Here is a 144,179-nt window from a genome sequence, read left to right as displayed (position 1 = left end):
CAGCAATGTGGATGAAGCTGGAGGCCATTATTGTAGACAAATTAACACAGGAGCAGAAAAACAAATACCACATGTTCTCACTTATAAGTGGGAGCTAAATGTTGACTACTCATGGGCATAAAGATGGGAACACTATACACTGGGGACTACTAGAGTGGGGAGGGACAGAGAGGAGCAAGGGCTGAAAAACTAACTGTTGGGTATACTATGCTTAGTACTGGGTGACAGGATCATTTGTACCCCCAACCTCAGCTTCACACAATATTCCCAGGTAACAAACTTGCACATGTACAACCTGAATCTAAAATAAAAGTCGAAAGAAAAAAAAGAAAGACATTGGCTGCCAAGGATCTGACAGCAAAATCCTGTGGTAGTGGGATGAGACCCGGCGCCTATGAGATGGCTTTGCAATTTGGCCCCAGGACCTGTCAATGCATCCATGAAATGGCTTGGGAGAAAACAGGCTTTGGAGCCAAGCAGAGCCAGATCAGATCTCCACATAGCTCTTCTAGGAGCTAGCTGTGTGGCCTTGGGCAAGTCACCTCACCTCTCTGAGCCCCTGTAAAACCAAGAGCTGAAAGCAGCAGGGCTGCTCCCAGGCCTTCCAATGAGGTCAGTTATCTTACCCACAGCTTCGAGTTGCTCATTAAACAGCTGCAGCTGGGCGTTTTCTTTACGTTAACCTGGTTGGTCCTTATCCTCTGGTGACCACTTCATGAATCCTGTGAGCTATCCCTAAGCAGAAAATGAGACCACATGTTCCTCTGGGGAAGCGAGCATTCTGCTCTCCTGATCTCCCCTTTATCTTAGAGGCAGCAGGGTGAAGTCAAACAGGAATAAGCTTTGAAGTCAGGCAGAACTGGACTTGAATCCCACTTCTGTTGCCAACTAGACGTGTGACCATGGGGAAGTCACTTCTCTTCTCTAATCCGACCTGTAAAGACAGATAGTTCTTCCCTTCAAAGCTGAGCATGAGAATTAAATGCAGTAACATGTGCAACTGCCTAACATACAGTGTCTGCGCAGCCACTGATTTTGGAAAAGCATATTGAGCACCTACTATTCATTCATTTACTTGGCAGGTATTTATGGAGCCCCTCCCATGTGCCAGGAATTCTCCTAGGTGAATTCCACGTATCAAACAGACAGGCTGTCTCTCAGCTCCCATTCTTGCATAGGGGATAGATGTAGACAACCAACTAATAGGTAAATAAACACCTGGTGTCAAGTAGGGACACGTTCTTTGAGGAAAAACAAAGGATATGGGGATAGTGAGTGAAAAGGTGGGTGTGTGGAGCAGAGGATGTGATGTGAGTTCAAATACCACATGTTGGTGTAGGAATTGCCAGGGATACAGACAGAGATGGAGCTCCTTCTTCTAGGAACTGGCATGCCAGGCAGAAAACAGTGTGGTTAGAACTGAAACGGAAGAGTGCAGCTCCAATCAGCATGCGGGGTCTCTCCACAGGCCCATGGGCTTAGTGTATCCTGGCTCTGTCCAGAGCCCCCGTCCTCACCTGGGAGGGAGTTAATGCTTATCATAATCCACATGGAATCCAGAAATCCACTTAGCAGCATCCTTTTCCTCTGAATGCTCTAGGCACTTCCTTGGATACTTGTGGATGAAGACAGTAACCTCCCCAGCCCACTCCCCATCCACCTGCCACTCCTACTCCAGGGTGCCCTGGACAGAGGTGAGACCTCATGTTCAGGCAGTTCAGAGTCAGATCTCACTTGAATCCTCACTTGGCGCCTACTGGCTGCGTGATCTTGGGCAGGATCCTCCAAGTGGCCGAGCCTCACATTCTTCATCTGTGAAATTGGGATAGGAATGGCATACATAGAGCACTTCTAAAACTCTTCTCCCAGGTCCAACCCTTGAGAGTTTCTACTCCCCCATCCTCCTCCTCTCCCTCCAGTTGTGAGTTCTCAACCATGTAGCCTGGCCAACAGGTCTGTGTTCCTCCTTAGCATTCCAGGAGCTGTTGAGGGCAGGAGAGGGCGTGGCATTCTCAGGCAAAAAACAAAATGCGATCTTGGCTTTGTTATTCAGTTGTGTGACCTCGGACACTTCGTGCCATCTCTGACCCTTAACTTCCCCATCTGTCAGCCACATGGTATAATAACTCCTGCCTCCTGGGCAGGTGGTGAGGGTTACTGGAAAGAATGCAGAGAAATTACTGGAAATATCTCAGATGTCTGATAAGTGGCAAGTGTTATCTTTCATTTTAGTCTTCCCTACCTGATCTCCAAATGAGTCACATTTATTCAGCACTAACTGTGGAGCAGGCTTTACTTATATGATCCCATTTAACCTGCACAACAGTCCTGGCTGTTGGCATTTTCATTATCTGTTCTATATCTGAGCTAACTGGGCACACAGAGGTAAGGTAATTTGCTCCAAGCCCCCTAATTAGGAAGTGATGGGTTCAACATTCAGACCCCAGCATCTGTCTCCAGAGCCTGTGATCTATCCACCGCAGTGCTCTCCGCCTCCCCTCTATCAAACCATCCTGATCATTGTTTTTCTGTGCATAATGACTGTTTGACCTCCAGAGCCTCTGCCATGAAAAGAAGGGGCATCGAAGGCCCAGAGGAGAAGCCTGGTACTGCTCTGTCTCAATGCACTGCCAGAATTCTCTGCAGAGCTTTTGTCCTGACTGCTGTGTCTGGTGCAGTGTGAGATTCTGACTGAGGCCATCCCTGTCCTCAAGGAGCTCAGAGTCTAGTGGCAGAACAGCATAGGGTGGCTGAGCAGAGCCACACGGGCTGTCAAGTCTAGCAGCCTGGATTGGAAACTCAGCTGTAGCACTTACCAGCTGTGGACATTTGGGTAAGTCTCTGAGCCTCAGTTTCCTCATCTGTCAAGTAGGGATGATAACACCAGTCCCTCCCGAGAGGGCTGTTAGATTTAGGGCATACACTCAGCCCCCAGGGAGTGCCTGACAATAGTGTTCTTAGAGCAGGAGAGGCCAGCATGCTCTTCCTTGCACACAGGTCAGGATGGGACACCTGCTATGACCAGACAGCTACCAACAGGCCAAGAGGTTTATTAAGCACCTATTAAGTGCCTCAGGGTTAGCAATTAGAATCTCATCCGATCTTTGCAGTAACTGCGGGGTGGTAATTACTGCCTACAATTTACAGATGAAAAGCTGCAGCTTAGGGAGGCGATCAGCCAAGGTCACGTGGTGGGGTACGCGGGAGCTCAGACTCAGTTTACTGCACCCCGTAGGCTCCTGTGCAGAGGAAGGGTCTCAAGAAAGAGCCTCTGCTGCTTGGTGGGGCCTTCATGGCATTGCCGGTCAAGCCTCTTTTCCCTCATTGGCTTCTTATTCTCTGCTTCCCAGGGGCGGTGCCCCAGGCATCCATCGCAGGCCTCTCTGCTCTTCTCCTCGGAGAGCTCGTCTACCCCAGAGCTTCCAGGACCCTCTGCCCCCACCACCAGCCTGCTTTATTTCAGGTGCCACGTTCCTCAGCACACCCGGCCTATTTTCGCTCAGGTGCCCAGCAACTAAGTACAATCAAGCAGGGTCCCATTAAGAATTGATCATTGTTTGTCAGAACCTTCTCATCTCTCCTGTCACCTGCTCCTGCTCATATTACCCAGCGCCCAGCCTAGCTGCTGAGCTGACTCTGCTTCCATCTCCTGCCCTCCCACACACCTGCAGTCAAGTCCAGCTGGTCCTAGCTACCACTGCACTAACATTCAGACCTTTACCTCCCCACAGGCCCCTCACCTCACCCAGCCCAGCTAGGACCTGGCCTGGCCCACTCCATGCCTCAACCTGGTCTTACTTAAAGCTGTCTCCCACCCTGGCCGGCATTCCAGCATCTCCAGTATCTGATCATGAGATGATTCCTTACCAAATGCTGTTTCCGCTTGTGACTTTCCTTCTTTAAACACTGTGTTTTTTCCTGGCACTTACAGAAAACATAACTTATCTTTCTCCTACTTCTTCAAAAAGTAGCTAATGAAAATCTGTTGTATTAATCAGGGCTCTCCAGAGAAACAGAGCTGATAGGGGGTGAGTGTATTTGAAAGAGATTTGCCTTAAGGAATCGGCTCATGCAGTTATGGGGTCTGGCAAGTCCAGAATCTGCAGTGCATATTGGCAACATCTGGGGACATTTTTGGCTGTCACAATTCAGGGACTGCTAATGGCCTCTAGTACGTAGGGACTGAGGATGCTGTAAACATCCTACAATGCACAGGACAGCCGCCCACAACAAAGAATGACCTGGCCCAAAATGTCCACAGAGGTTGAGTAGAGCTGTTGCAGCAGACTCCCCGTTTCCAGGACCACACCTGCTGCTTGGACCCCTTCCCATGGGCACAGTCCTGGCTTGGATTCTCAGCTCTGAAGTGGACAAGCTCTCCAACCCAAGGCAAAGTACATCACGTAGCCACACCTCCACCTTCAGCATCCAGAACCACAGCATCTAGTATGGTGGCCATGGAGCACTTGAAATGTGCAAGTCCACTTTGAGAGGTGCTGTGAGGGTAAAAGACACAGCAGGTTTCTGAGACTTAGGAAGAAAAAGGAACATAAAACATCACAGTAGGCCAGGCGTGGTGGCTCACACCTGTAATCCCAGCACTTTGGGAGGCTAAGGCTGGTGGATCGCTTGAGCCCAGGAGTTTGAGACCAGCCTGGGCAACATGGTGAAATCCCATCTCTACAAAAAATACAAAAATTAGCTGGGTGTGATGGCAGGCACCTGTGGTCTTAGCTACTCAGGAGGCTGAGGTGGGAGGATCACCCGAGCCCGGGAGGTAGAGGCTACAGTAAGCTGAGATTGCGCCGCTGCACTCTAGCCTAGGTGACAGAGTAAGACCATGTCTCAAAAAAGAAAAAATCACAGCAATCATTTTTATCTTTTTTTTTTTTTTTTGAGACGGAGTCTCGCTCTGTTGCCCAGGCTACAGTGCAGTGGCATGCTTTCGGCTCACTGCCAGCTCTGCCTCCTGGGTTCATGTCATTCTCCTGCCTCAGCCTCCCGAGTGGCTGGGACTACAGGCACCTGCCACCACGTCCGGCTAATTTTTTTTTTTTTTTTTTTGTATTTTTAGTAGAGATGGGGTTTCACCATGTTAGCTAGGATGGTCTCAATCTCCTGACCTCGTGATCCGCCCACCTTGGCCTCCCAAAGTGCTGGGATTACAGGTGTGAGCCACCACGCCCAGGTTATTTTTATCATTTTTATGTTGATTCCACGTTGAAATAATATTTTGAATGTATTACATGAAATAAAATATATGATTAAAGTTCATTGTACCTGTTTCTGCCCACTTTTATTATTGTGGATACTAGAGATGTTAAAATAATTATGTAGCTGACTCTACAATGGCGAGGAGAGACCAGGCCTGTCACGAGATGGGTGTGTTACAGATGTGGAATTACCTTCCTGTTGCCAGGCACATAGGGAATGCTCTTTGCATCTTCTGGGAATCTGAATTTTCTTTTTTTCTTTTCTCTTTTTGTTTTGAGATGGAGTTTCCCTCTTTTTGCCCAGGTTGGAGTGCAGTGGTACAATCTTGGCTTACTACAACCTCTGCCTCCACAGTAGCTGGGATTACAGGTGTGCACCACCACACCCAGCTAATTTTTGTATTTTTAGTAGAGATGGGGTTTCACCATGTTGGCCAGGCTGGTCTTAGACTCCTGACCTCAGGTGATCCACCCACCTCAGCCTCCCAAAGTGCTGGGATTACAGGTGTGAGCCACTGCGCCCAGCCTGAATTTTTAAAATCTATGAAGACCTCCTTCCCATGAAGCCCTCTCCAGTCTGGGTTCCAGGGATTTTCATCTCACTGATAACCAGGTCCCGTCTTTCTTTTCATCTCCTTAGCTGCTCGTCCCAGCATCTGCACCAGAGCCTGATAGGTCACAGTTGCTCAGTGCATGTGTGTGTAAAGGGAACAGTAGTTACTGTACTCTCTAACCCAACACGGGGAAGTGTAGCTAATGTTTCTTTCAGGCCTGAATTTGGGTTAGTCCTATGCCTTTTTTCTGCATTCTTGGTTAACCAAGGAGGTAGGAAATTTGACCACCTTTCCTTATCAGCTCCCCACAGCTCCCTGGCATAATTTTCTGCTCATGGCTCTCACTTTGCAAACATGTTCGTTGTCATAGAAAATTCAGAGGTGAGTTGGAAGTTGGTGCTGCCTGGTTACCATGGCAATGCCAGCTGCTTCTGCCTCCACAGTGAGGCAAGAGCGGCCATAGGGCTGACCAGATGGGGTCGGAGCTCTGAGAACAAAACACCCGGGCCCCATCCCAGTCTCCTCTAATGCCAACCTTCTTCTGGCCCTCAACACTACCCTGTTTTTCCAGGGGTGCCCATCCTGCAGCCAACCTGCTGGTACAATGCATGGAGCCCCCTCCGTGGAGGTGGAGGCCTGCGCTGCCCTTGCCAGCCACCCCTGAGGGGGTGGAGACCTGCTAGGTGACACTCAAAGTCACTAGTGAGTCGCTTCTGGTACCCGCCTTCAAGATGCTGGCCAAGAACCCTGCCCGGTGGGCCTGTGTTTCCTTAGTGACCGGCAGCAGAAATTTCCCATTGTGGAAAGAGCTATCTTGGAGCTAATGTAACAACGTCTTTTCTCATTTGTGGATGATGAAAGAAAATGACTCCCAGGGACCATGTTCCTGAAAAAGAGGAAAAGGTCAACAGCTTCAGCGTCTTCAGGGCCTTTGCCACTCCAGGCTGTATGCAGGTGGCACATGGCGAGGGTTGCTAAATGGCTGGTGCAGCACTTCAGGGGACACCTGGATCACCTCGTTTGATCTTTACCAGCATCCTGTGAAATAGATAGGACCACCATGCCCACTTCAGCCTGACCACCATGCCCACTTCCAATGAGGAAGCTGAGGTTTGGTGAGGGCAAAGAAGGTGATGCCAAGGCGGCACTGCTGGCAGGTGCTGGGGCCGGGCTTGGGAGGGCAGAAGCATCACGGCAGGGCCTGAGGTCTTACACGGCTCCACAGCTCTGCGTGAACAAGTGTGAGGGTGGAGATCTTCCCCAATCTACATAAACTGAGGCTCTGGTGGCAAAGCCAGGATGTGACACCTGTTCTGTCGTGTCCCAGACTTCGCTGAGCTGTATCAGACACAGGGCCGTCCTGTTGTGAGTGGGATTTTGCAAGCAGGAAACCCCCTCCTGAATTCTAAAGCATGGCCAAAACATGATACGAGGGGTCCCATGGGGCGGGGAGACCCAGATTCCAGACAGAGCTTGGAGTGGAGGTCGTGACATGAGCGCGGAAGAGGCAGCTGCATCCATAGGCCCCGGGCAGGCCCCGAGGTGAATCAGAAGCAGGTGCCGCTGAGAGGGGCTGAGAATGCTTACCCTGCTGTGGTGGCAGCTTTTTCTGTGCCACGAGGGCACCAGCAGTTGCTCAAGGACTTTTGTCATAGCTCCTAGGCCCACACAGCTGCATCCAAGCCCCTGCCCACTGCAATCCCTTCCAAACAAGGACCCGAGGCCCAGCTGAAAAAGCATGGCTCTCTTCCCAAAGAACCACCTGGATGTTCTGGGGAGGAAGGTGTGTGGGGGAGAAGTTTTCCGAGGATTGTCAGAGGGAGGTGATCTGAGACATAGCCTGGCATGGGGCCTAGAGTCCTTTCACTTCCCTAGCGATTTATACCCCCAAAGAAATGCAAAGGTGTGCAAAGAAAGAAAGGCAAAGTCATGAGCCCAAATTTGTACCCCTGATGTTCCCAGGCCACTCAGGTTTCTGATGTCACCCTGTGCTTTAATATCCAAAATGATGCCTCACATTCCTGTCTCACCCACATATTTTCTTTGTCGGGGGTGGGAGGCACCTGGTTGGGCCACAGCCAAGCCTGTTTCTTCCTGTGCCTCATGGTCTCTCTCAGCTCCAGAATGGAACCGCCTCTTCCTTTATTTCCCCCTGGGAAGAAAACAGGCTTTTAGCTTCCCCCACACCTTAGTGGGAAGCCCACGTCACCATTCTCAGGTGTGTGAGCTTTGAGAAATTTGCTTCACTTCTGGAAGCCTCCGTTTTCTCCTCTACGAAACAGCAAATTACACCTGTTTCTCCTGGCTGTTGGGGGATTACATGAGAGATAGAGGTAAAAGTCCCAGCTTAGCACCTGGCCCATGACCAACATTCAGCCTGGTTCTCTCTCATCTCCCCTTCAGCCTCTCCAGAGCCAGCACGTGTGTGGTCTGGAGACAGCTGAGCTGGTGGTCTCTCCCCAGGGCCCCCCTGCAGGCCTGGATGCTGACTGCCCCTCTTTGCCTCAGAGCCCTGAGCCGTGAGCCATGCCGGGTTTCCCCAGCCGGCCCGCGCTTCTCATTACAGAGCCGGCCTGTAATTAGACTGTCGCCTGGCTTCGGAGAATGTGCCTGTCAGCACTCCTGGCTCTTCTGCCTCTGCAGAGGCCCCTTTGCTTGCTGGCGAGACTTCATCTCCGTGCACAGAGCCATCCTTGGAAATGAGGTGATGTCTGTTCTTCCTGTGACCCTCTTTCACTTGGGGTCAGCTGAGACAAGACCTGCAGGACATGGACGGATGGAGAGGCACGTGACAGAGCACAGACTTCAGTCCCGGCAGGGAGGGCAAGGAAGGGATCCAGAAAGAGAACTCTGCAACGTCTTCTGCTAGGCCGCCAGGCCACTGCACTGCAGGTTCTGAAACAAGTTAGGTTTTCTTGGGGTTTCCTGACATAACTGTCCTCAGCCTGACATCTCAGCCTGAGACGGAGGAGTGAAGGATACAAGTGTCAGGCAGACCTGGCCTAAATCCTGGCTTTGCCTCTTACTAGCTGTGTGACCTTTGACAAGTGACTACCCTGTTCTGGGCCTCAAATTCTCTATCTGTAAAAATGGGGCAAATGACACTTCAGAAGCTTGTTATGACGATTAAGTAGATACAAAACACTTGGATACACTAATCACTTCAAATAGTACATGATAGCTGTTATCTTCTTTAGCCGGGTTCCATCCTGTTTCCTTTCCAGCATTTGGCTGTGCTTTTGCCCATGCAGGTCCCTCTACCCAGAATATCAATATCCTGAATGATTTGTTTAGCAAACTCCTATTGATTCTCCAAGGCCCAGCTCAAATGTCTCTTCCTCTGTGAAGCCTTCCCTGACTACCCGAGCAGCTGGTTACTTTGTCATCTGTACTCCAACGTAACTTGCTTTTGCTTTTGATGCAATCCAGTCATATTGCACGGTAACTATTGTAACTGTTCCCACTGCTGCCCAACCCTCCGCCCTGCCCCCCACCCTGCACCCGCAATCCTTGATGTGCCCTGAGCCCTTGGCTAGGCTGTGAGATCAAGAAAGATACGGCCCCTACTTGTTCTTCCTAGTAATTCACAGAGTGGATGTTTTGAGATTCTTTAGTTGAATGAATACATGACTGCTGGAAACAAATAAATGGACAAATGGATGATTACAGGGAACATTACACATTGATATAAGAAAAGCACAGGTCCAAGGAAACTGCTGTGCCCTTTCCCCCCCATATTCAAGCCCAGGCTGGGTTAAACGTTCAGGAATAAGGAAGGCTATATTCTGCCTAGAGAGAGACTACCTAGGATGGAGGATCATGGAAAGAAACTGGAGACAAAGGAGGTATTCTAGACCCATCTGTCCCCGGGACCTGCTGAGCGACCTCAGGCCAGTCTCTTAGCCTCTCTCTGCTGCAGCACAGAAGGCTTCATAAAGCCCCCACCCCTGGGGCTGGGGGAAGAAACCCACAGTCTGAAGAATGTAGAGGCCAAGCTAAGGTCACTCACGGCTGACGCCCTTTCAGGAAAGCCCCACTCCTTGACCCATGACGGCAGAGACTAGTGACACCTGCCAGCCCCACCCTGGAGAAGGAAGGGCCTCAACCACAGTCACGGCTATGAGCTGGAATGTTTCCAAGAGAGGCCCCTGAGGAAGGAGCCAGGCACTGGCTGCTGGAGTGAGCATCAGTTGTAGATATGGGGTACGGAGGTCTGGGCCTGACCACACCCCAGCATCACAGATGCCACGTGCTCCCAGTCCAAAGAGGCCTTCTATCACCTCCTAGCACACTCCAATTCTTCCGAAGTCTGCAGGCTTTGTGCTCGCTGCTCCCCTGGGCTGGCCCTTTCTCCTTATTCTGGCCACATTGTAAGTCATCTGCTTAGGGACCTCCTTTAACCACCCCACCTAAATTGCCTCTCTCATTCCCGGTCCCTCTTCAGTCACTCTCTACTTCTCTGCCTGATTTTATTGTCTTCCCAGCACTCACCCCACCCTGAACCATCTCATCTGCTTCTGTGTTTACTGCCTGACTCTCCTTTATACCCTCAGTTGTGAGTCAATGACCCGGTCTCTCTTGGTTAGGTTTATCCCCAAGTCTTAGCACAGAGCCTAGTATAGAGTGGGCCACAGGGGTTGAGTGAATGTTTGTTAAGTGAATGAGTGAGTGATGAATAAGTAAGTGGATGGATGGATGAGTGGGCCAAACTCTCTGAACCTAAGTGGAAACAGGCCTCCGTGTGTGGTACCAGGCCAATAGGCTATGGGTTTTCTCAAGTGCATCTCGACAGCCGGGTCTCTGGAGGGTCCAATTTTTGGCTGTACCCTCAGTTGCCAACACAGGGCCAGAGTCGATGTCCAGAAACTGGGCATGCCTATGTCCAGTGAATGGACAGCATCAAGTTCCTGCAGCAGGAGCCATTGGGAAGCAGTTAGAAGCATGGCTCAGGAGTCAGGAGTTGATGTCCTGGGTTCAAATCTCAGCTGTGACACTTTCTCACTCAATGAGAGACAGAGCATGTTTCTTACCCTCTGTGGGCCCCAATTTCCTTAAGTACCAAACAGACGATATTGGTAGCTACCCCATGGGGATATTGTGAAGACGGCGTGAGACAATGCATAGAAAGTGCCGGCACTCCATAAGGACTCGACACTGACATCAGAACCCATGGCTCCAGCACCTGCTGAGGGCCTGGCCCACCACAGTGGGCACCTGGTAGGTGCTTGTTAGGTGAGCAATGAACTCACATGAAAAGCGATGCCACCGTCAACCTCCCTCTCAGGCCATCCAGTGTCTTCTTCAGTTGACACCCCTCCAACACCTCCCTTTGCTGCTCCTGCATTGCCACCCTACGCTGAGCTATAGCTACATCCTGTCATGGTGTGCTGGAAAGAAGGGTGGGACCGCTTCGATTTGGTTTTCTTGGTCACAGAGTTCATTTGGCAAGCATGGTCCTGTTGCCTACTCTGCGAGCAGTATGAAGCTGAAATAAGGAACCGAATCCCAAAACATCAGGGATCATCACAGACTCTTCCAGTTGGGAGGAGACATTCAGGCTTTTCTCCTTCAAGAATGGGGAAACTGAGGCCCCACTTGGGAAGCAGACTTGCAAGCTGATGGCAGAACTGGGACTCACTCCTTGACACCTTGGCTTCCAGAACTGCAGCCCTAAAGGGAGTGCTGCCCTCAGAAAGGAAGCCTTTTTGTGTCCTGAGAAAAAGTCAGGTCATACTTGGAGAGTTTTAATTTGTTTAAAAAGGCTATGACCGGCCAGGCGTGGTAGCTCCCGCCTGTAATCCCAGCACTTTGAGAGGCCGAGGCGGGCGGATCGCGAGGTCAAGAGATTGAGACCATCCTGGCCAACATGGTGAAATTCCGTCTCTACTAAAACTACAACAACAACAAAAAAACACACACATTAGCTGCGTGTGCCTGTAGTCCCAGCTACTTGGGAGGCTGAGGCAGGGGAATCACTTGAACCCGGGAGGCGGAGGTTCAGTGAGCCCAGATGGCGCCACTGCACTCCATCTTGGTGACAGAGCAAGACTCCGTCTGAAAAAAAAAAAAAAAAAAGCTACAACCACCTCCCAGACAATCTTAAAAATGAAAACAAACAGAAACAAAAGCAAAAAATCTCTGATTGGCATAAACAACAAAGAAGTGGTAAACTGGGGACTGGCCGTGTCTGGTGTCCCCTCTCCTTCAGTCCCACCCTGCTGGGGTGCTGCCAGCACTGACCCCGACCCGAATCCTTCACCCCACAAGGCAGCAGTGGTTGTGGCATTGCAGCTACACATCTACACACCGTCTCTTCCAGGCTTTCCTAGAAGTCTCCAGTCAGCCTCCCTTGCATCTCCGTTGCCTAAACTGGGTCTCGTGCCCATTCCTAAGTCAGCCCTTGTGGTTCCTATTGGCAAATACTGGGTTAGCATATTCCTCCTTTCAACAAATATTTATTAAGTACCTGCTATAGGCAGCATAGCTATGAACAAAATAGAAGAAAGTTCTAAAAATTGACATATTCTAGCAGGAGGATACAGACAAAAAACAAATAAGTAAAATATGCACTACTGTTAGATGTGATTAGTGCTAGGGAGAAAAATACAGCAGAGAAGGGAGAAGGCGAGTGCACATGGGGGAAGTAGCCATGTTAACTAGAGTGGTCTAAGCAGAGACCGAGGGAGGTGAGGGAGTCAGTCATGAGGGCATTGAGGGGAAGGGCGTTCCAGGCAGTGACAACAGCAGTGCAAAGGCCTTGAGGCAGAAGTATGCTTGGTATGTTTCACAAACAACAAGGAAGCCAGATGACTAAAGCAGAGTGAGGGAGGGGGATACTACAGGAGAGGGGTCAGGGAGTAAGTGGGGGCAGGAGCTATGGCCCCTGAGGCCCGTGGTGAGGATTCTGGCTTCTACTTTGTTTGTTGTTGTTTTGTTTCTTGAGACGGAGTTTTGCTCTTGTCACCCAGGCTGGAGTGCAGTGGCACCATCTCAGCTCACTGCAACCTCCGCCTCCCAGGTTCAAGTGATTCTCCTGCCTCAGCCTCCTGAGTAGCTGGGATTACAGGCACCTGCCACCTGCCCGGCTAATTTTTGTATTTTTAATAGAGACAGGGTTTCACCATGTTGGCCAGGCTGGTCTCAAACTCCTGAACTCAGGTGATCTGCCCGTCTTGGCCTCCTAAAGTGCTGGGATGACAGGTGTGAGCCATCATGCCCGGCCTCTACTTTGACTTAGATAGGAGGCCCATGGAAGATTTTGAATGGAGAAATGTCCCAATCTCATTTAGGCTTTAAAACAGAAGTGTGTCATCTTGGCTGCACGGTGGAATCACCTGGAGAGCGTTTAGAAAATACAGATGCCTAGGGCCCACCCACAGAGGTTCTGATGTCATCAGTCAGGGATAGGGGCCCGGGAATCAGGATTTTTAAAAGACACAGGAGAGTCTATGTGCAGATGAGGTTGAGAGGCGGGGGTCTATGTGCCGAGGACCCCCAAATCCTTACCTCTGACTCTCGACTCGTGACTCTCCCTTAATGTCCATATTTTGAGGTCAGCTTCCAACTCAGGGTCTCCATTTGGATGTCTAACCATCATCATAATCGTCTCCAACTGAACTGAACCTCAGTGTGATTCCTGAGCCCTCCCCAAGCCTGCTCTTCCTATGGTGTCCTCTGTCCAGTTCCTCAGGCCAAAACCTTAGTGTTATCCTTGATTCCTCTGTTGCTTTAACACCTGACATCTAATTCTTTAGAAGACCATGCTCACCCTACCTTCAAACATACACAGAAAGCACGGCCACTCACACATCCACTGCTGCTACCCAAACCGAGGTCTTCGTGACCTCCAGGTCTTCTGCCCCTGCCTCCAGTGGCACTTCCCAAGCCTGGCTTCTGTGGATTCACATGGGGAGCTTTAAAAACTGTGGATGCTTGAGTCCTCAGAATCTGATAGAACTGGTGGGGTGCAGTGGGGCATTGAGAATTTTACAAGCTCACCAAGTGGTTCCATTGTGCCCCAGAGTTGAGAACCTCTGATAAGGATGGGATATAAATCGAAGGATCTGGCAGTGACTGCCTAGGGAGAGAATACAGCTAGAGAAGCAAAGAGGTCAGAGACTGAGCACTGCCAGACTCTGTGACCTGCAGAGTCAGGGAATGAGGAGGAACCAGGAAGAGACAACAAGGAGACGGACCCAATCACTACAGCAGGGATGGGAAGGACCCTTGACCCATCGAAGGCACTGCTTGAGCTAAGGTGGAAAAATCAGCTTCCCAGGGACCCAGGGCAGCATGGAGGAAGAGAGAATGGATACCTGCATCAGCTTCTCCTGGGGAAAGGGAAGGAACAGGAGGTATGTTTGGTGGCCAAAAAATCTATACTAAGCCAATAAAGATGATGATGGTAATGGAAATAAAAATAATGCCGAGAGAGAGAGAGAGAGAGAGAGCGGAAGAGAGGGAGAGGGGGAAGGGGAGTGGAAGGGGAGTGGGAGGGGAGTGGGAGGGGGAGGGAGGGGAAGGGAGGGAGAGGGAAGGAGAGGGAAGGAGAGGGAAGGAGAGGCAGCGAGGGAGGGAGAGAGGGATCTCTTCCTCTTCTTATAAAACCACAACTCCTACTGCATTAAAGCCCCATCCTTATGACCTTATTTAACCTCAGCGACCTCCTAAAACCCCTAACTTTTGACCACACCTAACTGCAAGGGAGCCTAGAAAATGCAATTCAGCTGTGTGCTCAGGAAGACAAAGAGAGCATGGCTATTGTTGAAAGCAGTGCAAGAAGCGGGTGGGAGGGTACCCCAGATAGATGGATCATTGTGTGCCAAAGTCTGGAGGAATGCTAGCAAGGTGAACCAGGGCCCTGCCACATGCTGAGCTGTCTGGCCCTGGGTGTAGGAGTGGGGAATGGTGGGAGGGAAGTGGCTATGTTGGGCAACAAGATTCCCTGGCCCTTAATTAACCAGGTGTGGTGCCTTGTGCCTGTGGTCCCAACTACTCAGGAGGTTGAGGTGGGAGGATGGCTTGAGCCCAGGAGGTCAAGGATGCAGTGACCTGTGATTGCAGCACTCCGCTGCAACAGAGCTTGCTCCATTGGGCAACAGAGCAAGACTGTGTCTCAAAAAAAAAAAAAAAAAAAAAAGGAAAAGATTTACTGGCTCTTAAAGAGGGTCATGGGCAGAGCTCATGCTCAAGACCATCACTCAGGCATAGCTTGGCTCACAGTTTCTTCCAGCTTAGACAGTTGAGTATTTCTGTGAACATATGATTTCAAAGGATTCTTTAAGACACTTTAACCATTCACATATTAGTAGGGAACATACTCATATTTTTCCACATTTGAAAAGTGAAACGAGTCAATCATGACAAACCTCCCTTCCACCCTGTTTCTCAGGCACACACTCCTCCCGCTCCCTCAAGGCAGCCAATGCTTTCAGTTTCATACATCATCTTGCAGTGATGTTTTATGCGAACATTAATTTCACATACAATACATTCTTCCCTTTGTCCAGTTTTGCACTAATTGTAGCATCCTCAACATAGTATCCTGATCTGTATTTTTGTCTGAGATTTTTTTCATGGTGATATGTAAAGAGCCCTCTTGAAGACAACGTAGAACTCCACTCTATGGCTGAACCACCAGGATAGTCCCTATTGATGGACAGTTGGTTGTTTTTAATTTATAAATAATCTTGCAATTAAGTTTGCATGTGTCACTTCAGGCAGGGGTAGATCTATTTGCAGGATAAACTCATAGGAATAGAACTTCTGGGTGAAAGGGTTATACTATTCTAGCATAACTGGCTGTGAACCACTGGGCCACTCCACATGTCCTTCTGTCTGAGTCCCTCCCTAGTCCCACCCAATGATGCAGACCTGGGTGACAGTCTGAGAGGTGCTGAGCCCAGCCATGTGGCCCCTGGTACGGTTCCATGCCCCTTGGAAGATGGCAGTGCCCAGAGTGGTCTCCTCAGATTCTTGGCTGGAGACGTCTCAGGGAGGCCATCCTGTGACCCCCCCTGCCCATGGTCCCACATCAAGGATAACTGCTTCACTGCCCCTCTTCAACCACCAGCCCAGCCCCATTCCTACCCCTCCTCCAGCTCCATGACTTCACTCCTCACTCCCAGAACAGAGGCAAAGCCCACCAAAGGCCAAGGCAGCACTGTGATAACCAGAAGGATGTCCCCTCCAAAGACATCCATGTCCCAATCCACACAATCTGTGACTATGTTGCCTTATATAGCAAAAGAGACTTTAAGATATGAAGTCAAAGATCTCGTGATGGAGAGATTATTCTGCGTTATCTGGCTGAGCCCAGGTTAATTGCTAGGGTCCTTAAAAAATGGAGAAGGGAGGCCGAAAGTGAGAGTCAGAGAGTCTGGAAGATGTTATGCTGCTGGCTTTGGAGTGGAGGGAAGGGTCGTGAACCAGGGTATATAGGTGGCTTCTAGAAACTGGGAAAAACAAAGGTATGGCTTCTCCCCTCTAGCCTCCAGGAGGAATGCAATCTTGCTGACACACTGGCTTTAGCCCAGTGAGACCTATTTTGGACTTCTGACCTTCAGAACTGGAAGGTAATAAATTTGTGTTGTTTGCAGCCACTAAGTTCATAGTAATCTTTTACAGCAGTAGCAGGAGACTAATCCAACAGTCCCTGAACTGCCCCACGCAGGAGTCCAGTGCTGCCTCTCTCCTGCCTCCCCTCTCTCAGAAGCCCTGGCTTCAAATCCTTGTTCTGCTTAACCACTGGATGCTTTTGGGTACATATAGCATTTCTTTGGGCCTCAGTTCTCTCATCTGCAAAATGCAGCACGTGATCAAACTGTCACAAGGTTGCCGGGAGGTTAAATGAGATGATGCTTCTGAAGTCTCTTAGCAACTGTGCCTGCCATGAAATCGGCGCTTGATATTTTTAGATGTCGAGCATAATTCTGAAACTTTCAGTTGTGCTCCCAGAACCTACTCCTGCTCCGGCCCTGGCTAAGGCCCTAGCTTCCCCTAAGGAGACAGCCCCTTTCTGCAGTGCTTACACCCAGCAGAGACCCTCAGGGAGGCAACTCTCTCCTTTCAACCGGCCCCAAAGAACCAGGGCCCTGAGGTGCTGTCCTCAGCAAAGAGGAAACTCAACCCAGGTTCAAATCCTTTTTTTTTTTTTTTTGCCACTTCCCAGCTGGGTGGCATTGGGGGAGTTATTCCACCACCCCAAGCCTCGATTTCCCCCTTTGTAGAATGCCCACGTGAGCCCTAGCCTAGAATGTTGGCCCAGGAGTGTGCTCATGGCTGGGCACGTAGCAGGTACTGGATAAACAGCTTCAGAGCACTGCCCTCTCAACCAGGACCAGACCCAGACTTAGTGGACCCTGGGGCTCATACAGCCTGTAGCCCCTCTTTAAGAAGGAGCATCTGAACTTGCAGACATACAATAGGGCTTCTGATGGGGCCTATGCCAGGGAGGCATCCCGAGGCCCGAATTCCATTCACTTCTGCTCTCTGCTCTCAAGCCCTCCTCCTCCGTAATGACTGGGCCAAACGTGTTTCAGAAACGTCCCTCCCAACTTGCCTGAATAAGCCCCAGGAGCCTGAGATTTTTATGAAATTGTCAGAGGCAGTGACCGTCTTAGCCTCTCAGCAGGATCCAAGCTCCCTTGGTAAGTGAGCAAGACTTTTGATGGAACAAAGCAAAATCTCTATCTGATGAGATTAGCTCCTTGGAGAAGAGCACAGGGTTCATCTCTACCTTGCTTGGACAGTAGAGTTGCCAGATTAAAACAACAACAGCAACGACTATATATATATGAATTCAATTTAGTTTGAATGCCAGATAGTGAATAATTCTTTAGTATAAGTATATCCCAAATATTGTATGAGACATTTAACTGGATGTCCTGAATTTTGTCTGGCAGCCCTGTCTGTCAGAGACACAGCAACATGGCTATTCAAATTCAGGGTGTGTTTTGCAGAAGTGTTCCTGCTTTGAGAAGCAGCTGGGGACCTTTGAACTTCAGCAGAATAACCAGTGGCAGAGGAAGGGATATGGGAAGCTGCCCCCAGGCAGGTTGGTGACGTGTTTAACAGCTGCACCCAGAGCCAGGTGGTCAGGGCCTGAACTGTAGCCTTAAATGAGCCTTGTAGCCACCCCCAGAGCAGGTGTTGGCACACCCATTTCTGCAGATGTGAAAGCCGGAGCCCAGCAAGAAAGGAACACCTTGTGAGCATCTACTAGATGCTGGCATTTTACATGCATTAGCTCATAGTTAAGAGTGGGCAGACTTTGTAGCTGTTGCTATTAATGTAATACAAGCATCAGAGAAGCATGATAGGAAAAGTAAGTCGTCTTCCCCACATCTGAGAGCACTCAACCTCTTAAACCTCTCAGCGATTCCTCCATCTCAGCTCTATTGACATCTTGGGCCAAACTTTTTTTTTTTTGTCGTGGGCTGACCTGTGCACTGTAGAATGTTGAGAAGCATTCCTGGCCTGTAGCCACTCAGTGCCAGTGGCACCGCCCTCCCCCCCCCAACCCCGTGACAACCAAAAAAATGACTCCAGACATTGCCAAATGTCCCATAGGAGGCAAAAATCGCCCCTCCAAGAACCACTTCTCTAGAATAATCACTGTTAATCATTTTGTGAAAGGGAAATAAATCTTGGGACCCCCAAATCACTAGGCCAAAGGGAAAAGTCAAGCTGGAAACCATGTCCGGCAAACCTGCCACCCGTTTTCTTCCTGAAGAAGATAGCTACAAAGATTTTCAAAAGCTACATATCTTCCTCACAATTTTCCCACAAGGAAATTCCTTGTGAGCCTCAAGATCTTCACCCTAAAGTAGTTCTGTTGAATTTCACCCTGGCAATGTAAACCAACAGCTGATCTTCACAGATATGGGACAGAAGGTCCTCCCTCTGCTCACCTGAAACAAATGCCTACCTGATTGCTTCCTCTGCTCTATTGTTTATGTAAAAATGCTGATTCACTGAGCCAGACTAAGGCACAAGTGACTATTCTTCTACGCCCCCGCCCCCCCCCACCGCATGTAAATTGTGTATTCACTGAAAGGCTGATTAAAGACTCTAAAGAAAGCGACTATTTGTCTCTTGTCTACCTAAGACCTGGAAACCCATCCCCTCCACCTTTCTGGACCGAACCAATGTACATCTTGCACATATTGATTGATGTTTCATGTCTTCCTAAAATATATAAAAGCAAGCTGTATCTCGACTACCTTGGGGCCAGTTTTTGGCCTCAGGACCTCCTGAGGCTATGTCATGGGTGTGTCCTTAAGCTTGGCAAAATAAACTTTCTAAATTGATTAAGACCGTCTCAGATACTTTGGTTTCACACTTCCTGGAGAATATTTTTAGAATATTTCTAAGCACATGTGTATGCCTTTAAAAAACAAAACCAAACAACAACAACAAAAAAGACAAGGCCAGGCTCAGTGGCTCACCCCTGTAATCCCAGCACTGTGGGATCACAGGATCTCTTTGAGCCCAGGAGTTTGAGACCAGCCTGGGCAACGTGGTGAAACCCTATCTCTACTAAAAATACAAAAAACTAGCCAGGTGTGGTGGTGGACACCTGTAGTCCCAGCTACTCGGGAGGATGGCTTGAGCCCGGGAGGAGGAGGTTGCAGTGAGCTGTGACTGAGCTACTGCACGCCAGCTGGGGGACAGAGTGAGAGCTTGTCTCAAAAAAAAAGTTTTAAAGAGACAGGTTAATATAGACACCTCTTTTATCACTTGCCTTTTTACTTACCAGTATACCTTGGACATCTTTCTGTACACTCCACTCATGAATCTGCATTTCTCCTTTGACAACTACGTGGCATTTCTCTGTGGGTATTGCTGCCATTGACGTAACCAGTTCCCTCACTATTGAGGCAGTTGAGTTGTTTCCAGTGTTTTGCTGTTACAGACGATATTCCAGTCAGCATTCTCACACATGTATCTTGATATATCCACAGGATAAACCCCTAGAAGTAGAATCACTGGGCCATGGGTATGTACATTTTTAATTTGATGTCCCACATTGTCATCCAAAATAGTTTGTGCCAATTTACTCCATCGTCACCAACATCTTGATGAAAAGTACCAAACATTTAGTGAGCATTGACTGTATTTCATACACTATGTTAGGGATTTGCATGTGCTATCTTATTAATTCTCACTATCATTCTGGTAGGAACTAATATTATTTCCATTTTACAAATGAAAGAACTTTGGCTTACAGTGAGTAAGAGTATTTTCTAGGCAGGGTGCAGTGGCTCACGCCTGTAATCCAAGCACTTTGGGAGGCCGAGGCGGGCGGATTACCAGGTCAGGAGATCGAGACCATCCTGGCCAACATGGTGAAACCCCATCTCTACTAAAAATACAAAAAATTAGCCGGGCGTGGTGGCGGGCGCCTGTAGTCCCAGCTACTCGGGAGGCTGAGGCAGGAGAATGGCGTTAACCCGACAGGCGGAGCTTGCAGTGAGCTGAGATCGTGCCACTGCACTCCAGCCTGGACGACAGAGTGAGACTCCGCCTCAAAGAAAAAAAAAAGACTATTTTCTAAGCTTGTCAGTGACAGTACTGGGATCCCAACCCAGAGCTCTCTCAGTCTGAAACCTGTTCTCTTCACCAATACATTTACTCTTCATAACAATTGTGTGAGCTGGGCCCCATTATTCCCATTTCTAATGGGATTACTGAGGCTCCAAGTAGTTAAAGTGACTTGCTCAGGGACATAGAACCCAATCACAAATCTGAGCCTGACTCCAGAATGTGTGTTCTTCTCTTGAGACTCCATGCCACTTCCTCCAGGAAGCTCTCTGGGATTACTCCAGCCATCCGTATCATCTAACCCCCAAGAGCAGCTCCTTGGGAGCCCTAGGAATCTGCAGCAGGCATTTTAACTCAGAGTGCATAGGTGTGTGGGTGTGTGGGATCTCACAGCTGTTAAAGTCAGACAGACTAGATTAGAAACCCCTTTGCCATCTACCTTCTGAAGTGAACTAGGGCAAGAGACCCTCCCTCTTGGGGTCTCAGTTATTTCATCATTATGATGCTCGTTATTACTGTTGCTATTAGTAGCATGATAACAGTGATTACCCCTTACAGAGAGCCTTCTCTGTACCACCTTTTACAGTGGGTAGTGTCTTAGTTTAGGTCCCTCAGGAAGCAGACACTGAGACAAGGATTTGGGGCAAGGTTTTTATTTGGGAGGTGACCCCAGGCATCTTGGTGAGAGACGAGGGAAGTGACACAGGGAACAGAGTAAAACCATGGGATGGTGTGTAATGGACAGGTAATTGCCAAGGCTAGCTGGGCTCCAGCCTGCTGGGGACCTCTGAGAAGTCATGTGGCTCATGCCATGGAATACCCTACCCAGGCAATCCTCAGTGGTTGGGGGTCACTCCCGCTTTATTGACTACAAGGCATTCCCACAGCCTCAGGTGGGGGCTGGGGTACTGTCTGCAGGTCGTCAATAGCACAGCCTCCCTGCAGGCAATTTACAGCAGCTTCAGAATGAATTAATTACCACTCACATTGTGTTTACCACTGAACTTGTGTTTTAATTACCATTGACCTAATTGCCATTGACCTTGTGTTTTTTTCCTGTGAGTTCTGTCACTCTTTGGAGGGTCTATGCCTTGTACCTCATTTAGGTTTTTCGCAATACTGTGCGGGGCATGGCATAAACCTCCATAAATTGAGGCTGACCATTTGAATCCTTCAGTGATCAGCAAGTATTTACTGTGTACCTACTATGTGCTACGTGCTGTTTAAGATAGTAGACTTCGGCCGGGCACGGTGGCTCAGGCCTGAAATCCCAGCATTTTGGGAGGCTGAGGTGGGTGGATCGCTAGGTCAGGAGATCGAGACCATCCTGGCTAACATGGTGAAACCCCATCTCTACTAAAAATACAAAAATTAGCCGGGCACGATGGCGGGCACCTGTAGTCCCAGCTACTCGGGAGGCTGAGGCAGGAGAATGGCATGAACCTGGGAGGCGGAGCTTGCAGTGAGCTGAGATCAGGCCACTGCACTCCAGCCTGGGCGACAGAGCAAGACTCCATCTCAAAAAAAAAAAAAAAAAAAGAAAAGAAATTAGTAGACTTCATTTTTTTAGCAGTTTGAGGTTTATAGAAAAATGAGTGGAAAATACAGAGTTCTCATCTACTTCCAAAGCCCCCCAATCCCGTTACCACCTGTTATTAACATCCTGCATGGGTGTGCTACATTTGTTACAACTGATGAGCCAATACTGATACATTTTCTATTAACTAAAGCCTATAGTTTACACTACGGTTCCCTTTTTGTGTTGTACATTCTATGGCTTTGCACAAAGGCATCGTGACATGTATGATGCCACTATTCCCTGTGATCCATCTATTCAGCCTTCCCTCCTTCCCGCCCCTTCCCTCCAACCCATGGCTCCAGTGATTTTTTCAGTGCTGGGAGTACAGCTGGGATAAAATAAAATTTCTGTCTTCATGGAGCTGACATTTTAGTGGGGAGAGGGATAATACGTAAGCCAGCAAATAACACACCCAAGTCCAGGCGATGATAGATGTTGTGAAGAGAATTCGTGTGGCTAGGGGAGGGGAGCTCTTGTTTAGACAGGATGGTCAGTGGAGGCCTCTTTGAGGAGATGACAGCTGAGCAGAGCCTTCTCTGGCCGGAGACCCAAGGAGGCCAGGCTGTGGCTCCGAGGCCTGTGCTGCTGAGAGGCTGTGAACGATCCCATAGGCCACAGTGGGTGGACCCAGAAAGGCACGTTGACCCCTCACAGTAAGGGGAGGTGTCATGGCTGAACTGGTTCCCCCTGGCCTCAAATTCATATGTTGATGTCCTAACCCCCTAGTACCTCAAAATGTGACCAGATTTACAGAAAGCATTTTTTTTTTTTTTTTTTGGACGATGTCTCGCTCTGTTACCCAGTCTGGAGTGCAGTGGCACCATCTCAGCTCACTGCAACCTCTGCCTCCCAGGTTCAAGTGATTCTCATGCTCAGCCTCCTAAGTAGCTGGGATTACAGGTGGGCACCACCACATCCAGCTATATTTTTTTTTGTATTTTTTAGTAGAAACGGGGTTTCACCATGTTGGCCAGGCTTGTCTTGAACTCCTGGCCTCAAGTAATCCACCCACCTTGGCGTCCCAAAGTGCTGGGATTACGGGCATGAGCCACGGCACCCGGGCAGAAAGAAAGAGGGTAAGAAGTTAAATGGAGCCATTAGGGTGTGCCCTAATCTAATATGAATGGTGTCCTTAAAGAAGAGGAAATTGGGACACAGACATACACAGAGGGAAGACCATGTGAATGAAGATGGCATCTGCACATCAAGGAGAGAGGCCTCAAGAGAAACCAACCCTGCTGACATCTTGATCTTGGGTTTCTAGTCTCCGGAACTACGAGGCAATAGATGTCTGTGGTTTAAGCGTCCCAGACTGTGGTATTTTGTCATGGCAGCTGGAGCAAGCTAGCACAGGAGGCACGAAACCTGCCCTTCCATTCCCCCAGCCCTCCCATCCCATGCAGAGGTGTTAGAGAGCATGATATACTGTCACTGAAACAATCTGGGTCCTAGAAGCTGCCCTGAGGTGGCCTTCCTTTCCATCCGGCGGGGGCGGAGCTAGCTGTTCTCTCTGCCTTGCTCTGTGACTCGCTGTTGGGTGTGGAGGCTGCTCACAGAGAACCCACTGGGCATGCCCAGAACAGTATCACAGCCGTCTGCATCCTGACAGGCAGAGGTCAAGACCCCATTCTTCCTTCCACTTCGCAGTCGTGTGACCTTGAGTGGGTACTTCACCTTCCAAGCCTCAGTTTCTATATCTGTTCAATAAGGGGAAGTGATGGTTCCTCCCTGCTGGCGGGTACTGGGGAACGAAATGAGTGACTGTGTGAGAAACCCCCAGCCCAGCCCAGAGCACAGATGAGGTTAGCAACCCTTTCATCCCGTGTAGCATTTGTCTTTACAATGAGTCTGAGGGGGAGACATTATTCCCATTTTATGCAAGAAACCTGACCTAAGGGCAGCTTGCAGTGACCAGCCAGTCAACCCACAGTCTTGAAGAAGGGACCAACCATCCCCTGGCTGGTTCTGCCCCCGAACCTCTGGTGGAACAGGTGGTGCAGTTGGCTGTGGCATTGATATCACTGCGGTCCAGGCTGTGGGCCCTGGTCTTGTAAATAAGTCTCAAAAATTTGACTCCACTCTCCGTCCCTCCCTAGCCCCTTGAGTCAGCAGGATTGCCCTGAAACAGGTCAAGAACAGACTTTCTGTGACGTTTCCAGTTTTTATTTTTCCTATTTCTCTTCTAAATTACCTCGCTGGACCTCAGTTTCCTCATTTGAAAAAATGGGTAGAAGGGTTCAGTGCTTTCTCAGGCCTCCCCTCCACAGCAGAACCATCTAGGAATTCTGCCAGAAATGCCATTGGGGGAAATCAGGCCATGGGGACAGTCACACTTAATGACAGCTCTTATTGACTGCACGTTTCCTGTATCAGGTACTTTCTATACGTCCTCTCATTTTATGTCTGATAAGGAGCCTATAATGTGGTCAGTACTGTCCCTATTTTACAGATGAGAAGACAGAGACGCAGAGATGCTCAGTGGTATTTTCAAGGCCGCATGGCCAGTGCATGGTAGAGCTGAGACTTGAACCCAAGTCTGTCTGGGTTTGAAGTCTGTGTCTCCTGCATCTGGACCCTGACCCCCCGTGTGTCTCGTGGCTTACAGTTTCAGGATTTGTTTTTAGGCAAAACACTGTTTTGTCTGAATTACAATTCAGTTCAGGTTTATTTTAAAAATTCCTAACAACGCAGGTGACTTCCATATTGTAGCAGCAAGGTTGGTGCCTAGAGCGCAAGTTTTACAGCCCAGCTTTTCCTTTTCTCTTCCTTGGGAGGGGAAACATCCTGTACCATGAGCATTTGCTTTATTTTTTACATACACACACAGACACAGACACAGATACACACACAGACACAGATACACACACGGACACAGATACACACACACAGACACAGATACACACACACAGACACAGACACAGATACACACACAGACACAGACACAGATACACACACAGACACAGATACACACACGGACACAGATACACACACACAGACACAGATACACACACACAGACACAGACACAGATACACACACAGACACAGACACAGATACACACACAGACACAGATACACACACGGACACAGATACACACACACAGACACAGATACACACACACAGACACAGACACAGATACACACACAGACACAGACACAGATACACAGACACAGATACACACACAGACACAGATACACACACACACAGACACAGATACACACACACACAGACACAGATACACACACACAGACACACACAGACACAGACGCAGATACACACACAGACACAGACACAGATACACACACAGACACAGACACAGATACACAGACACAGACACAGATACACACACAGACACAGACACAGATACACAGACACAGACACAGATACACACACAGACACAGACACACACAGACACAGACACAGATACACACACAGACACAGACACGCACAGACACAGCCACAGATACACACACAGACACAGACACACACAGAGACACAGACATAGACACACACAGACACAGACACAGATACACACACACCCAGGGACAGATACATTTCTCCAGCTCTCCTTTGAAATAGAGGGAGTAAGGTCTGGCACAGTGGCTCGAGCCTGTGATTCCAACATTTTGGGAGGCCAAGGCAAGTGGATCACTTGAGCTCAGGAGTTCAAGACCAGCCTGGGCAACATGGTGAAACCCTGTCTCCACAAAAAATACAAAAATTAGCCAAGCATTGTGGCACATACCTGTAGTCCCAGCTACTCAGGAAGCAGAGATGGGAGGATCACTTGAGCCCAGAAGGCGGAGGCTGAAGTGAGCTGTGATTGCACCCCTGCACTCCAGCCTGGGAGACAGACTGAGACTCTGTCTTTAAAAAAAAAAAAATGAAATGGAGGGAGCAAAGAACAGAGATATTGTTGAGGCTTGAGGCTGAAACTAAAGTTCAAACTATAATCCTAAAGAGGTTGACTATGCTGATTTCCTTTGGATGTTAAAAAGCCTGCCAGAAGGATGCTAATTGTCAAGGCTTCCCAGGGCTTGGAGGAGTTTCCCAGAATGCACTGTGAGTGAGGCAGACAAGGCTGCACGGGCCCAGTTCTCTTTGTTCTGCATGTGTGTTGCTGCAGCGTGGCATGATGGAGACAGATACATGCGAAAATATTTTGCACAGATACACGCGAAAACACTGGATAGCGTACAACAAGGAGGAGGAGGAGAATGTGGCTCACGTGGCCTGGTTTCAGGCTCAGCTTTGCCCCTGGCTAACTGTGTGACCTGGAGGAAGTTGCTTATCTGGGCTGCAGTCTGTCCCTAAGAAATAGTTGGACACTACACAATCTCATTTTTCCATATGAGTCTTACGAAGATTACCTTGGCCAATGTGGCACAAAATTCTGTTTCCTAGAAACATACTCTAATCAGCAGCAATGATGACAAAATATAAAAGTAGCTAATATTTATGAAGCACGTAGTATGAGCCGAGCGCTGAGCAAAACAATTTTGCATGGCCCATCTCACTTATATCTCCTGATAAAGGCACAAGCTGGATACTTATATCATCCCCACACTAAAGATGAGAAAACTGAAACTCGGAGAGGCTAAAGGATTGCTGAAGTCCCCGAGCTAGAAAGTGGCAGATCTAGGATTTGGAAATTTGGAAAATCAAAATTTCCTGTCTCCAGGGCCTCCTCCTTAAGCAAAGGTTCAGGTCACAGCCATAAGCCTGGATGCAGCAGTGGAGACGGTTAGGGCTGATAGGCCCTCACTTCAGGGTCACCGACAAGCCAGAGTCTGATCTTCTCTAACTGAGTGTCCCTGGCTTAGGCAAGCAGTGCAGGAGTGTAACCGGATCTGCTTAGAGAGGCCCCAGCTTGCGCCATTCACTGGGCCAGAAACCTGAGCTGCTCCTGAGAGGGCTGGAAGACAGCTTGGGGCTTGGAGACTGGCTCACACTATCCCAGCCGTTCCATCGCAGACTAAATGGCTTCTGGCTCTTGTTAATGGCGCCATCTCAGATCAGTGCCAGAGGAACTGCTGGTCATTTGGGGGCACTGGGGGGAGCAGGGTAGAGGGGTGGGGTGATGGTGGGTGAGTAGCAGCTCCCCTCTTCCTCCTCGCCCCTTGGTCCCTCCAGTTGACCCACCACCTTCCCCCAGTTGATGCAGCAAAAATTTCTGGTGGGAGGGATACTCAGGTTTGGGAGTCCATTTCATTCCTGCATTTTCACTGTTTATAAGCCCAAGCCACAGCCTGCCTGGAAATTCCAGGCCATACTCCCGCAACCCAACCTGATCAAATATTCATGGAAGCCGACGAGCTGTCATCATCACGAATCCCACGATCTGCATTTATTGCTTTGACACTACTTTATAGGAATTACTTCTCCTCCTCTGCCCTGTGCCACATTTTCACCACTCTTCCCCGGTAAATCCAGCTCTGAGTAATTTATAAATCTGTAGCTTATCAAAATTGTGCTCAGGCCTCAACTTGGGAGAAGGAAACTAACTGGAAATTAATTTATATATTGGGCATTGATTACAGTGTAGATCCTTTTAAATGTTTGTTTGCAGAAGTGCATGGTAAGGTAAAAAGAATCTTTCAATCAAAAAGACCAGGCCTTGAGTCCCAAAGCTGCCTTTTACAATGTGATAATAATAACTTACATTGAATCTGAGGTCGTCATGTCTCAGACAAGGCACTCACATGACAAGTCTATGAGCCAAAATATGTTATTATTATCCCTCCTATTTTTCAGATGAGGAAACTGAGGCACAGAGAGTTTACATAAATTGCAAAAAGCAAATTTCAAGGTCACATAAATTGCAAAAGGTAAATTGCTAAAGCCCAATTTCCACATATGAGGAAAATAAGGGATAATATTTCCTGATTTACCAGGTACTTGGGAAGGTTAGATTCTGTGAAGTGGCGGGCTTAGCACATAGAATGCCTCCCCTCCCTTCCCCTCCCCTCCGCTTCCCTTCCCTCCCGCCTTCTTTCTTGCTTTCCAATATTGATCAAAGGCTGCCATTATGTCAGGTCTTGTGCTTGGTCCTGGAGAGATGGCGTGAACCAGGCAAATGCTGCCTTCTCCTTCACTCTCTTGTGAACCTGCCATCTTGCAAGGAGCAGGCGATAAACCATGACCTTCCCATTGTCCCATGTTCTCTGGCACCAAGAGGATCAGTATTTCCCCTCCTATGGCTTCTGCCTTCTCTCTGGTTCTGGGGGTTGGGGGAATGATTGAAAGGCCAAATCCAAGAATCTTTGTCATCTGTTGCCTCTTTCTTAGCTTTTAATGTGATCAAAACTCTGGTCTGGACTGAAGCCTGGAGAAGTAGACATGTTTGCCCCAAGGCTGTCTGAGGAGTGAGGAGCTAGGGCAGGATTTGAACTAGATATGTCTGACCCAAGCCCCATGGTAAGGCCGTGTGTTCCAAACTCAGGCAACTGTTATGGGTGCAAAATCCTTCCCTACTTTGAGCTAAAATCCCCAGCCTGCCATTTGCATCTGATAGTGTTCTAGATTCTCAAAATAGAAGCAACTCTGGCAAACATTTGGCATTATATTTCCGTCTTTCCTAATGCTTCTCTATTCTTCCAACTTTTTTTATTAGAAAGGATGTTGAGTTCCTTTTTTTTTCTCCTGTGGCTCTTACTGAACCTGCTACCCTTTGTCAAAGTGTCCCTTTAAGCAGTATGCCTGAAGTTGAATGGGCCACTTCCAATGAGGGCTAAAGTGCGGGAATGAGCAGGCTTCCCATCTCCCATACTGAGTGCTTGCTCTGTCAGCTTTTCTGTTGGGCACACCCTATGAAACATGATCTTTGAGTCCTCTGGAACCACTAGTTATGGGCATATCTGCTGCTTCTAAGGTGAGGGTGCCTAGGCACCAACATGCATTGAGCACCTCGTGGGTTCCAAGCTTAGTTCACACACAGTGTTGCTCTGAGTTGTCTCCATATGTCTCTGAAGCAGGTCTTATTAGTCCCATTTTGCAAATGAGGCAAATGAGACTCAGAGAAGGGCTATAATTAGGAACACAGAACTAAGCAAAATCTCCCAATCTTTTTGCCCATGTGGTCAGGTTTTGAAGCCCCAGGGGCAGGACTGATAACGACCACTGTGAGAATAATGAGTTTGGATTCAGTTTCTCAGACGTGACATTCATAACATGTTGGAGTTCCAAATGTTTCAGGACCCAGAGTTGGGTTATGATCCCCAACTTCGTCATTTCTCTGAATTTCATCATCATGGCATTCATAAATGTCACAAATAGGACAGTGTTGTGTTCAGACTCCTGAAGTCTCCATCAGAGACCTGCCCCATCCCAGCGTCTATGGTCGCAGTGACCAGCACTTTTCATGTCTTGACTCAAGGACAAGAAGGAATCCAGTGAAAATATCCTCACTCCCACCCCGTACTACCAAACTTCTTCAACTTGTCCGAGTGGGTATTACGCAAAACCATTGTGGTGGGCACTGGTGGTTTTCAATCTACGTTTATTTCTTGTTTGGGGTTAACATTTTATTTTCTTTGGGGAGTAGAATAGATTGGAATATTGCTTTCGGTTCTTCATTCCCCCGTAAGAGAATTAGACATCCATGCCCTTCATCATATGACTTTTCAGTGTCTCTCCATTGAAGGGGAGAGTTTATCTCTCCAAGGGACTGAAGTTGAGCTTGGTCATGTGACTCTTGTGAATCGGTGGCACATGAGTGGTTACGAGCTGAGCAGAGGCTCTAAATGTGTTTGTGTGATTTGGTCTTCTGTGCCCCTATTATCCAGTGAGAAAAACATGTGTCCTGGTCTATATAGGATGAGAGGGACATGGTACAGACCCAAACCCATTAGTCTGGAATCAAGCCTAGTCAAGCCCAGTCCCTCCCAGCAGGAACACAACTTATTCTCAGATTCATGAGTAAGAAATAGAAAGGCTTGTTAGCATAAGCCGCTGAGTTTTGTAGTTGTTTCCCAGAATTAGTGCAGTGATAACTGATTAATGACTACAGGGATGCATCCCCTGTCCCAGGCCTTCAGCACCCGGGGTGGGAACCATGACCCAAGCTTGGTCAGGAAGCGTATCTGTGCTGATGACTCCTGATTTCCCATCTCACTCACTGTTCATTCTCTGCCCAACTCTCACCCGCTCCAAGCCCAGGCCGCTTCCTCCACTGCAGCCCCCACCGGACTCTGGTAATGCAGTTTCCTTCCCCTGCCTCTTAAGCCAATGGGAGGCAAGAGAGTCTCCCTGTGGCTACTTGCAGGTGCTCAACACCCTTGTGGGCTCCCTTGTCTCACACCTTAGACCTTTCATTCATTTATATTCCAAATCCCCACCGCACATACTGTCTATTTCCAACTGAGATGGCCTGGTCCAGACCACACCCTTCATCCCAAATTCTAGATGCACCTGGGCAAGTCACTTACACTTCATTTTATCGCCCCATTTGAGAAAATAGGGATTATGCTGTTGCCCTTTCAATGCTGCCATGAGAGAGAAATCGGATCACGGATAAACATTGGCTAGGCTTGCATTATAGCCTCACGGTGGATTTGCAATACAGGTGAGTTCTCCAGGCCTATCTTGCTATTGCTAGCATCTAATGTGATGCTGGGAACACACCAAAGCATTAATAAATATTTGTAGATTGAAAAGCCCTCTGGTAGATTTTCTGCCTTTGACCTTTTGATTATTTTTCCTCTTGACATAACAGAATAAGATACCTAGTACCATGGTGACAATCGCTATAGAAATCCATAGCTTGCTCTCAGCACACCCGCAGATGCCAGTGGGAGGCTGGCATAGATTTGGACCAATAGAGAGGAGGCATGGTTAGCCTTGTCCTGGTTACAAAGAACAAGTTTTTTTTTTTTTTTCCCTTTCAAATGGACCTTCCTGTCCCCAATTCAGCATCAACTAGCTCTCTCATAATGTGGGTTAATTTTCCATCAGCTCCTAGAAAGAGTATATTTCCAGACTCTCTGGGGACAGACAGAGGAGTTTCAAACAGGCTAAAGCAAGCTCCGATGGAGAATATTTGGAGCCTGCCGTGGCGTCAGGCTGCTCCAAACGCATTTCTGCCAGAGGGTGGGAATGTGTTTGCTTGGAACAGGTAATCCTTTCGGATACTCTCATCCGAGGTTTGAAAAAGATTTGTGTTGCTACCAGAAACCCCTGTTGTGTGGCCTTTTCTTTGTTAGGCTTGCCCTCTTAAAGGCTGGGGATGCATTGGCTTGGGAGTAGAGGTCCTTTACTGAAGCCAAACAGGGTGTCTGCCTCTTTAAGAGGGACCTCGAGGAGGGACAGTCAGAGAATCACAGAGATGAAAGCCAGATGGCCACTAAATAGGATGGCAGCGAGTGAGGAGAGGACGGCCAGCTGGGCTGTCTGCTTTATCACCTTGCAGTGGAGAAGACTTCGGCCTGTGGCTGCAGGTGGAAAATTTGGGGGTAGGGATGGCACCCTGAGCCAGGGCCCTCTGAATGGTTCAACTGGCCCCACCTTCTGCCCAAACCGGAACACAGAGTTCTAGACCCAGGAGACAGAGAAAGTCTGGGCCATGGAGTCAGAGAGGTGTGGGTTCAAATTCTAGCTGTGTCTCCCTGAACAGTGGTACAGTCTGTCCAACTTCCATTTCCTCGTCCATAAAATGGCATGGTGATCCCATCTCACAAATTCACTGTGAGGCAAGTACAAAGAATACGACTTGAGCACAGTGCATGGGCTAAAGCAGGTGCTCAGGAAATTTCAGTGTCCCTGTCTTCTGCAGAGCACTCCAATAACTATTTAACTAAGAGAGGGAGAAGGGGAACTTTTTTTTGAGAGTCTGGGATCCTGGCCATTTAAAAATGAAATCCCCAAATCCTGCTTAAATACCTTACTAAGAATGCAAGTATATGACTCAGGGCTAGTATCAGATACCTGTAACAGAAAACCCAGATAACAGTGGCTTAAACAACAAAAGAGTTTACTTTCTTTTCTCTCATATAAAATAAATCCTGATGCAAATAGTCAAAGGCTAGAATGATGGCTCCCCAGTCATCCCTTCCAAGAAGACAAGGCTCTTTCTTTGTGCTCTGCTACCCTTAGAGAGTGGCTTCCTCTGTCAAGGTCACTGCATGGTCATAAAACGCTGCTGCAGCTCCAGCCATTATGTCCACATTCCCAGAACCAAGAAGGGGCAAGAAGTGAAAGAGGAGGCACCTCTCAGATGAGTCAGCACTTTTGAAAATCTTTACCGGCAGCTTCTCCCAGTGACTTCAACTTACATCTTATTGGGTACCCTCTATGGTAAGAGGGGCTGGGAAATTTATGGGGCAGGTGGATGCTCCCAATAATAATAGGGGTTCTGTTAGTAGAGGACAATGGCAGAATGTCACCTCTGCCATAGCCAACATGCAGCTTCTTCAACTTGCCTGGAAAGGTTTCCTGGGCATATTTCCCTAGGAACAATAAAGTATCTCGGGTTTTCTGCCTTCTCCATCGTCAGTCCTCACTCAGTGGACCAGCTGTTTGTGGAAAGGGCCACGGGTGAGAGTAAGGTCAGAACCCTGTGGCATACAGCTGGTCTCAAAGGCGGAGCTGCAGGAAGGTCCTGGCTACGCCTTTGACTGGCTGGGTATTCCTGGGCGAGTTACTTAACTGCACACCTCAGGATTCATGGATACCCTTAAGGATCAGTGAGATACATGAACACTCAGCAAAATATCCTGCAAGGGCCAGAGTTCAATAGGTTGTCAGCTGAGGTGAGTCCCCATCTTTTTCAACCTGCATTGCCCACCTACCACCTCAATGTTAGTAAAGCAACATTGGTTTTCATCCAACTTCAGATGATACATAGATTTTATGAATCAGGAAAGTTCAGAATCAGAAGCTCAGATGGATTACATGTGGGTACCAGGTTGAGAACCTACCTGGAGCACTCTAAAACTTAAAAGCCAGCACAGTATATCATCTCACTGTTTCTCTGGGTTGAGATCTGGGTGTGGCTTAGCTGGGTCCTCAGGCTCAAGGTCCCTTACAAGGCTGCAAGCAGGCTCTCCGTGGGGCTGTGACCATCTCAAGGCCGAAATGGGGTTGGATCTGCTTCCCAGCTCACTCACATGGTGGCTGGCAGGATCCAGTTCCTCATTGGCTGCTGGCTGGAGGCTCCTCAGCGCCATGAGGCATGGGCCTATCCATAGGGCAGCTCACAGCGTGGCAGCTTGCTTCATCAGAGTGAGCTAGTGAGAACGGAAGAGAGAGAATGTGAGCAAGACGGAAGTCTTTTATAACCAGACCTCAGAAGGGGTATCCTTCACTATTTTATTCTGTTCATCGGAAGCAAGTCACTGGGTCCAGACCAAACTCAAGGGAGGGGATTCCACATGGGCATGAACATCAGAAGAAGGGATCACTCGGGGCAGGGAGGTGCCAGTTGGCTTTTGGAAGTGCCAAGCGAGGTCCTGTCTCATCCACCCACCTCCACTCCCAGGCTCCAGACATGGGGCCTGTTCCCTTCCATGAGCAAGCCCAACTCCTCCTCCCGTGGGGCCTTTGCTTGTGTAGTTCTGTTTTCCTGGTGACTCTTCCCTCTCTCCCTTCATAGTTCTACTCATTTTCAAAGTTCATCCCCAACCTCATTTTTTCCAAGAAGACTTTCCCTGCTTCTCAGAAGCAGGACACCCTGCTTGTGAGTCACAGGAAGGAGGGATGCCTGAAGCCCTACTCAGTACTGGGTAGCCCCAAAAGGTTGCCTTCAAGCAGAAACCTGGGCCCTGACTGTTCAACTCTCGTTCCTTGTATGGTTTACTGTGTTTGGACCTTCAGCTGTAGTTGTCATCCTCAACCAGACAGCCTTTGGATCTAGTTCATGGATTCTTGGCGTGTCATGCTGCACTGTGCCGGCAGTCAGAATGGAGGAAAGAGATGGACCTTATTTCAGACCAGGCCCCAGCTCTGAATATGTGTGTGTTTGGGGCATGTTGTTTTGTATCATCTGAGTTCAGCCCTGCGCTTGTAGAAGGTATAATTTTCAGTCCATAAACTCAAGTGTGGGGTAGATAGAAATATCTCTATCATAATTGAGTTCAGTTCCCATTTTGAGTCTCCACTCAGCCTAGGTAAGTAACAAATCAGTCTCAGCTGATCTGCCCCTCCTTTTCCCGGAGACTGCATTTCTGCATGGTATACAAAGGTGATAGAAGGATGGCCACCTGCTCTCCCATGCCACCTGTCCCTGGCATTTATCATTCTGGGTCATGGGTCAATGCAGGTCACCATGGAGCTGTCCCTTGTTCCTGTCTGCAACCTGTCTCCGGTCAGGTGACTCTGTGCTTCTGTGACATTCTGGGGCTCACAGGCATCACTGTTTTATCTCTTGTTTCTCATAGGATCCATGAGGCATGTAAGCCCCCAGTCTCCTCGACGTACTATGTGGCCACTTCCTTTGGCCCTTCCCTCATCCCTAGGCACCCCCTTTTCCTTTCTGCTGTGAGATTCCATGGGCCATGCCTCTAGGGACTTTGTCTTTGCCCTGACACCTGGCCGAGAGAGCAGAGCATAAAGGTCAGTTTCTCGGGGACACTGACAGTCTCAGCACTCCCGCTGTGACAACCTTTCCACATCAGCCTGGGAATGTTCTCTTGGTCCACAGGCCCCCGGGGAGAGCCTTTGCTCATGATGCCCTCCTCCAGCATTTTTTGGCTAAGCCATGATTTGTTTCCAGTCTCCTGAGAAACTCATCTTGAAAGCTGAAAAGCCAAGGAAGACTCATTTTCGTCTCCCCTCTGCTGTCACAGGGAACAGCCTCAACTGACGTAAAGCAGGGAAGGCCAAGGCAGGAAAATAAAAAGCCAGAGGAAACCACAGACCCTCTCAACACTATCTGCCCCTCACACCCATCCAATATGCATTTATTCTTGCCATGGGTCAGTCACTGCTCTGGGTGCTAAGGACAAAAACAGTAAAACACTCAGCACCAAGGCTGGATGCACTGGTTCATCCCAGCATTTTGGGAGGCTGAGGTGTGTGGATCACCTGAAGCCAGGAGTTCGGGACCAGCCTGGCCAACATGGTAAAATCCTGTCTCTATAAAAAGTACAAAAATTAGCTTGGTGTGATGGCGCATGCCTGTAGACCCAGCCACTTGTGAGGCTGAGGCAGCAGAATTGCTTGAACCCAGGAGGCAGAGGTTGCAGTGAGCCGAGATCGCACCACTGCACTCCACCCTGGGCGACAGAGTGAGACTCCATCTCAAAAAATAAATAAATAAATATATATATAAATAAATAAAATAAAGACTTAGCACCAGTCCTCAGAAGTTGCAGCCTAAAGAGGAAAAGTGGGGGTCAGGCTTGTAAACCGATTGACAGGCATAGTGTGATAAGAGACGGCCAGAGGAGGCACTCCGTGCAGGCTGACCCTCTGGGAGCCCAGGACTGAGCTTGAAGGATGGACTGGAGTTACAGAATCAAGGAAAGGGGAGTTCAGCAGAGACAGGAGTACTTCCGAAGGTGGGGGGTAGGAAGACAGCCTCTGAACGGCCAGTGGTGTGGGTGTGTCTGTTTGAAGGGAACACAGGTTGTGTCTCCAGGAATGGCTGCAGATAAGGTTGGAGAGAAGTGGGTAGGAATCAGGTAACAAGATGTCTTGGATGTCAGGCTGAGGCATTTGGATTTTGTCTTCAGGAAATGTAGACTCATGGGAGAAGTTTTAAGCGTGTGGTGATGTGGTAGGCTTTGTGTTTAGAAAGTGTTTTCTTCCTGGGCCAGGGTAGAGGACGGGCTGGAGATAGGGTATTAGTGAGGAGCCTGGGACAGCCATACCGGCAAGGCAAGGTGAAGCTTGCACTGGGAAGACGGACGGGACGTGCAGGGGATAAATTCACAGATTGGAGGGTAGGGCTGGCAAGACTGGATATCTGAGGGGATGTGGGTATCCAGGGCAACTCCAGGCCCTCTAATGGTGCCATTCGCCAAGTTGACAGGACGGACACCCGAGGAGATAGAGGTTGAGGTTCAGATGGAGTGGCTCAAGCCTGTAATCTCCGCACTTTGGGAGGCTGAGATAGGAGAATTGTTTGATCCCAGGAGTTTGAGACCAGCCTGGACAAAATTACTTCTAATCATCTATATAACTAATTTTTTTAAAAAAAATTAGCCAGGCATGGTGGCACACCCCTGTGGTCGCGGCTACTTGGAAGGATCGCCTGAGCCCGGGAGGTTGAGGTTGCTGTGAGCCCTGATTGCACCATTGCACTCCAGGCTGGCTGCCTGAGTGACAGAGTGAAACCGTGTCTGGGAAAAAAAAAAAAAGGGCCGGGGAGGAGGAGAGGGTTGGTTTAGTCTGAAGTCCAGGAAGGAGTCAGGATCCCGTGGATAAGAAACCTCTCAGTGCTGCAGTTCTGACCTTAGCAGAAGATTCTGGAGTAGAAAAGCCCAGATTGGAAGTACACACAAAAGGCAGCTGTGGAAGTCTAGTACTTTGCAGTAGTTGCCGTGGATGGTGGTCAATTAGGATGTTTTCAACAGAGAGGAAAAAAAAGTGCAGCTGACAGTGACCCAAATAAATAAGGCATTAAGACTCCCTGAAGAAGAGAGTTCCAGGGCTGGAGTCAGCAGCTCGCTAACCCATCAGAGGACCCACGTTCTTTCTTTCTGCTCTGCCATCCTTAGCTGCGGGCTTTCGGTATCCTTGCTAGCAAGATGGGTGGTGTGTTCTAAATTTCAATATTTCCATGAAATAGACCAGTGTTCCCTGAAGCATTACATTTTTCTGGGTCCTACCAGGGTATTAGCTTTGACAGTTGAGCGGACTTTTATCTGTAATCCCGATGCAGACACAGTGTGGTGCCTTACAGTCTTTTCGTAGGACCGTAAGGCATTTGGGAGTCAGCAGGGATATGTGGAAAGAGTACGCTGGGGCCGCATACACCTGCATTTGAATCTAGCCTTTCTGTGAATATTCAGGAGGTCGTGTCCTCTTTCTGTCCTTTGCAGTATCTCGGAAAAGGAGAGTTAGGGACCGTGGGTGTCCAGAGATGATTTTGTCAAGTGTCTGGCTCAGGCCAGCAGTAGATCTCTCCTTTATTTTGTTACCACCCTTTCCCTCCATCTCATCTCACTCCTCATGAGGGTATAGTTTAAAGAATAACCCCAGGAGAGGGCTAAGTTCAGTCTCGTGAAGTGAACTCCTAATGGGGAATTTCAGGTAGCTGCTGGTGGGGAGAGACATTTGAGGTGGCTAAGGTAGGGAAAATATGGGCTACTTGGCCACTGCTTTTAAAGCAGTGTTTAAAACTCTGCTCTGTTCATGCAGGGCTCCCCAGTGAATCGAGTTTGCAATTGGGAAGCAACAGAGTGATTTTTTTTTTTTTTTTGAGACGGACTGTCACTCTTGTTGCCCAGGCTGCAGTGCAATGGCATGATCTTGGCCCACCACAATGTCTGTCTCCCAGATTCAAGCGATTCTCCTGCCTCAGCCTCCTGAGTAGCTGGGATTACAGGCACCCACCATCAAATGCGGCTAATTTTTGTATTTTTAGTAGAGACGGGGTTTCTCCATATTGGTCAGGCTGGTCTCAAACTCCTGACCTCAGGTGATCTGCCCGCCTTGGCCTCCCAAAGTGCTGGGATTACAGACGTGAGCCACTGTGCCCGGCCACAACAGAGTGATCTTTTTAGAGAAAGTGATAGACAACAACCTACGTCATCTTTGGGGTCAAGCTATCAGAAATAGAGCATCCCTTGCCCTCAGATGTCTCCGTGCTTAGCCTGGCAAAGCTGTGAGTAAGTGTGGAGCTCATTACAGGAGCATGAGACACTCTCCTGCTCTGCCCTGAGTCAGGCCGCCTGGTGTGCTGATGAGTCACCACCGCCTGCCCTGGCCCCCTGCCTACCAGGAGGCCACTACCTCGGGACATTTTTATTTTCCTTTGTGGGGAAAGAGTCTGACCTCTGTGCTCTGTGTCTCTATCCATTTTCTGCCTGCCCCAGACAGAGGCAAAGGTTCTCTGCAAAGCCCTCCTTTTTTCAGGGAAACTGAGGGGGGTGAGGGGGCAAAAGAGGGGAATTTGAGCAGGTCTCAGGCATGCAGAAGCACAGATAATATGGAAGTAGGAGCCTTTCGGGATTCGCAAGATGCTCAACTAGGCACCATCCATCACTGCCAAAAGCAGCTGTTATGCAAAGTAGCTTAATTGGCCTACAGGTTGGTTGTGTTTTAAACCCACGGATTGTACCAAGGCAAAGGAAATGAAAATATTTGACAGATTTTGGGTGGGGCTGTGTGGTTTACACAAACATAGAAGAAAAACATCTGGGGCTAGAATGGGCCTCAAATGACAAATGGTCAGATATATAGTATATACAATACACAAACACATATATAATATATATGTGCTTTGTGTGTGTGTGTGTGTGTGTGTGTGTGTAAGCTGAGAGGAAGCAGGCAGAAATGCAAACATCAGCAGCTTTTGGATATCTATATCTATATATAGATATAGATACATGGATATCCACTATATGTATCTGTAAATGTAATGTAATATGTTCAAAATACAATACCATGGAAGGCTCCAGACAGAGGCTGGAGACTGAGCCATCACCCTGGGATTGAAGACAACGTGACAGTTCATTCTCCAGAGTTACCTCACACCTGGATAAGTCACAGCCGGCCGTGGAGGTCATCCAGTGAGTTGTGTCACACAGGGAAGATATTCATTCATCCATTTCTTCGTGGAGTCTGCAGTTGTTGTTTTGAGTGTCAGTTTAGCAATCAGAGGCCTGGCTTTGAATGGCTTCCCCAGGAATCTGGGCAACCTTGGGTAACTTATCTAACTTCCTTGGGTCTCGTTTTCCTGGTCTAGAAATTGGTGTCTATTTCTTGGTCTGGAGAGGATAAAATGAGGTCATAGAGGTGCCTGGCATATAACAGAACGTGGTTCACAATCAGACATAATACATTATCATGTATTACTTTTTTGACACACTTTGGTTGAGCACATATTTTGTGCCAAGTCTTGTGCTAAACACAAAGGATATAGACTTGTTTGATTCATTCATTTCACAGATATTTGCTGAGCACCTACTACGTGCTTGACAGACACTGTGCTAGGCTCCCAGGCTGGCAAGGGAGACAGACATTCAAAAAACTACAAATAAGTAGTATAGGCAATTCCTCCCTCGCTGACTGCCAAAGCTTCGAAGGGTTCCAGTCCAGCAGGCTCATCACGGTTATTATCGGCCCCTTCTACAGATGAGAAAACTGAGGCTCAGAAAGGTGGAGAGACTTCCCCAAGTCTCCCACAGCTAGTGAGGGGCTGAGCCTCAATTGTAGCCCAGACCAGCCTAATTCCAAGGACCGTGTCCTTTCTTAACAATGCATATCTACCAGGGTGCATTTCTCGAGCTTTGAGATAAAGACATCAGGCAAGAAAGGGGCAAGAAAATGCACAAATACCAGAGGTATTCCTTTTCCCAAGTCTCCAATGTGGGAAGAATATAATTCTGGGACTACTGAGGAGCGGGTTTGAGTAGGCAGCAAGGGGTGATGTAGATGTATGCATGTATGCGTGTCTCTGTGTGTGTGTGTCTGCACCCATTTCTGTGAGTGTGTAAATGTGTGTGTATCTGCGCCTGTCTGTGTATTTGCATGACTACACATGGAAGAGAGGCAGGTGTGTTCGTCTGTGTGTCTGTGTGTGTATTTGTGTATGTGTATCTGTGAGTCTGCACATGTGTCTTTGGGGATGTGTGGATGTTTTGTGTGTTTCTATACACGTGTGCCTTTTGATATGTCTTTCAGTGTGTCTATCTGTCTGCATGTCTCTCTGTGCCTGTGAGTGTGTGTAGGTGTGTCTGTGAAGGTCTATGTGGGTGTGCCTCTGTGGGTGTGTGGCATGACTTGTCCCCTTTTCTGTCCTCAGTTGTTTCGGGGGAGCTGGTCTAGCTTGTCCTTCAGAACAACGGGAACTGACGACGTCAGTGGCTTGGGCTTTATCTCCCAGCCTGCCATCCTGTCAGAGGAAATGAAATGTACTTGGCACAGTCTGCTCCTTATGATGTCATTCTGGCTGTGACCTGCACATTCCGCTCTCCTAGGTATTTGTCTTTTGATTGCTTAACGAATACCTGCCAAAGATCAAGAGAACACGAGTGTGGGTTTTTTTTTTTTTTTTAAAGAATCATAGCTGCGGCTGGGCGCAGTGGCTCACGCCTGTAATCCCAGCACTTTGGGAGGCCGAGGTGGGCGGATCACGAGGTCAGGAGCTCGAGACCACCCTGGCTAACACGGTGAATCCCCGTCTCTACTAAAAATACAAAAAAAAAAAATTAGCCGGGCGTGGTGGCAGGCGCCTGTAGTCCCAGCTACTCGGGAGGCTGAGGCAGGAGAATGGTGTGACCCTGGGAGGCGGAGCTTGTGGTGAGCCGAGATCGAGCCACTGCATTCCAGCCTGGGTGACAGAGCAAGACTCTGTCTCAAAAAAAAAAAAAAAGTCATAGCTGCATGGAAAGTTAGCTGTCCATTTTCTTTGCTGTGAACTTGGGAGCCATGGTAAAGAGACAGCTTTTGCTTTGCAGTGGTGAGAGCTCGGTTCAAGTCTCCAGTCTGCCCCTTCAAAAGCTGTGTGACCTTGGAGAGGACAGTTTAGCTCTCTGAGCCAAGATTCCTTACCTTATGAGAAGGTTCCTTGGAGGGACAAATATAACAATAGATGAAAACGTTTTCAGAAATCCACAAAGTCCTTAAATCATAGGATGTCAAGGCAAGGGGGCCCAGAGGGAGGACCCTGGGCTCAGATGTCAGGGAGATGTGGGTTTGGGCCCTGGCTTCTTCCTTTCCTCAACATATGACACTGGGCAAGTTACGGGACCTCTCTGAGCCTCAGATTGTCCCTCTGTTAAATAGGACAGTATCATATATAAAGCACTAAGCCAATGTGCTGGCCAATGTGAGGGCCCCTAAAACGGGAGCTGTTAACATTTTTAATACTACAAAGGGGCTGACGGCAATATTAATGTCTGCCCACTTTCACACTTGCAGTGAGTGTAGCAAATTAAACCTCTGCAAGTGCAGGTATAATGAATGCATAGTGTGACAGCGGTGATTTACTATCTCTCGTTTTTACTATTTCAAGATGCAACCTCAGCAGAGTGTTCTTGGCATTACCACATTCTTGGCAAGCACCTTGCGTTTCATCTAGAACTCAGAGGCTGTTCTAGTTGCAGAGAGGAGCTGAGAACAAGGTGGCCTCTAGCCCAGAGTGGTCCAGGCCAGCTGGCGGGGTGGCAGACTTCCCCAGTACCTGCCCCCAGTCTCTCCAACTGGATCCTTTCTACGTGATGTCTTCACCTTCAGCAAAACCTCAAATCCCCCTTGTCTTTGAAGATGCTCTTCCCTCTGCCTGGAATATCCTTGGCTGCCACTCGACCCTTCAGCCAGTCTGGGCTTGGCTCCAGGTTCCTGTGCCCAGGCTAAGGCAGATATCCCTGCTCTGTGTCCCCAGCGCACCCTGGATTCACCCCACCGTGCATGACGTCCAGGGCATTTGAACCATCTGCTTCTGTGCCTGGCTGCCTCCCAGAGGGTGCCCTCCAGGAGGTCAGGGACAGGGTATCAAGCAGTCCTTGGTGGATGTTTGCAGAGCAAGCACACGGAGATCATTCACTTTCTGCCCCCACCCCCTCCAGCAATACCTTCACATATAAATATATTCAGTTCATCCGAACTAATTCTGACAACCATTTGGCTTAATAGAAGAGATTTCAGAGAGCTGTGCCTCCTCTGTGGCTGCTGATGTTGGTTTTGAAGCAGATGGGTCTGTCTCCCTGCATCTGCTTGTTTTCAACAACTGCACCATGCAGGCCAGAGGACAAAAGATTCCCAAGTCCTTGAGTAGCTTCAGCCTGAGTGTCAGGGCTAGCATGTGGGTTTGCCGTGACGGCAGTGGGCATCCATGTGGCTTGACGGCCTCGGTTTTGGAGAGTGGTTGGCAACTCAGGTTCTGGGATTGGACTGCCTGAATTGCAAGCCTCAGTTCTGCCACTTGCTAGCCATATGATGTGGGTGAGGTATTGAGCCTCTTTGTGCCTCAGTCTACTCATCTGTAAAGTGGGGATGTGTAATAGTACCTACTTGCCCTGCTGGTTTTTGTTGGAATTAAATGAGATCAGTTGCTGGTGTAGAAAGAATATTTAATGAAGTTTCGCCAGTGTTACTGTTGTGTTGCATTTGTCCCCAATGGTAGTATCAGACCAGGACCTCCACTCTGACTGTAACAAAGACTGAGCATCTGGCTAGACACCCTGCCTCCATCCTGCCAGAGCTGGTTTCCCAGGGCTAGATGTTGGAATTACTCTACAATTTCAGATGGATCTTTTTATGATCATGTAAGCACCCTCAAGGAGAGAGAGATAGTCCCTCTGTGTCTGAGAAGGGTTCTTGCCTTTCCTTCACTTAATAGCAACCTGGCACACCTAGTTGGCAGTCTACTTGGCACTTTGCTTACCTCATGGTATAGTACAGGGGTCAACAAATGACAGCCCTAGGGCCAAATCTGGCCCCTTGCCTGTTTTATTAAATAAAGTCTTATTAGAACACAGTTCACTTATGTGTCATCTCTGGCTGCTTTAGCAATAAAATGGCAGTGTGGAGTCGCTATGACAGAGACCACAGAGCTTGAAAAGCCTAAAGTATTTTCCATCTGGCTCTTTATAGAAAAAGTTTGCCAACCCCTTGTGTAAAAGTAAAGGATTAAAGTTTTATTTCGTTGAGCGAGACAGAAACCTGAGCACCATTCCCACCTCTCTGCTCTCCCTCAGCCCTGACGCTGGTTGGCCACCAGATTACTTTGCCTCATTCTATCTCATGCGACTAATCTCCCATCGCGTCCTCAAATGCCACTGCTCAGTTCAGCCCTGTCCCAACTCCCATTGACTAGCACATGTCAGGACTGCCACCGTCCTGTCCCAACTCCCATTGACTAGCACATGTTAGGACCGCCACCGTCCTGTAAGGTGTCTGTGGGTGAATGAGACAAAGACATCCCCCTGGGTAGATGAAGCTCCATGTCACACACTGGTGTGCTGGGCAAAAACCCCGGAACCCTGTTGATCATGCCCAGTGAATGATAGCCTTTGCAACCATTGGCCAGGTTTATTGATTACACTGTCTCCTAGCCTTGAGTTTCTCCCTGTCCAGGTGGCCATCCACCCTAGAGCTACAGTGATCTTCCTAACAGGCCATGTCCCTCTCATGCTCAAATTCCTTCATGCCCACTGCCCTCAGGAAAAGCCCATGATTTTGTGTGTGACATTCAAGGCCTATTGTGATCTGGTCTTTGCCAGTCTCATGTCTCACCACCTGCTTGGCCTCCACCACACCTAAGCACTGCTCTACAATGGGGGATCCCTAGACCCTAGGCCTCCATGCTAGCTCATACTTTAGGGATTGGCATATGCTTGTTCTTCGTGAATTATTCTGCCCTTCTTCTTCATCTGCCAAATTCCAAGTCATCCTTGAAGCCCCAACACAAGCATCTCCTCCCTGTGACACCCTTCCTGATTCTCTGGGAGGACTTGAGCACTCCTTCCAGGGTTCACTTCAGTCTCCACAAACCATGGCTCACAGCCCATAAATGGGTCAGAAAATTGGGGTCATGAATCTTGGCCAGCACCTTTTGAAAGATGAGCTAGATGAGAAAATGCATGAGCACATCACTCTTTATTGTGTGGTTCTAGCATAGGATGAAGAACACTGGCACTGAAGCCAGATGGCCTGGGTTCCAGTCTGGCTCTATAGTTATAGGGTGGTGCAAAAGTAATGGCGGTTTTAGCCATTTTAAAAAGTAACAGCAAAACCCGCCATTACTTTTGCACAAACCTAATATTAGCAATGACCTTGGTAAGTGACTTAATCTCTCTGTGTCTCAAGTTGCTCATCTGTAAAACAATGATAATGACAGTACTTTCTTCATAGTTTCTCATGAAGATTAAGAGGATAATGTATATTACATTTATATATAAGCATATAATTTATATCATATATATGTGAATGTGTGAATATTTGTGTGTGTATGTATGTGTGTGTGCATATATATATATATATATATATATATCTTACAAGACTACCTGTTTACTTAGGCAGTGCTATAACCATGTTAGCTAGTATGTATGCACACGTGTGTGCGTGTGTGTGCATGTATGTACAGTGATGTGTGTATGTGTGAGAGAGAGGGGAGAGAGAGAGGAGAGAGAGAGAGGGGAGAGAGGGGAGAGAGAGAGCGGAGAGAGAGAAAGGGGAGAGAGAGAGGAGAGGGGGGAGAGAGAGAGGAGAGGGGGGAGACAGAGAGAGAGGGGACAGAGAGAGACTCTAGTTTATGATAAACATTATCTGAAAGCCTCTAGTCTGGCTGGAATATATTCTGACCCATATTAAAGCAATTATTTGAACATATATTTTTTAAATTTTGCATTTCTCTCTCTTCCACTAGACAGGGAGCTCCTGGAAGGCAGCAAGTGTGTTTTATTTATCTCTGCATTCCAAGAACCCAGCAATATGCTTCGTAGATGTTTCTGGAATAAATGAGAAAATGAGTTCTAAATCCTGAAGCTGAAGGACCACGGGGTCTCCTCCCGCAACTGCAGGGGCCAGGATATTCCGTTCCCCGCCTCCCTCCCCTCCCCCCTCTCCTGTGAGACACACTCCAAGCTCGTATGGGATGCAGACGCCCTTCTCAGGATATCTGGTCTCCACAGTGAGAATACGTGATCACATCTCACTGCCAGGGAGAGGGAGGAAAGCACGAGGGACCCTCAAGCGAGAAATGGAGGCTCCAAACTGACTGGGAGGAAAATGGAAACTCCAGCTGACCTAAGAGATTTCTATAATGAGAGAAAACCAATTTAAATGCAAATAGCCTACGGTGTCGTTGGGGAAAGGCTCCTTGCTACAGAGAAAGGCTGGAAAAACAAACAACAGCCCTCGTCATGAGGCTGGTTCACCGTTGGACGGAAAGGTTGCTTTATCCGTTTAGGATTAAAGTCTAAACGAGTGACAGAGTCACATGCGTCGCTGGCAGCATTTCCCGGTGCTCCACGGTGCCCACTGAGAAATGGGTGTCCTCGAGGGGACCTGGCATTGGCCACCGCCATTTCCTGAGCCCCTAGCAGGTGGCAGGTGTTGTACAAGGCACAGAGAACAAAAGCTGTGCCATACACAGCTGCCTTGAAGGGCTCATTGCCTAGGAAGCCATTAGACTCTGAAGTCGATTCTGGGCTGCACAGAGAACTAACATTTTTATTGAACATTTACTATGTGCCAAGCCGAGGACCGAAAGCTGTATGTGATGATGGCTCATCAAATTCTCACAGCAACTCCATAAGGAAGAGCCTATTATTTTTCCAGTTTTAAGGATAAGGAAACTGATGTTCCAGGATAGTAAAAAACTTACCTACGGTTGCTGGGCTTTAGACCCAGGCCAAATGGCTCCGGGACGGTGACTGGTATCTCCCTGTGTGCTGGGAGGAGAGCAGCTGCAGAGAAGACCCTGGGATTGTGCTGCCTGACCCTGGGTTCTCTCTGGACACTGGGTGCCTGTCCATAGAAGTCCTCTGAAAAGCAGAGCTGCCCAAAATCAGGAAGCCCTGAGACAGGGTCTGCCACTGGCCTTGGCTTGGAGCAGCAGAAAAGAATACTGTTCAAGGAATCAGGACGTGAGAGTTGCTCTGCCACTAACTGGCTGTGTGACCTTCACAATCACTTTCCCTCTCTGAGCCTCATTTGCCTATGTAAGATGAAGATTCTAAAATTATTTGGGGCTACGGAATTCTATTATCTTAGGACTCCAGCTACCCTTGAAAATAGCCATTGCCCAGTTGGTACAGCACCTCCTTCCTGCCCTCCTTTCTGCCTCACCTCCTGCCTTCTACCCCGGCTGGCCCATATCTGTTGCAATGGAGCACTTTAATTTCCTCCTTTGGTTTCATAATTCAAGGACAGCACCATCTGCCACATTAAATCCACGCTCTCTGCTTGCCTCCTTCTCAAAACAAGGGCTGGATAAAGGCTTCATCCGGTTTATTTCATGGATGGAGCAAGAGCTGGCAAAACCAAATGGGGACAGCTTTGGCCTTGCAAGCTGTGTTCACCCCCTAATCTTCTGGTAGGGCCCCAGAGCTCGTTCTGTGGTCCCCACTGCCTGCCCCAGCCGAAACATGATGCTGCTGCTGATAGATGACATTTATAGAGGCCTTTCTGAGTCAGGCATTTTCTTAAGTGCTGTAGATTCATCTATTTACTTCCCACTACATCTCGGTGATGAAGGGGCTGACCATAATAGCCCCACTTTAGAGATGCAGAGACTGAGGCCTGGGAGGCTTCAGAAATTTGCCAAAGGCCTACACAGCCAGCCAACAACAGAGACTGAATGTGAACTGGCTGCGGAAATAAACACAGACACACAAAGACAGCCAGCCTGAAAGAAGCTGGACTTCACAGCCAAGCTCTCTGACTGCTGGTCTTTGAAAAGTTGAGGCTGGGCACAATGGCTCATGCCTGTAACTCCAGCACTTGGGGAGGCTGAGATGGGGGGATTACTTCAGCCCAGGAGTTCAAGACCAGTCTGGGCAGCATAGAAAGACTCAGAGACCCTGTCTCTACAGATAATTTTTCTTTTTAAATTAGCCAGGCATGGTAGTGCACACCTGTAGTCCCAACAACTCAGGAGGCTGAGACAGGAAGATCACTTGAGCCCAGGAGGTTGAGGCTGCAGTGAGCTATGATTGCACCACTGTGCTCCAGCCTGGTCGATAGTGAGACCCTGTCTCAAAAAATAAAAAAGTAAAGTAAAAGAAAAGTTGAGGTCATATTTCTTTATTCAACATTCCTGCAACACGTTTTACTGAGCAGCCTGCTGTATGCCATGTGCCACTCCCCATGCAGAGGAGCCCCCCACGAGCAAGGCCCATGGGGCTCGCTCTCATAGGACCGATCTAGTCCACTAGACAGGCACCAAGACAGCAACTGAACAAGCAGGGAGGATCATTTTCGGCTGTGATAAGGTGTCATGAGGGAAATACAGTGGGGGGCATGAGAGAAAGAAACGGGTGATGCTCAGGGCAGCCTTCCTGAACGGGAGGGTCTCTGGGCTGAGGGGATTGAGCCTTGCCGTAGGCTTTCCCGACCTTGGCACTGCGGACATTGTGGATCCCGTAACTCTTTGTTGGGGGATTGTCCTGTGCATTATAGGATGTTTAGCAGCATCCCTGGCCTTTACCCACGAGATGCCAATAGCGTCCCATTTTCCCAGGGTGACAACCAAAAAATGCCCCCAGACGTTGCCAAGTGTTCCCCTGGAGGGCAAAACCACTCCCAGTTGAGAACCCCTGGGTCACAAGACTGGCAAAGCAGGCAACATGGGATGAAGGAATAGCCAGGCGGGCTGCAAAGTTGCTCAAAGTGTTTGAGATCCAGGAAGAAGTCTGGTTTGGCTGGAGGGCAATGGGCCAGCGAAGGATGGCAGGATCATCATGGCCACCTGCTCTGTGAAACTCTCCAGAAAGTACTCAGCAACATTCATGGAGTCCCTTTGCTGTGCCAGGCATTGTACTAGCTGTGCCCAAGGACACAGCACATGCTCCAAGGTGATAATAGTCGGGGTGGCTGGATAAGACACAACAGCTGTCAGCCTGGTGCTATCCATGGTAACAGAATATTCTGGACCAAAAGCAAGCGAGAGGCACTCCAAGCGCAGTGGCCATGGTGAAAAAGATGCTGGAGAAGGCAATATCTGGGCCCCTTTTTGAAGAGGAGAGAGCAGGCAGCTGTGGCCTTCACCTACCCAGCTCCTGCCCCTCCATTGCCCATATCAACTGCCTGTCCCCATGCCCAGCTGCACACGATTTTGGTGGAATTTCTAATCATGGTGCCCTGCTAGACTGGCCAAGGGGCTGGCATGAGACCCAAGCTTCGCCATCATATACTTTCTTCCTGGAATCAGGATATTGGCCAGAGAAACCCAAGGGCATCGAATGGCTAGAGTCAATTTTTCTAATGGAAGTGGAACAAAGCATGTTCTTTTGTTCTGGCATTATTTTTTGACTATCTCAACTCCCTAAGAAGCAATCGTTTCTCTCTCTTCCAAGGCCTATTTTTCAGCTTTTCCTTCCAAAACCCTTTCAATACACCTCTATTTAATTCACCAGAGTGGGCTTCCAATGTTTGAAACCCCAATTAAAATAGAAACAGTATAATGTGAACAGGGTCAAGAGAGTGTAGGTCTCTGATTCACTGTGCTCATCACTTTATATTAAATAAGCTGTGCATCCCTCTCTCTCCTAGTTACAAGCAGGGTGCTTTGCCAAAGCCTGACTGTATCTTTTTCTCTTCATATCCACAGTGCCCAGCTCAGGGTTGACTTCTCCTCTGCACCTGCCATGGTTTGTAATTATGCATTTCTTTGTGGGATAATTTGTTTAATGTCATCTATTCTCACTATGTTGGAAGTCCCATGAAAATAGAACGCATGGAGCCCAATTTATTAGGATGAACAACTGTCCCAATTTGCCTGGGGTGGGGTGGGGGATTCCTGAGACATGACTTCCAGGGCTAAAATCAGGAAAGTCTGGGGCAAATTGGAGCAGTGCCCACCCTACCAGTGTCTGGCATATAGGAAGTCTTCAAGCACCAGTTGTCCCAGTCACTCAAGGAATATATGTTGAGATGAACAGAGGCAAACTGCAGCACAGCAGAAGGCGTATTCTTTCATGCAAAAACATTTCTTCATGCCTGCTGTGTGCCAGGTAACCAGCTTGTCAGAAGCAGAGGATTCAAGGAAGGAAATCCCAGCAGCCAGGGCTGCCATTGGATTGTAGGTTGAAATCGCACTGCATGAGTTCTTGAGCATCAGGCTAAGAAACCTGCATGCAGCACCCAGGTGAGGCAGGTCCCCTCTGATTTAGGAGAAGGGAGGAGATATGAAAACATAATAATTTAGGAATGATGCATTGGCAGCACCTCCCAGGGACTGTGATAAGGAAACCACTGCAGGAGGAATCCGCAGGGGCTACTGAAACAGGGGACAGAACCTGAAGTTAGCGAGTTATTTGGTTGTTTCTTTCCAAATTCTGCACTGGGCAGAGAGAGGGGTTTAGCAACTTCCTTTTTCATCTCAAGCACAGCCATCTGCTCAGTTCAACAAGCAGAAAATCCACCCCCAGGAAACGTGAATTTATTTGTGGGTATGTGATGGATCCTACGTCTTTCCTCCTTAGGAAGATTCAGCTACACAACCCATGCCACGGGGCCATCCTCTTGATAGGCTTCAACTCTGTTGCTCAGCAGTTGAGAACACGTTCATGTGCAGCTGCTATCAACAGTGTTTTTGTCTGCCTGCCCCCAACCCAGTCTTATATTGAAAGCGAACCCCCAGGCGATGGTATTAGTAGGGAGGCCTTTGGGAGGTGATTAGGTAATGAGGGTGGAGCCCCATTGATGAGATTAGTGCCCTTAGAAAGAGACCCCTGAGAGCTGCCTGGCCTCTTCTGCCATGTGAGGGCACAGCAAGAAGGAGCTGTCTGTGAACCAGAAAGCGGACCCTCGTCGGATTCCGAACTGCCCGTGCCCGATCTTCAACTTCCAGCCTCCAAAACTGTGAGGAATAAATTTCTGTAGTTCATAAGCCACCCAGTCTATGGTATTCTGTTATGGCAGCCTGGATGGACCAAGACAGCAGCCAAATGAACTTTCGGATGGGGCCTCCCAGACTTTCAGGGCCTGGAGATCCTCCGAGAAGAACATCTCTCTAATTCAGCTCCCTCACTTCAAAGCAGGGAAAGAATCTTATTTGCATGATATAATAAGCAAGAAGCTGAGGCTGGGCTGCTCTCTCTTTAACTCTTCTCAATAAAGAACTGAATCATATAACAGGGAGCCCCTTGCCCCTGGGGAGTTGGGGAAAGTGAAAAGACAGGGAAACAAATAGATTGCATCGTGTGGTAAGAGAGTTTTTCTCCTGTGAAAATTCTCTTTCAATCCTTCTCATTACACCAAGAAGAAAATCTCACTTTGGTACTAATAGGTCTTTAACACCTCCCTCAAAATTTAACACCTCTCCAAATCTCCCTTTCAAATGGGAACCAAACAGGCCTCAAGCCCAGAGTCTTCCATAGGCAACCCTATTCCTCTAGAATTAAATATTCTAGAGTTTCATAATATCGTTTTATTTTCATGGTATATCTTTTTATGGATAGCTTCTATTTGTAGCAGGTGGGATTGGCTTTCCATCTATGGTAGTAAGTTTTCCTTTTGAAGAAATGTATTTTAAGTTTTAAATGGGAGACAAGTTGAGGAAAAATAATGAGGGAAAGACTAGACCACATGGTATGCAGCGATAGCAAAATTATCGGTGGACCCTAAATCATTGCAGTTTGAAAACAGGAGTGGAGGACAGAGGGATGGGGTGGTGACCCTGGGGCCGCTCACCAGAGCAGCCTCCACACATGTTATTAAGCAAATGTCCAGCCTGAAATTTAAAAGGTGGCTCTTTAAATGAATTAGAGTCAGAGACACTGGAAAGTGCCAGGAAATTCTTCACGTGACCTTGAACAGACAGAAACCTCCGAGATGAGAGAGTGCAGATCTATTATTTGACTTGGCAAAGGACCCTTCTGGTGGATAGGGGTGTCCCTTGTCTAAAAAATGATGTGCAGTGCATTTCTGTATGTTTCCTGTGAATAACCACTGAGGCACCGGCAAGGGCAGTCATGGGGTAGAAGGGCAGCCACAGCAGCCACCACCCATCGAGACCCTGCTCAGCTCTGCCTGTGCTGCCAAAAGCCTCACCTCACCCTTTCAACAGCCCTGTCATGCTAATGCTAGTAACCTCTGATGCTTACGGAGCACACACTGTATGCCAACACCTCTTCAAAGCATTCATTCATTCATTTAATCCAAACAGTAACCCAAGGAGACCATCATTATTACTCCTACTTTACAGATCAGAAAACTGAGGTGGAAAGGGTAGGTCACAGCTGGTGGTCAGTGGTAGAGGCAGATTCAAGCCCAGGCATTCCGGCTGCAGAGCCTACACTCTGGAGGGGAGTGACAGAGGAGGATGCACAACTACTAAATTGTAAAGTCAGAAAATCCATCCTCCCCCACGTGGCATTTCCCCAAAAGCAAGCTATTGCATTAATTCAACAAATGTTTGTTAAGCATCTACTATGTGGGAAAGACCCTTCTTTTTGTTCCAGTCATCTGCAGCTGGGGGCTCTAGGTCCATCCCTGCCCTCCCCTAGGCAGGAGAGTAACCCTGTGGACTTCTTGTTAGGGCCCTGGGGTCTCTGGGTGAATTTGATGCAGACTCAGCCATTAGCCTCACTGGGCCACAAAATCAGGAAGCTTGGACCAGTGCTGTGGAACCTTGATTCCTGTCCCAGTTTTGTCATTTCCTGCCTCAGCCTCTTTGCAGCTCCCAGCCTCAATTGCCTCACCTCCAAAATGGAGGTCTTAATTACAAAGGTCTGGCTTCACTCACAGGGTTATTGTGAAAATCAAAAGAGATTGCTCAGGGCAAAGCCTCTTCAAACTAGAGCTCCAGGTGGTGGTCGTCATCTGTCGATGTTGCTCTTCTCTGGTGAGTTCTTTAAAAACAGAAATTACTGTTTGTTTCCAATTACAAAAGTTCAGGAGTTACAGAATAGCACACAGATTTTTAAACATGGTTTATTACCCCACTACTTGTTAATAATCTCTACTAACCTGTTGGTGTATTTCCTTCTGGATACATAAAGTTAAAGAGAGTTGAACCCTGAACGATAGGGAAGTTGGGGTGTTGACCCCCCTCACAGTTGAAAATCTGCATACAACTTTTGACTCCCCAAAAAACTACAAATAGCCTACTGTTGACTGCAAGCCTTACTGAGAACGAAAACAGTCCATTAACATATTTTGTATGTTATATGTATTGTATACTGTATTCTTACAATAAAGGAAGCTAGAGTAAAGAAAATGTTATTGAGAAAATCATAAGGAATAGAAAGCACATTGACGTTCACTACGCAGAAGTGGCTCAGCATAAAGGTCTTCACCCTTGTTATCACCATCTTGAGTAGGCTGAGGAGGAGGAAAAGGAGTGGTTGGTCCTGCTCTCTCAGGGGTGGCAGAGGTGGAAGCAAAGTCACCTGTAAGTGGACCTGTACAATTCAAACCTGTGTTGTTTGAGGGCCAACTGTATAATGATTGCCTACTTAGAATCCGGTAGCTTTCCACAGCACTTGGAAGGAAGTCCAAACTCCTTATCAACACTTTACCTTGACTTTCAGTCTGCGTGATCCGGCCCTGCTTGCCTCTCCTACCTCTTCTCTCTCTCCTCACACATCATTTCTCTTTCTTTTTTCCCTCCTAATACACCAATGGCATTGACCCTCAAGGCTTTTGCCTCTTTGCCTGAAATGCTCTGGATCTCGTGACTCTGGAAATCATGACTGGATTTTTTTTTTTTTTCAGCGTGAAAGTCATGGCCGAAATGTCACCTCCTTGGATAGTCCCTCCATCTTCACGCACACTAAACTAGTCCATCTTACATGCCTTTCTTCATGGCATTGTGTGCCATGCTCAGAAATTATCTTGTGTATTCTTAAGTCTATATATTTATTACCTGTCTTCCCCTAAACAACTTCCCACCCTGAGCTTGTTCCTCTCTATATTCCCAGTACCCAGAATGGTGCTTGGCGTACAGCGCATCTTCATTACATAGTTAATAAGTGAATGAATTGGATTAATGTACTTGTGAGCTAGGATCATACTATATTTAGTGTTTTTATAACTGATTTTTCCCTTACTGTGATGTTACCACCTTGACTTTGAATGGAAGTGTCTCATTCCCTTGTATAGGTGGATCAAAATTTCTTTTCTTTCTTTTTTTTTTTTTTTTTTGAGACTGAATCTCACTCTATCGCCCAGGCCAGAGTGTGGTGACACAATCTCTGCTCGCTGCAACCTCCGCCTCCCAGGTTCAAGTGATTCTTGTGCCTCAGCCTCCTGAGTAGCTGGGATTACAAGCACACACCATCACGCCAGGCTAATTTTTGTATTTTTAGTAGAGACGGGGTTTCACAATGTTGGCCAGGCTGGTCTCGAATTCCTGACCTCAGATGATCTGCCTGCCTCAGGCTCCAAAAGTGCTGGGATTACAGCCATGAGCCACTGTGCCCGGCCTGGATCATAATTTTTAACTAAGCCCCCATTACTGACTAGGTGGGACATTTCTGATTCTTGTGTTTGTAAGTTAATACTACATTCTACAGTGACCATCTTTGTCCATACACGCATTTTCTCATCTCTCCATGACCACTTCCCTTGGATTAATTCCTAGCAGTAAAATTGAGGGAACAAAGGGTTACATCATTTTAATCCTCTTCATGTATATTACCATGGTCTGCAGAAAGGTTGTATCATCTCTGAGTTTGCTGTAATGACCCTTAGCTTGTGGGCTTCTTAGTAGAATGCTCTGAAGACCATGGAAATATCATTGTCTCATCTTACCCAGGAGAGTAAAGGTTGAGGCCCTCCAGCAAGACAGATCATGCCCTTACTCTGCAGAAACTTCCTCCCTTTCCAATAACAGGAACAACTCTTAGCTCTGCCGCTCAGGCCCAATGTGTGATACACAGGAATCCCCTAAGCAGTGATGTTCTGAAGCTAGAAGTCACTCCAGCCAGGCTGAGGAGCTTATCATTCTAGAAACTAATACCAGCCAGCCAGACTGTGCCAGCTCAACCTTCCTCCTTTCGCTCTCCAAAGCACACCTTGCCTTGGTCACCTGACCTCAGGTGACTAAGCTCAGCCCATATTTGGCCAAGCCATCTGGGCCTCTGCTCAACGTGCCTTTGCTTTGTGACCTGCTCCACATCATTTTTCAAGGTCTAGCTTTACTCCCCACCTTCACTTCCACCTTCTGGAAAGCCCCTTTTCATGGTGCAGCTCTCAGGGATCCTCTCCCGGCCCAGAACTGCCCGTAACTCTGATTACCAGCCTCTCCATCAGCATTTGACCATCTAACCACTTTATGTTGTTTATATACCTTTGTGCATGAGTAACTGTAAATTTTCAACTGAGTGTTTTTCTCTCTCTGGGAGCTCATGCATAGTGTGACAGTCAGAACCTTTGAGAGAATCAGGGCTGGGATTGAGCCTCAACTCTGCCACTCACTAGCTCTGTGCATTTGGGCAGCACAGTCAACTCTTTTGAGCCTCAGTTTCTTCATCTATAAAATGGGGGTTACTATAGCACGAATTTGAAAAGATTACTCCAAGAATTCAATGCATGCAAAGTACTTAGCATAGTGCCTCCCACAGAACGATTATTAAAAAATCAGCAGCAGGCTGGAGCAGTGGCTCATGCCTGCAATCCCAGCACTTTGGGAGGCTGAGGCGGGCAGATTGCCTAAGCTCAGGAGTTCGTGATTAGCTTTGGCAACACGGTGAAACATCGTCTCTACTAAAATACAAAAAATTAGCCACCCAAGGTGGTGTGCCCCTGTGGTCCCAGCTATTTGGGAGGCTGAGGCAGGAGAATTGCTTGAACCCGAGACGTGGAGCTTGCAGTGAGCCGAGATGGTGCCACTGCACTCCAGCCTGGGTGACAGAGTGAAACTCCGTCTTAAAAATCAAAAACAAAAACAAAAAAACAGCAACAAAATGGGGATAGTCATCCCCATTTTGTTTTTCTAGACCTCTACAAAGGCTCAGCCAGTAATGTGTACAATGTTAAAAGAAATATTTGTGGAATGGAATGAGCGGATGTTGTGTAAACATTCATTGTGCGTGTATGTATTTAGTTCTACTAACCAGAACCCTGGGGGACCAGAACCAGTTACCCCAGTGTCTAGAGAGGAAGAAAGAAATCTCTCCTTAGCTGAAACCTTACTAAGAGCTCAGTCCAGAGCTTGCTTGAAAGTAAAGATATGTCATCCAATTTAATCCCCACACCAACCTCACAGAAAGATCTTTTTATATCCTTATGCTAAGAAAACCTACCACTGACTGTGCCAGATCTGTGCAAGATGCTTTTGAAAAATGTAATTCCCTTTAAGCCCTCACACCATCTCAATGAGACAAGAATTATTATTACCGAAGAGGAAATGGGGTCAGAAAGTTTAAGTGAACTGCTCAAGGGCAAATGGGTACTAAGAGAAGAAAGAAGATGAGTCAGGATTGAACAGAGGCTTACTCTGTTCAAATAAATAAAATTAAATTAAAACGGCTGCCCCTTCACCAACTGATTCCCTGACATTCTCACATGCATTCAGTCGGTGCTTAATAGGAACTGAATTGAAATCTCATGGTGATCTGTTAGAGACTTGGATCTTCTAATAGATGCTTCAAAGGGAGCAGTTTCTATTTCCGGTGCCCACGGAGATCTCGAGGGAGATTTCTCCCCACCCCTGCTCTGGCGTCACGATGTTCTTGTTTTTCTCTGGGCCCTGTGACTCAGCACATGGCTCCAGATGGCTTCCTGCATTTCCAGCCTTGTTGGCTGGGGTGCCCAGGCCCTGGTACAGTAAGCAAACCAAAACTAAGTTGCAACAAAGCATCAGCGCCTCCCCGCCCCTGCCCTCTGTTATGAAGACTTTGTAGTCCACTACTCATGGTGGCCAGTCCCTCCATGGCTCCGCTCCCTCCTTGCCCTGGGATCCCCACACTTGGCCCCAGCACATCTGATGCCTGAAGATGAGATCCGGGAGTGATCATTCTCCCAGCAACCAGTGAACGGGCGAAGGCGCAGTTCTTTCACCCTTTGATCCTTTATTGACTTTAGGCAATTTACTTTCTCAGCCTCAGTGATAAAATGGGGACGCTAATATTGTCTACTTCTGAGGGTGGTAGAGTAAGGGTTGCCAGACAAAATACAGGAAGTCCAGTTACATTTGAATGTCAGATAAATGATGATTTTTTTAAGTACAAGCATGTCCCAAATATTGCTCAAATTTAACTGTGTGTCTCATGACTTTATTTGTTAAATCTGGCAACCTTATGTGGAGTGTGGAGTGAGATAACAAACGCAAAAATGCTTTGTCACCTACGGAGAGCTGTACACTTCATGCTATCTTTTCCATGAGAAGTATGCGTGTATACCCATGGCAACCAGCTTTGTCTGGAGCATAGAACAGGTAGTTTCAGGCAGGTAGTGGAGAATGTGTACCACCTGAGTCTATGAATTGAGATCCCTGGGTCTTGTTTGTCAATGGACTGATCTTTGGACCTTTCACTTCTGAGCCCTCAATGCTTCCATCTTAAATTCTCTCAAATGCTTGAATGAAAAATATAGGAGCAACAGACGCCCAAAACTTTGCCTATTACTGATTGACTGGCATGTGTCATAGGCCAAATCTCCTTTTGATTTTGCGGTTAAAGAAGAAACAAGTAAAATAATTTATAAGTGTAAATCCTTATTTATTACATCTTTATTATGTAATAAAGAATGTATGTGCACAACATTTAGCTCTCATATGTTCTAAGAGCCCTGCTTAACATAGAAAAACAAAAGGAACCAGCATACTATAAATAGACTACAGTGTTTATTTTTGATTTGGGGTGTCTCCTCCTACTAGAAATCTAAATTCTGTGAGAGGAGATATTTTTGCCTGTTTTGTTCCCCAGGACTGAGAACAGTGCCTGCCCCAGGAAGGGTGGATATTTGATCAATTGAAACCAGTTTAACTAGCTACATTAAAGAAAAATAAATGCAGTGAGGCACAGAGGCTCATGCCTGTAATCTCAGCAATTTGAGAGGCTGAGGTGGGAGTATCGCTTGAGCCAAGGAGTTCAAGACCAGCCTGGGCAACAAAGCAAGACTCTGTCTCTGCAAAAAAATAAAAAAATTAGCCAGGTGTGGTGGCACATGTCTGTGGTCGCAGTTACATGGGAGCCTGGAGCGGGAGGATCCCTTGAGCCCAGGATGTCAAGGCTACAGTTAGCTGTGTTCATGCCACTGCACTTCAACCTGGATGACAGAGCAAGACACTGTCAAAAGAAAGAAAGAAAGAGAGAGAGAGAGAGAAGGAATGAAGAAGGAAGGAAGGAAGAAGGGAAAGGAAGGGAAGGGAGGGAGGGAGGCAGGAAGGCAGAAAGAAAGAAAGAAAGAAAGAAAGAAAGAAAGAAAGAAAGAAAGAAAGAAAGAAAGAAAGAAAGAAAGAAAGAAAGAAAGAAAGAAAGAAAGAAGAAAGAAAGAAAAAGAAAGGAAGGAAGGAAGAAAAGAAGAAAGGAAGAAAGAAAGAAAGAGAAAGAGAGAAAGGGAAGGAAGAAGGGAAGGGAAGGGAGGGAGGGAGGCAGGAAGGCAGAAAGAAAGGAAGGAAGGAAGGAAGGAAGAGAAAGAGAGAAAGGAAAGAAAGGGCCGGGTGCGGTGGCTCACGCTTGTAATCCCAGCACTTTGGGAGGCCGAGGCGGGCGGATCACAAGGTCAGGAGATCGAGACCACGGTGAAACCCCGTCTCTACTAAAAATACAAAAAAATTAGCCGGGCGTGGTGGCGGGTGCCTGTAGTCCCAGCTACTCGGAGAGGCTGAGACAGGAGAATGGCGTGAACCCGGGAGGCGGAGCTTGCAGTGAGCCGAGACTGCGCCACTGCACTCCAGCCTGGGTGACAGAGCAAGACTCCGTCTCCAAAAAAAAAAAAAAAGGAAAGAAAGAAAGGCAGGCAGGCACGAGAAAGCAACCTTTCTGGAGCTACTCCAACTCCCTTTCTTGCTAAGGTATAGTCACAGCCCTAAGTTTTTTAGAGTGATTTACACCACTTCCCAACGGAGTCTCCACTAACCATGACCCACTCACTCAAGTGTCCAGTGACCTAGGTTGCTTGATATGCCTTTCCCCAAACTCCCCAAAGAGCTGCTGCTATGTGTTTTTATTTTTTAACAAATGTGCCATTGGCTCCCAAGGCAGTAATTGAGTGCCGAGTACTGAGTATTTGGATTCCACCATTGGCTGGCGTCACCAACAAAAGAAGTTCAGGCCCCTGCAGGGACTCCTTGGAGAACTCTTGGGGCTTGCCTCTTAGAAGCAACTCTCTGATGGGGAGCCTGACATTATCGGTGACTAGAAGCAGCTTTGCCAAGTCTTGCTACTGCATTTGGGTCCCGTTACCCCCGTCGCCCTCCTTCACTTCTATGTTTGTTCAGCTGCCAGTGTTCCAGCATTCTCCCCCCATCATTCTCAAAGCTGCCCCCTCTTCTTCATCCCCATCACCTGCCCTAGTCCAGGCTTCCCCATGTCTCCCAGGACTGTTTTATTTCCCTGCCTATAGACTTTGCTTCCCAAATCCATCTTCCCCACTGTCCCAGAGCAATCCTTTTGAAAACCATGTCTCAGCAGCTGTTGACTTGTCCCACGGCTCCCATTCTATGAGATTTAGGAAGCCAGATGCTCTTCCTAAAATGTTTCCATGTTTCTCTGTGGGAGATGGGTAGAGATGGGAGCTATATTCTCATGGTCATTTCTGGCTTGCTTCCACTGAATTAGATTAGTATAGGAATCAGTCACCTTGCATGGATGCGTGCACACACACACACACACACAAGCACGCACACACATATACCTAACAGGTACCACCCAGTCACACATCACATCCACCCAGATGTGGCTTTGGCACCTTTCCCCTATTTTTCACACCAGAAAGCTCATGCTGGTTATTTTTGTGAGCATCAGGCTTTTCTGAATATTTCTGGATGGAGAAATTCACATGTCAGCAAGATATCAACTTCAGTGTTTTCAATTATGTACTTTTAAATATAACATACATGGATTCATTCTCTTCATTAAAGAATAGGGAGAAGGAAAGGATAGAGAGAGATTTGTGAAAGGATACAAAATTACTAGATGGCTAGATAGGACGAAGAAGTTCTAGTGTTCTATAGCATTGCAGGATGACTATAGTTAATATATAATATAGTATATAGTTTCAAATAGCTAGATGGAGGATATTGAATGCTCCCAACACAAAGATATGATAAAGGTTTGAGACGATGGATATGCTAATTACCCTGATCTGATCACTATATATTATATGTATAAAAACATCACTATGTACCCCATGAATATGTATAATTATTATTTGTCAATTTCAAAGAAAAAAGAGTTCAAGCATCAGAGATAATGCTGAGGAGGTGGACCAGGAAGGAGGAGCCTTGTTTCTTGACATCACCACGGAGTCTCCAGCCAGCCTGGGACTGCTTACCTCGGGCTTCCTGTTGCAAGATATAAATAACCTGCTACATGTTGGGCTGCTGTGAGCAGGTTTTCTGCTCCCTGCAACTGACAATGCTATCTGAGACACCCCCACCTACCACTGAGCCTCCCTTGTCTTCCACTGTCACTTTAGCTTCTTACCAGTCTTTATTTTTCTACCTAGCACTTCATCACTGGCTGACAAGGTATGATTTTTGAATTGTTTACAAGTTGGTCTCTATTTTCCCATGAGAATATAAGCTCCACGTGGAGAAGGAGTTGGTCTTGTTCCCATGTTATCTATAAGGCCTAATACAATACCTGGCACATAGCAGGTGTTTGATAAGTATTTGTCAAATAAATGAATGAATGCAAATTTGATCACCTTCCTCCCCGTTCAGAAGATAAAATCCAAACTACTCAGATGGGCAAACGGTCATTCCTGCCCTGGACACTACCTGCTCCACCCACCTTGTACCAAGCTCCATGTCTACACCCTCTGCTGGGCCTTTGCACAGGCTGTTCTCTCACATGCATTAATTGAGCATCTTCTATAGGTCAGGTGCCCTTTTAGGAATGGGAGATAACTCAAGGAACCAGCCAGCTGCAGTTTCCACCCAATGGAGCTCAGCAGAAAGGAGAGACGTAGGCCGGCAGTACAGTGTGGCCAGTCACAATGCAAGGTGGGATACAGGGAATTAAGAGCTCCACAGTGTCTAAGTAGCAAACTCCAATTCATTTTTTAAGGCCTAGCTCCAATGTCCCCTCTTCTAGGAAGGATTTTCCCAGACCCTGTGTTGGAGCAGATGCTCCTGGTGCTCCCTAAGCCCCTTGGCCTTCTGCTGCCACCGAACGCAGCCCACTCGTTTGTCTTTGCCTGGGTCCTTGTGCACCTCTCCAGGCAGCCTGTGAGCCATAGGGCCAGGAGCCCTGTCTTACTGTCTCCGTAGCCCCAAGGCCCAGTGCAGGGCTAGACCTGGCAGTTTTTGTTGGATTCAGCTACTGACTTGTCCCTTCTTTGGCCTGCTTTCCTCCTCTCCAGCCCCCTTCACTTGCTCAAGTTTCAGGTTTCAGGCTGACTCTGTCTCTCCTTTTCACACTTAGGTCCCCAGATATTTCTTTATCTTATTCTAAATTAACCCTTCCTCTTTCGAGGGAAGTTTGGGGAGGGGAAGTGCCAGCTTTCTCTTGGGCTGGCTAGCAAAGCTTAGATGAAGGGCCAGAAAAAGGTATCCAAACTCTTAGCAATTGTTTTCCTGCTTTCATTATTCTTTATTCCTCAGGCTAGACCCCTCCTTCCCTCCTTGCTTTCTCCATCTTACATTGCCACCCAACCATACTCCCTTCCCAGAACGTGACAGACGCCTCTGCACCTCTGCACCTGCTGCTTGCCTCCGCCAGAGATGCTGTTCCCCACCATCGCTTCCTGATGAAAGCTGCCACACTCTGTGAAGCCAAGTACTCACGCTACCTTCTCAGTATGGCTCCCCCCATGTCCCCTTCCCCATCCCAAAGCACAACAAATCACTCCCACGGTGCTTTGTGCTTCCTTGGCTGTAGCTGAATCCCATGGCATTCCGGTGGCTCAACCATGGTCACATACTCTCAGATGTGAGCTCCTCATCACCTGCATCAGTGAGAAGTCTGTGCCCAATCTCTCCTTGTCCTTCCAGTGCTCAGCATAGAGCTTGTCACACTGTAGAACCAAATAGATGATTGTTGCTTTGGGTGGCTGAGGTCTTAGGCAAGGGAGTGAGAAGGAGTGGCCACCCTTCCTGGTAACAGCACCTTATTTGCTTCTGGGGAACCATCTTCCCCACTTTCCATCCATCTGACTTGAATGGGGCTGACCAAGATGCAGGGCAAGGCATATGACCTAAGGCAATCCCATCCGACAGTGCATCCCCTGACCTGAGAGATTGCTCAATGATGGACATGTCACCCAAGCCTGGCCCATGAGATCATGGCAACAAAATTAAAGATGAGCTTGGAAATTGAGTGGAGAGCAGATGAGGGCAGGAGGAAAAGGATAAACCAAAACTATAATTTGTGCCCTTATAGTGTGTCCCTGAAGTCTAAGATATTTGACAGTCTGGCCACACTCATGGCTCTGTGTTCCCAAGGGACCAAAGGGTTCTGACCTCACAATCTGCTCTTGTTGTGGGAGGATCATGATTGGGCCTTCTTGTTGGCAGTACCTAGAGTCGAAAGAAGCAAGACATGACAGTGAGCTGCGGAGAAAGAGCATGCATTTTGGAGTCAGATGATCTGAGTTCAAATCTTAGCTCTGCTACTTTCTGGCTGCACACAAGTCCCTTGTCTCCCTGACGCTTGGTGGCTTCATCAGCGAGACATGAAAATCGATTTGTAAAGTCACTGTCACAAATAAAACATGCATGCAAGTAGCAGTTAGTCATCTACTGCAGTGAATCCATTGTAATTCTGAGTTGGTAGTCTGCTAAAATCATCTAAGGTAGGAGATGTGGAAATGGATGATGAGGCTTAAGCTATGGCAGAGAGTAAGAATGGAGAGGAAGATAGAATAAATATTATCCAGGGAATATTAGTCAGAAATCTTTTGTTTGCAGTTGACAGAAACCCCACTTGAAAGCATGCTTCACTGGGCGCGGTGGCTCACACCTGTAATCCCAGCACTTTGAGAGGCTGAGGCGGGTGGATCACAAGGTCAGGAGTTCGAGACCAGCCTGGCCAATATGGTGAAACCCCAGCTCTACTAAAAATAGAAAAATTAGCCGGGTGTGGTGGCACATGCCTGTAGTTTCAGCTACTCAGGAGGTTGAGGCAGAAGAATCACTTGAATGCGGGAGGCGGAGGTTGCAGTGAGCTGAGATTGAAATCATACCACTGCACTCCAGCCTGGACAACCGAGCAAGACTGTGTCTCAAAATAAATAAATAAATGAAACGAAAATGAAAGCATGCTTAAGCAAAAAAGAATCAGTCCACACAGCTCAGAGGTGCATGGCCAGGAGGCTGTGTCTCTGCCTAGTACCCCATTATGGTCCTGCTTTCCTGTGGGGTGACCTGATTCTCTGATTCTCCACTATGCACATGGAGGCCCCAGCTGTCCCAGGCTGGCATATTTGCACAGTGAGCCATCCCTATAGGAAAAGACAGGGTCTCTTCCCCAGCATTTCTCACAAAAGTCTTGGAACTGAGCCTCAATGGCCACTTTTCCATCATGCTCCCATCCTAGAGCCCATGACGGGCATGAGAGATATTCTGATTGGCTGAGCCTGGGCCCTTAGTGCTGGGGGCAGGGGGGTTGGGGGAGCAGGGAGGAGAGAATCCAATCTCACCTTAACTACATGGAGTAAGAGTGGAGAAGGGGATCGCTGGGGTGCTGTCACTCAAAGAAGTGGGGTATACCAGGCAAATATAAAAAACAGGTGTGTCTTCCAGAAGGAGTTTAGCCATCCAAGGAAGGTTTGGAAGTGGAAGGCCAGGAAATCAATAGAGTCAGAACTAACCAGGTGGTTTTGAGCTTGCAGCCCCTGTCTTTGGTCTCCAGCAGGCCTCACAAGCATGACTCAGTGGTGAGGCTGCCGCACATGTGGTTTCGAAACCAACCTTTCCCCTTGGCCCCAGCACTGCGTTGGCGTGTCCCTGGGGCTGGCTCCAGTGCCCGCCTGGAAATGCCCTCAGTTTGGGCCCCTGCCTGAGTCTCTGGGAAGGTCTTTGATCTCCTCACCCCAGCTCTTCCATTGGCTTCCTCCTCACCCTGGGACAAAGTCTGGCAATCGCTGAGAAAAAGGCCAAATGCCACCTTGCAATTTGCTGGGTCATCCTTCAACAAGTGCTGCTGGGGATCCCTGTCCCTACCCAAGCAGAGGAAAGTTCAGGACAGTGGCAGATGCCCCCACCCCCAGAAACAAGTAGACCAAGAGGCTGGGCCCAGGGTGCTGGCCGAGACTCTGGCCAAGTGCTTATCCACAGTGATAAATGAGGTCATCATAGCTGCTAAGGTCAGTCCTCCTCGGGCATGTAAATAGCAAATAAGCTCATGATTGGAGAACACCCTTTGAGAGAGGAGGCTCCTGCACGCAGAAGATCCTTCCTGAACAGCTTCTGCCCTCCATGTCCGAGCTGCACACTGGAACAGAGAGGTGAATAACACGTAATCCCTACCCCAAATTGCTTGCAGCAATGACAAGAGACAGACAGGTAGCAATCAGCCCACAGTACGGTACACAGAGTCTGTTTATAGGAGGACACTCTGGAGCTTGGAAAGTACAGAGGAGGCATAAAACGTACAGCTGGGGGACAAGTGGGAGGGACGCAAGGAGCCAAGGACTAAGCTGGCACCCGAAGGAGAAAGCTGGTGGGGTGAAGAAAGGAGGGAAAAGGCATCCATCCTAGGTGGAAGCAGCATGTGCGAAAATGCAGTGGTTGCTCAGGGGCCTGTAAGTGGAGCCCAGGGCACCGGGAGAGGCGATGGGAAGAGGGGACATTAGAGGGGAAGATGGGACCAGTGTTCTCAAGTTCTTTAATTGGGGCAGTGTCGAGGTCTGGTCCAGATTCATTCCCTCTGGTCCAGATCATTTTCTCTAAAACAATTAAACAGAAACTCATGCAGACCAAGTGTCTCCCTCCATAGGAAATCGTCTTAGCAAGGACTCGGCACTTGCTGGGAAAGCTAAAGGGATGTGTGGCTTTCTGGGAAACCACATCCCAATATTTCCTGCATTCTCACCCCAGAGCCCCCAAATCGGGCTCGTTTCTAGGAAGTCAAATCAACAGTGGTGGTTTGGACTGTAGCAGCAGCCAGGTGGAAAGACACACAGCCCCTGCACACCTGGGCTGGCTGGACAAAGTGGCCGGGCAGATGCGCAGGTAGGAAAGCCTGCAGGTGCTGAAGGTGCCCCCAGAAGAAAGACAAAACCATCTCTCCTTGTCCCCTTATTTTGTCATTTGAAACTTACCATTTAGGGGAAGGTGAAGGCCGTTTGGTCATATATTCCCAGCTGCATGACCTTGGGACTTTCAGTTTCCCCAGCTGAAAAGGTGATGTGAGAATGACCCTAGGTCTAGCAAGCCAAGCACCTGTGCGAGGAGATGACCACTCACTCTTTTTCCCCGAAGACCCTCCTCAGCAAAGCCCGAAAGTGCTCTCTCTCCCCACGGTGGAGACCAGTGTGCTCTCCAGACAGCAGGCTCTCCCTGGCAGGGTCACAAACCAAATGTCTAAATATTAAAAGTTTTAAAGCAAGCTAACAAACTGCTAGATAAAATATGTCATACCTCCTCACATGATGGCAGAGCCTCCTAATGACCTGGAAGGCCAGATCAGAATGGCTAGAGTCCTCGGAGTTTCACATTGGCATGCGGCAGCTACTTTCCCCATTCTTCATGTTTTCCTGCACCGGGAGAAAAATAGAAACCGGGCACTCAGCCCACGTGGCCAAGCTCTACCCAGGTCCCCCAAGCAGCTGCCCTTTGTCCAGCCTTCAGGGCTGGAGCACCCACTGGCCATGTGGTCCACACTAGGGAAAATGGGAGCAGTCCAGGAGGCCTCAGAAGTGGGCATGGGCATTTGGACAGGGAACCCCAGGGTCCTGGGAACCCAGAGTGTCCTCTGGAAGGGAGGCATGTGGGTTCCAGCTGGGCACAGCTCTTTGTTCCCCAAGACTCCTCACTTGCAGGGAGGGGCAGCGTCTGAGCAAGACCTTCTAAAATGCAGGGCCCGGGGCTGGAGCCCCTCTTACCCTGATCAGAGAGTGCTGGACAGGGAACTGGAGATGCAAGAATATCAGGGTATTTATTTATTTATTTATTTATTTTTTGAGACTGAGTCTAGCTCTGTCACCCAGGCTGAGTGCAGTGGCAAAATCTTGGCTCACTGCAACCTCTGCCTCTTGGTTCAAATGATTCTCCTGCCTCAGCCTCCTGAGTAGCTGGGATTACAGGTGCACGCCACCACACCCTGCTAATTTTTTTTTTTTTTTTTTGTACTTTTAGTAGAGAAGGGCTTTCACCCTGCTGGACAGGCTGGTCTTGAATGCCTCGCCTGCAATGACCTGCCTGCCTCAGCCTCCCAAAGTGCTGGCATTATAGGTGTGAGCCACCACACGCAGCCGGAAATCAGCTTTTTTATTTTGCTGTTTCCGAGTGAGATCTGAAGTAAGGCCCACAACGTTTCTGGCCCTTAGTCTTTCCCAGAGTCAACCAATTTAGTCTCTGCATTTCCTTCCGGCTCTGGTCCAGGGTCCTAAAGCTGGTCCTGCCCTTCCTAAGGCCAGTGGATATGGGTCATCAGCTTTGTAAAACCTTTCTGCCTGGTGCCAGCACCGCCAGGGCTACAATTAGCCTTAGTGTTTGACACCTGGACTTCCCTCAACAGCAGGCCTGGAACTGAAAAGCAAGCAAACGCATGCAAACCTTTTATTTCTTTCACCTGTGACCTGGGATCTTGAACGCTGTGGAATCCTGACCAGGCTCACCTATACCAGTGTCCGGGTCTTCCAGGCAGGACAGGCCTCCATCAGACCCATTCACAGATCTGGCTGGTTCTCCCAAGCCAGGTCTGTCATCAGGATCTTTAAAGAAAATCAATGAATGAAGCAAAATGAGAGGACAGAGGGCTGCTGGCTTAGTGCAGGGAAAAGCTGGTATGGGCCTGCAAGTTCTGCAGTGTTTGGAGACAGATAAAGCCTTAGGCTGAATGTGGGGAGAGGAAGGGGGCCAGAGGAGGAGGGGAATAATTATTACTGTTTAGTGAGTTTTTCCACTAAAAAAGATTAAAAGAATATGTGTTGCTTTTTTTTTTTTTTAGACCGAGTCTCGCTCTGTCACCAGGCTGGAATGCAATGGTGCGATCTCGGCTCACTGCAACCTCTGCCTCCCAGGTTCAAATGTTTCTCCTGCCTCAGTCTCCCCAGTAGCTGGGACTGTAGATGTGCAGCACCATCCATGGCCAGCTAGTTTTTTTTTTTGTATTTTTAGTAGAGGTGGGGTTTCACCATGTTAGCCAGGATGGTTTCCATCTCCTGACCTTGTGATCCACCCGCCTCGGCCTCCCAAAGTGCTGGGATTACAGGCATGACCCACCGCGCCCGTCCATGTTGCATTTTTTTTACCTCCATTTTCTCAGTAATGTAAGGACCTCATAGACCAGTGAAATCCTCTCCTTTCCAAGGCCTCAATTTTGGGAGGTGACATAGGGCTGCTCACTTTTTATTTTGCCATGGAAAGGTATTATAAAGCAAATATCCACTCAATTGTTTATTCAGTTGACAAATACTTATTGAGGGTCTACTGTGTGCCAGGCATTCTTTCAAGCCTTGGGATACAGCTGTGAACAAGACAGACAGAAATCCCTGCCCTCAGCCGGGCGCGGTGGCTCACGCTTGTAATCCCAGCACTTTGGGAGGCTGAGGCAGGCGGATCACGAGGTCAGGAGATCGAGACTACGGTGAAACCCCGTCTCTACTAAAAATACAAAAAATTAGCCGGGCGTGGTGGCGGGCGCCTATAGTCCCAGCTACTCAGAGAGGCTGAGGCAGGAGAATGACGTGAACCCAGGAGGTGCAGCTTGCAGTGAGCCAAGATTGCGCCACTGCACTCCAGCCTGGGCGACAGAGCGAGACTCCGTCTCAAAAAAAAAAAAAAAAAAAAGAATCCCTGCCTTCTTGGGAAGAGTCAGACAATGGCTCAAGCAGGAACTAAATCATAGGTCAGATGGGCTAAGTGCTATGGAGGAAAAACAGGTCAGGCAAGGGGGAAAGGCACACTGCGGGTGCATGGCAATTTTCAATATGGTGATCAGGGAAGGTTCTGAAGCTAGTGAGGCAGTGAGTCTTGTGGGTGGAGGTGGGTGGGGGAAGGACTCTAGGCAGAGGGAACAACAGCACAGAGGCCCTTAGTCCTTTCCACTGAAAAAATAATCATCAAAGAAGGGGCCTGGTGAGGTGGCACATGCCTATAATCCCAGCACTGGGAGGCTGAGGCAGGAGGATTGCTTGCGGCCTGGAGTTCAAGACTGTCTCTAAAAAGCATAAATTAGCCAGGCATGGCGGTGTGTGCCTATGGTCCCAGCTACAGGCTGAGGTGGGAGGATCGCTTGAGCTCAGGAGTTCAAGGCTGTAGTGAGCTGTGATTGTGCCACTGCACTCCAGTCTGGGCAACAGAGTGAGACCCTGTTTCTGTAATAAAAATAGAATAATAATAAAGAAAGAATATAATCCCAGAATAAGGGCCAATCCTTCTTAAGGGAGGGCAATCAGTGACCTATTATGTTGACATATATTCACATACATATGGAGATACAGTAATTTGTCATTAGTTATGCTGCATAGGGTAAGAACCTGCATTTTACAGGTGAGGAATCCGAGCCTCAGAGAGGGAGTGGGCTTTGTCCGGCATCACGACACCTGAAGCCCACAGGCTAGGATTTGAACCCAGATCCTGAAGACGCCAGGGCCTTTGCCCCTGTCCACTAGCCTTTGTGGCCTGCTTCACAGCCATGTCTCCTGGCCCCTGCTCCAGGTCTCGACGACTACTGATTAAAAGAACAGCTTTGCCATATGGTTTAACCTGATTTTTCCACCTCCTTTTTCTTCCCCAGACTGCATGCCCAGGAAGGAGGCTGGGGCAGTATGGACTGCATCTGAGCTGGCAAGATGGGGTGGGCAGGCCGGCGGGGCCGCAGACTTTGCTCCTTTTGAGAGATCTGTAGGCAGCTCCCCGGCGCTATGCCTGCTGGGGCCTTCGTGCTGGCATTTGGCCCATTCAGGAAGTCTAGGCTAGGTGTGGCCTAGAAGACAGCACTGCCTCAAACCGACTCATGCCAGCGAGCACTGAATAGCCACCTGCTCTGTGCCCAGCTCAGTCCTGGGAGCTTTGGAGTTTACTTCACCGAAATGAATCCCCTCAACAGCAGTGAAATATAGGCAAGAGACCCATTCGTTTGTTCATTCACTCATTCACGTTCTTTACACCATACTTTGCTGAGCACCACTTCATTCCAGAGAATACTGCCTCAGGCTCTACGATGGGCCAGGCATTGTGCCAGGCACTTGTGTTCTTATTTTAAAAGGTACTAAATCAGAGTATGATATAGAGAGAAAGACTTTGAGGTCGATGGAGCAATTCGATCAGAGGAGACCTGGGAAAGTTTGGAGTGGAGGTGAGATCTGGGCTGGGCCCTGTAGTAGCAGAGTTTGGGGTGGGGAAAGGGCATTCAGGCAGGGGTAACAGAGGCCAGGCAGCTGGATAAGGAAGAGTGTGTTTGGGAACCAAGTGTTGACTGACCCTCTGGCACAGGGTTTGCCCCACAGGACAGTGGGGAGAAGGGCGGTTAGGAAGGAGGCTGGGAAACTTGGTTCCCCATCTAGTCTTTGTGAGTGGCTCCCAAGGCCACCTACCAACCTCTCCGACCCTCAGTTTGCCATCCTGTGAATCAGATTTAATGACCCTCGTCCTGCCTGTGTTATAGGGAGGTTTTGAAGGTCAAAGGGAACTCAGAGACTTTGCTATGCAGAGAGAGAGGTCACTTGCCCCTGGTTTTGCTTCTGTCCCAGGGGTGTGTGGGCCCCTGGGTTTCAATGGTTTCTTCAGGGCTGGCCTCCAGCCACACTCTGCCAGCCCCACAACCCCCACCTCAGGTGCTCCTGAAGCTCAAGAGTGTGTCCTGCTCATTTGCATCCGTGCATGGGGTAGGTGGTCAGAGCCCCAAGTCAAGGAGTCAGCCTGACGGCAGCCTGATCCCCATTCAGGTGCATATTGCCCCGGCGGCCCCCGGCAAATCACTTTCATCTCAGAGCCTCAGTGTCCTCATAACGGGACTGTTGTGAGCTGTGGTGAGCAGCAGGTGATACGGAGCTTGCATTCAGCCCCTGTGAATGACTTGCAGGGACTGCTCTAACCAGGGACCTCACCACCCTTCCCAGGACATCCTGGAGCAGGAAGGCTCCTGCTGGTCCAATTCCCAACTGACAATCAATTACTCAATCCCTCACTTTGTTCACTCACTCCATTCACTCACTCCTTCAACGAATGTTTACTGACCACCTTCCAGGCACCCAGCACAGTGAGTGCTTTGTTGTTGCAATGATTAAGACAAGGTTTTGAACCTCAACAGAGAACTTATAATTGAATTAAAATGGGCAGGCAGTATGTGACTATGTACCCCCAGATGGGGCGGGTGGCAGTTGACAGAGTGCAGAGACAGAAAAAGACAGAAATTGTTAGGTTGGAGTAGGGTAGGGATATGCATCAGGGAAGACCTCTCAGAGGGTGTGGCCTCCAGAGGAGTCTGTGGAACTCAGGAGGGTAGGGAGTGGAAGGTGGGCATTCCAGGTAAGGGAACTGCCTGAGCAAAGTTATGAAGGGAGGCATGCATGTGGCCATCAAACCTGCTTAGCTGGAAGGAATGGGTGGAACCTGGTTGTACAGGTGGCCAGGGCTGGGCAGCAGAAGGCCAGGAGACTGAGCACTTCCTGCAGCTTGGATTCCAGGGTGTTGACAGGAGGAGGCTGCAACACCAGCCAACTCAGAGCTCTGAGATGGTGAGGTAGGAGGGTCAGTGATGATGGGTTTGCCTCCCTGCCTGGCAGTCCTCCTGCCCCTTTAGATAGGATGCAGGGTGGGAAGAGCAGAGCTCCTGCCTCTGATTCACTGTGTAGGTCAATACTCAAGTAGGTCACTGTGTTTCTCAGAGCCTTGGTTTCTAAACATGGAAAACTGGAGTGATGGGGCCAGATGGTCTCAATCGCCTTTCCAGCTCTGGGACTCTAGAATCTTCTTACTGTCGATTCTGCATCTGCCGTGGCAGACCTACCCATCCTGGCTTCTCGGCAATCACCCTCCCCACCAGCTGCATGGTCAGCTTGTGTGCTCATGCTTGCTTCACGTGATCCTTTTCCTCCAACCTGGCTCTGGAAGATTCCTGACCCTGGAGAGACACACTTCACAGCCAATCAGATGAATCCTTTGGAGAATTTAAACCAAGAGATCCAGGCCCTGGATCAATAAGATAGTGTTAGCCCTTAGATGCAAGGTTATAAGAAGAAGAAAGACTAGTGTTTGTTGAGCTTTATTTCATTCTCACATCAACCCTGCAAAATAAGCTCTGTTTGTATACCCATTTTATAGATGAGGAAATCAAGTTTCATGAAGGACCATGTTTGTCAGATTATGGCATGTAGCTGGTTATGATGCACCCCAATTCTCCAAGTAAAAAGTTTAAAACAAAAATCAAAATATTTAGCTTTTAGAATATTTTAGTATAGCTTAGTGTATATTAATATACATATTTAGTATAGTTGAGTACAGTACATATTATATACACTAAAAATATACTAAAACCTAAATATTTCCATTTTTAGTATATATAGTATATACTATACATAGTATATATAGTATATATATAGTATACAGTATGTATATACACTATATATATAGTATATATATAGTGTATATATAGTATATGTAGTATACAGTATATATATATATAGTATATACTGTCGTATATATAGTATATACTAAAAATAATTGTAAGATGTCTCTAGAGGAACCTATATTATTTTGTTTATGTAAATACTATATACCATGGACTGAAATTCCAACAGGAAATTCCGAATAAGTTCTACTAACTCTGAAACAAAACATTTCTTGGAACTGACACAGCAGATAAAGAATTTAAGGCTTGAAGTGAACATGGGTTTTATGTATTGGGAAGGACATTCCCTGAGATCTTTCGAGACTATATCTACTGTTAGCATCTGTTGGTTGACGTTTTCAGCACGGGCCTCTTCTCGGCAACATGGACACACGGGATAGATCGGTGGGGAAAGGAGGGATGTGGATGTAGTTTGTCTGCATTGCTGCAATTTGGCCGCAATGCTACTCCACTGGCATCTGCAGTAACAAAGTTCCATAGACAGAATATGACCTGGGTCTTTATCACTTGACTTTCCTGCCTCCCCCAGAGGTGGCTGAGAGCTGGACCAGATCTGAGCCCTGTACATTCAAATCCCAGGTGGGCTGAAGTTCTGGAAAAGCAAGAAGAAAAAACCTATAGGCAATGTGGATCTGCAGAGATGGTGATGGAGCATGTGATCGGAGAGAAGCAGGGCAGCACTCCAGGAGCCCCGGAGAGACATGGAGAGGACGCTTTAGCTCTCTGGAAGCCCCGCTGACTTTCTGCAGCCTCAGTTGTGAGATTGCTTTGAATCTTGATGGCTAATTCCCATTTATGTAAACTTTTCTTAGTAAAAGGTCATTTCTAGCAACCAGATAGTCCCTGATAAAGACCTCAGTGTTATGATGATGTCTATGTCCTATTAATTAAGATCCTGGGATATGCATCCTACTCCATAAACTTGACTGCACAAGAAATGTTACACTATTTTATTTCCTTGAGGTCTAATTAAATCTGACCCTGACTCGATGTTCTTGCTGAGGTAGCTGAAAAATTGATCTCAGTTGTGAGATGAGATGGGGGGACCCCTCTTATTTTATTTTATTTTTTTGAGAGAGGGTCTCACTCTGCCACCCAGGCTGGGGTGCAATTGTGCCATCTCAGGTCACTGCAACCTCTGCCTCCCAGGTTCAAGGAATTCTATTGCCTCTTGTGAGGATCCAGTGAGAAAATGGACATAAAATCCAAAGTGGAGTAGCTTGGGACTACAGGTGTGCGCCACCACGCCCAGCTGATTTTTGTATTTTTTAGTAGAGACGGGATTTCACCATGTCAGCCAGGCTGGTCATGAACTCCCGAGCTCAAGAGATCCCCCTCCTGAACCTCCCAAAGCGGTGGGATTACAGGCGTGAGCCACCGCGCCTGGCCCAGGACCCCTCTTCTTTAGGGCAATGCAGCATCTGTGAAGCTCCCACCTGAAATGAGTCTTCAGTCCAACCTCGCAGACATGGCTACTGCTGATCTTCTCCTCATCCCTTCTGTGGGGGCCCCTATAGGTAGGCATCTATTGTACTGCCGTGCCAGGGTCTAGCCTCCCTGAATTAAATGTGCCACTCAGCCACTTCCATTGGTCACTGAAGTTTCCACCCCCACCCAGTCCTGGTCGATCTCCCTCTGTCTCATTGCACTCAAAGGCACTTGGCTCTCTCCCTCCTCTGCAGCATAATAACTCAAGTTCAGGTTTTTACTCAAAGCCAGAGGAGGCAGCCTGCCATTGAGTACCTTCTAGGTAGCATGGGGCTAGTTTGTACTGGAGGAAGGAAGAGGGAGTATAGGAGCACAGAAAGGAAAGGCAACACCCTACGGGTCATCATGGCAATCAGCTAGGGTGCTCCTACTGGCCGCAGTACCCACTGCTTCTGGAAACCTCTCTTTTCCAGAAGGCCCCTGTGGCCATGGAACGTAGATCCCCCGCTGACATTTGAGTGGGTTCCTAAAGTTATTGCCTGCAGCACAAGATCCATTTGCTCCCAGCAGTGAGAGATGGAGAGGGAGCAACTGGGCCCTAGAGCCGGGTGGTCAGCGTGAGGCTCCAGCAGGATCCTGGCGGGTCGTGGCTTTCCTAGCCAGCTTCTCCGAGAGCTGCCCCAGCCCAGGCCACTGCCATTTCTCCAGGATTCTTCCTTGGAGGTAGCTCTACGATCGTTTTTATTGGCTGTGTCAAAATCACTTTGCTTAAACTCAAATCTGATCTAGGTTCTCTGTTGAAATAAATCCCAAACGTCTCAATGCAGACTTCAAGGCCCTGCAAACTTCAACCTCACCCTAAATTCAAGCCTCATCCTTTCTCTCCTCACATTCTCCTTGGGCTCCAGAATCACATACATATTATTTCTCTCTTCTCCTGGCCTTTGGTTATCCTGTGTCCCCTGCCTGGCACACAACCTCCCCAGCAGGCATTTTGGCTGACTCCAGAGCCATCCTTCAGTGTTGGAGAGTAGAGGCAACAGAGGCTTTGAGGTGCCCAGGTCTGGTGTCAAATGTCTGCTCTGCTACTTGCTGGATGTGTGATCTGTTGGTCTCTGAGCCTCAAGCTTCCCATCTGTAAATTGGTTATCACTAAAGCAACGTCACAGGGCTGAAGTGAGGATCCAGTGAGAAAATGGACATGAAACACAAAGTGGAGTGAGAAAATGTGCCACTCTGATATGCTGTCAGCATAGAAAACTGTCTCTTCCATTCCTTCAACAAATATCCCCTCTTTGCACTCTACCCCCAGCTGAATAAAAGCAGAGTGTAGTTTATGTAGCTTAAGAGGTGACTGACAGCTAGATTCTTGGTCAGGAGATTGAGTGATAGAGAGTCTGAAAGTGACAGGTATCATTTATTAACACTTGCCACGTGCCCAGCACCATGTGGAATGTCCACAGATGTTACCCACTGAGTTCACACATCCCCGGGCAGGGAGGAGGTTTTTTCATTTGTCTGTTTTTATGAACAACAAAAAAGAGGCTCAAAGAGTTTAAGTGACTTATCCAATGTCACTGCAGTTAAAACACACACACACACACAGACACATCCACACACATACATATATACACTTATTTTTTAATGTTTATTTATTTATTTTTGAGATGGAATTTCGCTCTTCTTGCCGAGGCTGGAGTGCAATGGCGTGATCTTGGCTCATCATAACCTCACCTCCCCTGTTCAAGCGATTCTCCTGCCTCAGCCCACCAAGTAGCCGGGATTACAGGCATGCGCCACTACGCCCAGCTAATTTTTTTTGTATTTTTAGTAGAGATGGGGTTTCTCCATGTTGGTCAGGCTGGTCTCGTACTTCCGACCCCAGGTGATCCGCCCACCTCAGCCTCCCAAAGTGCTGGGATTACAGGCATCAGCCACCGCGCCCGGCCCATATATACACTTCTATACACCCTTCCACCCCACATCCCTTCACAGTCTCACACATACTCACACACTCATACATACACACAGGCACTCTGTCTCACACACTTTCACATACACACATGCGAGGAAAAGGATATATGGGAGATTGGACCTTGGTTGGCTCAGAAAAAGCGAGAAGCCATGAATAGCAAAAAGGACAAGTAACACCCATCCAGTCCCAACCAAGGGTGGCAAAGCAGGCTGAATGCAGGGGTCCTGGCTGCTATTCCTGACACTGCTATGCTGAGGAAAGCGTTTTGGGCATGATGATGCTGTTGTTTCATTGGTGCTTAAGGGGCTGCTTTCTCCCCTGAAATGATCTTCCTCTTCACAGCAGTCCCAGATAATAAGACGCTGGCAAAGAACATGTGCCCAAAACGTGGTGGTGAGTTTCTATGAGGGAGGGGAATACCACTCCCTTGTCTCAGGACATTCCAAACCTTCGCCTTATCTGACTTAAGCAGCACAGACACGCTCTGGCGGATGGGTGGAATACTCCTTGGATTCCTACATTTAACCTTGCTCTCTCAGTCCCTGTGCCTTTGTTGATTGCACACACACCTTTCGTTTCCATGGACCACAGGGTACATGTTACTTTTGGAAATGTTGTATTAAATTTGACAAATAAATGAAATTTTTAAAATGCTGCCTGTGAATGCCTGTGAGCATTTTAGTGTTTCAGACACGTACTCACTTAGAAGTGGTGATTAGGCCTGTGCCCAACAGGCTGGGCCATCTGCAGTGTTATTCATCCTTCATTCAAAAATGTTTATTGAGGCCGGGTGCAGTGGCTCATGCCTATAATCCCAGCACTTTGGGAGGCCGAGCTGGATGGATCACCTGAGGTCAGGAGTTCAAGACCAGCCTGGTCAACATGGCAAAACCCCAGTGCTACTAAAAATACAAAACTTAGCTGGGCATGGTGGTGCACACCTGTAGTTCCAGCTATTCAGGAGGCTACGGCAGGAGAATCACTTGAACCCAGGAGACAGGGGTTGCAGTGAGCCGAGATCGCACCACTGCATTCCAGCCTGGGCAACAGAGTGAGATTCTGTCTCAATTAAAAGAAAGAAATATTTGTTGAGCACCTAGCATGAGCAGGACACTGTTATGGGCTTATGATGACAATTGAATGCCAAACAGGCAAAGGCTCCTGTATCCAAGGAGATGACCGGAGGGAGACAGAAAACAAGGCAGCAAACAAAGCAATGAGCAAAATCATTTCAGGCAGTGGTATGTTAGAGACACAATACAAAAGCTTGTGCAATACCCCAAAGGATTAAAAGCGGGGACTCAAACAGACACTTGTTCACAGGTGCATATAGCACGATTCACAATAGCCCAGAGGTGGAAACAACCTTCCTGTTCATCAGCAGATGAATGGATGCACGAAATGTGGGTATCTACATCCACCTTTAATAAGAAAGGAAATTCTGACACATGCTACAACATGCATGGACTTTGAGGATACTACGCTAAGGGAAATAAGCCAGTGACAAAAGGACACAAACTGTGTAATTCCACTTATATGAGATTCCCAGAGTAGTCAAATTCACAGAGATAGAAAGTAGAGTAGAAGTTACCAGGGGCTGGAGAATTATTGTTCAATGAGCATAGAGTTTCTCTTTGACATGAAGAAAATGACTGGAGACAAATGGTGGTGATGGTCACACAACAATGGGAATGAACTTACTGCCACTGAAGCATACACTTAAAAGTGGCTAAAAAGATACATTTTATATGTGTATGCTTTACCACCAAACAAAATGACTTTTTTTTTTTTGAGATGGAGTCTCCCTTTGTTGCTTAAGCTGGAGTGCTGTGGCATGATCTCGGCTCACTGCAACCTCTGCCTCCCGGATTCAAGCAATTCTTCTGCCTCAGCCTCCCAAGTAGCTGGGACTACAGGTGCCCGCCACCATGCCTGGCTAATTTTGTATTTTTAGTAGAGACGGGGGTTTCACCATGTTGGCCAGGCTGGGCTTGAACTCCTGAACTTGTGATCCGCCCGCCTCGGCCTCCCAAAGTGCTGGGTTTACAGGCATGAGCCACCGCGCCCAGCTAAAAAAATGACTTTTTTTAGAAAAGGTTATGTGCTAGAGAGTAACTGGGTGGAGATGGAGAGTGAGTGAATGCACCTGAGATGGCTGTGGAGGCCTCACTGGGAAGGGACATTGGAGCAGAGTGGAGGGAGGTCAGGCAAGAGAGCTAGGTTGGGGGGAGGCAGTTGCATGTGGGGCCTCGAGGCCAGAGCAGGGAGTGTGACTCTTATTCTAAGCAGTGGACAAATTACAAAAAAATGTAGCTGCAGGGTGACATAATCAAACTGACACTTTTAAAAGCTCCTTCAGGCCAGGCATGGTGGCTCACGCCTGTAATCCCAGCACTTTGGGAGGCCAAGGCAGGCAGATCACTTGAGGCCAGGAGTTCGAGAGCAGGCTGGTCAACATGGCAAAACCCCATCTCTACTAAAAATACAAAAAATAGCAGGGTGTGGTGGCTCATGCCTGTAATCCTAGCTACTCGGGAGGCTGAGGCAGGAGAATCGCTTGAACCCAGGAGGCAGAGCTTGCAGTGAGCTGAGATCGCACCACTGCACTCCAGCCTGAGAGACAGAGTGAGACTCTGTCTCAAAAAAATAAATAAATAAAAATAAAATCAAATACAAGCTCCCTCGAGCTGCTGTGGAGCAGAGATTGCCAGGGAGGACACTGGAGTCCACGGGAGCTGTGGGGAGGTGAGTGTGGGAGTGCAGGAAACAGGTGAGGCCCGTCCCCTTCTCATATCTCAGCCCATTTGCCCCTGCCTGGTCACATGTTGGATCAGCAGGTCACACATTGGGAAAGGAAGATGAGGAAATCAGAGTGTTGAAATCCACTGTGGCTGTGCCTGGCAAAGCCTCTGCCCTGTTGGGGAATGGGGCGTGGCCCATGCTGCCCCTTGGACCTAAGCCTCATTCACTCAGCTTGCCCTGGGAGATACTGGCACAGGGGTCTGTGGGCAGGGGCCAAAGGTGGGCAGGGTGGTGGTTTACAAGGGCATTGGCCTGAGGGTCAGCAGAGCTGGCTCAACCCCAACTCTGATGCCGGCGGCACCCCTTGAATGTAGGAGCTCACCTCCCTCAGCCTCAGTTTCTCCATCTGTAAAAGGAGGATAATAACAGTTCTTACATTGCAAGGTCATTGTAAGGGTTCAACAGGATAAGGCGTCTTAAGCTTTTAACACTGTATCCAGCTCAGGATAAACTCTCAGTAAAGGATAGTTATCATCATTATCATCATCATTATTTTACTATTCTAGGTCTAAAATATTTACTCCATCTGCCCTAGGCACGTTAAGATCACAAGACCTTCCCATCTGAACTTGTAAGTCCCTTTGATTAATGAGGTTGGCTACCATCTAATACTCTGGGAGCATTTTGGGGGCAGTGTTTGGATCTTCTTCATCATTCTCTTCTCCTTCAAGTCACACAGTAGGCATTCTTGTCTATGGAGACTCTACACCTTCATTTTTGTGGACAGCACTCAGAATTCCTGGAGTTACCTGTTCAGTGTCTGTGTTTCCTGTCACAGATGCTCTATTTAGGTGCCCTCCTTTGGCCATCGTTGCGTTAATAGTGGACAGGTTAAGAATACAGACTTGGCCAGGTGCAGTGGCTCACACCTGTCATCCCAGCACTTTGGGAGGGCTAGGAGGGAGTATCGCTTGAGCCTAGGAGTTCAAGACCAGCCAGGGTAACATAGGGAGACCCCCATCTCCACAAAAAATTAAATATTAACCAGGCATGTTGGCATACATCTATAGTCCCAGCAACTTGGGAGGCTGAGGTGGCAGGATCACTTGGGCCCCAGGGGGTTGAAGCTACAGTGAGCCAAGATCACACCACTGCACTGCAGCCTGGGTGGCAGAGTGAGATCTTGTCTCAAAATAAATAAATAAATAAATAAAATCCAGACTTCCAGTATGTAGTCATCCTTTGGTATTGATCTGTAGGATATTGGTTCTAGGCTCTCTTTCAGATACCAAAATTCAAGGATGCTCAAGTCCCTGATATAAAATGGTTTGGTATTTGCTTATAACCTAGGCACATTCTCCGGTATACTCTTTTTACTATGTTGTTCGTTTTGTTTTTTTTTTTTGTTTTTTTTTTTTGAGATGGAGTCTTGCTCTGTGACCCAGGCTGGAGTGCAGTGGTGCAATCTCAGCTCACTGCAACCTTCGCCTCCCAGGTTCAAGCAATTCTCATTCCTCAGCCTCCCGAGTAGCTGGGATTACAGGAGCATGCCACCATGCCCAGCTAATTTTTTTTTTTTTTTGTATTTTTAGTAGAGATGAGGTTTTGCCATGTTGGCCAGGCTAGTCTGGAACTCCTGACCTCAGGTGATCTGCCGGCCTTGGCATCCCAAAGTGCTGGGATTGCAGGTGTGAGCCACTGTGCCCAACCTCTCCTGTATACTTTAGATCATCTCTAGATTAGTTATAATACCCAATAAATATAAATTCTATATAAATAGTTGTTATATTGTTTAGGGAATAATCACAAGGAAAAGTGTCTGCTCATGTTCAGTACAGACACACTATTTTCCTGAATATTTTACATCCACAGTTGGTTGAATCCACGAATGCAGAAACTATGGATACCAAGGACTGACTGTATATCCAAAATAACTGAAAGAAAGGACTTAAACAGATACTTGTACACAAATTATCATAGCAACACTCTTCACAATAGCCAGAAGGAAGAAGCAACCCAAGTGTCTACTGACAGATGAGTCGATAAACAACATGTGGTATATCCATACAATGGAATATTATTTAGCCTTAAAAAGGAAGAAAATTCTGATACATGCTGCAACATGGATGAGGGTACTATGCTAAGTGAAATAAGTCAGTCACAAAGAGACAAATGTTGTGTGATTCCACTTATATGAGTAGTCAAACTCAAAGAGATAGAAAGTAGAATGGTGGTTGCCAGGGCTGGGCGAGGGGACGTGGAGAGTTGTTTAATACATATGTTTCAGTTTTGCAAGATGTAAGAGTTCTGGAGGTGGGTTGCACAACAACGTGGATATACTTAACACCACTGAGCTGCACACTCAAAAATGGTTACGATGGTGAATTTCATGTTATGTTTTTTTTTTTTTTTAAACTACGGTTTTAAAAAAGAAAAAGAATCTGGATTTTTGAGAAAAGAGGCCTGGGTTACAACCTGAACTCTGATGTAAATGGAAACAACAACGTTACCAGGCTCATGGGGTGAACCTGAGTCTTGCGTGAGATACTAATGTAAAATCCAGTGCCTGACACGTGGTACATACTTAACAAATGTTATATCTTTGCTTGTATTATCCTAAATGCTCAATAAACATCTGTTGAAATAAATGAATGAAGCAAATATTTAAAAAGGTAACAGCACTCACTCTTCAAAGGAGGCTTTGTGTTGGGAGCTATTGTTGGGCCTCTCCAGTGCTAAATCCAGGGGTCCCATCTTGACTGTCGGTGGCCTTTGTTGCAGTTGTTCCTTCTTTTCTTCCTGAAACCTTTTCTTCACCTGGCTTCAGGGACAGGACTCTCTCTTGGTTCTCCTTGTACCTCCCCACCCTCAGTGTCTCAGTCTCCTTTGCTGGTCGTCCTCAGCTTCCTGACCCCTCAATGCTAATGCGCTTGGGACCCAGTGATTCCTTCTCTTCTCTTCCCTTTTCTATCTGTACTTACTCCGTAGGAGGCCTCAGCCAGACTCATGGCTCCATATCCCATTAATGCATACATTAATACCATAGATACATGCATAATACAGCTCTCCACCTTGGACCTCTCCCCTGAAATCCAGACCATTATATATCCACTCTCTCCTTGATGCTTCCACTTGAATGTCTAACTCAACATTTTAATAAACAAATAGAAGACATCCAATTTAGTACATCTAAAAAAATTCCTATCTCAGTAAACAACAACTCCACTTCCAATTGTTTAGACCAAAAACCTGGGAATCATCCTTACCTTCTCTCTTTCTCCCATATCCCCCATTCGAGCTATCGGTAAATCCCATCTGTTCAGCCTTCAGAATCTACCCACTTCATTCCACTGCTATTATCTCATTCCAAGCCCAAAACCCTTTGCCTGGATTACTGTTATTGACTTGTCAGTGATCTACTTGCATTTATCTTGAACCCCCTTCTCAACAATGTATTCCTGACACAGCAAACGGAGTGATCCTTTAAAAACTGAAGATCATATCCTGTCTCCTATCAAGACATCCTATGGCCTCATTTTTCACTCAGGGTAAAAGCAAAGTCCTTGCAGTGCCTGTAAGTCCACATACTCTGGCACTGTCACATCTGTGACTTTAACTGCTACCATGGTCCCACTGGCTCACCCTGCCCCAGCTTCTCCGCCTTCCTGCAGTTCTTTGCATATGCTTGCAGGCTCTTGCCCCAGGGCCTTTGCACTCCCTCTCCAGGGCTCCTCTTTCTGCTGATATAAACATGGTACGCTTCCTCCATTTGTGCAGATCTCTACTCACAGACCATATTATTGGAGAGGCCTTTGTGACCCCTTTATGAGGAGTCATATCCCTCCACTGATCTACCTCCTTGTCTACCCTTTACCTTGCTGTATTTGTCTATCACCATCTGACACACTATACGTCTCACTGACTGTTCTTTTACGTTGTCTATTGACTCCCTAAAATGTCAGCTCTATGGGGTCAGGGACCTTGCCTGACTCTTGCACTGATGTTTCTCAAGAGCCCAGTGCCAAGCACATGGTAGATCTTCAGTAAATATGTATCCAGCGAATCAGTGTGCCCATCTGCAAAGAGGCTGTGACCTGCGTGAGTTTTCCAGCTGTAAGAGTCAATGAATGGCCGAGACTCTCTGTGTTGCATCTTTCCTAGAGGAAAGGGCATTGCTGTTGCAATTGCCTCACAATCAACTGTGCTGGGAGGATTTACTGGGTAATTGCATGGCATTGACCCAAACTGCAGAAGTAGATCTTTTCCCCATTTCTTCAGCGATCTCCTGAAGAGTCTGCCCAACAACTAGCCCCTTCAGCTAGCACCTTTACTAACAGGGCTGGGTTTGTCCAGGATACCAGGGTGGGGTCCTGGATTTTCTGAGAAAACGTCAGTAGAAGTGCAAATGCGGGTCCCCCAGACACTGGATTTGCCAGTCACATGCAGCAGAAAGAACAGCACCGTCTTTACAAGCAGAGAACAAACCTCCCCGCAAACCTCCCCACTTGAGCTGGGATTTTTCCTTCCTGCCCTATAGTGAGGCAGGCCTTGGCCATAGCATCTGGCAGCATTTCCCTGATTCCCAGGCTTTCGTTTTGCGTTGCCATGGAAATGGACCACTGGACTCCAAGACATATTCCAGTGACATTCATTCACACACCTGATTGCCCTCTCCAAGGGCCCAAACACACATACACACACATGAGCGCACACACATGCACACATACACACACAGTGACCTTGATGCGATCGTTCTAATTGCCCTGTAACACCGCAGACACGAGAATGAGTGGGTCACATGGCAGGTACTTAAGACTCACATGGGCTGCTCATGTGGCCCACGTGCAAAGATGAGGGGAAATAACCTCGATTCACAAATGCGATAATCTCGGCAGGAATCTCTCTCGCTTTTCCCCCTTGCATTCAGCTAAGAGGCAAAACCAAAAGAGAGGCTTTTTGCTTTAAGGCCAAATCAAATCCTTGTTCTAGTTCTACTCAATGGGGAGGGGGAAGATAAATACCTTGCTCTACTTCTGAGCTCGCTGTAATCTCTTGTCCCTCACAGCATGCCTGCTACTTCACATGGCCTGGCTATGCCGGGATTCTCAAGCTGGTGAGAGCCCAAGCTCCTCACTTTAGAATGGACAGAGAATATGCCACCTAATGTTTGTTTTCAGCTTCTTGGGACCTTTGCAGAATTACCATAGAAAAGTTTTCTGCGGGTATATTGCTGTATCAGTGTACTACATATGCAAGTACGTGCTTGGAAGGTGTGATATATTGGAAGAAGGTGCTGGTGTGTGAGTCTTTGTGCCTGTGGAGAGAATATGAAGCTGGGATGTAAATGCACAGATATGCACCTGTGTGCACGGTGTGTGGAAATGCTCTGCAGTTGTACACATGATCTCCACATATAGGCATGGTGCATGCATGCACATTTGTGTGTTTCTGCATGTGGAGTGTGTACTTGGACTACACGTGCTCATAGGGAACTCATCTGTAAATGCTAAACCGTCAGTTGTCCCCCTGGCCCCACTTGCTGCACCACACAAGGCTCCCTCCATAGCCTCGCTGGCCTCCCTAGAGGACTTATTGTTTAAGATGAGTGATCGAAGAAACTGTGGCTGATTTTCTACCCCTGAAAGATTGTGTCCCAGGGGTCAGGGAGTCCGAGTCCAGCTGGCAGTTTGTGAGGACAGTCATAAGGAGAAATGAAGTTCCTTGGCGCCTGGAACCTAAGGAGTTCCGCTTTTCTGCGAAGTGCTACACCTACTTACACAGTCAGCCTGGCAGAAAGATCCAGCAATGAGATTCCTGTTTCCAACCCACACTCTCACCAATACGTATGCTCAGGCTCCTTACGGCTTTGGGTGACACAATAATTTGATTTCTTCACTGAAAACACACACCCACACCCATCCCTGCCCGGCAACCCACCCCTGCCCACATACACTCACCATTAACATTAGGACTGTGCTGCAAACTGACCACAGCCAACCTAGGAAAGAGGGCTCCAGCAATCACTACAAAAATACATATTTTTTCCTTTTAGATTCAAGAATAATACATGAAGGTTGGGCGCAGTGGCTCATGCCTGTAATGCCAGCACTCTGGGAGGCTGAGGTGGGAGAATTGCTTGAGCCCAGGAGTTTGAGACCAGCGTGAGCAACATGGCAAAACCCCCTCTCTCCAAAAAAAAAAAATTTACAAAAATTAGCCAGGCATACTGGCATGTGCTTGTACTCTGAGCTACTCCAGAGGCTGAGGTGGGAGGATCGCCTGAGCCTGGAATGTCAAGGCTGCAGTGAGCTGAGTTCACACCACTGCACTCCAGCCTCAGCGACAGAGTGAGACTCTGTCTCAAAAAAGAAAGAAAAAAAAAAGAAAAAAACAAAAGAATGACACATGAAAACACAGCATGTTCAAGGCCCCAGATGATAATGACTTATCTTTTAACATTTAATATCTTTGGCCAAAAAAGTTGCAGTGTGACCTTGAGCCGTATATTAGCTTGAATCATTGAAATTGCAGGCACTCAACCATCTCTGACGTACAAAACTATTTCGTGTGGTTCAATCTAATACATACCTTTTTGAGAGTCTGTGTATAAAATGAGGATATTAATCTATATCTAGTAGGACTGTTTTGGAGATTAAGTATCTAACAAATGCCAGGACCAAATCTGATAGCTAAACCCACTGGTTTTCAAATGTATCTCTTTGCCACAGATTGATGGGAATGAGGTTCTCTGCTCTCCAATCTGGTTGCTTAATTTTCCAATGTGTTACCCTCCCTAGATTCTGGAAGGGTCAAAGGACTTTAGAATTTCTCTGTTTTATTCTTTCTTTTCACAAGAGCTCTTTCTTATTCTCTGAAATAAGAAGTAAACTTTGTAAACTTCCTTCCTTCCTTTCTTTTCTGTCTTCTTTCTTTTTTTTTTTTTTTTTTGAGAGGGAGTCTCACTCTGTCACCCAGGCTGGAGTGCAGTGGCACGATCTTGGCTCACTGTAACCTCCACTTCCCAGGTTCAAGTGATTCTCATGCCTCAGCCTCCTGAGTAGCTGGGATTACAGGCATGAGCCATCACGCCCGGTTAATTTTTTTGTATTTTTAGTACAGACAGGGTTTCACCATGTTGGCCAGGCTGGTCTCAAACTCTGACCTCAAGTGATCCGCCTGCCCTGGCCTCCCAAAGTGCTGGGATTATAGGCATGAGCCACCATGCCTGGCTTCTGTAATATCCACTCTTTCTGAGCTGAATACCGTTATTGTTCTTCTTAGCCATTGTTTACAGTTTTCTTCTGCTCCCAGTAATGTCTCTATCACCTTTGGGTTCCTTTTTCTCTGTTTTGTTCCAGAGGCTTTGTTTGATTGCCCAGTGACTGTGGCTGATGTTCGTATCTAAGAGCCAAAAAGCTGTTTAGAAGCTCATGAATAATCTTGTTGAGTGATGAGCTTTACTATTGGATGAAAAGTTAGTGATTTTGCTCTTAGGTTGGTCAACTTCCCTAGAAAGCACTTCTGCAGTCTGCTGCTTGGGAACTATTACTCTGGGAGTCAGTGTGGGTCTCACTATTCAATATGAAACTTTCATTTAATACCCCTCTAAAATAGACTTTTGCCCCTGTCCTGAGTGTAGCCCCGTGTCTTTTCTGGTTTATCTTCCCCCAAATAAAAGCATCCAGTATTATGATAGAGGAGGAACATTTCCTTGGATTCACTGGTTGGGGAAGGAGTGATGGTGATGGTGGTGATGGTGTGGTGATGATGGTAGTAGCAGTGTAGAAGTGATGATGGTGGTGGTAATGATGGTGGTGATAGTTGTGGTGGTAATGGTGGTGGAGGCGGGATGGTGATGGTGGTGGCAGTGGTGATAGTGATGGAGGTGATGATGGTCATGGCAGTGGGTGTGGTGGTGGTGGTAATGGTGGTGGAGGTGGTGATGGTGGCAGTGGCAGTGGTGATAGTGATGGAGGTGATGATGGTCATGGTGGTGGTGGTGGTGGTAATGGTAGTGGAGGTGATGATGGTCATGGTGGTGGTGGTGGTGGTAATGGTGGTGGAGGTGGTGATGGTGATGGTGGCAGTGGCAGTGGTGATAGTGATGGAGGTGATGATGGTCATGGTGGTGGTGGTGGTGGTAATGGTGGTGGAGGTGGTGATGGTGATGGTGGCAGTGGCAGTGGTGATAGTGATGGAGGTGATGATGGTCATGGTGGTGGTGGTGGTGGTAATGGTGGTGGAGGTGATGATGGTCATGGTGGTGGTGGTGGTAATGGTGGTGGAGGTGGTGATGGTGATGGTGGTAGTGGCAGTGGTGATAGTGATGGAGGTGGCGATGGTCATGGTGGTGGTGGTGGTAATGGTGGTGGAGGTGGTGATGGTGATGGTGGTGGTGGCAGTGGTGATAGTGATGGAGGTGATGATGGTCATGGTGGTGGTTGTGGCAGTGGTGGTAATGGTGGTGAAGATGGTGATGGTGGTGGCAGTGGTGATAGTGATGGAGGTGATGACACTCATGGCGGTGGTGGTGGTGGTGGTAATGGTGATGGTGGCAGTGGCAGTAGTGATAGTGATGGAGGTGGTGATGGTCATGGCGGTGATCATTGTGGTGGTAATGGTGATGGTGGCAGTGGCGGTGGTGATAGTGATGGAGGTGGCAATGGTCATTGTGGTGGTGGTGGTGGTAATGGTGATGGAGGTGGTGATGGTGATGGTAGTGGTGGCAGTGGTGATAGTGATGGAGGTGATGATGGTCATGGTAGTGGTGGTGGTTATGGTGGTGGAGGTGGTGGTGGTGATGGTGGAGGAGGTGGTGATAGTGGTTGGTAATGGTGATGGAAGTGGTAGTGGTGACAGTGGTGGTGGAAGTGGTGTTGTTTGTGGTGGTGCTGTTGATGACAGTAGTAGTGATAGCGAATGATATGGTTTGGAACTGTGTACCCATCCAAATCTCATGTCCAGTTGTAATCCCCAATATCGGAGGTGGGGCCTGGTGGGAGGTGATTGGATCATGGGGGCAGAGTCCTCATGAATGGTTCAGCATCATCCTTTCAGTGCCATTCTCGTGATAGTGAATGAGTGAGTTATCATAAAATCTAGTTGTTTCAAAAGTGTGTAGCACCTCCCTGGCTTCTCTCTCTTCCTCCTGTTCTGGCCACATGAAGTGCTGGCTCCCCATTTGCCTTCTGCCATGGTTTTAAGTTTCCTGAGGCCTCCCCAGAAGCCAAGAAGTTGCTACCATGTTTCCTGTACAGCCTGCAGAACCATGAGCCAATTCGACCTCTTTCCTTTATAAATTACCCAGTCTCAGGTATTTCTTTATGGCAATGTGAGGATGGACTAATACATTGATGGTGCTATTTTTTGCTTTAATGACTCCTACTGTTTTCAGTTCTACTCCTCACCCTACCACAGAGCCACCTGATATCTCTAATTCCTGAGATGTTTCAGGGTCCTCTGCCTTCTCTCTTATGTGCTTTCTCCAGTTGCCAAAGGAATTAGTATTCACCCATCTGCTTTCATTTTTCTAAAAATTAATTGATGGCTTCAGTAAAGTTTCAGGTTAAAATCAATGTACAAAAATGTGTAGTATTTCTATACAACAATAATGTTCAAGCTGAGAGCCAAATCAAGAACACAATCTAATTTAAAATAGCCACATACAAAAAATAAAATACCTAAGAATACACCTTACCAAAAAGGTGAAAGGTCTGCAAGGAGAACTACAAAACACTGCTGAAAGAAATCATAGATGACACAAACAAATTAAAAAAAACAGCGCATGCTCATGGATTGAAATAATCAATATTGTTAAAATGGCCATACTGTCCAAAGCAATCTACAGATTCAACGCTATCTTTATTGAACTACCAATGTCATTTTTTGCAGAATTGGAAAAAATTATTCTAAAATTCAAATGGAACTGAAAAAGAGCCTGAATAGACAAAGCAACGTAAGCAAAAAGACCAAAGCCAGAGGCATCACGTTACCCTCCTTCAAACTATACTATAAGGCTACAGTAACCAAAACAGCATGGTAATGGTACAAAAACAGACACATAGACCACATGGAACAGAATAGAGAACCTGGAAAAGAAGCCTCACACTTACAGCCATCTGATCCTTGAATAAGTTGACAAAAATAAGCAATAGGAAAAGGACTTCCTACTCAATAAATGGTGCTGGGACAGTTGGCTAGCCATATGCAGAAAAATAAAACTGGAGCACTACCTTTCACTATACACAAAAATTAACTCAAGATGGGTTAAAGATTTAAATGTAAGACCTCAAACTACAAGAATCCTAGGGAAAAACCCAGGAAATGCCATTCTAGGCATTGGTCTTGGGAAATAATTTATGACTAAGTCCTCAAAAGCAATTGCAACAAAAACAACAATTTGACAAGTGGGACCTAATTAAACTAAAGAGCTTCTGCACAGCAAATGAAGCTATCCACAGAAGAAACAGACAACCTACAGAGTAGAAGAAAATATTTACAAACTTTGCATCTGACAAAGGGCTGATATCCAGAATCTACAAGGAACTTGAACCATTTAACAGGAAAAAAACCAAACAACCTCATTAAAAATGGGCAAAAGACATGACCAGACACTTCTCAAAAGAAGACATACAAGTGGCCAATAAACAGAAAAAAATATTCTACACCACTAATCATCAGAGAAATGCAAATCAAAACCACAATGAGATACTGTCTTACAGCAGTCAGAATGGCTATTAATAAAAAGTCAGAAAACAACAGATGTTGGTGAGGCTGTGGAAAAAGGGAATGCTTACACATTGTTTGTGGGAATGTAAATTAGCTTAGCCATTGTGGAAAGCAATTTAGAGATTTCTCAAAGAAGTTAGAACTACCATTTGACCCAGCAATCCCATTACTGGGTATATATCCAAAAGAAAACAAATCATTCTGTCAAAAAGACACATTTACTCACATGTTCATCACAGCACTTCTAACAATAGCAAAACCATAAAATCAACCCTACTGCCCATCAACAGTGGTCTGGATAAAGAAAATGTGGCACATATACACCGCAGAGTACTACACAGCCATAAAAAGAATGAAATCATGTCCTTTGCAGCAACATGGGTGCAGCTGGAGCCATTATCCTAAGTGAATTAACACAGAAACAGAAAACCACATGTTTTCACTTATAAGTGGGAGCTAAACGTTAGGTACTCATGGGGATAAAGATGAGAATAACAGACAGTGGGGACTACTTGATAGAGCAAGGAGGGAGGGGTCAAAGGTTGAAAAATTAACTGTTGGGTCCTATGCCTACAACTTGGCTAATGAGACAATTCATATCCCAAACCTCAGCATCATGCAATATACCCATGCAACAAAACTGCACCTGTACCCTCAAGCTAAAAATAACAGTTTAAACAGGAAAAAAAAAAATTTAACAGGAAAAAAAAAGAAGAAGATTCAACTTGGAAGAGACAGTAAGTAGAGGAGAGAAATTTGTCTGCCAGGTAAACCTTTCTTCATTTGATGGAAGCCCTACCCTCTTCATTATCCCCCACAGCTCCTTCACCTGCATTCCTAGGTAGAAGACTCATTTTGTACTTTGTTTCTGCTGCTTTTAGTTAAAGAAATGCTGTGGGTTCCCTGGGTCAGCTTTGAGCCTGCAATAGTTATTTCAGCCATTGTTGGATGACTCTCCAGTGTCCCATTTCTCCCTTCCTCCATCCCAGTAGGACCCAGTGTTCTCTCCACCCCACACAACGTGTGTGTGTGTGTCTTAAATAACATTTATTTCTGTGTTATTGGCGGGCTCTCACCCACCCTTAGCTTCAGAGCAGGACTGTGTATGTCAACCAGCACATTCTGCAGTCATTGGTTCAGGGTAGGCTTGCGTTGGGGGCTAAATTTTGTGTATCCTACACCCCCTGCCAAATTCATATATTGAAGCCTCAAACCCTGCTACCTCAGAATGTGACTATATTTGGAAATAGAGCCTTTAAGGAGGTAATTAAGTTAAAATGAGGTTGTTAGGGTAGGCCCTCATCCACTTTGACTGGTGTTCTCATAAGAAGAGGAAATTTAGACACAGAGAAGCACCAGGAATGCTCACCCACAGAGGACAGGCCATGAGAGGGGACAGCGAGAAGGTGGCCATCTGCAAACCGAGGAGAGAGGCCTCAAAAGGAACCAACCCTGCCTACATCTTGATCTTGGGCCTGTGGCTTCCAGAGCTGCAAGAAATAAATATTATTTAAGCCCACCCCTCCACCACACACACACACACACACACTGAAATTTTTTTAGTAAAAGAGTAATTGACCTGCCTAATCTCCTATTCTCCTTGTCTTTGTAAACTTAAACCTTTCTTTATTCCATTATCATTGTTATTTTAGTGCGGTTTGAGGAAGAAGCAGATATAAAATGAGTGTAATTTTCATTTTAAAATGTAAGTTCCCCAGTGCTCTTTTTAAATACAGATTTTGCTCTTTTCATCTTATTTCCTGATTTTTCCCTATTTAGTTTATTTTTAATATAAATAATAGGTTCTATCTCCAAGCACATTGAACACTCCAAAATGCAGTGAGACATAAGAGCTTGCCTCTGTCCCACACATGTTCGGACATCAGGGGCCTGGATTTCTCAGAGAGTGAAAGGGACCTGGGCCACTTCAATTTTTTTGTAGTTGATTTGAGTATATATATTTCAAATGAAGACATGCTGAAACAAAATTTAGAAACATTCAGCTATATTTTAAATATTTCCATTTACCAAGTGTATGCTTTCAACACTGAAAAAAAATACAAAGCACCATAATTATGCACTATTCACAAGATAATTACAGGATTTATTAAAAGTACTAATTCATAACACACAGCCAGAGTGATACAGGAATGTGACGCAAGCTTAAACCAGTGTGATGAATATCTTCTTTGAATTTGGTCTCAATTCATTTAGAGATAATATCTGCCTTCTAAATGTTAGGATTTCCACTACTGTGGTGGCCATGGTTTATGCTTCCGTCCACTCCTGCATGCACCCCTGCCTCAACCCAGCACACACACTCCGGCAGCGAGTTGGGACCTGGAACAATGACTGTGCAACTTCCCCTAAAGGCAGTGACAGCAGAATGGTGGGAGTGGGGAGAAAATAATTGCCCCTGTGCCATGGGCCAGGTGAGCCAGGCTGGCTCCACAGCATGCTATGCCGTAGCAGATACTTTCTGCTCCCCAGGCCCAGGTCTTGCATATGATCGTGTCTCTGGAACAGAACGTCCCCTGGGCCCTGAAAAGGCGACAGAAAGGGAGTTAGCTGACCAACATGGTTTGCCTCCCTTTAAGATGTTCAGTCTGCCGGAGACAACCTCAGAAGGACTTGGAACCTCAGTGGATCCCTTTCTTTTCAACCCACCTTAACATTTCAAGAAATACAAAACAGGAAAAAAACTCACCCACCCACCATCTCACTCCTCACCAGCCAAATAAATCATCCTTTTTTATTTTTCCATGTTTTCCTCCTGTTTGTATCATCATAGGCAGATACACACACACACACACACACACACGCACACACATTTACGTATCTTGAAATGAGCAGATCACTGGCTCTGAAGTCAGACAGACTCGGATTCAAATCTTGTCCCTCTACCTTAACAAATGCATGGCCTAGGGTATGCAAATGTCTCTGAACTTCAGTTTTTGTTTGTACAAGGGGTGTAATAATAGTATCCACTTCATAGGATTATTTCAGAATAAAATAACGTGGCATAATGCCATCTTTCCACATGGAAAATGCCAATGACAGTGTCCGCTGCATAGTAGGTGCTTAATAAACAGTAGCCAAAATTAATTCCATTGATCCTGTAATTCAACAAACATTTAGCAAGCCTTTATCACGTGCCAGACAGCAGAGGATAAGACAGAGTGCCTGTCCTCCGAAAGTGCATCATCTAGGGCCAGAGGTGGGGATGTAAGCAGACAGTGAGTGTGTGGTATACGAAGGACTCTCATCACATGTGTGCTGGCAGCGATGAGGCCTGAACTGAGTTGGGCCAGGAAGACAGAAAGGAAAGAGCAAATGGGTCAGAATTTGGTTAACACAGGCCGTGGGCGGTTGGGAGAACTTGCAGAGACACAATTTGGTATTCTGCTTTTTTACACCGAACATCAAATTACAAGCACTTCTGATGTTGCTACATAATCTTCCCGTCATTTTTAATGACTGCATAATATCACACTGCTTCGAAGTACTGTATTTGCCTTCACCTTTTCCCTGTCATTTGATTTTGAGGTTACCAATTTGGAGCTATTATAGATATTGCTACAATGAACATGCATGTGACAGTTTTTTCTTTCAGGAATTATTTCTGCAGGATAAATTCTAGGTCAAAGGGTATGAACATTTTTTAATAGCTCCCACAGCTCACTGCCAAGTTGTTGTCAAAGGGTTCACACACTGGATATTACCATAATTTTATGTATTTTGTCAGAACAGGTAAAACTGGTACTTCAATGTTGTTTTAATTTCCATTTCCTTGATGAGTTGTTTGGCAGGGAAAACTGAATAAAATGAATATCTTGGATGGATATAAGGGCAGGAGAATGCAGGAAATTGTGACTGCAGGTAGTGGATCTGTCTCACTAAGATGCAGGAAGAGGAGACCTATATGCTGACACTAGTTACATTTCTTAATTGCATTGTTTGTATTTTACTTCTCTTCCATGACTGACCAAATGAATAATTAACACCAGGATCGTCACCACTGAATGCATGTAACAGGGAAAAAAATTGTCTTTTCTAACCCTGACCACCTTTTCAGAAGAGTGGCGACTGTTAAATAGGGACCCTTTATTCTGCTGAGCACTTTGAAGGGTTTGGAAAAGGAACTAAAACCAGAATCACATTTGTGGATCTCCCATCATTGATTGGCAACTTGTTGGGTTTGTTGCTGTTGTTATTCGCCTGCAGCCTGTCTGTCAAGGACTCAGGGAAGCGGGCAAGATGAAGGCCACCTTAGGGTGGAGAAGAGGGTTCCACTCAGAGGAAGTCTTGGGCTGAGAAGAGACGAGGAAGAGGAGCTCTGGTTCTGCTCCCCTGAGACTGTTCTGCAGAGAAGATGGTGGTGGCGGATGAAGAGACCAGCCATATGTGAAGCTGTTTTTCCTAGATCAGGGAGGAGCCTGGAGGAGGTGTGGTGGAAACATCCAGGTGGGAAGAGGATTCTGAGAACATGGGACGGGGTGGGGGAGGTGGGCAGCTTGTGGCAGCTCCCCTGGACCTGGAGAGCAGGCTGCATGGCTGAAAGGGAGTGTGGACAAGGCCATGTCCAGCAGGTGTAGGGACAACATACAGCCTTTTCGGAAGGAAACTCTTGGATAAATGAGCCTTAGGCAGCAGACAGTGTGCAAGTTTTCTGCAAGTTCCCAGGCTCCCCAGTGAGGGACCTTCAGACACTGAGGAGGGCTGATGGTGAGTAGACTTTAGAACCAGAAGCCAATGATTGGGATCATGGATTTCAGCGATGGGTGACCATATGATATCCCAAAGGCCAGCTGAGACCAGTCACCCTCAGACTAGAACAGGAAGTCCACAGCAGAATGGACGCCAGGAATAATACAGAAGACTCCTGGTCTTATAAGCTCCCATCCACGCTGACATCAACTGCTACTTCCTGCTACCCACATTTGGGAGAAGATGCCCAAATACTCGGCATCACAGAAGGAAAAGAATTTGTAATTCCTGAGGAATTCTGGAAAGGCGGGAGGAAGCAACAGAGATTGGAAGGGAAAAGACAGTGTAAGAGTCAGCAAGATGGTGGAAGGCTGTGTACTCTGAGGTGATCCTCCTTCCTTGGTCCCTCCAAATGTTCAGTAAAAGCTACTCAGCCAACTAACTGCTTGTTGTCAGTTGATAATTTGTAAAAACTAATAATGAAGCCTCAGTTTCCAGCCCACATGGATCTAAAATAGGCATCAGATCAGCATGGAGAAGCTGGAGACACTGGTGACCTTGAGGACATGGCCCTGGAGAAATCACCAAAATGGATGGAAAGGGGCTGTGGCTTTCAAGGCTGTGACCCTGGGTTGCTCCAGCCCAGAGATGCCCATCTCTCTGGAGAGAGTCTCTTGAAGCAGTAAGTAATGTGGGCTCTGGGCCAGGCATAGTGGCTCATGCCTGTAATCCCAGCACTTTGGGAAGCCAAGGTGGGCAGATTACGAGGTCAGGAGATCGAGACCATCCTGGGCAACAAGGTGAAATCCCGTCTCTACTAAAAATACAAAAATTAGCTGGGAGTGGTGGCGGCGTGTGCCTGTAGTCCCAGCTACTCGAGAGGCTGAGGCAGGAGAATCACTTGAATCCGGGAGGCAGAGTTTGCAGTGAGCTGAGATTGCACCACTACACTCCAGCCTGGCAACAGAGCGAGACTCCATCTCAAAAAAAACAATAATAATAATAATAACGTGGGCTCTGGCAACATACAGCCTGGATCCAAATCCCAGTTTTTCCACTTAGTAGCTGAGCGATATTGGACAGATCACGTGGCCTTTCTTAATCTCCTTCCTTTATCTCTAAGAACAATCTCTACGATTGTTCTGAGAATTAGATGAGGAAACACCTACAAAACAATTACTATAGGGGCCGGCACATGGCAAAAGCATTGTTTGCTAGCATGGCAAAAAGAAGGAAGACAACCATAGTGGAGATGGTGCTAATGATTGTAGTACACACTCTTAGTCCTATAGATTGTCCATTCTCCCCTTTTTCTTGCTCACAGAACCGTGCCCAGCTGCAGTGATAAATTACTATGAGTCTGAGCCAATTGTGACAAATATTTTCCCAGCATCCCTTAAGGCCACATGACACAGTTTTGACTAATAGGGCTTAAGAGGAAGCCTATTGTGGGGGCTTTGGGAAAGCTTTGCTTAGGTGGTGTCTTAGTCCATTTCCTGTTGCTATAACAGAATACCACATACTGAGTAAATTACAAAGAAAAGAAATGTATGTAGCTCACAGTTCTGGAGGATAGGAAGTCCAAGAGCATGGCATGGGCCCTGGTGAGGACCTTGTTCTGAGTCAAAATGTGGCAGGAGGCATCACATGGAGAGAGGGCAAGGTATGTTCAGGTCTCTCTTCCTCTTTTTATAAAGCCACCAGTCCCATCATGGGGGCCCCACCCTAATGACCTTATCTAGTCCTAGTTACCTCCCAAAAGCCCCATCTCTAATCAACATATGAATTTAGGGATTAAGTTTCCAGCACATGAAATTTGGAAGACACATTCGAACTATAGCACCCAGCAAAAATAAAAGAAGGAAAGACCTGTCTATTACAGCACGTTCCCCACAGCTTCGTCCTGGCTTGAACACAGATGTGATGTCTGGTGCTATGAGGGCATCTTGTGATTCTGAGGGACAAGCATGAGGGGAGAGGCCAAGGTTATCAGAGTCACTGGCCCTGGCATTAACAAGCTGCTGAACCAAGGCTACCGTCTGTTCATTCTAGACTTTTTGTTATAAATAAGAATAAACTACTGGGCCTTGTTTTTAGTTACTTGCACCCAAAGACATTTCTAACAGATACAATGCTTATCTATCTCCAAGGAGCAGAGAAGTCCCAGTGGACTTCCAGGTTGCATGTATATTCTGACCTACAAAACTGTCATATAGAATCACTTCCAGTTTCCCAAAGTGTCACAACATCCATACTCCTAAAAAGTGGGTCCAGGAAAATCATTCCACTTTGCACCATTAGAACTCAGCTGACAAAGTGAGGCCAGTTATTATCTAAAGCAATAAAATAAAATTTCTGTTTCCAGAGAAATCAATGATGAAGAAATGGTTACACGAGAAAGGGGAGGGGTTGAGTCATAATACCATCCTGAAAAATCCAAGCACATGTGTTTCCCACTAAGAAATTACCACTATGACTACCAAATTTTCAATTATTCAGCTGACCCCAATTCATCTTAATCCGGACTGTTCTTGGTTTGTTTTGCCTTCCCAAGACCCAAATTAACTATTCTATAAGCTTCTTATGAGTAAGGACGAAATCCTAGTTATCTTTGCAGCTCCAGTGCCTAATATGGGACCTGGCACAGATTAGGAGCTCAATCCAGAATAAATGAATGAATGAATGAGAGATTAGGACGGAATATTTCCAAGCCAAAGACTTCAAGCCATCAGTTGGGCTGAAGTAGAAAAAGAAGCTGTACAGCCAAACAGTTGCAACCATGGGTGCTTGAGTAAAGAGAACTCAATTCAAATCCTGTGTCTGCACTGTCATACACCAGCTGTGGGGTCTGTTCAAACCACTGGCCTCCACACCTCAGTTTCCCTTCTGTAACATGGGGCAAGTTATGGCACCCTCATCAGATTGGCTATGAGGGTCATAGTTATTTAGTAAGTGTTCACAGAAAGCACTCAGTGAAAGGCAGGTGGTGGTGGTGTTATTATCACAGTATTTCTATTCTGTGTAGAGAGCATCTGGATCACAGGGAGGGCTTGTCAAACACAGAGCTCTGGGCCCCACCCTCAGAGTTTCTGATTCAGTAGGTCTGGGGTGGGGCCTGAGAATTTGCATTTCTAACAGGAACCAGGTGATGCTGCTGTTACTATTCTGGGAACTGCACTTTGAAAACTACCGGCCTAACTTATTGCCGTGAGGTCACAGGCTGTGCTTGACAGAAGGCAGAAAAGGAGAGTAAAGAGAAGGAAGAAAGGTAACACACACACACACACACACACACACACACACACACACAAACTTGCAAGTTCCAGCACAGAGCTTCCCAGCCTGTGCTACCAAGGCTAGATACATGTGGGCCCAGAAACTGATCCCTCATTCCTCAGCAGACGCCTGAAGATTGTTGTACAGACTGTGCACAAAACAAGGGCATCCCACTTCAAGAGCAGTGGGACTGAAATCCCCAGACAAGATGCCTTCTCCTAATATGCATAGAGCCTCTGAATGTCCAGCCCTTAAGGGGGGTTTCTTTTGGAACAGTGAAGAAGGTGGGGCGATGGGAACTTGGGGCATCTGGCCTGTTGCCTCTGGCCCCTAACAGGCTCGACTATTTACCCTGGGACACCATACAAGTATGGTCATTTCCTAGATGTGCTGTGACCTAAAAAATTTGGTGAATTGCACTGTCCAGTACTGTAGCCACTAGGAACATGCAGCTACTCCAATTTGAGATGGCCCATAAGTTTAAGATATATGCCAGATTGCTAAAATTTAGAACAAAAACAAGAAACTCATTCATAATTTGTTTTCTATTGATTACATGTTGAAATGTCAATATTGTACATATATTTAACATGCTATTAAAAGGATTTTACGAGTTTCTTTTCACTTTTTTTTTTTTTTTTTGGGATGGAGTCTTGCTCTGTTGCTCAGGCTGGAGTGCAATGGCTCAATCTTGGCTCACTGCAACCTCCGCCTCCCGGGTTCAAGCAATTCTCTTGCCTCACCCTCCTGAGTAGCTGAGATTACAGGCACGTGCCACCATGCCCAGATAATTTTTTTATTTTTAGTAGAGATGAGGTTTCACCATGTTGGTCAGGCTGGTCTCGAACTCCTGACCTCGTGATCTGCCTGCCTCAGCCTCCCAAAGTGCTAGGATTACAGGTGTGCCTGGCCTCTTTTTATTTTTTTAATGCAGCTGCTAGAAAATGTAAAATTACATATGTGGCTTGCATTATATGTATGGATGATGCCACACTAGGAAGCTGACGTTTTACAGAAATCATCAGTGGCTTGATCTGTCAGCATGGGCGGGGTGTGCGTGTGTGGGTGTGTATGTGTGTGTAGGGGTGTAGGTGAGCCATTGAGGGGAGGCAGCATGGACCCAACAGTAGACAAGCTACTTGGACTTGACACTGTAGAAGACAGAGAAAGAGTCAGGCATTATGAGAAGCAGATTGGCCCGATTACATTGTTTAAATAACACCTCAAAGCAGAGTTGGGGAGGGACTAGAAGGTCTCACGAAAAACAAAGCCGCAAGAAGCTTTGTGGTGGAACAGGAAGAGGACAGTCACTAGGCTCAGGCTAGCCTAGTGGCTAAGAGTGTGGGCTCTGGAGTTTGAATCTTAGCCCTCCCACTAACTAGCTGTGTGAGCTCCAGTAAGTTACATAACAACCCTGTTTGTTTGTCTGTACAGTAAGGATCTATATCATTGGGTTGCTAAGAGGTATCTCAGTTTGGGCTGCAATAACTATATGGTTGATACAAAAGTAATTACAGTTCTTGTCATTGAAACTAATGGGCGCGGTGGCTCACGCCTGTAATCCCAGCACTCTGGGAGGCCGAGGCGGGCGGATCACGAGGTCAGGAGATCGAGACCATCCTGGCTAACACGGTGAAACCCCATCTCTACTACAAATACAAAAAATTAGCCAGGCGTGGTGGCAGGCGCCTGTGGTCCCAGCTACTTGGGAGGCTGAGGCAGGAGAATGGCATGAACCTGGGAGGCGGAGCTTGCAGTGAGCCGAGATCATGCCACTGCACTCCAGCCTGGGCGACAGAGCGAGACTCCATCACACACACACACACACACACAGAAAAACAAAGCAAAACAAACAGACAAAAACAACTAATGGCAAAAACTGCAATTACTTTTGTACCAACCTAATAGGTACTATAAACCAGAGAACTTCATTTCTCACAGTTCTGCAGGCTGGGAGCCTGAGGTCAGGGTGCCAGCATGGTTTGGCTCCAGGGCCCTGCTGCAGGCTGCAGATTGTTATTGTGTCATTGCAGGGTGGAAAGAGGAAAGAGAACTCTCTGGAGTCCCTCTTATAAGGGCACTAATCTCTTTCATGAGTGTCCACTCTCATGACTCAGTCGTTTCCCAAAGGACCCATCTCCAAATATCACCACAGTGGAGGTTAGGATTTTAACATACGAATCTGGGGAGACAGAAACATTCAGTCCATTGCATGAGGCATAAATGTAGTTACATACATTAAACATTTGAAACAGCATCTAAATGGCCCCTCTTGGTCGCACGCTCCTCTCTGATTTTGCCAGGAGGATATGATCTTAGGATTGGATTAGCCTGGGTCTTGTGCCCAGCCTCTGTGGACAGGCTATCTTGGTCTGCTATCCTAAGAAGTGGAGAGGGGGGGAAATGTGTCAGCCGACACAAACAGCAGCCACCCTTGTCTATTTCACCCTCCTGGCCCTGTGACCTTGGGCAAATGACTCAGTAGATCAGAAGAGACTCAAATTACGCTTCTGTCAAAACTTCTGAGGGAAATGATGAGAACTGCACAATCTCTGCCCCATACAAGGTACCCAACAAATGTTAATCCCTCCATTGGGCAAATGGAAGGCAATGTGGCCATCACTGGCAGCGAAGACCTGACTTTTGGCAGAGCCTAGCCAATTACCCAAGTTTGGGAGCTATCCTCTCTGGGGGTCAGATCATACCTCAAACTTTCAAATCAATGTCAACAGGAAGGTCAGCTGGAACTTTCAGGCCAGGGTCTGATGAGTGGGCCTGGGCCTGGCGTCTGTTTAGTAAACATCCCCCAGCCTTCCTCTTGGAAACCTTCCTTTACTCACTAAGCAGTTTTGGTCCAACCTGTTTTCCTTTTGTAGCTGGGATTTTGTAAGAGGCCAAATTCCAGGCTGGGGCAGGATAAACAAGATCGCATGGCTAATGATTGGTGAGTCTGCCTGGAATGCAATTTACCACAGAATTGCAGTGAAGGAGACTTTATCACCCCCTGGACTGTTTACAGGGAGGTTGTTAAAACAGGAAGGAGGTTCCAGGCTCTGCAGGATGGCTGCCTGGCATTATTTTTCTTTACCTTCTTTTAAGGAACAGGGGCACCTGCTATGAACTAAAAATTCTCTGCCTCAGTCTGCTTTACATGTAAAATCCCCTTGGTCAAAACCTTCCGTTCATCTAACAAATTGCAGCTTACAAAAGATTCTCAATTCTACCACTACCCTAGTTTGGCAGGTGGGGAAATCAGAGCTCAGAGCAGAGAAGTAACTTACCCAAGGACACACAGCCGGGAAATGGCAGGGCCAGGATTATAAAATTTTCCACAAAGTGAATCAGGCAATAATAGTGTTTGTGCTCCATCTTCTTCATCTGCAGCTAACCCTTCCCTCTGGGTGGGGATACTTGACTTGAATATAGTCTGGTGATGAAGGGATGAGAGGAGGGGCCCTTGTTCCAATGTGGATATTACCACAGTAGAGAAAGATTTTTCTTTTAACCCAGCTCAGAATTTTTGAAATTTGCATCCTTGACCTCACACTATCCCTTCTCTGTTCAAACAAACCCCTAGCCTCTCCAACGCCAGTGTTGGTGGCCCTCTTTCTAAAGGAATGTTGAGATAGACAGGTCAGTAAGGAGATTTGAGTCTGGCTCCTGGGATGGCAGCAATCCTGATGTCTAGGCGACCTTTGGCAAATCACTAACTGTCCGTCTCTGGGCCTGAGTTTTCTTATCTGAACAAAGCGGATGTGAAGTCTAGATGAACTCAGAAATCCCATCCATGCTTCTAAAAATTCTGCTTGTAGCTCCGCCACTGAGGAGCAGGGGCCCGGGAAACGCCTGACTCTAGTCTGCATCTTATGGCCCTGCCTTGCTGCCAGCATCCACAGGTCTCCCTAAGCCTCGGATGATTGGCCCCGGCTGCCCCGTCTGGTGAGCTCAGCGCAGCATTCGTGAGAACTGATGGTGGAGATAAAGATAGGCATGCCGAAATGAGGCACACTCTGCCTCTGCCCCCACACAGCCCTCCTCCCTCGAGGCAGCTGTGGACCAGCCTGGGGGAGGACTGGTTGCCATCCTAGAATGAACAAAGCTTGGGGTGGGCAGGTTCCATTAGCTCATTCTCCTAATTGTTCTGGCTGGTCATTGTTTCTCCTGATTAATTCCCAATTAGCACTGGGGAGCACAGCTTGGGTTTGATTCTGCCAGTTCTCCGGAGCCAGTTCTCAGCTATTTCTGGCTTGGCCAGACCTACGACCTTCCTGCTTCCATGCTAGCTGCAATTCAGAATGGCCTCAGGGGCACTTACACGTTGCCACCATCAATGACAACATCGTGAAATTGGCCTCATTGTTGCCATTTCACACGTGGGGAAACTGAGGCTCAGTGAGGTGAAGAGGTTTGCCCAGCTTCCCACGACAAGTAAGTAAGTGGTGCAGGTGAACGCCGCCTTGCAGATTTTCAAACATATCAGCCTTCTAGTCCAATCGTGGTCTTCATGTGATTCTCTTATGGCACCTAATTCACTGCTTTGCCATTACAGCACTTGAATAATTTGAAAACAAATTCTTAATTTAATAAAATCAATAAATAAACGTCAGGATTCATCTTCCCAATTGAAACCCCAGCTTCTGTGACATTCGGGCAATTTCTAAGCTAGCCAGAGAATCTCCTGGTCATGTTAGGAATAAGCAAAGCCATTTGGGTTTTAATAACATGGTGAGAAAATAGTGTGACTTTAAAGTCCTTATTAGCCCTGGAATGCATTTTCCAAAGCAGGAATTAGCTGACACAGGCAGAGTGTCAGCTGGAAAAACAAGGTCTGGGTTAGGTGGCCCAGAAAAAAACCCGCTTTGGTGCCCAGAGCCTCCCATTGATTTCAATTGCTGGTTAGCATAGGCCAGCAGAACGATTGTCCCATCGGTGAATGTGCCATTAGAAATGACCCCACCAGCTAATGGGGGTTTAATAGTGGCTTGCTTGGTCCTTGGTATGGGTCCTGTTGTCATTTTTAGTAAGAAAATTACCTGTCTGTCATTCCCTTTAAACTTGCACAGTAATAATTAACCAGGCCCCAAAGAGAAGCTGGTTACCCTTAACCTTGGCTAGATGAAAGCTCAGTGACCCATTAAAGTCTGTGAAATCGTTTGACTCTGAGCAGCTAGGGAGGTAATGTTGTAGCAGATATTTGGTGGAAAATGGATGTAAGAACTCACATTGGTTCATTATCTCACAATTTGCAGAGCTCAAGGTAACCTTGAGGTCATGAGCAAGGACTCTCACTTAGGCATCAGCAAACCATGGCCCACTGGCCAAATCTGGCCCACCCCATACTTCTGTAAATAAAGTTTTATTGGAACATAGCCATACCCTCTCATATACATATCATCTGTGGCTGTTTTTGTGCTATAACAGTAGAGTTGAGTAGCTGTGACAGAGATCATACGGCTTGCAAAACCTAAAATATTCACTCTCCTACCCTTTACAGAAAGAGTTTGATGACCTCTGCCCTAATTCACAAAGGCCAAGTTTGAATTCTGCATTAACCCCTTGCTAGCTATGTGACCTTGGGCAAATGCTTTCACCCCCATTTTCTTCTTCAGTTTCTTCCTCTGTTAAGTAAAGCCGATTAGAGCGCCTATGTGGTAGATACACTAGAGCTTACCAACAACTTTTTCAGCACACATAATCTTTTGAACTTGGGCATGGACTGTGAACTTGGACTATGTGACTTGCCCTGACCAGGAAATATAAGGGGAAGTGATGTACATCACTTCTAGATAGAAGCATTCAGAGCTGCTATGGGTTCTCCACACTCTCTACCTTGCCATGTTGACCAAGGAGGCAGGCCAGGTGCTTTGAGTGTTGCAACTACAAGATGGCCAGCTTGGATTCCCAAGAGATTACAGTGAAGAGAGATCCCCTCAACTCACAAAGAATATTGAGCAGGAGTGAGAAATAAATCTTTGGTATTTACTTCTGCAAAACCTAGCTCATGCCAACAAATTGGCTTACTTCATAAGGTTTTTGTTAGGATCTGATGAGTTAGGTGTTTTAGATGTTTGGACCAGTGGCTGACACTTAGTTAAGTACACAGTTAATGCTAGTTGAAGTTATTAATAGTATGTCAGTTATTATTAAAATGTATATTATTTCTTATTTCATTTTCAACTTCATAATGACTGTGAGGTGGTGACTATTAACTTCATTTATTCAATGAACATTTAATGAACACCTGTTTTATATGGTTATATGCCTGACAGTAGGATACAGAAGGTGGGAAAGGGACACTTTCTGTCCAGAGAGCAGAGGTCCACCTAACACACACTTGAGAGTGTAGGTGATATTAAACAAAGGCATCTCCGAGTTGAACCTTAGAAGTTAAGTAGGGGTTTACCAGATGAAGAAGGGAAGGAAGGGCATTATAGGCAGAGAAAACCATCATATAAAATGATAGAGAGGCCTGAAATTCTATGCTGTTTTGGGGGAACACTGAGCGGATTGGTGTGATAGAGGGACAGGATGTTGGTTAGGGATGTAGCAGCCAATGTTGCTCAGCCACTCAGCAGGCATTTGCAATCCACTTCTCCCTCACCAGCCTTACCCTACAGAAGAAAAGCAAGATGTGTGCTTCATCAGCTTCCCTTGCAGCTAGAGTGGCCACGTGATATGGTCTCATCTAAAAAAGTGTCAGAAGAAGTCTCCTGGGGAGCTTCAGATTAAAGTAAAGAAGTACATGAAGAGAGTTTGTCACTGTCCTGTGTGGGTGCAATGCCTGGAGCCATGGCAGCCATCTTGAGATAACAAGGGGAAAACCAAGAGAAATGGAGAGACATGGACACAATGGACCATCCAGATATCTGGACACTGATCTACTGCTGAAGCCATGCTGCAAGGGTGTACCCCTCAGACTTCTCAATACAGAAACAACAGACATCATTGTGATTTAAGCTGTTGCTCATTTGTTATTTGCTCCACGAATCTTAACTAATGAAGGAATTGTGAGGAATGAGACTAGAGGGGTTAACAGGGCCTAGATTATGCAGGGCCCTTAAAGGCAACTGGGGTAAGTGAAGGATTTTATGTAGGAAAGGGAAGCTCAGGTTTAAAGAAGGTAAGTCACTACCCAGAATGCTACTGCTAATAGGTGTCAGAGCTGAGATTTGCACAGAGATCCTCCAAGTGGAGTCCAAGTCTCTTCCTTCCACTGTGTAGGGCAATTTGCCTCTACAACCAAATGGCCCTAGTCAATCCCCACAAGAGGATTCTCTTGGCCTCTGGGTCATTCCTAACTACATGCTGGAGAAGTTGAGATTTGGCTAAATCTTCCTTATTTGGAATCAGATCTGTGATCTTCAGAAACAAGAAGACTTGAGGAGGTATATAGGGACATGGGAGAAGGTGCAAAGGTGAGAGATGGTATGGCTGAACTGAACTTGGGGAAAAGACTCACAAAGACACAAGGCATGGAGGAAATTACAAACAGAAGGATGGTGCCAACCCTTCCACCATCTTGGTTTCATTGTCTAAGAAAAAAGTGGGAACCCCAGCATCCTCTCCTGCCTCTCCAGGGTCTGCACCTATCTGACTCCATTGCACCACAGGCATCCAGGAGGCCCTGAGCTCCTCAGGGCCACTGCAGGGCCTCACTCAACCATTCTCTCAGAGTCAGGCTCACTGCATGCCACAGAATGGGTGCTTAGTCAGCATCCGCCCTGTATGGACTGAAACTTGAGACAAAGCGAAACTAGGGTGAGCTCACCTCTGGGGTGGGCACCTCCTCAAAAGACAGGATCACAGGTCATCCCAATTTTTTTCTCTCCCAGGTTCTTTCAGCCGAACAGACCCATGCACACATCTGTTCCCCCATCAAAAACAACAAACCTTTTCCATGATTCTATTTCAGGAGATTCAACTTAGTTTAATAGTTCAGAGTGCTAGTTCTGAAAACAAAACTGCCCAGCTCTGCCACTTACTAGCTGTGTGATGTTGGGCAAATAGTTTAACATCTCTATGTCTCTGCTTTCTCATCTGTTGCGTATAGTACCCACTTCGTGTGGACCGTGCTTGTGAGAATGAAGTGAGTTCATTCATAGACAATCCTGACATACACCAAGCATGTGATAAATGCTGTTGTGATTATTTATTATTATCCTGACTCAGGACCTTGCCCCTCATGCTGAGCCCACTTCAGCTTGTAGTACTCATAGCACGTGCATCTCAGAGAGGTGTCCCTAGATTTGAAATCCCTTTTTTTGCTCCCAGCAATTTGAAGCCCAGCATTCCCCTATAAATCCTGATTTAGCCAGCCCCTCAGGGCCCAGGTAGGACCAGCCTGACTGCACACTACCCTGTCATCCCCAGGCTTGCCCCCCACCTCCCGCCCTCTCTGTGTGCTAGTGGCTGGGGAGCTAAGGGAGGGCAGTGTGCCCTGGCAGGCCTGGCCACGCTGAGCCTTGTTTGTGTATTTCCACCTTCATGCTTCGGTTGCTGTCGCCCCTGACTCATCAGTTAGTTAACAAGAACTGTTCCTCCTCCTTGGGACATCTCATCACACAGCCCATCTAGCCAGTGAGAGTGTGGGCTCCAGCAGGGTGCTTCTGAGGGAGAAGCTGTCTTGTCTGTTCTTCTGTGCTTCTGCCCTTCCTTCCTCAACGCTCTGAGGCCAACTCAAAAGCAAAGGCACTGTCTTTCTTTTGCACTGTGTGCATGTGTGTATGTGTGTACTCGTGTGTGTGTGTGTGTGTGTGTGTGTGTGTGTGTGTATAGGCTTTTGCTCTTCACAGAAAGAAATCATGAACCATCTGGCTGGCTGATCAAGAAGGTTTTTATTTTTAACAATAATGGCAGAAGCTCACATTTACTGAGCATTTACTATAAACCAGGCAGTCTGCTGAGCATTTTATGTGAATTAACTTGTAGAATGTTCTAAATAACCTTGGGAAGTCAGGTGCTTTTGAAAATCACTGTTTTACAGACAATAAGAGTGCAGCTTAGAGAATAAGTTGCCCAAGTCATGCAAATGCTAGTAAGTGACAAAGGCAGGATCTGACTCTAGCCTGTTCCACTCCAAAACTGTACCCTTAATTGGTGCTTTGAACTTTTTGGTACATACAAATCACTTTGAAAACCTGATGCAAGTGCTGATTCAGTAGATTTGGGTTGGGGCCTAACATCTAGCATTTCTAAGAAGTGTTCATATCATGTTGATGCTAACCGGTGTGAGCAGACACTTTAAGCCATGTCGATCTAGATCACCCTATTGTTCCTCCTGACCTGTTAGGATGACTGCAGGGTGTTCAGTTAAATTTTTTCCAAGAAGGAATCTCCTGAAATAGAATCATGGAAAAGGCTTGTGGCTAGAGTCCTGGGTTTGAATTTCAGCAACCATTTAGTTCTCATGACCTTGGGCAACTTCTACTTTTAGAAACTCAGTTTCCTCATCTTCAGAATGAGCATAATAGTATCCACTGGCAGGTGATTGCAAAAGAGTAGATGTGAAAATGCCCATGAAAAAGGGCTCTGCAGACTGTACCAATAGTTCAGCTATTAAAGCCATTTGTTTTTAAATAATAATATCATTACTATAAAAACTCCCAATTGAATGGGCAGTGGGGGAGGGTCTTATGTTGCCGTCATTCCATTTTTCATTCATTCCCAAACTTTTTTTTAAAACCATCTACCTGATGACCAAGGGTAGAGAGATTCATCACAGTGTTTTATTTATAGAGACCTTCACTACCTCAGCCTCTGAGCCCTACAGAACCCTCTGTGAAGCGTTAATACCCACAAAGCAATTCTCCCAAGCCCCTTCCATCTTTGGCAAAATAGATGAAACAGGGTTGGATCTCCCCCACCTCAAAAAAAGAGATCACAAAGAGAGCAGGAAGACCAAGCAAAGCTAACGCCCACCTCTGAATTCCCAGCCATCGAGGCTCAGCACAGAGAGCAACAGATGGCTGCAGTAGATATTGCTAATCTGGCCAAATGAAAGATTAGCAGAATTTAGGTATTTCTCATTAGCTCCCTTGCTCTTTCCTCTACAATAAACTAAATGCAGTGAGCTACAAATAATTTGCTGTTCCTCCCATTAAGAGGTGAATTCCATTTCCCCTCCCCTTGAATCTAAAGTTGCCTTTAGACTTGTTTGGTTTATATCAATAGAATGTGGCAAAAATGACATTTTAGGGCTTCCCAGCCTAGGCCTTAAAATGATCAACAGCTTCTACCTTCTCCCACTTTGAAGCCAACTGCATGCTGTAAAGAAGCTTAAGCCAGACTGCTAAGGGGTAGGAGAGGATGGCGTGGAAAGAGGCCTTGAAGATCAGAGGCCATCTTCGGCATTGCAGCTGCAGATAAGCTTCTAGTGGAAGATAGTTCCATTAGTGCCCTCAGCTACCCCTTATGAAACAAAAGAACCATACCAGCTAAGCCCAGGCAACCCACAAGATTGTGAGAAATAACACATGAATTGTTCTAAGCCCCTGTGTTTTGGAATGGTTTATTATGCAGCGATTGATAACTAAAACACTAGACTTTTTTGAATCTAAATTTTCTTTCTAATCATCTCTTCCACTTACACATCCAAAAAATATGTCCTACCTATGTGTTCAGACAATGGCTTGCAGCATGCTGCCCACATCAGCAACATAAGCACCTTGTTAGAATATTGTTAGAAATGCAAATTCTAAGGCCCACTCCAGACCTGATGGTTCAGAAACTCAGGGATGGTGCCCAGCAATCTGTATTGACAAGCCTTCTGGGTGATTCCAATATAACACTCAAGTTTAGGGATCACTGGGCTCAGCCAGTGGTTCTCTATCTTGGCTGTGCACCTTAATCACCTGTAGTATTTAAAAATATAAACATGCACAGGGCTTATCCCAGACCTACTGAATCAAGGAAGGCCTAAGTATATGTGCTATTGAAAGCATTCCTTGCTGATTTTGTTATGCAGCCATGTACTGTGGAGGAATTCAAGACCCTCATGATGTTTGGGCCCTGTAGACCTGTGCTTCTCAAGCTTGAATTCACAAAGGACTCACCTGGGGATCTGATGAAATGCAGATTCTGATTCAGTAGATCTGGGGTGAGGCCTGAGATTGTGCATTTCAAATATACTCCCAGAGGAAGCTGATGCTGTCAATCTCATTTAGAGCAGCAATACTCTGGGGAGTCACCATCTTCTCTGAAGGGTAGATGTCATAAAAAGTAGTTTGATGTTACACACTCACACACAGAAACACATACACCATCTCTAAATGCTGTAGCCAGGAGTAGCTATACAAGGCGCTGTCGAGGCAGCTTCAATGTCCCTACTGCACAGATTTTAAGGAAGACTCTCTATAGGAGATGCCATTTGAGCTTTGCCTCAAAAGATAAGAAGGATTTTGTCCAACAGACCTGGAGAATGATGTTCCAAAGTGAAGAGAAGAGCCTATGTTAAGAAAGCCCCAAAAAGCCGCTCAGTGTAACTGAGGTCTATCCTGGTGGGACGAGAAAAGGGAAAGAAAGCCAGAAACTGTTTGTGGCCAGATTATGAACAGCCTTGAACATCAGGCTTAAAAAGTCCAAACCTTATCGCATGGGCCATGGGGAGCCATGGAAGTTTCTTCAGGGGGGGAATGATGTCTCTGTGCAATCAGAATCTGGTTCCCACAAAAGGTAGAAGGGTTGCCCTGATTTCTCATCTTTGTCATGCCTACAAGATTTATGTCAGAAGACAGAGAAATGCCAGAAAGATGCAGAAGAAGCCTGGAATTAACTGCACAGGCCTGTATTTTGAAACAGGTGGCTCGTCTTCCTTGAAAGACGACAGTTCTCCAATCTTTTTGAGGAATTGTTCCAAGAAAGAGGAGCAGTAAAAGATTTCCACTCCCAGAGAGCATAGCTCTGCTCACATGTTCCAGTAAGTAATGTTCTCTGTATCACAATGAACAGAAAAATGTGCGTGATGGAATGAAAATCCGCACTGCCTGGCTACCCGTGGGCAGCCTTGGTTACTATGGAAAATTCCTGATTAAAGTCAGCAGAAGAATTTCCTAGCTAACGACTATTATTAATAGGAGCTGCAGCCTTGCGCTGACATTCTTTAATATGTCATTGCACAAGCCAGGTGATTAAACTCCTATGTTTTTTAAAAGCAAACAGAATGCACCCGCCTTCTCCAGGCTGACTACCCTTTTTAATAACCACGCAGTCCTGCTTAGTTAGTATGAGAACGACACTGCAACCATGAAATTATTTTAACAAGACCATAAAAAAAACAATTTGCTTGAGTGATGTTTAGGGAGAAGGGGGGGACCCACCCTCTCTCTAAACTAATTAAACTGTACTATATGTCCTTGTGTAGTTCCTGACATTTTTCTGGTTCACTCAGTTTGAATCGCTACATGGGGATCAGTGCCAAGCTCCCAAATGGCTAACTCAAAACAAAAGCAGGGTCTCCGGAGTATTCCTAGGCATCCAGCAAATTGAGGGAAAGTTATTTTGGGTTAATCAATGCACTTCAGTTGCAATCACATCTTGCCCCGTAGAAAAGACGGAAAACAAGGACTCACTGTTTGAAGTCTGACTCAGGGTGAACTAGGAAGTGACATTGACCTTGTTATGTTCTTCGTGTTTCACTATTTTTTTCTGAAAAATTACACCCTGCTTTGCATGAAGCCAAAAACAGTAGCCCCTCATGTTCCATTTCTCCCCCAACCTGCTGATGGTTTATGTCTTTCCCACTCACACTGGCGATTACCAGAAGCCACTGGCAGCTTCCTTGAATGTCTTTACAGGCAAGGAGTCTATGCTCAGCCTGGTAGGGACTAGACATTGATTAATGGCTGGGAACTTTGGTTTCTGGCAAGACAAGCCTTAGTTTAAGCTGAGGAGGGCTTTGGGTATTGGTCAGACTCTTGTCAAAGTCAAACTGGGAGGCACAATGAGTGTCTTGGACACAGCACCGTCATGCGTGTCTTAGTCTCCTTCTGAGAAACGTGCCCCTGTGTATTGAGACCCAATATCATGGCCTTACACTCCTTGAAACTAGTGTTTACCAACCCCTTCAGAGTTTAGAGAAAATGTTCGCTTCTGAAAAGCTCTTTAACATTGATGAGGCAATCATTTAAATTCCGAAGAACTGTGGAGCACAGATAAAACACATAATGCAATTCATTTCCATTTAAAGCAATATACAATGAACTGCCATGTGTGAGATACTGATGGGGTACCATCCTTTGGATGAACAAGATGAAACTGATAGAGGTGCTTTCTGACTTCGAAGAAATTAGACTGTCCTAATTTAGAGAGGAATCAGTATGATAAATGGTAGAACTGCTCATAGTGATAAGCTCTAACATTTTCATTATGTTCTGCAATATGCAAAGTACATGCATGTAAGTGTATAGACAGCTACAAAGCCATTCTTTTCTCCTGGCAATGGATGCCAGTGGTCTCTGATTTCTCTCCCACTGGTTCATCCAACCTAGTGGGAAAAATATCAGCTGGAGTCATGAGGTATTATGCAGGTGAAAACAATCAGGTGGTTGACTAATAAAGTCTGGGCCTTTGGAGTCAGACTGAGATGTGAATCCTGGCTGTTCTAACTCAAAGCCTGTCAAATGAGAGACAGAATGCCCACCTCTAGGACCACTGAGAGATGGTTCCAAGATAAAATATTGCGGCCTCAATCCCTGGGACATGGACAGCTCTCAATGCCAGTTAACATCCCTCTCCATCTTGTATGATACTTGCTTTATCAGTTCCAGGTGTGCGTCATACAGAGGTGCTGGGCCATGCCTCAGCCCTGCCATGCTGTCCTCTACCCAGGTCCCCCGTCCTGTGCCATTGTACATCTTGTCTCCTGCCCCAGAGCTCCATGAAGAGTGTCCTCTTGCTCTTTGCAAAACATCTGCCTCTTTCTTTGTCTGGAGGAGGAGCTGCCGGGAAGGGACACTGCCAGGAAGAAGAGCAACTCAAGTTGGGCTACTTCCTGTTTTGAAACCCAGGGACTTGCTTGCAATCAAGGATGGGTTGTAGAGGCTTGAGGAAGATAGTTCCCAGCACCCCATGAATAAAGGGCTGGTTGTGGCGTGTGGTTCGTTTGGCTGGCAGTGTGCTCTTGAGCCTACTTCTGGCTTAACCATATGCCCTCCCTCCATGGGGTTGCATTTTCTTAGAAATCTAAGATGCCAAGAAGGGCAATGTTGGTGGCCTGATCTGGTACAGGAAAGCTAGCCTGATGGTATGTGTTCCTCTACCTTTGATACTTAGCGTTTTGCTCCTTCCCTGTTCCCATGGAGAAGAAGAAGCAGAGCTACTGGGGCACCGAGGGAGAACTCATGACTTACTCCCTACAGCTTTCCAGAAGCACAATGCCTGGCCCTCACCTCTGGCACCACAGTCGCTCCCCTCTTTCAAGCTACATCGTCTCGTTTGAATGCCTGCAATATCTCCTAGTCACTGTCCACACCCTTGCCTTCCTGCAATACCCAGTCCATGCAACAGTATCATCTTTTCAGAATGCAACAGTGACCCAGGGCTACCCAATCACAGCATGACATCGCCTGGCCGGCATGGCTGGTTAAGGGATGGCCTGTAATCTAAGCTAGTGAATAATTATAACTCTCACCTTTTAAGCACCTGCTGTGTGCCAGACATGGGGCAAAACCCCTGACAATCAGCATCTCACTTCACCCTCACAATAATCCTATGAGGTCAGCACTATTATTATTAGAGGGGGTTAGTAGCTTCCTACAGGAATCTAGTGAGAAAAGCATCAGAACCTGAATTCAATACTTTCTAACTCCAGAACCCATGTTTACAATGAAGTGTTAACAAAGACATAGAGCACGCTGTGGCTGTTTTCTCCCAACAACAACACTTTTCACTATGTCTTCTAGTGAGGCCAGTGTTGTGGTGCCATGTAGACAAAACCAAAAACAAAAAAAAAAAACGGGCTGGGGGGACCTGCTGAACAGCCTGGCTACCCAGGGCTTATCAGCGAGATTGTCCTCCCTCCTACAAGCAAGGTAAGGCATAAATGTCCCTTAACAGTAGTAGGCTTTTTTTTTTTATCTGAATAAAAAGCCACCACATTGTAGTAATCTGCTACATCTTGGTGGACTGATCAATTTCTCCTCCTGAAATTGATCTGGACATTTTTTTGCATTTCTCCTGGGATGGAACCTCCTGCAAGATTCCTCCTTTTTGGTTTGGTATGAAACACAATGGGCTTTGCCACCATTACCCATATCCTCAGCACACTTAGCAGGCTGTCCCAAGAGAGGAAGAGTCCCATCGTCCACTGGGCCGGGAATCTGAGGTCAGAATGACCAGTGTGAAGAGCTGTGTAACTCCAACACAGCGCCGGAGCTAGCTAAACCCATCTCTCAATGGGACAAGAACCCTGCCTCTCAGGGCTGGAGGAGGGCTGCACTCATTTCTGTCCATGCTTAGTCAAGTGCCTGGCACATACCCTCCTAAAGAATTGTAGCTCTTTTTATTCATTGTTCTACTGAGAGGAAGAGTTGATTTTAAACTCATGATTATTGGCTTAATTAATTTATACCCCAAAATTCAAACACATGTTGCTGATACATAAGTAGCCCAGTCCTTCCACTTTTTGTCTCCCTTTTTTTTTTTTTGAGACAGAGTCTTGCTCTGTCACCCAGGCTGGGGTGCAGTGGCACAATCTCGGCTCACTGCAAGCTCTGCCTCCCGGGTTCATGCCATTCTCCTGCCTCAGCCTCCCGAGTAGCTGGGACTACAGGCGCCCACCACCACGCCCGGCTAATTTTTTTGTATTTTTAGTAGAGACAGGGTTTCACTGTGTTAGCCAGGATGGTCTCGATCTCCTGACCTCGTGATACACCCGCCTTGGCCTCCCAAAGTGCTAGGATTACAGGCGTGAGTCACCGCGCCCAGCCCTGTCTCCTTTTCTTAATAAAAAAAATTACTCCTCCTATAAAATGATTGCTAACACCACTGATAGGGTTTGGCTGTGTCCCCACCCGAATCTGATCTTGCTCCCATAATTCCCATGTGTTGTGGGAGGGAATCAGTGGGAGATAATAGAATCATGGGGGCGGTTACCCCCATACAGTTCTTGTGGTAGTGAATAAGTCTCATGAGATCTGATGGTTTTATAAGGGGTTTCTGCTTTCACTTGGCTCTCATTCTCTCTGCCTGCCACCATGTAAGACCTGCCTTCTGCCATGATTGTGAGGCCTTCCCAGCCACCTGGAACTGTGAGTCCATGAAACCTCTTTTTCTTTATAAATTACCCAGTCTCAGGAATGTCTCTGTTACCACTGATTTCTATTTTTTAAATTGGAAAATGCACATGACATCACTTATTTCTCCCTATATAAAAACCCATGATGAGGTACTTAGAGGTACTAGAAATCAGAGACAGAAAGCAGAATGGTGGCTGTCAGTGGCTGGAGGGAGGTGGAAATTGGGAGTTCTAGTTTAATGGGTACATAGTTTCAGTTTTACAGAATGAAAAGAATTATGGACATGGATGGTGGTGATGGTTGCACAATACTATGAATATATTTAATGGCACTAAACTGTACGTATTAAACACAGTTAAGGTAGTAAAATTTTATGTTATGTATATTTACCACAAATTTAAAAATTGGAAAAAAACTCATTGTAGTTTTTTGATTATATATTCAACATCCAGGCCAGGCACAGTGGCTCACATCTGTAATCCCAGTGCTTTGGGAGGCCGAAGCAGGAGGATCACTTGAAGCCAGAAGTTCAAGACCTGGTCAACATAGCAAGAATCTACAAAAAAAAAAAAAATCAACTTAGCCAGGCGTGATGACATGTGTCCATAGTCCCAGCTATTTGATAAGCTAAAGAAAGAAGATTGCTTGAGCCCAGGAGTTCAAGGCTGCAGTGAGCTCTGATCATGCCATTGCACTCCAGCCTGAATATATAAAATACAAAAAAAAAAAAAAAAATTCAATAACCATGTATTCCAGAAAATTGAGAAAATTCTTAAGATCACTGAGAAAGTAATATGTCACTAACATTCTCATCCTACTACCTAAATAGTTATAATCAATGATTTTGTGTATTTCCTCAAAATTTTCTGTCTGTGTATACCTATGTTTTTAAAAATAAATAGGATTATCTCATGTTAAAAAAAGTAAGTCATTTCCAACTTAGGTGCCAAAGAAAGTTTTACTTCTGGGCAGGGCACAGTGGCTCATGCCTGTAATCCCAGCACTTTGGGAGGCCAAGGTGGGTGGATCACAAGGTCAGGAGTTCAAGACCAGCCTGGCCAAGATGGTGAAATCCCATCTCTACTAAAAATACAAAAATTAGCCAGACATAGTGGTGGGCACCTGTAATCCCAGCTACACGGGAGGATGAGGCAGAGAATTGCTTGAACCCAGGAGGCAGATGTTGCAGTGAGCTGAGATCATGCCACCGCACTCCAGCCTGAGTGACAGAGCGAGACTCCATCTCAAAAAAAAAAAGAAAGAAAGTTTTACTCCTGAGACATTAGTATACTTTTTCCTTATATGGCATAAATAATGTAGCATCATATTTTTTTCGTATTCTCAAGCATCAACATGTTTTCCTTTTTGTTCTGGCCACTGGGAAGCTCAATCTAAATATGTGGCCAACTTTGATAAACGCCTAGAATCCTTTGTCTGCTTGTTTATGTCCTAACTTCCTTCCTGGTCCTGATCTATTAAATCTATCTTTCCCTAATCCTGATTTGTTCTCTACGTATAGCTTTCTAGTTTACTGTTGTATTGTATTGTGTTATTGTACATATATAATATTATAGGTACTATCATAAGCCCCACATGGAAAAGGGCCGATGATATGTAAGTAGTCACTAGGAAGAAGATTCATCAATATTAAATATTCTTGTAATCTGTCACAATCACCTGATTACCCTGTCATCATATGGTAAGCCCCAGGTGACAATGAAGCAGGGGAGGGGATGGCCAGTATTTATATGTGTGTGGGGAAGAGATAGAGACAGAGAGGCTTCAACCACCCCATATAGAACTCCAGAATCTACTTGGGTTCCTGGTAGCAGTTTGTCACTTGAGAGAAGGTTTGTGAGCTTTATCTGCTGTCTCCTGATAAACCTGGGTGACTCACTTATCTCTGGCCTGTATGTCTGTCACAGCTCCTGGTCACTCCCTGGACTCCAGAATAGGCACCTTCAATCCACTTTCTACTGGGTCCCAGGGTCATTTTCGTTTTGTCTTCACTACAAATGTGACCACATGATGCTCCTGCTTAAACCCTTCAGTGTTACCCACGAAGTACCCCTAAAAAAAAAAAATTCCTAATCAAATGCAGCCCTCTCATTTCATAATTGAGACGAATGCAACCCAGAAGTAAAGCAATTTAGTGGCACAGTCGGGACCAGAACTGAGGTTTCAATTATTTGTTCATTCATTCCTCCATGCATACATTTTTTTACTAAAAAATTTTGAGGACTAATAGGCATCAGGCACGTTGGAGGCTCTGGAGACATAGCAGTGAGCGACATGTCTGCTGTCTTCCAGCTCCCACGCTAAAGGGACAGGATGCAAGAAACAGATTGACGCAGAAACGAACAAGGTAATTTCAGATTGCTCTAAGGGCTATGAGACTTAAAAAGGGGGCATCATGCTGGAGAGTGGGTTGGGGTGGGGAGGTAGAAGAGGCTTGAGGTAGGGTGGTCGGGGAGACTCTCTTGTTGTGACATTTGAGCAGTGGCTAGCGTTGGGAAGATCTGGATCTTTGCATGCATATGAGATCTTGAGGAGAGCACCCGCTTGGCTCCTTCTAGCACTCTGAGGAGAAGGAGGGGGCAGGAGGGGAGTTCTGCAGCAGGGATGGCAGGGTCAAGTCTCGGAGAGCTTTGGCAAGGTCTCCTGCCCTGTCATCACAATTGTGGTTTCCAAAACTCATCACAGACTCAGGTGTGTTTTCAGGCCAAAGGCCTTTGGTTGAAAAGCAAGGAGAAAATGGAGAGCTAAGCCTTTCCTTTCATGCCCAGCCCAGCCAAGGCACAGCCCTTCTCACTGGATCAAATTTACACCTAACGTTATTTTTAGTCTTCTCTCTCCAGCTCAATGAATACACCTCACATGCAAGAGAAGATGAATGTATCTTTGTGGTTGAGAAACGCTCACATGTGAGAGCGGGAAAGAACACAAGCTTTGGAGAGAAGGAGAACACAGTTGAAACCTCGGTCCTGAAACCTGGTGTTGTCTTTAAGCCAGGTCCTTCACCTTCTACCCCACAGCGACCCATCTGTCAATAAAGTTAGTAAGGACTGGGGTGTATACAGTGCTTTGTGTTCTTTACAAATATTATCTCAGTTCATCTCCTAAGAACTCTCTTATGGTACTACTATTTTCAAACCCATTTTACTGATGGGGAAACCGAGACCCAGAGAAAGGGACCTGAAGTTCAAACCCAAGCAGTCCCACACCGAGGTCTACCCCAAAGTCTTCCCCAGGATGTCCTATCATCTTGTGCATGGTACTGCCATTGGGAAGTGTAAAAGAACTAGGGCTGGTAAAAGGCCCAGATGAGACTCTGGGCCCCCTCAGCATTGAATCCATCTTCTTTTTACTCTGAAGAACCAGAAAGATGGGACAAAAGCAGGTGCCCCATGGCTGCAAATGTGAGGCAGTGCAGGGGGGTAAGACTGGCTGGCTCACCAGGGTCCCCAGCCCAGCAGCCAGATGCCCAGGTATTCCTCCTGCCTTCTGCCAAGGAAAAGAAAAATAGGTTTGGCTTCTTTTCACTGTAGTCGTGGTCCCAGCCATGACTCTTTCCCCTAGATTTCATTGTTATTCAGAGGCCACTCCATCCCAGGCAGAGCGTGTCCCTCCTTTAGGCTCCCACTGCACCACGTACATCCTGTATCTCGGCCCTTATAAACCTGTATGGTAATTACTTTACTTGCCCAGGGCAAGAGTACAAACAGAGACCCACGTATTATACGTCTAAATATTAAAAGTTATAAATCAAGCTAATGAACTGTTAAATAAAATATATGCTAGCTGCATACCTTGACAAATATATCTGCCTAACAATCTGGAAGGCCAAGATTGAATTTAGAAATCTCAGATGCCTCAGCATTTTATGCCTACAGGTGGTAACGTTGGAAAGCCAATCCCCAGCCCCAGGCCCGACTCCTGCCCCACTTCTCTCCCCGCCTTGGTCTGTATCTGTACTGAGATGGGCCTTGTGCAGGCAAAAATACCTGAGGGTGCCCCAGCCTCATAGCCAAACTCCATTGTCTATTTCCCTTCCCAACCAACAGCTACCCTTGGCCACCAATGGGCTTCAAGGTTTGCGCATGGGCGGCTTGCTCAGCCTTTAGGAGGACAGACCTGGGGAAGGAGTCCATGCAGTTTCTGGAAATAAGCTCATGGCTGTTTGGGCAAGGCATTCTAGTCCCCAGTGTGTGCACAGACCATGATCTACAGCATTGGTATCTAATAGAAACATAATGTGAGTCGTAAATGCAAGCCACATGTGTAATTTAAAATATAGTTAATCTTTGAATAACACAGAGGTTAGTGGCAGTACCCCCCCGATCACAGTCAAAACCAGCTTATAACTTGACTTCCTTAAAACCTATCTACTAAGCTGAAGCAGGAGGATTGCTTGAGCCCAGGAGTTTGAGACCAGATCTAGCAACCTAGTGAGATCCTGTCTCTACAAAAAAAATAAAGAAAAATTATCTGGGTGTGGTAGTGCAGCCTGTAGTTCCAGCTAGTTGGGAGGCTGAGGAGGAAGGATTACTTGTGCCTGGGAGGTTGAGGCTACAGTGAGCTGTGATCACGCCACTGCACTCCAGCCTGGGTGACAGAGCAAAACCCTGTCTCAAAAACAAAAAAACAAAAACAAAAACAAACTACTAATAGCCTACTGTTGACCAGAAGCCTTACCAGTTAACAAATATTTTGTATGTTATTCGTATCATACACTGTATTCCTACAATAAAGCAAGCTAGAGAAAAAAAGGTTATTTAAAAATCACAAAGAAGAGAAAATATATTTACTATTCATTTAGTGGAAGTGGATCAGCATAAAGGTCTCCATCCTTGTTGTCTTCAGGTTGAGTAGGCTGAGGAGGGGGAGGAAGAGGAGGAAGAGTAGGGGCTGACCTTGCTGTCTCAGGGGTGGCAGAGGCGGAAGAAAATTCATGGGTAAGTGAATCCATGTAGTTCAACTGACACCCTGTGTTGTTCAAGGGTCAACTGTATACTAATAGCTCACATTTTTTTTTAATAAAAAAATGCTGGGCACAGTGGCTCATGCCTGTAATCCTAGCACTTTGGGAGGCCGAGGCAGGCAGATTGCCTGAGCTCAGGAGTTCGAGACCAGCCTGGGCAACATGGTGAAACCCTATCTCTATCAAAATACAAAAAAATTAGCTGGGTGTGGTGGCACATGCCTCTAGTCCCAGCTACTTGGGAGGCTGAGGCATGAGTATTGCTTGTACCCAGAAGGTGGAGATTGCAGTGAAACGAGATCGAGACAAGTAGGAGCCATAGCACCTATAGAATCTCAGGCCCCCACCCAGACACAATTAGCATTTTAGCGAGATCGCCAGGTGATGATCTGCACATTAGACCTAAAGAGGCTGGCTGCTGTAGAAGGTTCTTGAGCATACCCCTTTGACCTGCTGACTCGACCCAGAGAGGACCAGAGCTGAACTGGGGGCAGGGTTGGGGTCCTCCTAAGGGTAGTTTTGCCAGACTCTTCCTACTGATCCACAAGGCCTCCCCTTAAGGCCCTTGACATTGGGCAGAAAAGACCAGCACAACCTGAAAAAGGAGAATGCTGAGGGCTCGGTGAATAGGAACAGGCTTCCTAGGCTGTAGGAGTGGAGACATCTGTGAAAAGGAAAAAAGACAAGAAAGAGCATGATCACAGGGGCACAGCAGGCCAAGAGTCCCAGAGGCAGGTCTGGAACAGGAAGCTTTACAAAGGCTCTGGCTAGGATGGGAGATGGCGGTAAATAGTTTGTGCTGGTTTCTGAGCATGACCAGGTAGGTATCTAGTCTACGAGATAAGCCCATGGGAGGCTTCTGAAGAGAGCTATATAGGGAAATTTCATACATTGAATTCTTGATCACAAGCCCTTACATTGTAAAATCAGAGCTGTGTCTCAACAGATTAAACTTACCAATGGTGTAAATTGACATCTTGTACTGAGGGCAGAAGCCAGTCCCATAAGGTACTTTAAATTGAGATTCCCCAGACATGCTGGAGGTGAGATCTTTGCTAGAAGTTACATTGTGGAAATTTCATTGTCTTTATCACTGGCATCATGGATTTTTTTTTTTTTTTTTTTTTTTTTTTTTTTTTTGGTTGGGGAGAGAGAGAGCAGCTCTCTAGGTTCATTTCACTGTTGGTTCAAGCTAGATGAGAGTTGAATGGACAACAGTACCTTCAGATGAAAACGAGAGGCAGAAAGAAGCTAAAGTCTACGCAAATAAGCACTATGCTTTTGCTTGATACATATGATATCTCCATTCACGTCCACCATGCCTCTCTCAGGTAAGTGTCGTTACATCAGTCGGGAGGTGTTCAGCAGCAACTAATAGGACATCTGGCTAACAGTGGCTTAAAAAACGTCTCTCAAAACATGGTTCACGCCAGGCATGTAGCTTACACCTATAATCATGGCACTTTGGGAGGCCGAGACAGGAGGATAGCTTGCATCCAGGAGTTTGAGAACAGCCTGGGCAATATAGCAAGACCTTGTCTCTACAAAAGAAATAAAAAAACAAAAATTAGCCAAGTGTGGTGGTGCGTTCCTATAGTCCCAACTACTCAGGAGGCTGAGGCAGAAGGATCATTAGCGTCTAGGAGATCGAGGCTGCAGTAAGCTGTAATCGTATCACTACACGCAGCCTGGGCGACAGAGTGAGACTGTCTCAAAAAAATAAAATAAAACAAAATACATGTGGTTCACTGGCATCTTCTGCATCACCCAGGAACTTGTCAGAAATGCACATTCTTGGGCTCCGCTCTAGACCTACTGAATAAGAAACCTGGGGGAGTGAGGGTAACAATTTGTGTTTGAACAAGCCCTCCAGATGATTCTGGTGCATGTATAGGTTTGAGAAAAGTGGTTTCAACAATAGAGACACTAACATTTCTCAACAAAATGTTCAGAAGCAGCTCCATACAGCCAGCACTCCGGCCCAGCATCTCTGTGATTCTTTTGACCTTTCTCTCATGGTCACAAAATGGCTGCCACAGCTTTTAAGCATCACATTCTCAACTTGCAGCTTCCCAAACAGGAAGGTCAGAGTGATAGCAGAAAGGGGACTCTTCTTCATTTGGACTTTCTCTTTTATTGAGAGGAAAATATATCTCAGGAACCTCCTCAGCCGACTTCCTTTCCCAACTCATTCTCCAAGCCGGGTCTCATGGCTGTCCCTAGGCAAATCATTGGCAAAGTGGAATATGGTCCCCACAATGATTTAAACTGAGCACAGTTCATCCCCTTGAGCTCACTGCTGCTCCTCCAATGCCTGAACAAAATTATTTCCTATTACCATGAAAGGATTAAGGCATGGGGGTAGGGATGGTTGTTTGCATGCAACTAACAGTGTCTACTACAATTGTTGTCCCCAGTTTACAGATGTGGAAAGTAAAGCTCAGTGAAGACTACATAGCTAGAAAATAGGGGAGCTGAGATTCAAAGCTCACTTTTGTTTCTGGTTCCCAAAATCTTTCTGCTACCTTACTTCACCTGCAAACTTACCAGCGACCCAAATGCTGGAAAGTATGAGAGGTAGATTCTGTGACTTTATGCAGTAGCAAACATTGAGATATGGACTATAAGTTGAAGCACAGGATGTCGGTAGAAGAGAGGTCACCACCTGGATATCTGCGGGCCTTGTGCTTCATTTGGTAAAAAGTTTTAAAAAATTTTTTAAATTCATGTTCCATGTTTAATATTGGAAGACTTCACATACAAATTCTGACTTCTAAATTCATTTGAAGAAAAAATGAGAGGATCTGGCCACCCTAGACTGACATGCCCTTGTGGCAAGAATTCATGGGAGCTGAGTGGTACCTGCTCCTTTTGGATGGAGGGGGGCTTCCTAATTTTCCTCATTTCCCATCATTCTCTACAGCCTTACACCTGGCCCAGTTCACCTATTTGTATCACTTGCCTTGTCCTAGCAGGCATGTTGCCCCCCAACCTGAATCCTGTGCCCATGTGTTCAATACTGCAATGCCAATGGTAAGGTCCAATAGCATCTATTCCCCTCTTTAGCCCCCAAAACCTGCAGCCCAGTGTTCCAGAGAAAGAGAAAAGACAGTAGGAGCTTTCAGAGTGAATTTGAATTTTCCTGCAGGGCCTACAGCACTGTGACTCCCTAGGATTGTTCTATAGTCACTGCTCTGAAGTTTGAGACATGACTCCAGAAGGCAGGGCTGGGATATATAGCTCTGGGTGTCATTTGAGGGCCCTGAACCAGCAAGCAATTTGGGGATAGGGTCTGGAATTAAGGAGGTAAGGACAAGCCAGGCTGCTTTACTTCCCAGAAGCTAGCTTCTCCTGAAGCTCCCCAATTTTCCTATGCAATTTTATATTCTTCAGTCTCCGTATGCCCTCCGAGACTTGTAGTTGCAAAACAACACCTGGGGACTAATTGTCTTCCAGCTTAAGTCACCACCAGAAGAAGTTGTGTATAAACTTTGGACCTATTTCTTTATCTTACTTTTCAACTCTGAAATGCTGGTCCCCTATGTTAGTTCATTTGCAATGCTATAAGGAAATACCTGAGGCTGGGTAATTTATAAAGAAAAGAGGTTTATTTGGCTCACAGTTCTACAGGCTGAACAAGCAGCATGGTGCTGGCATCTGCTTACGATGAGGCCTCAGAAAACTTACAATCCTGGTGGAAGATGAAGGGGGAGCAGGCATATCATATGTCAAGAGAGGAGGCAAAAGAGGGAGAAAGAGATGCCACACACTTTTAAACAACCAGTTTTCTCATGCCTGTAATCTCAGCACTGTGGGAGGCCAAGGTAGGAGGATCACTTGAACCCAGGAGTTTGAGACCAGCCAGGGCCACAAAGTGAGACCCCATCTGTATAAAAAAATAAAATTAGCCAGGCATGGTGTACGCCTGTGTTCCCAGATACTTGGGAGGCTGAGATGGGAGGACTGCCTGAGCCTAGGAGGTCAAGGCTGCAGTGAGCTGAGATCGTGACACTGCACTCCAGCCTGGGTAACAGAGTGAGACTTTGCCTCAAAAAAATAAAAACCAAAACAAAAGACTATCAGCTGTCATGTGAACTCATTACCATGGGGAGGGCGCCAAGCTGTTCATGAGGCATCTGACCATGACCCAAACACCTTCCCCTGGGCCCCACCCCCAATACTGGGGATTACATTTCAACATGACATTAGGACGGAATAAACATCCAAACCGTATCATCCCCTCTTCCACTCTTTAAGTCCATGTATAAATTCATCTGGATGGCATTTCCCCAGAAGCACTTCACTACAAAGTAGAAGCAACAACAAGAAGAACAGTGCTGATAATAGTATAGCTAAGAAGTGAGGTCATGCATGGGAAAAGCCCTATCCCAGCTCTGTGCCAGCTCTGAAGACCCAAACTCAGGGGACTCTCAGTCTGGCAAGGGAGCTATGAGAGAAACAGGTCGTGACCATGCAATCTGATCAGGGTAGATGCGTAGGTAAACATAGGGTGTTCTTGGGTCTTGGAGGACTGGCACCTATCCTGAGATGGGAAAGTTTCTGGAGGAGGTGGTGACTGAATCTTGAAATAACAATCAGCCAAACAAAGAAGAGAAGGGCAATCCAGGCAAAAGGAACAGCGGGAGCAAAGGCCTGGAAGTAGGCATGAACATGGTGTATGTGTGGACTGACATGTACCTGGAACCAAAGAGGAAGGCTGTGGATGAGGCTGTGGGAGTAAGAAGCAAGTCACTGAGGATGGTGGGCTTCATCCTGAAAGAATGGAGACACCATGAAGGGCCTTAAGGAGAGATGTGACATGACCAGATGATTGGAGGGTGGATAGGAGCCCAGCGACTGCTCTGTGCTATTGCCCACTAAAGAAAGAAGGAAACTCCTATTTGCCCTCCTTCTCCAGGGTTTACTATCTCTGGAAATGACACTGCCATCTACCCAGTTGATCAAGTCAGGGACATCCTCCTTAACATCTGCCTCTCTCTTACCTCAGTATCACCAAGACTTACAGAGTCTGCATTCTCAGTATCTTTCCAACATGCTCATCCTCCAACTTCCCTGCCATCATAACCTCCAATGGCCTCCTGATATTCCCCTCTCTCCAGCTTCTTCCTCTTCTAGCTATTCTCTACATCACAGCCATGGTCTTCCTCAAGTGCAGACTTAATCTTGGCATTTCTTAGCAGAAAAAATTTTTTAAAAAGCCCTTCAGTGTCTCCTGTGTCAGTCAGGATTCCTACTGCAATCAGAACCCTAGCTATTTAAACAGAAAATAGTTGTATAAAAAGGATATACAGCAGCACAACAAATCATCAGAATTTTGTTTGTAAATCATCATCCTTTTGTTTGGCAAAGGATGTGCCTTATGTTTCAGTCATCTGTTGTGTAACAAACCATCTCAAAACTTAGTGGCTTAAAACAACACCAATTGTATACCATGACTCAGGGCTGACTGGGCTCTGCTGGGCAGTTCTTCTGGTCCTCATGGTTTTGGCAGGAGCTGTAGCCTCCTGGAGGCTCAACTCAGCTGAGACCGCCCATTCTCATGACTGGTGGTTGGTCCTGGCTGTCAGGTAGGAACTCAGCTGGGGGTGTCAACTGAGCTTCTCAGTTCTCCCTGTGGTCTTTCTATGTGGCATGTGCAGCTGGATTCTAAAAGGGAATATTCAAAGGGTGTGAAAATGAAAGCTGCAGATCTCCTATGGCCCAGCCTTCAGAGTTACACAGAAGCACTTCTGTTGCATTCTTTTGGTCAAAGCAAAGCAAGAGAGCCAGTTCAGATTCAAAACAGACCCCTCTCCTTCGTGAAAGGAGAGGCAAAAACGTGCAGCCATCTTTATATGCACCATCCCTTACTTGTATATCCTCCTAAATCACCAAGTAGGATACATAATAGGTGCTTAATAAAAATTTGTTGGGGATCAATGTATTCAATTATTTATTTATTTATTTAGAGATGGTGGCTGGAGTGCAGTGAGGCAATCTCAGCTCATTGTGACCTCCGCCTCCTGGGTTCAAGCAATTCTCCCGTCTCAGCCTCCCTAGTAGCTATAACTATAGGCACTCGCCACCATGCCTGCTAATTTTTTTTTTTTTTTTTTTTTTTGTATTTTTAGTAGAGACAGGGTTTTGCCATGTTGGCCAGGTTGGTCTGGAACCCTGACCTCAAGTGATCCACCTGCCTCAGCCTCCCAAAGTGCTGGGATAACAGGCATGAGCCACCGCGTCCAGCCTGATTTAATCATTTATTTATTCATTTATTTGGGAATCATTGACCGTTAAATAGACCAATAGTCTTGGAAAACACTAGAAGGCAGCTCAATGCGCTGAAGAGAGTCCACCAGACCTATGGTCAGACTTTGTCTTTCTTATGACCTTAGGTAGATTGCTTAGTCTTTGGAACTCAGTTTCCTCATCAGTAAAATGGGGATAACTAGGCCTACAGATGAGAGTAACAACACCCACCTCACAGGGTATTTCCAGGTTTAATTGGTCATGTGTTCTAGCCCTGCTTGTTCACTTTGAGGTGATATGACCTGGTAGAAGAAAAACTTACTCCCCAGAGAAACAAGTTTTATTTTGGTGGTGCAGGGGTGGTGGACCCTCTTGTGTTACTTTAGAGCACTTTCATTTGAAACAGTTACAACACTACAAACAAACAAGACATAGACTTTTTGTTTTTTGAAGATAATTAATTGAAGAAAACGAGTAATAGAGGTTGCCTCTGGGGAACCAGGAATCAGAGATGGAAGGGAAGTGTGTGCTTTACTCTGTACTTGTTGGCACTGTGTGAATATTTCTCTTATAGGTCTCTCTCTCCAAAGAGAGAGAGAGAAAGAGAATTTAAATATGAGGAATTCAAATACTGTTGAAACAATTTCTTCTGGGTCACAGTGACTTCAGTGAGCACATAGCTGTTCATTAATATAATTCACAGCCACAAAAAAAGATGTAAATCACATTTTTCCTATAACACGAAGCCTTGAAAAGAGCACCCGGAGTGGGGCTCTGAGGCTTCTTATCTCTCCACCCCTGTGGCAGTTTCCCCTTGGATCCTTGGGGTGCTTCTGCATTTGTTCATTAAATGCCTGCTCAGACTGGAGACAGCTCAGGCAATGTCCTGTCGTTGCTGGACGTGACGTGTTCGATACACTGTCACAGCCTCCTTGCCACATGCCCCCTCGGTGGCCTTCACTTCTGTTTGGCTCAATCATTTAATTTGCAGACTCCAGGCAGCCTAATTCCTCATCTTTCTTTAGCAAGATCATGATATGTGATGCATTGGGAGCCAGTCAAGGAGGGGAGGGGAAGTCTGGAAGAGGAATAGATGAAAGGAGGGCAGGAAAGGAGGGAGGAAAGAGGAAGGAAGAGGTGCTGATTCTTGCAATTTTCTAGAACCTCTCCAAAGTCTCTTTTCCTCCATGCCCCTTTCTCCCCTTGCCCTGGGATTCTCTTGTCCTCTCTACCCTTGCAGTCTCCCACTCCTGCGTATTGTACAGGCTGGTGCAGACTGAGAAATGTTGCTCTGAAAGACAGGAAAGAGAATTTTTTTAAATGTCTGCTTCATTCCCCAGCTCCCCACTGCCCAGCCACCAATACACACACACACATTGAATGCCTCCACAGGTCCTCTCAGCTCTGTGAAAATGATGAACTTTCCAATCATTCACTTCTCTAAGTCTCCACCACCCCATCCCTGTCACTCCAGATGAGAAATTCATATAAAGATGGCTTTGCTGAGAAAACAATGTTGCCTGTGGCCATTAAGAAAAAAAGGTCTGCCCACCCTTAAATGTTTATCATAGCTCCTGATTGTTTTCTTTTCTTAAATCTTTTTCTTTTTTGACTTGGAGCTAAACCAGTCTCCAAGTGGCCATCAGACCCTCTTTGCCCCAAGTCAGTACCGTCCTCAGTGACAGCTCTGTTATGGGTTAAATTGTGTCACACAAAAAGACGTGTTGAAGCCCTGACCCCCATACCTTGGAGTGTGACCTTCTTTGACAGTAGGGCTGTTGAAGATGTCATTAGTTAAGATGAGGTCATACTGGAATAGGATGGGCCGTTAATCCAATATGACTGGTGCCTTCGCAGAAGAGGAGAAGAGACATATGTGCAGTCACATAAAGGAAGAACACCATATGACACCGGAGGAAGGGACTGGAGGGATGCAGCTGCAGGCCGGGGAACATCAAAGATCACCAGCAAACCACCGAAAGTGAGGAGAGGCAAGGAAGCACCTGCCCAGAGTTTCAGAGGAACAGGGCCCTGCTGACACCATGATTTTCCAACCCTGGCCTCCAGAGCTGTGGGAGAATATGTTTCCATTGTTTTCAGCCACCCAGTTTGTGGTACTTCATTATGGCGGCCCTAGCAGGTTGATATAGCTTCCTGCTATTGCCTTTGAAGCTACCGCTGGACAATAGTCTTTCAAAAGGAACTAGGGGTTTGATTTCAATGGGATGAATTTGAATAGAGTTTTGGGAGCGAAACACGTGTGCTCTCACTGAATTCTCAAAAAGCCTGATTTCCTCCAAGTGTCCTATCAAAAATACAAAGACATTTGAAGATAAAACACATCTTTCTTTTCCTTATCCGAGAAAACCCCAAGTTCTCAGGATAACAGACACGGGAGGGCAGAACTCAAGAGACAGTGGACTTGTGGCGAATGCGGAATCCCAGGCCCACCATGTGGCTATCAGCTGCGTGGTCTTGATTGAGTGTGTCAGTCAGGGTCCTGGAGGAAACGCCACTCACTACAGATGGGTCAGGTGAAGAGACTTTAAGGAAGGGACCACATGCTGTGTGCTGTGGCTCCCACTTATCATCCCAGCTACTTGGGAGGCTGAGGTGGGAGGATCACATGAGCCCAGGAGTTCAAGGCTGTGCTGAGCTATGATCGCAGCACTGCACTGCAGCCCAGGTGACAGACTGAAACCCCATCTCTCTACTCTAAAATGAAAAAAAAAAGAAAAAGAAAAAGAGGGAAGGGACCACACAGGTGCTGGGAGGATGAGGAAGCAAACCAGGAATGACGAAGCATGCAAAGAAGAGCAACAGGGAGGAGTGGTTACCCCTCCAGAGCAGAGGCGACAGAGGGAGGAAACAGTGGTATTGGCGTCTATCAGGCATTACGCTCATGGAGGGACTCAACGACTGGCAGACAGGTGGCACCTAACTAGGTAAGGATGGGGAAGAAAGACTTCAACTTCTCTCTTCTCCTGCTAGTGCCTCCATTGGCTGAACCCAGCAGGAAGCCCAGAGGACAAGGACCCCAGCACAGGGACGGCAGAGAGAGCAAATGGAGAAGAACGACTACAGCAAGCCATTCTCCATTCCGAACTAAGTATTTCCCTGGCCAAATGGGAGTAAGAATACTGACTGCTAGGCTTGTGAGATGCCTATCATTGGTCATGAATTATAAGGGACATAGCACAATGCTGGGCAAAGAGGATTGTCCTCGAGAAATACCCAGTGAATAAACAATTAATGGGCTGAGTGGATTTTCTTACGAGGCACACACATCATTCTTTTTTTCTAAAAAAAAAAAATTATCCAATGATAGACTTGGATAAATTATGCCTCAACTCCATGTCATAAAAGGTACAGAGGGAATTGTACAGCATATTAGAGATAATTAACTCCAAGTTGAATAAGGGCTGCCAGAATTCAGGAAGGACTCTGTGAGTCAATCTCACCCTAAAAAGGCACTGAGGCACATGTACAGAAAGGAAAATAGAAGCCAATTAATTCAAAACATTTGGTACCTTGTAGCCTCAAGAGGTTTAGATGGAAGCACTTAGCGAGTGTGACTGAAATAGCAAGTACGTCCGGCTGCATGTGATAGATTGGCGAGAGCTGATTCAGCCACCATGCAGAGTACTCAGAAGTTGTGTCCATTTCTAGGAACTGTGGGCTCAAAGGCAAAATGCAAGATGGAGCTTCATTAGGGCAGGTGGGTTTTGAAGGAGAGTTGAGACAAAGGTTATTTTTATCTTGGGGGAGCTGTTTTCCAATCTCTCCCCACTTTCAAGGAAGGGAACGGATAGAGCACCTACTGTGTGTTGAGTATGAGCTAAAAGGCTCCTGCACACCACTTCAGCAAATCCTCACAGCAACTAGGAGAGCGAGAAGAGGAAACAGGCTCAGGGAGGGCAGGAGCCTTGCCCAAAGTCCCATCAAAGCTGGGGGGCCCAAGAGGAATTCAAACTTATGTTGTTTTCACGCTATACCACGTGACTTTTTTTTCCTTTTCTTTTTCTTTTCTTTTCTTTTTTTTTTTTAGACAGGGTTTCACTCCATCACCCAGACTAGAGGGTAGTGCACAATCATAGCTCACTGCAGCCTCAACCTCCTGGGCTCAAACAATCCTCCTGCCTCAGCCTCATGAGTAGCTGGGACTACAGACACATATCACCAAGCCAGGATGACTTAATTGTTTTTGTACAGAGGAGATCTCCTTATTTTGCCCAGGCTGATCTCAAACTCCTGGGCACAAGTGATCCTCCCACCTCTGTCTCCCGAAGTGCTGAGATCACCAGTGTGAGCCACCGCACCCGGCCCATGTGACTTTTTCCATCCCATCATGTGAGTCAAACCTCTTGGCTCCGCTCTCAAGATATGGCCCTAACAAACTACAGAAACAATTTCACCATACTGGAAGAAACACAAATATCAAACAACAATGGAAGAACAGAAAGAGGGATCCTGCAGGGAAATCCCAGTTCTGCCTCTGCCCCATAGGTTGCTACCACCAGATTTTCATGGTTCTACCACACACACTTTTTGTTTTCTTTTTCACATTTTAACATCTCAAAAATCAGAGTATATTTTACAATTGATGGCATGTCAGAGTTTAATTGACAGTTGTTATTCTTTCTTGATGGCACATTACACAATGGTGAGCCTTATCATGTACTGTTGGTACATTTATGAAATATATTATTATCAGCTTCATTTTTCACAGATGACGAATGCAGCCTGTTCACAAGCAAATCAGTGGTCCCCTGCCCACCCCCCTGACCTCACCTCCTCCTAGGACACCTGATTCTTTCTTTCTTTCTTTCTTTCTTTCTTTCTTTCTTTCTTTCTTTCTTTCTTTCTTTCTTTCTTTTTTTCTTTCTTTCCTTCTTTCTTTCTTTCTCTCTTCTTTCTTCCTTTCCTTTTTCTTTTTTTTTTTTTGTCTCGCTCTGTTGCCCAGGCTCTGGGCTCACTGCAGCCTCTATCTCCTGGGTTCAAGAGATTCTCCTGCCTCAGCCTCCTGAGTAGCTGGGATTACATGCACCCGCCATCATGCCCAGCTAATTTTTGTATTTTTGTAGAGACGGGGTTTCGCCATGTTGGCCAGGCTGGTCTTGAACTCCTGACCTCAGGTGATCTGTCTGCCTAGGCCTCCCAAAGTGCTGGGATTACAGGCGTGAGCCACTGTGCCTGACCGACACCTGATTCTTTCTACATTTGCCCTCTCTTCCTCCCTCTAACCACCATTTTGTTCCTATTTGTACTGGGCCCTGTGGGCTGCCTTGTAAACACTCTTTCCTTTTTCCCTCCTGGCCAACAGGACTCTGATTTGATAGAAGTGTCCACTGATCAAGATAGGTTATCTTACCCCGTATCAACTAGATACCCAATCTAATCATGGAAAATACCATTTCTTTCACTTGTGTAGCTTGGGCTGGGCTTGTGAGTCACTTGTGGTCTAAGGAAAACTGTACTGGGGACTCCTGGGGAAAGCTTCTTCTCTTTTAGAAGATACAGAAGTTTTCTTTGTTCCGCTAGACAGTTATGTCTTGATGTACCTGGCACTACAGGCACCATGAAGGGACCCAGCCTTGGGATGGGCAGAGACACAGAAGGAATCCAGGCCCTGATGATGTGGTGCAGCAGTGCTGTGTTCCCCATTTTCCACCCTTTTACTTGAGAACTCCCAGGTCAGTGAGATAAAAATGTGCCTATCGTAGAAGCCACCTTGAGTCAGGGTTTTCTGTGACTTTCAGCTGAAGGTCTCCTAATTTACAGGCAGCCTCAGGGCTTTCCTCTCACTGTTTTTCTGCTTGACCCTCTCCCCCTGGCTGGCTCCACCTCATTCTTCAGGCCCAACTCAGAGGTCACTCCTGTCACCTCCCTGTTGGATGTGCTCCCGCCAGTCACTCCATCTCGTTCTGTTCTGTTTCCCGCAGAGCTCTTGGGACTCATTAAACTCGTCTGGTTTAGGGACAGCACTTGATTCCCCCACACTAGAACATAGGTCCCAAGACAGCAGGGACATGCCTGTCTTATTCACTCCAGGACTCCAGGACTTAGCTCAGTGCCTGCCATAGAGTAGACACTCAGTAAATCATCTCTGAGTGATCAAGAAGTGGAGAGCTGGCATTTTAAACCCAAGCATTTTACATCTTGCTCGATGCCACCTTTCAGAACTCTTTACCTCCCTGTTTTAGGATTCAGGCTCCTTGTTTCCCTAGCTAGGCCCTGCTCACAGATGCAACTTCCAGTGGATTCACCTCCCTGCCATTTCCCCCTAAGCATCAGCATTCTCTCTTTGCAGGTGAACTCTTAAAAAGGAGACAACCAACACATAAGCAGCTGCCTGCCCTGCACTCCATTGCTCAGCTCAGGATTGAATTGGTGGCTGTGTTCTCTAGGCCAAAATCCTAGGCACAGAATTGGGATGGCCTTATCATCCCTCTGCTCCACCTTCTTGCTTTCTCTGCCAGTAGCCCTCACCTAATCTGCTGCAGGATTGGGGGTGGGGGGCAGTAGTTATGATGGTGATGGCACCATGGATCCCAAGAATTCCTCAGAAAATAGACATTTAGGCTCAGACAGGGAAAGTGATCTGGTCGTAGGCAGTAGTTGGAAGACATGGGAAGAGAACTCAGCTTTCCTCTCTCTCCAGGTTCCAGGATCTTTCCAGTAATATGTTACTTCTTTTTAGATAGAGACGCAGTAAACTGAAAGTTGTTACTTCCAAGGCATCTCCCTATGTTGCCCAGGCTCATCTCGAACTCCTGGGCTCAGTCCATCCTCCCGCCTATATTTCCCAAAGTGTTGGGATTACAGGCATGAACCACCACGTCCAGCCCATGTGACTTCTCCCATCCCTTCATGTGAGTCAAACCTGTCAGCTGTTTCAATTCTGTGAGCCTCAATTTACCAATCTGCAGATTGAGGCACTCAGCCATTTTCCTCAGAGGGTGTGTGTGTGTGTGTGTGTGTGTATGTGTGTGTGTGTGTGTGTGTGTTTCTTAGAAGATCATGCAAGGGCTGATATAAAGGCCATAAACACAGAAAAGCAGCCTTTCCTCTAAGTACAGGTTCAAGGGCCCATCTAAGTCCAGCATTTTAAAATTTGACCCCTTGCAAACACACAGCTTCAACCTTAACAAGATGCTTAGCCTGAGCATCTATCGTTTGCCAGCTTCCTCCTCTAGCCCATCTATCCCCAACCCCTGGACATCTGGTGCCTGTGGCTGATCCATTAGCTGCCTTGCCTGCCCCCAGAGAGAGCAATCCAGGCCACCATGAAATATTTAGGCAGCCCTGACAGCAGATAACTTACTCTGACTGGATTCTGCTTTGGCCGTGGGTTGGGTTACAGATGAGAAGGCTGACCAGTTAAGGCAGAGAAGTCAAAGGCCTGGTGCAGGGCTGCCCTCAAAATGGAGAATGGACACTGGAAAATACATTGCAGCTAAGGATGACACTATTTTGTTGTTGTTGTTGTTGTTGTTGTTGAGACGGAGTCTCTCTCTGTCACCAGGCTGGAGGGCAATGGCGCGATCTTGGCTCACTGCAACCTCTGCCTCCCTGGTTCAAGCAATTCTCCTGCCTCAGCCTCCTGAGTAGCTGGGACTACAGGCATGCCCCACCATGCCCAGCTAATTTTTTTATTTTCAGTAGAGATGGGGTTTCACGATGTTGGCCAGGACTAAGGATGCCACTCTTTAAACAAATGCAAACTTCACAAGCTCAGACTTGCTACAGGCTTATAAGTAAGTAGCCAAGACCTGAGAATTCATTTCTGACAGTAGAGAATTTCAGCCTTTAGAGGCATCAAGACCTGAGTTCAAGTCAGCCTGGCTGCTTTCTAGCTGTAGTCCTCTTGTGAGTAACTAAATTGTGCTGAGACTCAGTTTCTCTATCTGTAAGTTGAGGAAAACCAGCCCTTCTCCTCCAGATTGCCATGAGACTTAAATGCAATCAGGTGTTTGGAGGTAGCTGACAGGTGTTTACTTTATGTGAGTTCCCTCCTTCCACTTAATCAGGAGTTTCTTATCTGGGTCAGCCTTAGGAGTGAGAGATAACTAGGTGTCATCTGGATGGATATAGGATGACAGTTTAAGGGTCACCTGCACTGGAACAAAATTCACTTCATCTGGGCTGTTAGAACACATTCCAGACTCCTAGAATTTCTTTACCACTGACTTCATTCCAAAAAAGGATCTGAGGCTACAGAGTGCACGTATATATATTACTGTTAATAAAATAGGAGTAGGAATAATAGCAGCTGATGTTTATAGGGCTTGCTGTACAGCAGGTACTGTGTTAAGTGCCCTACCTCACATTATTTTTTCTTAAATACAGCACCCTGACAAGCAGGCAGAAGCGTATCTGCTAAGCATTGATGGCCCTTTCTGGCTCTAATGCCAGAGCAACCCTGACTTCTAGGTCATGGTTGTAAAATAAATTGTTGCAATGGGATCCAAAAAAGGGGGAAGTTGATGCTAGAGAGCTTTACAGTCACAATAACAAAAATAATTTTTCCTGTAGGAGTCCCAACAGTAAAGGTGTTTTTATAGCTGAGAGTTCATAACCATAAAACCTAAAGTCACCAGCTCCTACAGTGCAGGATCACGTGGCACCTTCCTTATCACCACCAGCTCTGACATTGGTGCAAAGCATCTTACGCATTTTCTAATCCTTTTTATCATCTTTTCCAGCCAATGTTATGATAAAGTCTTGCAAACAAAGCAAATGTTACCACTGCAAAGCCATTTGACCTATTGTCCTTGTGGATCTCTCAGCGGTGGGACCCTGTAAGGCCAGTTGTATACCATAAATAATCCATCAGGTTATCCAGTTGGCATGATGGGCACTCCCACTGCAGAAGCAAAGCTTGTGGTTGAGTGTCCAAGGTCTCTCTGAGCTCCTTGGCAGCCCCTTCCCAAAGGGAAATACAGTGAAATTTAGAGGGAGCCCTCCTTCCCCGAAAGGAAGAAGCAGACATTCTGGGTGCTGTTGGTTTGGCTTGGTTCCTTTGGAGTGAGGTGCTGTCTAACCATGCTCTTGGCTGGATGTTTGCTTTTCAGCCTCTTTGGCTGTGACTTCTGTGGGGTGAACACAGGATCTGTCTGCCCCACTCAGTGCAAGAAGCTAGTGGGATTTGGCAGACCCCCAGATGTGCCAGATTCCATCTACATGCGTGGATTCCACACTCTTCATCTCATGGAATCTTGACAGCTCTTCTGCGAGGGAGGTAGTACGATCCTCATTTGACAGATGAGGAATACAGGAGGCTCAGAGAGATAAGTGTAGCTGCCCAAGCTCACACAGCAGGGAAGTGGCAGAGTCTGACTAGATCCGAGATCTCCTGACTCCAGCTACAAGCTTCAGAAGAGTTATGATGATGACGTGCTTCATTGCACACAGGGAACAGGTAACAGAGCTGGGGAACCAAGCCCAGCACTCACGCCACTCCACCACACAACCTCCCCGCTTGCATTTGCCCAATGAATAAATATTTGCTGCCCACCTGCCAGACACCAGGGGCTATTGGATGTCCTGAGGATGTAGCTATGAGCAAGTCAGGCAGGATCTGTGTGTCCCCAAGGGGCTCACCTTCTAGTGTGAGAGATAGATGATAAATAAGAAAGCTGGTAGGTTGACAAGGTTATTGTTATTGGGATTATCTCATGGTGGAAATATTCAAGAGCTGGGGCAGGGGAAAAGGGTGGGGTACGTGGTCACTGCTTTAGACAGGAAGATCAGGAAAAGCTTCTATGAGGAGGTGACATTATCTGAGAACTGCAAGGTGTGTAGGAGCCAGTCATGGCAGGGAGAACAAGAAGGGCAAGGGTCCAGAGGTGAGATGTAGCTCACCCGGGACAGGGAATAACACAGGGCAATGTGGCCAGAAGGTCACAAATGAAGACCAGAAGGGCTCGGGATGAAGTTGGACAGAGGTTGGCGACAGAGCCTGAGGATCACATAAAGGGGTTGAATATATTTTCCTAAGGGCAACACAGATGCATTGAAGGGTTTAGGCATGAAGATGACATGACCGGATTTGCATTTTAGAAAGATTATTCTCTCTCTCTCTCTCTCTGTGTGTGTGTGTGTGTGTGTGTGTTAGAAAGAGGGTAGTGGGGTAAGGGTTGCAGGGTGGGGACCTGGGAAGCCAGTTGGGTGCTGTAGAAGCCCAGACACAGTTGAATGAGGGCAATGGCAATGAGAAAGGAAGAATGGGGCAAATTTGGGACATGTTTAAAAGCAAAATAATGCAGAGTTGTCAACAGCTTAAAAGTGAGCAGCGAGGGAGGGGAGGTGTTCAGAATGACTTCCAGGCTCCTGGCTTGAGCAAACTGGGTGAAGAATAGGGCTAGTCTAAGGACTGTTGGAGCAGGACAGTGCAGGAGGGCCTGGGTGAAGATTAAGAACGCTGCCCCAGGCTTGAGTCTTGAGTGCCACCCTCCAGCAGAACCCTGCCACCAGCAACAAGATCCCTTCCCCCACAGAGCAGGCAGGACCAGCACCAAGATAACAATCCCCTCTGCCCAGAGCTTTCCGGGAACGCCAGCCAGCCAGGCCCTGCTGCAGCCAGGGCACTGCATGCTCTAGATTGGGTTCCTGGAAAAACTGTTCAATTATTGATAAGGAACTCTCCTGACATCATTGAAAGACAACAACCCTCTCTCCTCGCTGCCCTGCAGATCTGGGTTCCCCGGCTTGGCAGCTGGAATATGATGGGGGCAGGGGCCAATGCAACCCTTGAAACGCTGCCACAAGAAAGCACTCAGCATACAAAAATAATAACAACACTGTAATAACTTACATTTTCTGAACACTTGCTATGTACCAGGCAGGGTTCCAAGAAAGCTTGGAACCCTGGAACCTTGGAACTCTTCTTAAGAACTCTAAGATGGAGGTCCTATAATTATTCCCACCTTACAGATGGAAAAACTGAGGCAAAGGGAGGTTAGGTAAATTACCTCCTTAGGTCACCCAGCTTGGAAATGGTGAAGCAGTCTGGCTCCAGAGTCTGTGGTGTCCCCCACTTCTCTGGAACTGCTTCCAGGTGATAACCCAGGTGGGGAGGGGAAGCCAGTAGCAGAGAGGCCTATTTTACCTCTCTGCATTTGAAATAAATAAGTTAGATATTAGAATGATGTGGGCAACATTGAACTAAGCCCCTATTCAGCACAAATATTCACCACTTTACTAACTCTCTATGCAGTGAGAAATCTGCTCATACCATTTTACAGATGAGAAAACTAAGGTTAAGAGAGATGAGAGGTTTCACCAAAGACTGGGCAGCTTGGAAATAACTAACCTGAAATTTGAACCTTGGTCATTTAACACCAAGGGCAGTGAGTTCTCTGACTTCACTGCACATATAGGTATATGCATATACCATGTATATAAATTATGCACATTCCCTGAAAAGGATATTGATGTTTCCACATAGAGCACACATTCTACACGGTCCAACCTCATGTTGTGATGACCATCTGAGTAGTTCCATCCTCACAGAAAGCCCAGTGAAAGATCCGCTCTGTAGCTAACACTACAGCTGCTGCCACCTTGATTATTTTCTGATCTTGGGTAGGTGTTCTTCTTTTTGTGACCTTAGAAGAGAGGAAGTTACACCCTAAACCCATTTCATCTTCCACCAATTTACTGCTTTGAAGTATTCAATTACTTCCTTTTATTTTCTTGTCTTTGAAATTCATTCAATAGTTTGTCTTCTTCTCTTCCTTGCCGCCTTCCTTTTTCAGTCAACCAACTTTTGCTGAACACCTACTTAGCAGTACGATGTTGCAGAAAGACCATCACAGCAGAGCAAAATAGGCCTATGATCAGATACCAGCTCCGGGGCCTTGGGCAAGTTCTTTCACTCCTCCCAGCCTCAGCATCCTCATCTGTAAAATGGGCAAATCCTACAATCTACTGCTCATGGGTTGCCACAGATAGAAAACATAGCCACAGTTATGCAAGTATCTGACATGGAGCTTGGCGCATAATTGGTTCTCAGTAAATGTCTGACGAACGTTGAGACTTCAGGTGGGAAGGAAGAGGAGAAGAGTCAGACACAGGCCCTGCCCTTGAATAGGTCCCTGCCTAAAAAGGGAGATAGGCAGAAATAAGTGAGGCAGCCTGTGATAAGGCCATTCAAAGGGGCAGATAGAGTCCTGAGGACTAACAGGAAGGAGAAATGCTTGTCATGAAAGTACCTTAGGTTCTACAGAACAGCCTAGAAACACATTCCTGTGTCTCTCCCTCTCTCTGAGGGGTCAGGAGGATGTTTTTCTAGGCCAGATCTGAATCTGCCCTGAATCCTCAGCAAAATAGGGCAGAAGGTGATGAGAAAGAATGGAGATGACACTATCTGTGATTGAGGCCAATGGCTTAGAAGCAGTAGAAAGCAGCCCTTGGCTAGTCTCATCCTTGGGCAAGAGCCAGACATTTGGGTCTGCCCTGTGTCCTGGCTTTGCCACCTCCAAGCTATGTGACTTTTGGAAAAATATCCCCCAATGTCCTGAAGCCTCAGGCCCATCACCTATAAAATATAACTAAGGCCAGGTGCAGTGGCTCACACCTGTAATCCCAGCACTTTGGGAGGCCGAAGCGGGTGGATCATCTGAGGTCGGAGTTCGAGACCAGCCTGGCCAACATGGTGAAACCCCGTCTCTACTAAAACTCAGCCGGGTGTGGTGGTAGGTGCCTGTAATCCCAGCTACTCAGGGGGCTGAGGCACAAGAATTGCTTGAACCCAGGAGGCAGAGGTTGCAGTGAGCTGAGATTGCACCACTGTACTCCAGCCTGGGTGACAGAGTGAGACTGTCTCAAAAAAAAAGAAAAAATACAACTAACAATAGCTTCTGTCTTCAGAGCTGTTATGAGGATTGATAGAGGGCACTGTATGCAAGCTCAGGGCATATGGAATCTATATAATAAGGACCAACTTTTACTTTTTGTTCTCTTTTTGCTAAGTGGGGAGTGTTTGGGGCTCTTCTATGGCAGGTGCATTTTATTGGCCAATTAGAATTTTGGCAGCTCCATTTTAGAACAACAAAAGGGTAGGCCCTTGACAATTTTATGTTTTTACTGTTCAACAGAGGAAACTGTATGAAATATGTGTGTTGAATTAATGGGAACAAGCAGGATCCAGACCCCTGCATCCAACTGAGACGTGAGTTCAGCACAGCATCCATCTGACCCCATCTCATATTGAACAATGGGTTTAACGTAGACTTAAAGGGGGGAATATCCATGAGTACTTGGCAGCAACCATCAAAGTGGGACGAGCCCTGTGAGCAGGCCAGCACCATCAATTGATAGGTTCAGAGATTCACAAAGCATACACACATACATGCAGAGGCTCTGCTGGGCTCATTCATGCAGCCAGTTCATGCATATGGATAAAGTAACTATTCAGCGGCCAATCAAGGGACAGCTCCTGAGCAGGAAAGGAAAGAGCGTTATACCAAGGAAGCAGAACTCTATTTCAAATTCACGTCTGCTTCTTTCATCTCTCTGAGCCTCAGTTTCCTCATTTGTAAAAATGAGTAAAATATAACCAGGGTTATCAGGAATATTAAATGAGCGAGTTGATATGAAAATGGCCTGATTCAGTGCTTGGAATGTAGTGGGGGCTTAATAAATGCTGGCTAAATTGGAATCTGCTAAGGACTACAGAAACATAAAGATTTAACAAATATTTATGGGTATTCTACAATATGTCAGCCTTGTGTCAGGTTCTGGGCATGTGGAGATGAATAAAACACACCGTTGTGGGGAGTCTGCATTTTAGATCTGCATTTTCATTTGATTTGTATATGTGGAACAGGCATACACAAACATCAGGGAAGACACCACAGAAGAAATGAAGCAGGGTTTGAAGGACATGAAGGAATTTGCAATCAGAGTCACTCCTGATCTTGGAAAGTTCCCTTTGGCTATCTGTTGCATTTAAGACTGTAGCCATAGAGAAAACCTAGGTTGAATACTAAACTCAGTTTGAATAGGTAAACGGCCCACACCCCTAGTATAGAGGGTTAGAGGTCATGTCAGCCTTCCAGCTCAGCCAGCCCAAACCTAGTCTTAGCCCTGCCACTTCTCTCCACAATCCCAGAAAACAGGCCACTATCACTGGGATCCCAAACTTGACTTTTCCTTTAAATCTCCAGTTCTGGGGGACAACAGCCTCTCTAGGGTTCCAGTTGAGAACCGGTGTTTCAGAAATCTTCCCTTTGTCTCTCTAGACCCACAGTCTAGCCTCTTGCACCCTGCTCTGTGATTCTGGGAGCTGATTTCAGTGACCAGAATCAACGATGCCCGTTTGCTGTGGTTGGGCTCAAACAACAGCGGGTGGGGCAGGAGACGGAAAGTGAGGTTGGAGTATTTATTCCCCTGCCTCCACTTGCTGGGCCACTATAGGTTGGCTGAGTCCCTCCACCAAAGGCCACAGGTTCTGCACACCAGGCTCTCTGTCTCAGGGTCCAGGTCAGCACTCTGTCTCCTGTCCCCTCAGGCCTAGGAGAGGTGACAGCACTCAGCTTTTATCAGCCCCAGGAAACTGCACCGTATCTTGTGGGTTCCCCACACCTTTGTAAATAGCTCCTTTATTAAACGTGCCTCAAATTGCCTAATTTGAGCATGCCATCTGTTTCCTCCCAGCCCTTGACTGACACCTCCAGGTTCTCAGCCTGGAGACTGTTTTGCACTGTGCATATATTTTTCTAGACCAGTGAAAAATAAGGCTGGAAATTTGGCCGTGACAAGGTTGTCCTTCCAAATCCTTGCACATCCTGTTTGCTGTTCAATTTGGGCCTGCTATAAGAGTCACTTTTCCTCCCAGTCCTTAGGAAGAGTGATTTTTTCTGGAATAATCTGAAATCAGGGAGCTCAGAGATATGTGTGGACAGAATTCACATTAACTAAAGGGACCCATTCATCTACCACACACCATGATCTCAGGATTAATTTGAATTACTCAATGCCAATCTTCCAGGAGAACCTCTGGCACAGAGTAGGTGCTCTTAACTTCATTAGATCATATCATTGGCTTGACTTTACTCCCTAATAATTCCCATGGATATTGTCCCAGACATCCACTCTGCTCTGTAGCCTTGTCATTTATACACCTGCAATGTATAGAAATGTAATTCACATTTTTGGAACTCCTACTAGGTGCCAGGCACTTCAGGCAGTAAGGTACAGGGTGGCAATTGGTACAGTGAATAGGCATGCTTACCCTACCCACTTCTTCCTTTATTCACTTACTAGCTTGTAGCCTGAACCAGTTACTTAGCACCCTCGTTAATGTCTTAGTTTCCCTATCGGTAAAATACACATAATAATATTAACTACATCTTAGAGCTGCTGCGAGGATTAAGTGAATAAGATGTGTAAAGTGCTTATATACATGTATTATGATTATACCCATTATTTCATTTAATTCTCATAACCCTAGAGGTATGTGTGATTGTCACAAATTTGCAGATCTGTCTGACTACAAAGCCTGGTTTCATCACGCTCTTATTATGGCCAGAAGCAGCTGCCATTACGAAAGCCGATCACAGTGCCCATGAAACAGGAAGTGGGCGAGGACCCTGTCTATCCGGGCCCTCCACAATCCCAGCTAGTGGGAGATCATGTTGGGGGACAGAATTCAAGGAGAGCTGTAACAAATATATTAACAATGGCTGCTGTGTGTTGGGTGGGTACTCTGTACCAAGAATCATGATAAGCACTTTATGTATATTATCCCGATTTCAACTCACAATGATGCATAGAAGAAACCATTATTAACTTCATTTTACGTGAGAAACTGGCGCACCAAGGTTTAAGTAACATGCCTAGGGTCATACATATAGAAAGCAGCCCTCGCAGGATTGAATCTTGGTCTCTCCACTCAGAATTTCATGCTCTTAACCACCAAGAAAAGACAGAGTAGCATGCTGTTCAACTGACAAAACAGAAATCCCACAGAAACCTGTCTAGGGATTCTGCACTGTGAACCCCATCCTAACATAAACCAGGTTTGCATCCTTGCTGCAGCAGTGAGGAGTCTAGCTCGGTGCTGAGGCTGGCAAATGCAGCATCTGATGCAATCTATTGCATTACTGAATGTGCAGTAGCTCATGTTTTAAAAAAAGAAGAAAAAAGGAACGGAAAAAAAAAAAAAAAACGCTATAGAAATGGTTGGAAGGCGGGGAGGCCCAGAACCCGGCCAACTGAAAAGCAGCAACTAGCATTACCAACGTCGATCGCAGTGCCCATCAAACAGGAAGCAGGCGAGGACCCTGGCTGTCCAGGTCCTCCCCAATCCCAGCCAGCCGGACAAGAAAGGCTGAGGGCACTCTGACAAGGCCCTTTCAACCAGCTCCCACAGCCAGGCCCAGCTGTACAAAGCAGTGTCACTGCCTCAGAGGAGACCATCTGGGGGACAACAGTTCCGGGATAGTCTGTCCTCTCTCTGTGTGCTGTCACCCCCAGGCTCCGCCTCAGCTGCTGCCCGCACCAGGCCAGGGGCAGACTTCCCCATTTCCTCCTTTAAAAGGCTCATCAGGAAGGAAAGAAGAGCAAAAAGCAACGGGTAAAATAAGGTTTAGCTTCATCCAACACAAATGGGGGTGAGTTAAAGGACAATTGTGTGTCAAACCCAATATGAAAGATACTGGGGCAAGGCTAATGAGTGGGGGCCCACCTGAGAGAGAACGTCAATAGGATCTAGCAGCTGGTCGCCACCACTGTTCAGGGGCTGAAGGCTTGCTAGGACCAATTGGACTGTGTGTGAAGTCTTCTGGCTCGGACCGACGGTTTCAGGGAAAAGCGGCCGAACTCGGATCCCAGCTCAGCCGCAGGTACCGGCATGCAGCCACCTCCGCGGTACCCTGTGGCCCCGCCCCTGGGCACGGATGATTGAGCCAGGAGAAGAGGTCAGCTGACCAAGAAAGACCAATCAGAACCCCACTCTTCCAGTGGGACCACCCGCCTCTCCACACCTCGAGGGCAGGACTTTTTTGTTTTGGTGTTTGTTCCTCTCCGCCCTTTTTATGTATTTTGTGCACTGCTACATGTTAAATGCCTAAAATAAAACCCAGAACCGAGTAGTTGCTCAGTCTCTCGTGCTCTACACTTCAAGTCAGGATTCAGCCAACTGGTCTCCCTCGAACTGGAACCGAAGTTCCCTTAACTGGGAAACTGGGGCAGTCCTGCTCTGCAAAATGGACGTGCGATGGGAAAAGAAGGAAGAGAATGAGCAAGAAGAATGGAGGCAGAGAGAGTGGTGACAGGCTTCCCGAATACATCCCAGTATCCTTATGATAATGTTCTTCTTTTTCCTTAAGCTAGCTGGAGTGGGTCTTCATATTTAAAACCAAGTCATTCTAGCCCAAACAGCATATCTCCCTGAAATCCTTTCCCAAAAGGATTGGTGAAAAGTCCCATGAACTCCTTAAATATTTTTGTCTTAGTGCACTTGGAGGCATGAGGCACAACTTTAGTCCTTCCCCAGATACCTTGCCTGATCTGCCAACTGAGACACCGCAGAGGGAAAGTGATAGGGGGGCCTCACTGCCTGACCCCAATCCTGGCTCCTGCCCACCCTCCCTGAAACCCAACTCAGGTTATCTAACCCTTCTGAATTTCTTCCTCTGCAAAATGAAATTATAATAGCATCCATCTCCATGGCTTATTTTGAAAACATAAAGTGCTTTGTACAGTGTTTGGAACATGGTTAGTGCTAGATAAGTAATAATGTGTTTATAGCACATGGTTAATGCTAGATAAGTAATAATGTATCCAATACATTGAATAAGCAGGACTCATTAAAGCAACTTTATTTTTGTCTCCCATTTCTCTTTAGAACTCTTCACTGTGTTCAGTCCATTCTCTGCCCCAGAATGAGAATATGGACAGATTCTTGAGTTTTCTAATCATTGTTAAGTAACAAAACATCCTGTAGTCGCTTTAAATCAGGGATGTTGCTTCAGTTCATTATTTACATTTTCTTCCCTCTTTCCCCTAAGGCCTGCTGCCAACAGAAACCTGTGGGTCTGGCTTTTCTGCTCCTCCACTAGCTTGCTAACCTATTTTCTGGTGCTTCCAAGAATCACGTGGGGATAGAGAAGGGAGGTAAAGGGGATGAGGAAGTTCTTAATTGGATGGTACTGTCAAAGACTGGCTTTGTCCTCTCTGAGTCTGATAGATGTTTGAAGTTGACAGTTTCCCTCCTGAATGCTCTATAGGTTATTTGGGGACAGCCCTGCTGCCCCACCAATGATTACAACTCCCTCGATGCAGGTGAGCTTTTTGTTTGCCCAGTAACTCGCCATTCCCCTTCTTGGCCTCTCCCGGTACTTTCTTCTGGACAGAATCCCTTTCACAATGACCCCAGGCTGACATTCCTACTAGGAATGTAATACCCCCTTCCCCTGCCCTCCGCCTCATCTATCGTTGCCCAACCATTGTAGGCCATGTCCCTACTTCCTCTCCTCTGCTGCCACCAACTACAGCTTCCTTAAGCATGAGTCAGACCCCAGCCCACCACAATCCCCCAGTTGCAAGGCACACAAAACAAGTTCTCTGGGAGTCCTAGGAACTAGGGCTAAGGGTGAAGGCACAAACTCCTTTTCCAAAGAAGTCTTCACAAAATCTTTCCTAAATTTTTCACAACCCAACCCTTTTCTGTCTTCCAAGGGGGTGGCAAGCTTTGATAAATGTGCGACTGGTTTTTGCATTTTACTTTTGTAAATCCTGCACTCTTGGGCTGGCCTCAGCCCACCTGTGGCTTGCAGCAGCTGTCATACCTTAGTTCCTCAGCTAAAACTTCAATTTTAACCTCCCGTTACATTAATAATAAATCAACATGTGCATTTAATCTTTCAGAGCCCAAAATGTGATCATATGCATTATCTTACCTATTCTGCACTGCAGCTCTATTGAGGTGGCAATTCTGCTCTCTCCATTTTTCAGATGAGGAAACTGAGGCATAGAGGGGTCAAGGAGCTTGTACAAGATCACACATCTGGGAACTGAGAGTCAGGTTTGCACCCATGTCTACCTGACTCCTTTTCACTGCCAGAGATAGCCTCCCAAGGGGAAAGACATATAAGGGCCCTGTGCCCTTGATCTGTGAGGACTGGCACTTGAGGCTTCCGTGGCCCCCAGGCATTCCTGATTCAGGGGATGTCCCAGAAGCCACCCTGGAAAGGCAGTGGCCTCCTCAATACAGAGCTAAAATACAAACGTGAGACTTCCTTGAAGCGGATCGAGGCAGCCAGCCCTGTGACTGGCAGCTGAGTTCAGAGAACCAGCCAAAGAAAAGCCGTGTTTCCTTTGCACATAAAGCATCCATTCTCAGCCATGCACACTGGCGCAGACACTCACAGACCAGAGCTCAAAGGGCCGGACAAAGAGACACAGGCAGGAGCAAAAGGTTTTTTTTTTCTTTTCTAAATGCAAAGCCCAGATAATACTCAACACGTATATACAATTTTCATATGAGCTGAATTTTTTATAGAAAAGGCAGAGACTTCTTGTGCCAAAGTTTTGGGGGCAGATGGCTTGGGGGGGGTGTTTATAAAGACAGATTTACAGCCTGTGGCCACTTCTTCATGGGCTGAAAATACCCCGGCTCAGTTTCCCCCATGTTTCTCATTTTCCACCCATCTTCTCCTTTTCCCCTTTTCGTTTTCGATACCTTTCAGTGGCCAGCCCTGGCCAGCTACCTTTCAGTAGCTACAGAGATGAGCTATTCAAACCTGCCTCCAGAGCCCTACAGTCAGGTGGGGAGACAGACAAGAAAAGCCAATAATGAAAATACAGAATAGGGCCGGGCGGGGTGGCTCATGCCTGTAATCCTCGCACTTTAGCAGGTCGAGGCGAGTGGATCACCTGAGTCAATAGGGCCGGGCGGGGTGGCTCATGCCTGTAATCCTTGCACTTTAGCAGGTCGAGGCGAGTGGATCACCTGAGTGAATAGGGCCGGGCGGGGTGGCTCATGCCTGTAATCCCAGCACTTTAGGAGGCCGAGGCGAGTGGATCACCCGAGTTATCAGGAGTTCGAGACCAGCCTGACCAACATGGTGAAATCCTGTCTCTACTAAAAATATAAAAATTAGCCAGGCATGGTGGCGGACACCTGTAATCCCAGCTACTTGGGAGGCTGAGGTGGTAGAATCACTTGAACCCAGGAGGCAGAGGTTGCTGTGAGTGGAGATCACATTATTGCACTCCAGCCTGGGTGACAGAGCAAGACTCTGTCTCAAAAAAAAAAAAAAAAAAAAAAAAGACAAGACACTAATAGAGCAAAGGAAATATACATAAAGTGGGGAGGGGGCAGGTGGGATCACAGGGGATTTTCACGATATGTTACCACTGGTGCTGACTGACCAGATAGAATGATTGCCTGACCCATTAGAATGGACTCCAGCCTTTACATGGGATTTGGTGACTATCAGCTCATGGTAGAATAAGAGAAAGCTTCACGGAGGAGGTGAAGACTGATCTGACTTGCAAAGGGCATGTTGGTGAGGCAGGCATATTTGAGAAGTGGCAGTTTCGGGCCAAGGGAACAGTAAAGGCAGAGAGGCAGGAGAGAAAGTCCATTAGGGGAACTATCAGGACCTCTCCGTCTCTGATCCCTCGGAAGCCCAGAGTGGTCAGTAGATATCTATTGAATTAATAAAAGAATAATGAGTGAATGAAGGAAGTGGAAAACGTGTGGTGGGGAGGCATAGAGGGTGAGGCTGAGGAGCAGCAGGGAGGCAATAAGATAGCTACCATTTATTGCAGTCTGAGATGTGCCAGAACTTTACACAGATTATATTATTCCATCCTTCCCATCAGGGCTAGCTAAATTGTCTATATGGTATGAGTGAAGAACCTAGAGCAGTCCCAGGCACACAGAGCATGTTAGACAGGTATTAGTATTACCCCAGAGTTACAGATATGCATGTTGAAACTCAGAGAAATAAGGTAACAGTTTGTACAGCCAGGTCTTTCTGACCCCAAATCTCATTCTCTTATCCCAAATCCTAGAGGAGAGTAGGGTCATTTAACTTACGTGAATTTCACTATACACATTTGCGGGGGTGGTGGGAAAGGAAATTTTAAGAACATGGACCATTCTTCTCATCATGATTTATGCCATGGAGTAAACGTGGGGCAGAGCCTGAATCTGAAAAGGTTGCCTTCACTCCTCTCTGTTCCTTTGGGCCTCTCATGGCCAATGTGTCTAGGTGTCCACATGATTTCCATACAACAAGGTTCCTAAATGCGAGCCCACTACTTTACTTGGGCTCGGTCAAAGAAACAGTGATGTATCTGGTCCAGCCATGGACATTAAACAGTCACTCTTCCTG

General features: G+C 46.8%; 2 long non-coding RNA genes across 2 annotated transcripts; both read right to left on the bottom strand.

Moving 5' to 3' along the window:
* Window positions 1–60,395: 60,395 nt before the first annotated feature.
* LOC129485675 (uncharacterized) lies at window positions 60,396–61,368 on the bottom strand. Its single transcript, XR_008658764.1, has 3 exons — window positions 61,232–61,368; window positions 60,718–60,786; window positions 60,396–60,536 (listed from the first exon to the last, which is right to left on the bottom strand). It is a non-coding gene; the product is annotated as an uncharacterized lncRNA (long non-coding RNA).
* Window positions 61,369–63,369: 2,001 nt separating this feature from the next.
* On the bottom strand, window positions 63,370–139,707 carry LOC129485674 (uncharacterized). Its single transcript, XR_008658763.1, has 4 exons — window positions 139,520–139,707; window positions 64,352–64,467; window positions 64,033–64,153; window positions 63,370–63,657 (listed from the first exon to the last, which is right to left on the bottom strand). It is a non-coding gene; the product is annotated as an uncharacterized lncRNA (long non-coding RNA).
* Between the last annotated feature and the right edge of the window lie 4,472 nt (window positions 139,708–144,179).

Source organism: Symphalangus syndactylus, chromosome 7, assembly GCF_028878055.3.
Source record: "Symphalangus syndactylus isolate Jambi chromosome 7, NHGRI_mSymSyn1-v2.1_pri, whole genome shotgun sequence".
NCBI classification, from domain to species: Eukaryota; Metazoa; Chordata; class Mammalia; order Primates; family Hylobatidae; genus Symphalangus; species Symphalangus syndactylus.
This window is presented reverse-complemented; position numbering and strand designations above follow the sequence as displayed.